General features: G+C 46.3%; 3 protein-coding genes across 3 annotated transcripts; 1 reads left to right on the forward strand and 2 right to left on the reverse strand.

Moving 5' to 3' along the window:
* Positions 1–3306: 3306 nt before the first annotated feature.
* Positions 3307–57149, forward strand: LOC308277991 (sodium/glucose cotransporter 1; the record flags this gene model as incomplete). The annotated part of the gene is made up of 15 exons (XM_080717562.1): positions 3307–3441; positions 9199–9270; positions 27087–27191; positions 28779–28838; positions 30197–30301; positions 39596–39701; positions 40568–40648; positions 41839–42059; positions 42266–42401; positions 44024–44131; positions 46415–46565; positions 47769–47937; positions 50047–50262; positions 52615–52720; positions 56926–57149. 15 exons carry the CDS (start codon positions 3307–3309, stop codon positions 57147–57149), a joined length of 1995 nt encoding a protein of 664 aa, XP_080573688.1.
* A 7106-nt stretch (positions 57150–64255) lies between these two features.
* LOC308278152 (solute carrier family 5 member 4-like) lies at positions 64256–87634 on the reverse strand (the record flags this gene model as incomplete). The annotated part of the gene is made up of 8 exons (XM_080717779.1): positions 64256–64470; positions 67579–67678; positions 69808–70023; positions 73416–73584; positions 75504–75654; positions 77248–77355; positions 78303–78438; positions 87629–87634. The coding sequence occupies 8 exons, from the start codon at positions 87632–87634 to the stop codon at positions 64256–64258; spliced, it is 1101 nt and encodes a 366-aa protein (XP_080573905.1).
* Positions 87635–90856: 3222 nt separating this feature from the next.
* YWHAH (tyrosine 3-monooxygenase/tryptophan 5-monooxygenase activation protein eta) lies at positions 90857–109599 on the reverse strand (the record flags this gene model as incomplete). The annotated part of the gene is made up of 2 exons (XM_080717466.1): positions 90857–91510; positions 109513–109599. The coding sequence occupies 2 exons, from the start codon at positions 109597–109599 to the stop codon at positions 90857–90859; spliced, it is 741 nt and encodes a 246-aa protein (XP_080573592.1).
* Positions 109600–143727: the final 34128 nt, after the last annotated feature.

A 143727-nucleotide genomic window follows, 5' to 3' on the forward strand; every position in this document is an offset into this window, starting at 1 on the left:
GTTAGTGAGATTGGTGGCAATACCTTCATATAGGGACATAACATTATTTGACCTGGACTCTCCCTCAGCCCTCGTTTTCCCTTCCCCCTTCCTCTCCCAACCCTCTCCGCCATTCTTCGTGTATCTGAAGTCCCTTTGTGTCTGGCGTCCATACCCCTGAGCCTGGCGGATCTCACTAATCATCATGTGCTCCAGTTCTATCCATTTGAAGACCCCCCTTTTTGTGGTACTGGGGATTGACTCCAGGGGTGTTCTACCTCTGAGCTATACCCTCAGCCATTTTTATTTTTTATTTTTGAAACAGAGTCTCAATAAGTTGCTGAGGCTGGCCTCAAACCAGCAATCTTCTTGTCTCAGCCTCCCAAGTACTGGGATTACAGGTGTGTGTCACTACACCCAGCTGAGGACCCTTTATTTTATTTATTTATTTTTTTTTATTATTATTATTTTTTTTTTTTTGGTGGTACTGGGGTTCCTGGAAACCCTTCTACCTCTGGGCCACACTCCCAGACCTATTTTTTATTTTTGGAAACAGGGTATCTTAAGCCAGCACAGCTGGCTCCAAACCTGCGTGATCCTCCTGTCTCCGCCTCCCAAGCGCGGGGATTACAAGCGTGTGCCACCACACCCAGCTAAGGACCCTTTATTTTTAAGTTCAGATAAGGTGATCGTTATTACTATTTTTTTTCAGTACTGGAAATTGAACTCAGGGGCATTCTACATCTGAGCTACACCCCCAGCCCTATTTTTATTCTTTATTTTGAAACAGGATCTCACTAAGCTGAGGAGGACATCACTGAGCAGCTGAGGCTGGCCACAAACTGCCATCCTCCTGTCTCAGCCTCTCAAGTACTGGGATTACAAGTGTGTGCCACCACGCCCAGCAAGGTGATCATTATTTAGAAGATAAAAGGTTTTTTTGTGTGTGTGATACTGGGGATTGAGCCCAGGGGCATTCTACCTCTAAACTATAACCTTGGCCCTATGCAGCTGGGACCGGCAAGGAGGGCTCCTCTCCTGGAACCTCAGGACATCCTGTTGACATCTGGGTTTTGGCCCAGTGGAGCTGATTTTGGACTTCTGCCTTCCAGAACTGTGAGGGAAAGAATTTTGGTTGCAAGCCACTGAACTCGTGGTAATGGGTGACAGCGTCACAGGGAAAGACCACACTGGCCCAAAGCCTGCTTCCCTGACCTTCTGTCCCTGAAGGCGCGACAAGGGGAGGGAGCAGGAGCAAAACCGCACAGTCCCCTCTGGTCTCACCGCCAGGGAGACCCTTCACACCTGCTGCATGAGAGGCCACTGTCCTCTGTGCCGTAGTCCAGATGTCCGCCGGGAGGACCACAGATGGCAGGGGAGCTGCGCATGCTCTCTCCTGGTGGGCGGCTCCCTCTCGGGCCCACTTCCTACACCCTCCTCTGCCGCGGCGGTGGCGTCAGTGTGATGGGAGCTCGTTGCTTCAGGGTCACCCCAGCACTGGCCGCCATGTCCAGAAGCACAGCTTGGGCAGCGAGAGGTGGATACTACACATCTGGGGCCCGCTGAGGGGTCACTCCTGGGCTGTCAGGAGAGGACAGGGGCCCTGCCTGGCACAGAGACCAGCGATAGGCCGTTTGGGATGCATCAATGCAGCTGGCCGCATGGCACACGCCTTTAATTTTAGTATTTGGGAGACTGAGGCAGGAGGATTACAGGTTTTCAGCTATCCTCAGCAACTTGGTGAGGCCTTCAGAAACTTAAAAACCCTGTTTCAAAATAAAAAATAAAATAGGGCTTGGGGGCCGTGCGTGGTGGCACACGCTTGTAATCCCCGCTCTTGGGAGGCAGAGACAGGAGGATCGCGCAGGTTCGAAGCCAGCTAGGCTGGCTTAAGAGACCCTGTTTCCAAATAAAAGTATAAAATAGGTCTGGGAGCATAGCCTGGAGGTAGAAGGGCTTCCAGGAACCCCAGTACCACACACACACAAAAATAGGTCTTGGTGGGTGTGAGGTTGTGTGCGTGCACACACACGAGGCATAGTATTTGCACATTGCACATAATCTCCATCCTCCCCCTATGTATTAAATAATTTCTATATTGCCAGGTGTGGTGGCGCACGCTTGTAATCCCAGCATTTATGAGGCTGAGACCGGAGTATCGCGGCTCGCGGACAACCTCAGCTCCTTAGTGAGGCCCTACGCAACTTAGTGAGACCCTGTTTCAAAGTAAAGAATAAAAAATAGAGCAGGAGGTATAGCTTGGGGGTTGAATGCCCCTGGGTTCCATCCCCAGACCCGCAAAAAAATTGTTTTTCTATATTACTTATAAAACCTAGTACAATGTAAATGTGGGGCGTGGTGGTGCATGCCTGCAATCCCAGTACTTGGGAGGCTGAGACAGGAGGGTCACAGGTTCGAGGCAACTTAGTGAGACCCTGTTTCAAATTAAAAAGTAAAAAGGACTGGGGATGTAGCTGAGAGGTAGAATGACCCTGGGTTCCATCCCCAGTACCTCGCACCCCCAATACACAATGAAAATGCTATGTAAGCAGTTACTATATTGTATCGTTTAGGGATAAAGACAAAAAAAGGTCTGTACATGTTCAGTACAGACACAATTCTTTTCCTAAATATTTCCCAAATGTGGTTGGTGGCACGCTCTGGCAGGACCCTGGAGGATGGAAAGGCTGGCTGTTCTTGGTGAGACACGGGGCAGGGGACCCCAGCGGGCCCCTTCTCCAGAGTCAGTGCATTACTATGAGGCTTTGGTGCCAGAGAGGGGGCACGAGGAGTGGTCGGTGGGTGGCGGGCGGCCTGTGCTCCAGGGATGATAATTGCACACGCATCCCATCGCCCTCTTCCCAGAAATGTTCTCTACGGAGAGCAAGGGTCTGGCTGATTTATCAGGAAAGCCTGCCCTCATTTTACTCAGGAGAAGCCAGGTCCAGAGAGATCCTCCAGGCTCCTGGCCCCAGGCGCCCTGACGCTGCTCTGTCTCGGTGGGACAGCCAGGCGTGGCAGCCGGGTGGGTTCCTGCTGCGGGAGCACAGCGGGCCTCTGTGCCAGGCGGGCACCACCCCTGGCCGGCTCCTCCCTGCTGGCGGGATAGCCTTACCTGCCCGCCCACTGCCACCTTTCCGCGGCTCCTCTCCTGCACCTCTGTGCTCCTGCTCTCCTGCGCGCCCAGTCTCAGCAGGTGCTCCCGCGCAGCAGAGCCACTGCCCTGCTGCCCCACCGAGGCGGGCTCCCTCCCTCGGGGCTGATCATTAACCCAGAGGCTGCATAAGGACTGAGCGGCCCGCGTGGGAGCGACACGTCGCCACCGCCATGGACAGTAGCACCTGGAGCCCTGCGACCACCGCCACCGCGGAACCTGTCCCGTCCTACCAGCGCATCCAGAATGCCGCCGACATCTCCGTCATCGTCATCTACTTTTTGGTGGTGATGGCCGTCGGGTTGTGGGTACGTAGCCCTGGGATGCAGGCGGAAGGGGCGAGGGCACCCTGTGGATGGAGGAGCTCCCGGAGAAGAGAGGGTCTCCCTCAGCTGGCTGCCGGGTGGGCTTCTGAGTGCGGGGAGGCTGTGGGTGCCTTGGGATGACCTGAGAGGAGTTCAAGGACCCCGTGTGCCCATGGGGGACAGCAAGGGTGAACACTGGTTAGAAGGGTCCTGGGGGAGCTTGCCAGGAAACCCCAAAGCGCCCTGGTGCCAGCGGGTGAACAGGGATGTTGGGGCGAGTGTTAAGGGCAGGAAAGGGCATTGTGGAGCCTCAGAAAGCCCAGGCAGGTGGTGACTGTCCCACCTTTTAAGTTGCCCGGGCTCAGATGGGAAAGAAACAGGGTAGCGGCAGCCTCTGCCTGCCTCAGGTGTTGGGACTCTCTGTGGGGTGATGAGCAACTCTGGTTCTTGGGGAATCCCAGAAGCTAGAGCTTTTCCCCACAGGTGAGGAGGGAGGTGGAGCAGGAGGAGCAGGACCAGAGGGTGGCCTGGTGCTGGGGAGAGGGAAGTGCTTGGAACTCTAGGGACACACTAAACCAGAGAAACTTGTTCTCTGCAGCCTGAAACTGGGAAAGTTCATTTATGACAGACTCTGGCACACCTAACAGCTTTGAAAGTGGGAGCCGGGCTGGGATGGTGGCTCAGGCCCACGATCCTAGTACTTGGGAGGCGGACACAGGAGAAGCGCCAGTTGGAAACAGTTTCAGCAGTTTAGCAAAGACTCTGCAACCTAGCAAGACCCTTGTTTAAAATAAAAAATAAAAAGGGCTGGGGTGTAGCTTGGAGGTAGAATGCCCCTCGGTTCAATCCCCAGGACAAAAAAAAAAAAAAAGACTGTGAACTATCCCAACCATTCTCAAGGGTTGCCCTAGCGGGGTGGCTGGCAGAGGGAGTCTGCCCAGCCAACAGGTGGTTGTGTTGAGCTCTTGACTTAGAGGAGGGTGGGCATTAACCCTTCCATCAACAATGAGCCTTTTCAGGGGGTAAAAGGGAGGGTGAATTATTTTGTTAAAAAAGAAATGGAGAAGCCCCATGTGGCATACCCTTCCAGTGCCACGGGGCATCCGTGTGGGTGGCTCTCCCTAAAGACGCAGTGGAAAGTGTCCAAGTGGGGGCCAGGATATTCAGTTTTAGTACTGGCTTTTCCATGGTTTCAATCAAGTGAGGACGTAGAGTACTTCCTGCAGCCTCAATGTATCCAAGTGTAGAATGGGTACAATCGTACAGGTTTTGTGGTGCTGGAGGGTTGCTGGGGGTTGCTGTTAAGTAGCTGAGGCTGGCCTCAAACCTGTGATCTTCCTGTCTCAGCCTCCCACATCCTGGAATTACAGGTACGCTGACCCAACCGTATCCATTCTTGCAACCTCTCAAGGACGTTGAGAGGATGATTCTGATAGCTCACTAGGGACCCTGAAAAATTTTTATACTATCATCAATTGCTCTTTAGAGGTTGAATCCAGGCCCTAAAGGATTTTTGTCCTTTTAAGTAAAATGGGCAAAAATGGTTCACTGTGTAGTAAATCTCCAAAAAAAAAAAAAAGCCACAGGGCAGAGAAGAAGCTGAGGCTCCAGGTGGCTGTGATTTGCCTGGAGTTTTGTAACACATGGAATTGTGCCTGGAACTCAGGTGTCTCCGCTCCTGGTTTTCCATGGCGCCAGGCACTCTGCCGCCTAGCTGGCTGTCCTCCCTCCCACCCCACCCAAGCTTCTGTGCGCTAGAACCAAGCTGTGAATCTGTCACTTGTTAGCTAGAACCAAGCTGTGAATCTGTCACTTGTTAGCCAACTCTCTCCCTGGACAATCATTGATAACCTCAGTTCGCTTAACCAATCTTCATGTTCGCCCTGCCAGACTTGCAGGTGTTTACACTTTTTTTTAATGGTGTTTGCACTTTTAAAATCTCTGCGAATCAGTATCACTTCTCCTGTTAAATGCGGCCTAATGAGCCTGCTAGCGTTTATCTACACTCACTCCCCTCATTAGCTCCGGACCCTGATCGGGCTGGATTTCTGCCAACCAACATTCCTCTTTTTGCGATTGAAGTGTTAAAGGGGCTTGATTTTAGGAATGGACGTTCTGACTCCTGCATAATCTCTGGGATGCACAAATAGGGTTCTTTTTCTTTTTCTTTTTCTTTTTTTTTTTTTTTTTTGGGCGGATTGAGGAGTGAAACCCAGAGGCATTCGACCTCCGAGCCATACCTCTGCCCTATTTTTTATTCTTTATTTTGAAACCGGGTCTCACTGAGTTGCAGAGGGCCTCACTAAGTAGCTGAGGCTGTCCGTGAACCGCGATCCTCCGGTCTCAGCCTCCCCGATGCTGGGATTACAAGTGTGTGCCACCACGCCCGGCTTTTATTTTCAACTTAGACAAAACACCTACAGCCAGTGTCCCTTGTCACCCTCCAGCTCGTCCAGCATCATTTGGTTTTGTCTGATACCCTTCCAACTTTGCCTCATTCAATCATATTTGGGCTTCTTTGGTATTTATTTCTATTTCTTCTTTTAGCATGTCTCATTTTGCTTCTGGGGGCACTTTAGTTTTATTTTATTTATTCATTTTATGTATTTATTTTGGTACTAGGGATTGAACCCAGAGGAATTCTACCTCCAAGCTACACCCCTAGCCAAATTTTATTTCTTAATTGGAAGCAGGGTCTCACTAGGTTGCTGAGAGCCTTGCTAAGTTGCCAAGGCTGGCTTTGAACCCGCAGTCCTCCTGTCTCAGCCTCCCAAGTACTGGGATTACAAGCGTGTGCCCCCACACGGGCTATTTTTATTTTATTTTATTTTGTGGTATGGGGGATTGAATTTGGGGCATTCTACCCTGAGTTATACCCCTAGCCTTTATATTTGTTTTGAAAAAGGGTCTTATCAAGTTGCTGAAAGTCTGACAAAGTTTCTAAGAATTGTCTCAAACCTGTAATTTCTTTCTTTCTCTTTCTCTTTCTTTCTTTCTTCCTTCCTTTCTTTCTTTCTTTCTTTCTTTCTTGTTGTACTGGGGATTGTGCCTAGGGCCCCAATTTTATACTTATTTATTGGTGATACGATACTGGGGATTAAAGCCAGGGACATTCTACCTCTGAGCTATACCCCCAGCCTGATTTTATTTTATTTTTTGGAAATAGGGGCTTGCTAAATTGTGGAGGGCCTCACTAAGTTGCTGAGGCTGACTGTGAACCTGTGATCCTCCTGTCTCAGCCTTCCAAATACTGGGATTATAGGCGTTGCACCATCATGCCCAGCTCTGGGGTATTTTATATCCTTTAAAGCTGAATCTCTGATCTTGTTTCTGCTGGAAGATTTTATGAAGCTACCTAAAACTCTGGTGGTTATAAACTATGGTTTGTGGGCAGTATGTGACCCACAGCCGTTTTTGTATGGTCCACAAGCTAAGAATGCTTTGTACACTTTTAAGGCTCATAAAAACAAAACAGGACAAAACAAAATAAAAAGAATAAGGTGGCAGACTATACCGTGAAAAAAAAAACCTGAAAGTATTTACTATTATGTCCTTTTGCTTTATATAAATAAGAAGTGATGATTCTTATTTGAACCCAAAGCACTGTGATCCTGGGAATGCAGCCTCCATATCTTACAGAGGAGGGTCAGAGAGTGAGGGTCAGAGAGTAAGGGTCAGAGAGTGAGGGTCAGAGAGTCAGGGTCAGAGAGTGAGGGTCAGAGAGTAAGGGTCAGAGAGTGAGGGTCAGAGAGTTAGGGTCAGAGAGTAAGTGTTAGAGAGTGAGGGTCAGAGAGTGAGGGTCAGAGAGTAAGGGTCAGAGAGTGGGGCCAGAGTCATTCAGATGAATTAGAACCTGGGCTGGGTTAGAGCCCAAGTCTTGTGATACCAAGTCCAATGTTCTTTTTTTGTGTGTGGTACTAGGGATGAAACCCAGGGGCCTTCTACCTCTGGGCTATACCCCCAGCCCTATATATGTTTTATTTGGAAGTCATCTTACTAAGTTGCTGAGAGCCTCACTAAGTTGCTAAGGCTGGCTTAGAACCGTGATCCTCCTGTGTCAGCCTCCAAAGTACTGGGTTACAGGCTTGCGCCACCATGGCCAGCTTCCTAGGTTCTTTTAATTGCCTGCCCTTGTCCCTTCTTTAAGACACCGTCCTTTCTGGAAATACCCTCTCCATTAGCCTTTCTGCCACATTATTGCGGTGACAGTGTCCACGTGCTGAATTCCTTCTTTACACACACACACACACACACACACATTGTGGTACTGGGGGTTTGGGGATTGAACCCAGGGGCATTGTACCTCCAATCTATACTTTCTATTTTTTAAATTTTAAATTTTTATCTATTTTTTAAATTTTGAAACAGGGTCTCAGCCAGGATTGGTGGCATATGCTTGTAATCCCAGTACTTGGGAGGCTGAAAGAGTAGGATTATAGGTTCTCAGCCAGCCTCAGCTACTTAGTGAGGCCCTCTGCAACTCAGTGAGACCCTGCTTCAAAATAAAGAATAAAAAATAGGGCTGGGGGTTTAGTTCAGAGGTAGAAGGCTGCTTGGTTCAATCTCCAGTACTGCAAAAACAAAACAAAACAAAAAAAAACAAACAACAACAACAAACCCAAAAGCCAAAACACAAAACAAAACAAAATAGGGTCTCACTACTAAGTTGTAGAGGGCCTTAGTAAGTTGCTGAGACTAACTGTAAATTTTCTTTGTTTTTTTTTTTTTTTTATGGTACTGGGGTTGGAACCTAGGGGCCTTCTACTTCTGGGCTACACTCCCAGGCCTATTTTGTTTTCTATTGTATTTGGAAACAGGGTGTCTTAAGCCAGCTGAGGCTGGCTTCGAACCTGCATGATCCTCCCGTCTAGCCTCCCAAATGCGGGGATTATAAGCGTGCGCCACCACGCCCGGCTTAGCTGTAAATTTTCAATTCTCTTGTCTCAGTCTCTCAAGTACTGGGATTGCAGGCACGCACCCCCATGCCAGGCTTCTTGGATTTTTTTTTGCTTTTGGTACTAGGAAGATTATAGATTAGAGGTCAGTATTAGCAAATTATCAAGACCCCCAGCAACTTAGCTAGCTTTTTTAATGTAATATTTACTACAAATGCCTTGCATTCTTATAGCATTTTTTCTTTCTTTTCTTTCTTTCTTTTTGGCAACAGCTTCATTGAGATAACATTCAGAATACTATATGGTACTTTTATACAGTACGATATTTCAGCTGGGCACATTGGCACACACCTGTAATCCCAATACTTGGGAGGTTGAGACAAGAGGATTGCAGGTTTGAGGACAACCTCCACAACTTAATGAGATCCTGTTTAAAAAAAGAGGCTGAGTATAGCTTGTAGGTAGAATGTCCCTGGGTTCAATCCCCCCCCCCAAAAAAAAGCGCAGCGTGGTGTTTTATTAGGCAGCTCAATGTACTCGTAAGAAAGGTACAAAACGTTTCCTTCCCGCCTCCTTAAGATGCATGCGATCAGATCCAGGGAGCAGCTTGCTGGAGCAGCCGGTTAAGTGCAGTGGGCACTAGTGCAAAATGTTTAAGCCTCGGAGCCTCAGTTTCCTTCTCTGCCAGTTGTGGCTCCCCACCTCCTTCCTCTGAGTGTTTCGTGGCTGCAGGGGATGAGAATATGAAAGTGTGCGAAGAAGCAGAGTGGGTGAAGGCAGCGCCAGTGTGTGGGGAGGTGTGCCCCTGGGACGTGAAGGCGGCTCTTCTAGTTTTCTATTACATCTTCGACCCTTTCTTTCTCAGGCTATGTTTTCCACCAATCGTGGCACTGTGGGAGGCTTTTTCCTGGCAGGCCGAAGTATGGTGTGGTGGCCGGTAAGTATTCCCTGAAATACTATTTGATTAACTATATTCCTATATTAACTATAACTAATAAAGGTTCCTTGTTCTTATATATTCAGAGTTCACAGTGATAGAAACACGCAGACACACAGCCCTTGCTGTGCTTCCTCCAGACCCCGCTCCTCCTCTCCCGCCCTCCCCGTGCGTTTTGGTGGCGCTGGTGTTGATAACTTCTAGATGTGCGTGGCATTATTCCAACAAGTTCTCTCATTGGTGTGCCCTTTCTCCCTTCCCATTTCCACCCCTAAACCCCTCCCACTCTTCTATTACTATCTCTCCTTATTTATCTGACATCTCTTTTAATTCCCAATGTCTCTCTAGTTTCCAGATTTAAGAGAAAACATATGACCCTTCACTTCCTGAGACTGGCTAATCTCAGCATAATGTTCTTTAGTCCTATACATTTTCCTGCAAATGATGTAATTTTGTTCTTTGTGGGTATGTGTGTGTGGTACTAGGGATCGAATGCATATCTCCAAGATACATCCCAGCCCTATTTTATTTATTATTTTTAATTTTTTATTGATTTATTTATTTTGGTGGTACTGGGGATGGAAACCTTCTACCTCTGGGATACACTCCAAGACCTATTTTATATTTTTTATTTGGAAACAGGGCCTCTTAAACCAGCGAGGCTTTGAAACTGCACGATCCTCCTGTCTCTGCCTCCCAAGCCGGGGATTACAAGCGTGCGCCACTACACCCGGCTATTATTTTTATTTTGAAATGGTGTCTCACTAAATTACTGAAGGCCTTGCTAAATTGTTGAGGTGAAGCTCTGATCCTCCTGTCTCAGCCTCCCAAGTACTGGGATTATAGGCTGGTACCACCACCCCTGGCAAATTTGTTCTTTTCTTTCTTCTCTCTTTCTTTCTTTCTTTCTTTCTTTCTTTCTTTCTTTCTTTCTTTCTTTCTTTCTTTCTTTCTTTCTTTGCAGCATTCTTCTTTTGAGCTACACCCCAGCCCTATTTTTTATTCTTTTTTTTGAAACAGGGTCTCACTAAGTAGCTGAGGCTGACTGCAAACCCGTGATCCTCTTGTCTTAGCCTCCCAAGTACTGGGATCACAAGCATGCCACACCATGCCTGGCAATTTAGTTCTTTATGGCTGAGTAAAATTGCACTGCATGTTTATACCACAGGTTAACGATCCATTAATCTGTTGACCGACGCCTAGGCTGGTCCCATAATTTGGCTATTGTGAGTTGCGCTGCTATACACATGGATATGCGTGCCTCACTATAACGGTCTGACTTCGGTTCCTTTGGGAGGACGCTGAAGAGTGTGCAGCCGGGCCGCACGGTGGTCCCATTCCCAGTCTTTTGAGAACCCTCCACGCTGATCTCCCTGCTGACTGGCAGTCCCACCCACAGTGCGTGCATGGCAGCTCCTCTCCCCGGCCCCCTCGCCAGCATTTGTTGCTCTTTGTATTCTTGCCTGCCATTCCTACTGGAGTGACATGGAGTCCCAGTGCTCCACCACTGTGCTTTGGGTGCTGGTGAGTTTTCCTCCTCCACTAGACCCTGGGCATAGGGAATCTCCACTTGTGGACAGTGGCTACCATTTGGGACAGGCAGACCTAGAACATTGCCATCATCACAGAAGGCCTATTTTATTTTGTGGTACTAAGGATTGAACTGAGGGCCACTCTCCCGCTGAATTATATTCCCAAGTCTTTATTTTTCATTTTGAGACAGGGTCTCAGTAAGTTGTCGGGCTGGCCTCAAGCTTATGATCCTCCTGCTTAGGGCACCTGAGTAATTGAGAAGACAGGAGCATGCCGCTGCACCCGGCTCAGCTTAGAAAGTTCTGCCGGACACTGACACTATAGATATCTGATGCAAAGCTTGAATGAAATCTTAGTGGAGTTGAGATTTGTCAAATCAGACAGCCAAACAGGGCCTTGGAGTTTAGTACTTTGACAACAGTGCATTTCTCACTCCATCTAATGCTTTTGTACCCCTGGAACAAGCCTGCCAATGTTTATCCAAGCTCAGTTAGCACCCAGCCCCCCTTTCTTCTCCCACTCCTCATGACAGAAAACTCTATCTTAAGATAAATTGTTGTATTTTTAAAATTTGCATTTGTGTATGTGTGTGTATGTTTGTGGGGGGACTATGGAGTGAAATCAGAGGTATTCTACCTCCAAGATACACCCCCAGTCCCTTTATTGTATTTATTTATTTATTTATTTATTTATTTATTTATGGCACTGTGGATGGAACCCAGGGGCTTTCTACCTCCGGGCTATACTCCCAGACCTATTTTATATTTTATTTGGAAACAGGGTCTCACTGAGTTTCTGAGAGCCTCACTAAGTAGCTGAGGTTGGCTTCAAACGTGTGCGATCCTCCTGTCTCAGCCTCCCAAGTACGGGGATTACAAGCGTGTGCCACCACGCCGGCTTCTTTTTTGTTTTTGAAACAGGGTCTTGCTAGGTTGCTAAGCCTGGCCTCGAACCTGCAATTCTCCTGTCTCAGCCTCCCAACCACTGGGATATTACATGTGTGCACCTCCACCCCTAGCTTTTTCCAATTCTTTCTTTTCTGTGTGTGTGTGTGGTACTGGGGGTGGAACCCAGGGGCTTTTCTACCTCCACGCTATACTCTCAGACCTATTATATATATATATTTTTTTAAATTAGGAAACAGGGTCTCACTAAGTTGCCGAGAGCCTCATTAAGTAGCTGAGGCTGGCTTCGAACCTGCGCGATCCTCCTGTCTCCGCCTCCCAAGCGCGGGGATCACAAGCGTGTGCCACCACGCCCAGCTCCTTCCATTTCTTAATGTCCCCATTTACTAATCGGTGTTGAATGCTTCACACGTGACCTCATGTGATTCATATGGATATTACGCATGGGCTGGTGTAGGATGTATTTACATAATCTCATGAAGACTCAGATGGAAACTTTAGCTGGAGGAAGAGGAGCTGAATGTCTGCCTCATCGAGAAAGCAGAAACTTCTGCACAAAAGGAAAATGATGCCATGCTTGGTTGATGAGAATAATTCCGTCCTGAGACATGTATGCAGAAAACAACACCCAGAGGAAGCTGCAGAAACCACTGACCCGACCGGCTTCGGTGGGGCTGACTGCTCTCGTCCAGCCACCCTTGACCCAGGCTGGGGCTCAGGCAGCACTAAGGAAGACAGGCATCTTGCTGGTTAAGGCCCGGGGCGGGTTGGCGAGGAGGAGCCTTCCCTGGTTTCTTTGCCCGTCTGCCTTTAGTCAGGGTACTCTGTGTCGTCAGACGATCAGACAGCCAGAGAACTTTCAGGGAGTCCTGGACGCTAGGAGGGGTGGACTTGCGTTGACCCCGGCTTGAGACCTGAGGCAGGGAAGGCTTGGATGTCACCCATAAGAAAAGGGGAGGAGCCGGGCGTGGTGGGCACGCTGGTGATCCCCGCGCTTGGGAGGCGGAGACAGGAGGATCGCGCAGGTTCGAAGCCAGCCGCGCTGGCTTAAGAGACCCTGTTTCCAAATAAAAGGTATAAAATAGGTGTCTGGGCGTGTATCCCGGAGATAGAAGGGTTTCCAGGAATCCCAGTACCACCACAAGAAAGAAAGAAAGAAAGAAAGAAAGAAAGAAAGAAAGAAAGAAAGAAAGAAAGAAAGAAAGAAAGAAAGAGAAAGAGAGAGAGAGAGAGAGAGAGAGAGAGAGAGAGAGAGAGAGGAAGGAAGGAAGGAAGGAAGGAAGGAAGGAAGGAAGGAAGGAAGAAGAAATTTGAGCTCAGAGTCTGAAAGAGACTGGATAGAGGAGAGGCTGGTTCTGAGCGTCCCTGGAACTTCCGGCGGCTTTGAAAAAAGTGGTTACGACACAGTGGGTAAAAAACGTAGAAGTTCTGGAAAAAGAGCACAGTTTAAAGTGTGAGTGGGTCCCGGTGAGAGTAATAGTTTGTGCCTTGGCCTGAGGTAGAAGTGGGGTCTTTGACAGGGGACCAGTAAGGCCTCCAGGGCGGAAATCACAAGAGGAGTCAGCTCACGCGAAGGAGCCAGGCAAGGCAGGCCCCGAGCCTGAGTCACCTCTGAGCTCTCCCAGCCAGTCCAGCCGTGGGGCTGCACTTGTGCAGTCCTGCTGGTTGGTAGCTCGGGATCCCTTTTCCTGAACACTGGGGCTTGGCACCTTTAACCAACAGCGGTGCCGGGTGGCTATGATTATGTGAGGGATGTGGAGAGGCCGAGGAGGAAGGCCAGGAAGGGGATTTGAAAGGGAATTCCCCGACTCCTCGGCGAGAGGCAGCCGGAATTACTCAGGGAAGTGGGGCCCCCAGATACGCATCTCAGGGGAGGACGCTCCTTCAGGAGGAGAATTTGGCAACACCTGTACACTAATGTGGGTTAGGCCAACCATTTGGCAACCTGCTTTGACTCAGGAGTAAGCAGTGCCAAGGGCAGGGAGTGGGGACTGCATGAGGGACCCAAGGATTTAGATGCTGGGCGATTTGTTAACCTTTCCGAATCTCAGAAAGTCTCTTCTGTGATGTGCGACGATGGGAGATCCCAAAGGACTACATTTTAAGATTCTATTCTAAAGAGGAGGGGAGTAGAGCAGGAAATGGGCTTGGGAGTGCCAGCCAGTCCATCAGGAGCAAGATGGAGATGTAATGGCTGCAGAGGTCATGGCGGTGTGTCTCTCAACAGTCAGAATTTCCTTTCTTTATTGTTAGAGCGTTTTCAGGAAGCGGTCTCTCATAGAGCTTTAGGGAAGCGCTAACGTCTCTCAGACCAGGTTGCAGATACTTTCATCCTTGCAGCTATGTGATCACCATCGTAATTACTCACCTCCACAGCTGTAGCACAGAGACACCCACGGGAGAGGCACGAGTGAGTGGGTATAGCTCTATTCTAATAAAACGTTACAAACATAGGCAGCGGGCCAGACTTATCATTGTTATTGTTGTTTTGGCACTGGTCATTGTACCCATTCTACCTCTGAGCCACACCCCAGGCCTTTTTATTTTAAAACAAGGTCTCACTAAGTTGCCGAGGGTCTTGCAAAGTTTCAAAGTGTTGGAGGCTAGCTTCGAATCTTGTGATCCTTCTATCTCAGCCTCCCAAGTCCTAGGATTACAGAAATGCTTTTGAGGACACATGTTTAGTCTCCGAACAGTACTTGGCAGTAAAGACTTAGCTTTTGCACTTTTCCCCAACAGGAAGACCTTTTGAAAGACTGTAACACCCCTTGACTGTTTGAACTGCAGTGATGTAGCTTGGTAAGGAACAAAGGTGATGGTTAACTCTAGGGTTGCCCGCTTCACCAAAGATAAGGACAGAACTGGGGGCCCTCAGTTCTTCTGGTTATTCAGGTTGCCTTCTCCTTCTCCTTCTTCTCCTTCTCCTTCTCCTTCTCCTTCTCCTTCTCCTTCTCCTTCCCCTTCCCCTTCCCCTTCCCCTTCCCCTTCCCCTTCCCCTTCCCCTTCCCCTTCCCCTCCTTCTCCTTCTCCTTCTCCTTCTCCTTCCCCTTCCCCTTCCCCTTCCCCTTCCCCTTCCCCTTCCCCTTCCCCTTCCCCTTCCCCTTCCCCTTCCCCTCCTTCTCCTTCTCCTTCTCCTCCTTCTCCTTCTCCTTCCCCTTCCCCTTCCCCTTCCCCTTCCCCTTCCCCTTCCCCTTCCCCTTCCCCTTCCCCTTCTCCTCCTTCTCCTTCTCCTTCTCCTTCTCCTTCTCCTTCCCCTTCCCCTTCCCCTTCCCCTTCCCCTTCCCCTTCCCCTTCCCCTTCCCCTTCCCCTTCTCCTCCTTCTCCTTCTCCTTCTCCTTCTCCTTCTCCTTCCCCTTCCCCTTCCCCTTCCCCTTCCCCTTCCCCTTCCCCTTCCCCTTCCCCTTCCCCTTCTCCTTCTCCTCCTTCTCCTTCTCCTTCTCCTTCTCCTTCTCCTTCTCCTTCCCCTTCCCCTTCCCCTTCCCCTTCCCCTTCCCCTTCCCCTTCCCCTTCCCCTTCCCCTTCTCCTTCTCCTCCTTCTCCTTCTCCTTCTCCTTCTCCTTCTCCTTCTCCTTCTCCTTCTCCTTCTCCTTTAGATGAAAATGTCTGAGGTGTGGTTCCTCTGAAAACCAAGAAATTCTGAAATTATTTTCTTTTGGTACTCGGGTTGAACCCGGGGCATTCTCTTTCTGAGCTACACATCCAGGGTTTTTTATTTTTTATTTTGAAACAGGGTCTTTCTAGGTTGTGCAGTGTCTTGCTAAATTGTGGAGGCTGGCCTCAGCCCTGCCATCCTTCTGTCTTAGCTCCCCCAATGCTGGGATTGCTAGAGTGCACCACCATGCCCACAAACCCAGAAATTCTTTTATTCATTGCAACTCTGCTATAAATTATCCCTGAAAAAAGAGGGCGCTTCTCAAACTTCTTATAACCTCTGGGGAAAAATACAACTGATTTTATCATTATGTCTCAAAACCAAATGATCAGAGAGAAGTTCAGCCACTTATAATACTGTTAGACGGTCCACAGAATGTCTTGAAAATAGGGCAGAGTTGTGTATGGTGGCACATGCCTGGAATTCCAGCGCTTGGGGGGCTGAGACAGGAAGACCGCAGGTTGGAGGCCAGCTTTAGCAACCTGGCAAGGCCCTAAGCAACTTAGTGAGACCCTACTTCAAAAAGAAAAGAAAAAAAATAGTGCTGTGGGTATAGCTGGATGCTAGAATGCACCTGAGTTCAAGTCCCAGTACCTCGAAATCAACCAACCAACCAAAACCTGGTGGGCCTAAGACATGGATGGGAGCTCAGGAATGAGAGAGGAAGAGAGGGAACCAGGCACATGGACCCAAGGGCACCAAGGGATAAAGCCCCAGGAAGAAGGAGAAGGAGCTGGCCTTGCCAATGTCCGGGAGGAGTGCATCATGCTTCCTTTGCCTCCCGCCCACTCAGCCTCCCCTTCCTACTGAGTTTGCTCTTCACCTGTGTGAAGCTGCCCTCTGTCCTTTATTTTTTTATTCCAGCGCCCTATGATGATAGATTTTCATTATTTAAAAAAAATCCAGCTGGGCATGGTGGCACACATCTGTAATCCCAGTGCTTGAGAGGCTGAGACAGGAGGATCAGGTCTGAAACCATCGTCTGAGGTGAAGTGGGATAGACTGCGCTCATTAGAAACGTGTCAGCTCCTTCCTGACTTGGCATGCGGCTTGTGGCAAAGAAAGCTGCAGCCACTTCTCTCCCTTGGCATACTTCCTACTAGGAAGGTGACCGAGGGTTAGAACTAAGGGCTTAGACTCTGGAGGCTGCGTTGGTTGGAATTCCAGCTCTATCTTCCTGTGTTGCTCTCAGCACCCCGGTTTTCTGAATTTGAAAATAGCACTGCAGTGTATTTTGAGGACTAAGTTAGTTAGTGCATGCAAATATCTCTTCAAGGCCAGCCTCAGCAATCTAGTGAGACCCTCAGCAACTCAGAGAAACCCTGTTTCAAAATCAAAAGTAAAATAGGGCTTAGGATATAGCTATAAAAGATATACAAGAGTTAGTACTTCCCTTTACAGAGGTAGAACACCTCTGGGTTTAATCCCCAGTCAAGAAATAAAGAAGAAAGAAAGAAAAGAAAAAAGAAAGAAAGGAGCTAACAGTGTGAAGATTGGAGAATGAGCAATCTAAGCCAAAGAGAGAGAATGGCCAAAAGCCCTGAGGTAGGAAGGATCTTGGGGGCAAATGAAGAGCTGAAAGTGTGGGAGAGAGAAACACATTTAGAGCAGGCCCATGGAGCAAAGGCACTGTTGATGATTCTGAAGTTGGGCCCATCTTTGGTTTGGTGAGTGGGTTTGGTCTTCAGCATCCTTGACCTCTGAATGCCATCAGAAGACCTTACCTGTCTTTTGTGCCAACAACTGGTGGGAAAACACCAGCTTTGGCAGTGGTTCCCTGATTCCTGTGCCTGTGGGCAGGGAACGGTGTGTGTGGAGGTAATGAGTGAAAGAGGACCATTGTCTGTGGGGACATGATCTGACAGAAAGTAAACAGGGACCGTGATGACTCCGGAGCAAAGCTGCGTCTAAATATTTACCAGCGTGTCAGAAATAAAATATTCAGGATAGAGGAGCCCCACCTGATTTTCTGTTCTGATCCAGGAAGTGTGATGCCTGAGAGATGGCAAGGGTCAAAGGTTAAGCCTTTCCAAACTTCCCTTGTTGAAAAGAGAGTTTACTAAAGGGAAAGCAGTAGGAATTGAGATTAGAGACCAGCTCCTGAAGGGGTGAGGGGGATGGACGTAACACATGACGCGGATGAGCTCAGGCTGTTCCGGAGTCTGCAGTGAGACGGGCAGGCAGGGGGGTCTCACCCCACTGTGCCCCTTCATGGGAACTTGGGAGAGAATACTGGGAAGGAGGGAGCTGGTGCGGTGCTGTGACCTCTCCCTGTGGCCCTGGACCTCAGTCACCTTTGGCTGTGGGACCTTGGGCAAGTCACTCCACTCTGCTGAAATAAGGATGAGAATAACACCAACTTCACAGGACTCTTGTGGGCATAAAACAAGATGAAGTGAAGGAGTCCGTGCCTCAGGATTGGAGGCGCTGTAAAGTTACCTCTCCCTTTTCCTCTCCTTACTCACCCAGGTTGGGGCTCTCAGATCAGCAGCAATGGGCCCTCTTTAGAATGCAAATTTTGGAGCTCTAACCCAGATCTGCTGAGTCAGAACCTCTAGAGGATGGGGCCCACAATCTGTGTCAATGACCCTCTGGGTGATTCTGATTAGGATGGCCAGATTTAGGAAATAAAGGTACAGGATGGCCAGGTATGGTGGTGCACACCTGTAATCCCAGTACTTGGGAGGCTGAGACAGGAGGATCACGGGTTCAGAGCAGCCTCAGCACTTTAGTGAGATCCTTAGTAACTCAATGAAACCCTGCTTCAAAATAAAAACTAAGGGCCGGGGTGTAGCTTAGAGGTAAAATGCTCCTGGGTTCAAACCCAGTTCCACACATACACACATACAAAGAAAATTGTGTTCTGATTATAATACAAACCCATCGTGAAAAATTGAAAATGTATAAAAAAGTGAAAAAACTCATTTACTAATTCCTCTCCCAAAGATAACCACTGTTAAATTTGGATATATTTCAACATTTTGGGGATCATATGTTGTATGAGTTTGTATGTCACTTTTTTTGTGTGTGTGTGATGCTGGGGGTGGAACCCAGGGGCTTTCTACCTCTGGACTATACTCCCAGACCCATTTTATAATTTATTTGGAAACAGGGTCTCACTAAGTTGCTGAGAGCCTCACTAAGTAGCTGAGGCTGGCTTTGAACCTGTGTGATCCTCCTGTCTCAGCCTCCCAAACGCAGGGATTACAAGCATGCGCTACCACGCCCAGCTGTATGTCACTTCTTTATTTTATATTTTATTATGAGCATCTCCCATGTTATGACAAATTTTTCAAAGCTATAGTTTATTTTTCGTACTGGGGATTGAACTTAGGGGCATTCTACCTCTGAGCTATATCCCCCACCCTTTTTTTTATATTTTGAAACAGGATATCACTAAGTTGTGGAGGGCCTCACTAAGTAGCTGAGACTAGACCTGAACCTGAGATCCTCCTGTCTCAGCCTCCCAAGTACTGGAATTACAAGTGGGCACTACCATGCCTGGCTTTCAAAGCTATTATTTCAATAATAAATTTAAAGGCACATAACCTTCCGTTGTGAGTATCACCTTGTTTTTCTGTTTTGGGGCACTTAGGTTGTTTGCATTTTTTCTGTTACAAATTTACATGGAAATGAACATTCTTGTGAAATCCTTAGATGCCAATCTTTGTGTCTCTGATAATTTGCCTAAGAGAGAGTCTGGAAAATAGGATTGCAAAAGGAGATGAATTTCCAATTCTGATTTTCAAATTCCAGAAATACAGGAGAGAGCCTATTTACCTGCCAGTACGACGTCTTAGCATTGAAAATATTTTTTGCCTTAGCCTGTAAGATCAAACCCCTCTTTGTGGTCTTGTTCTTATTAATGCTGAGCTTGCAAATTGCCAGACTGACAAATGGAGTTTTCCGTTTAATATTTTCAAATCCTCATTGACCGTGGATCGCTGAGACCTTGGAAAGCGAAACTGTGGGTAAGAGGGGGGCACTGTAGTGACCTAGGATGCGACAGACACCAGGAGAACAGGAGAGACAGTGTGTGAGGCAAGGGTTGGCTCTGGACGGTGTCAGTGGTGAGACGGGACTGGGTTTCATTTTGTCCACTGGGCCAGTGTTTTGGTAGCAGAGCTAAACAGAGAGGGAGTTCCGGGAAGGTAAACACAAGCAAAAGCCGGAGGGAGGTAGGAAAGCACAGAGCAGGCAGAGGGACCAGTGGGTGTGATCTCCCCAGAAGGCAGGACACACGGCAGAGCATGGCACGGCTGCCAGGGTCGGACAGAGTAGAGCGGGTCTGATTGTGAACACCTTTCCATGCCTGTTGTTTCTCTTGTGAGTTTCAAGCCACATCAGAGGGACAGATGTGTTCTCCAGGTGATGATCTGTTGTTTCTGGTGGTTGGGATCGCCTCCTGGGAACCCTTAACAATTCCATCTCTTGAGGATCTACATTGTTTGTGGAAGGATTTCCCACAAAGCCTTTGAGTGGTTTCGGTGGATTTCCACTTGAAATGTCTCAGTCCCTTGCTTGGCCTTGACTTGTGGCTAGCCTGGAAGTCTTCACTTGGGTCTGTCAGGTCACTCCCGTATTATACGTAGACTTGTGGTTGAAGGCAAGGTGAGAGCCTTGGTACGAGACCTTCAACACTCTGGGGAAGGGCAGGGAGTTTGGGAGAGCCTCTTTCACCCAAGCTTTTTGTCCGCCAGAAGTTAGCATTCGTATCGTGTAGCTAGGGAACATGCGCTTCTGCTTCCCAGGAGAGAGCAAGACAATGTTTGAGAGGAACGATGACGTCCAGTACGATTCAGAGCAGGCTTCTCCAACCTAATTGTGCACGGGAGTCACGTGAGAGCTCGGTACTCTGACTCAGTAGGTCTCCAGGTGGGGACTGAGAGTTGAGTGTCTCCAAAGCTCCCAAGCGAAGCTGACATTCCCATTTTGGGAATATCATGGTTCTGGAAGCCCATTGCTAGGGCTGAGTTAAGTACAAAGTACCAGGATCATTCAGCAGAGGAACAGCTACCTTTGGTCCAAGAGGTAGATGCATTCTTCACTCCCGACTTCTTTGTGTGTGTGTGTTTTTACACTTTTATTGGTGCAATGTAATTATACATCATAATGAGAGTCAGAGTGACACAAACACACATACACATACACATTTTGGGCGAGGGGAATGGCCAGAGATGCCCCAGGAATTTGGGTAGCACCCCTTTTCAGTTGTCCACGCTTCTTGGGCTGTTGTCATTGGGCTGACTGTCCTGGCTGGGGTGGGGGATTTGCTTCACGCAGGAGATACGGATGGGGTTTTGATGAAGGTTGAGCTTTTCTGGTTGTTACTCTGGATCCAGCCAGTGTCAGCGAGTCCATCAGGCACCCTGTCCACAAAGATAAGCCAGGTTCATACGCTGTGGAAATTCAGCTCGGCGACCTTAGGAAGTGCAGGACCTGTCTTTGAGTCTTCAATCTGAAGTCCCCAGGTACATAAAACTGTGTTTAAGTAAATGTATTTTACTGTCTTAGTAATGGCCTCTCTCATGACCTGTTCTTGGTATGGGGTGTTGGCCTGATCCTTTATGCTGACAGGGAAGGGTTGCCTGCTTAATCCTCCGCTGCAAATCCCTGCCATAAGTTGGAACATTATCATTATCATGAACAGTTTTTCTTTCTTTTTAGTTCTGGGGATTGAACCAAGGGGCGTTCTAACTCCAAGTTACACCTCCAGACTTTTTTTTTTAACTTTTTTTTGTGGGGGGGGGGAGTACCAGGGCTAGAACCTAGGGGCATTCTACTTCTGAGCTCCATTCCCAGCCCGAGTTTTTCCTCACTTCCGACTTCTAACATTAATAGTTGGCAGGAAGAAATGATTCGGCTGGATGTTTTCTTCTGCGGTTTAGTTAGTTTTCCCTTTAGAGAAGGTTCACAGGAATTCATCCAATTTGTGCCAAACCGGGAGGGACTGAAGTAGAAAAAAAGTGACTGTATAAAGGCAAACTATATTGGTCTTATCAGGAATCTAAATCGCGATGAGAGGAAAACTGGTCTTGTCAAGTGTTCCAAATACTTTAGAGTCTTGCTATATTGCCGAGGCTGGCCTTGAACCTGCGGTCCTTCCATCTCGGCTTCCCAAGCACTGGGATTACAGGCATACACCACCATGTGTGGCCTCTTCCTCTTCTTATAAGGACACCCATCCTATCATACTCTAAGGTCTTATCCTTATGACTTCACTCAACCTGATTATCTCCTAAATGGCCCCATCTCCATATATAGTCATATTGGAGATTAGGGCTTCAATATATAAATATTGTGGGAAAGACCACAGTCCAGCCCATAATAGTCCATTATAGCTCCTGTGAATTGTCCTTCCTTACTTCCTTACTTCCTTTCCTTCTTTCCTTCTTTCTTTCTTTCTTTCTTTCTTTTTCTTCCTTTCTTTCTTTTTCTTTCTTTATTGCACCAGGGATTGAACACAGGAACATTATATCTCTGAGCTACATCCCCAGCCCTACTTTTTACTCTTTATTTTGAAACAGGGTTGCACTGAGTTGCAGAGGGCCTCACTAAATTGCTGAGACTGCTGTGAACCTCGATCCCATGTCTCAGCCTCCCAAGTACTGGGAACATAGATGTGTGCCACCATGCCTGGCTATGGATTGTTGTTTTTTTTTGTACTTGGGATGAAACCCAGGGGCATTTTGCCTCTGAGATACACCCCCAGTCCAATTTTTTATTCTTTACTTTGAAATAGGGTCTCACGAGGTTATGGAAGGTCAGTTAAAGCTGGCTACCAACTTGTGATCCTCCTGTCTCAGCCTCCTAAGTACTAATTGCAAGCATGCGTCACCATACCCGACTCTCGGAGTTTTTTCTTCTGATAATTTTTTTTATTTATTTATTTTTATTTTTATGTTGAACATAATGAAAATGGCATACATTCAGACTATGTCAGTTGGAGTTTTTTTTTAATTTATTTTTATTGGTGCATTGTAATCATATATCACATTGGAATACAAGACTTGAGAGGATATACAGCAGACATCATCCAATTAGCCCTCATCCAGCCCCCATCCCATTCCCTCCCCCTCCCTCCATCCCATGCTTTTTGATTAACTTTGATACATTTGTTTATGTACCTCCTGCCTTTTTTTTTTTATTGGTGCACTGTATTCATACATCATAGTAGGATACATACTTTTGTAGACATACATGCACACTTTTCCCAGTCAGCCCCCACCCAATCCCCACCCCATTCTCTCCCTATCCCTCCCTCCCATGCTTGGCTTAGTAGTTGACATCTAGTATTATGGCAATTTATCTAAAATTAAAAATGATAATCTCACATAACAGTTTCATTTGTCTGATACCAAGCTTTTGATGACTTAAAGATAACATTTCAATATTTCTTTTTGCTTTCTTTCTTACCAGAGAATATTTTTTTCTATTTTTTAGGTGAAACTATCATATATTTATATATTTATTTTTTCAAAAAAAATCTATCCTAATATGGAATATGGACTCTAGGTACCCAAAACGATCTTGACAAAGAACAAAGCTAGAAGATATATATTTTCTGATTTCAAACCATATAAAGCTACAATAATTGAAACAGTGTAGTACTATTCTAAAGGCAGATATATAAACCATTGGAGTTAAATAAAAGCCTAGAGCTAAATTCTTCCCTATATTGTCAAGTTATTTTTGACAAGGTTTCCACGAACATTTGGTGGTGGAAATATTAATCTTTTAACTAAATATTGTTAAAAAATAATAATTACATGGAAAAGAATAAAATTGGACCCTTACCTAATCCCATATACAAATATTAACTCAAAATAGATAAAAGACCTAAATATAAATCTTAAGACTATAAACTTTTAGGAGAAAATCTGGGTCATTAAACCTCACAACATTGAAATTGGCAGTGATTTCTTGGTTATGACTTCAATGGCACAGGCAACAGAGGAGTATACAAACTCCCTAAAAAATAAAAAAAAATATTGTATATCCAAAGACAATGTAAACAGAGTTAACAGTTACTAATAGAATGGGATAAAATATTTCCAAATGCTATATCTAAAGGTATATTAATATTCCAACTAGAAATCCTAAAAATTAACAACAATAAAGGCAAACAATACCCTTTAGAGATAGGTACAAGGCTAACATAAATAATGAATCTCCACAGATAACCAATCTTAGTTGTCTGTTGGATGGAAAATCTTGTTTCTCTGGTTCTGGTGTGTGTTACCTATTTCTTCTTTGTAGTTAATCTCTTTGAGTATTTTCTCTAGTGCTGGTTTTGAAGACATAAATTCCTTCAGTTTCTGTTTGTCATGGAAGCTTCTTATTTCTCCATCTAATTTGATAGAAAGTTTTGCTGGGTAGGAAATTTTTGGCTGGAGGTTGTTTTCTTTCAGAGTTTGGAATATGGTACTCCAAGCCCTTCTGGCTCTCATGACTTGGTTTGGGAAGTCTGGAGTGATTCTAATTGGTTTGCCTCTGAATGTCACTTGGCCCTTTACTTTTGTTGCCTTTAAGATTCTCTGCTTGGCTTCCACATTGGTCATTTTGACAATTATGTGGCGTGGGGATCCTCTTCTCCGATCCTGTCTAAAGGGAGTTCTATAAGTTTCCTGGACCTGTGTATCGACCTCTTGCTCTATGTCTGGAAAATTTTCTGCTATTACTTCCTTGAAGAGATTGTTGATCCCTTTGGTTTCACTTTCTTTTCCCTCCTCTATTCCAATTATTCTTAGGTTAGCTCTCTTAAAGTGGGCCCATATTTCTTCAATATCAGATTCCTGCTGTCGGATATTTTTTTCTAGATTAGAAACTATGCGTTTATTTTTGGATTGCTCATTTTCTAAGAGCGAGATTCTGTTCTCCATGTGGTCTAATCGGTTGTTTGTGCTTTGAATTGAGGCCTTTACTTCATTAATTGCATCCTTTATCTCTTTTTGGCTCTCTCTGAGTTCTTTTCGAAGCACCTCTATTATTTCTACAGTTATTTTCCTGATTTGATCTTCTAGAAATCTCTGATTTTCTGTTTTATCGGGTTCTGATGTTGTGGGGTTGTGGGCATTTATTGTTCCAGTATTATTCCTCTTTCCCATGATTTCGGAAGTTTGTGCCTTCTCTGGGTTCTTCCCTTGGGTCACTATGACTTCACTTAAGGTGTTCTGGATCTCGAGTCAGTAGTATCTCAGACCCCACTACTCCTTTACTGGGTTTTATCACAGAGTCTCCAACCCAGAGAGTCGATAGAGGCTGCTTTAGACTGTGGGGGGTGCCAGGTTGCACGTTCTCCTATGGTGTGATATCTCTGCCACCGCCCCTCCCCCACTGGGTCAAGTCCCAGAGAGTACAGTACTGGGATTTCTCCTCTGTGGCCTGCAATTTGACTCACTGTTCTTGAGTTCGCAGATGTAGCTGTACTGGCCTCACTGAATTCGGTGCTGCTGCCGCCGGTGGCAATATGGCGCCGCTGCTACGCCCTCGGCTGTGGGGCTGGTGTTTTACTTCTTGGTTTTGATTTCCACTCTGAATCCCTGCAGCGTGTGCTGAGCTCGGCCACTGGGAGCTTTAGATGCTCTTTGCGCAAAGAAATCCCGCCTGGCTGTTCCGCAGTGGCTCACCTCAGCTTGCTGTAGCCGTCCCGTGAATTCGCCGGTGCCGCCGGCAGTATGGCGCTGCTGCTGTGTCTGCCGCGTCCTCGGGTGTGAAGCCGGTGTATCTCCTCTGTGGCTCTGTTCTCAGTCCGCTTTCTCTCTGGAGCCTGGTGATTTTTTGTTTCACTGGTGATGGTGTTTTCTGGCTATGAAAGGCGCTGATTTTGTGGTAATGGAGATTTGTTGTTAGCGGGGCTCTTAAGCCCCGCTTTCTCGGTCGCCATCTTCCCGGAAGTCACCTCCTGCCTTTTAAAGAGGCTCCATCCTCTCCTATTCCATACCCTCTGATTGGTCACCTTAGTTGCTTCACTATAGGGCCCTTTCTATAGCTCAACCTCTTCCTGTTGCCCCTTTCCTCCTAGTTATTGCTGATTAGGGGAAGCATCTGGTTTTTATTTTCTGCGATATTTCTCCATGCATGCCGCGTTGCAAGTACCGATCCCACTCTTGACGGCCCCAGTAGTGGCCTGGCTACCTGGTGGACTGATCCAGACCTCGCTGGCTCAAGCAGCGGCCTTTCCTCATGGGCTCTCAGCACATTTGAGGCAAGCCAGGCTACGCTATGAGTTTCAGTAAATTAGGTACATGACATAATTGCAGTTTTTTTGGAGGGGTACTGGACATTGAACCCAGAGGCATTCTACCTCTGAGCTACACCCCCAGACTACTTTGAAACCGGTCTTGTTAAGTTGCTGAGGTTGTTCTTGAACCTCGGATCCTTCTGTTTCAATCTCCCAAGTACTGTGCACCAGCCTGGCTACATACGTGCATTTTTGACCTATGATGACTTCACCATACAATGGGTTTAGTGGGACATTTTCCCATCGTAAGTTGGGGAGCACTGTATTTGCTTGGTACTTGCTGAATGTGGCTGTACTTTCTCCTCTTGGGTGGGAGGACTCTAGAATCCTCTGGGGTACTTTGGACCTCAGATGCAGTTGCGCTGATGCACAGCCCTCGGGCTGGTCGGTGCGAGAACCCTCTTTTTTTTTTTATTTGCTATTTCCTTCTTCGACTCCCATTGTGGTCTCATTCTCTTTTCTCCTTCAAGGTTTCCACCACTAGGAATTTATTTATTTATTATTTTTTTGGTGGTACTGGGGGGTGGAACCCAGAGGCTTTCTACCTCCAGGCTCTACTCTGAGACCTATTTTATATTTTATTTGGAAACAGGGTCTCCTCACTTAGTAGCTGACGCTGGCTTCGAACCTGTGTGATCCTCCTGTCTCAGCCTCCTAAGTGCAGGGATTACAAGGGTGAGCCACCACGCCCGGCACCACTGTGAATTTAATAGATATCCTTCCAATATATGTCTGTAGACCCATATGTATCCTTGAAAAATGCAGTGTCAGCTGGGCGTGGTGGCACACACCTGTAATCTTTATACTTGGAGGGCTGAGACAGAAGGATTGCAGGTTCAAGGCCAGCCTCAGTAACTTAGGGAGATCCTTGGTAACTTGGTGAGACTATGCTTCAAAATTTAAAAAAGAAGGAGAGGGTGCTGGGGACATAGTTTGCAGGTAGAATGAGCCGGGGCTCAGTCCACAGTACCAAAAAAAAAAAAAGAAAGAAAGAAAGAAAGAAAAATGCAGTGCTTTTTGTGTATGTTTCTGTTCAATTTCTAGGACATCTTAGAAAAATAAAAATGCTTTATGGATTTAGAAAGTAGAGAATAATTATTATCATTAATATTGCCTTTTGTAACTTCATAGTAATGGATTCACATAATTTGCTAGCCAGGAATCACTTATGACTCTCTTTATTTGACCAGGTGACTGAAGCCCAAGGATTCTCTTTCAAGAATTATCTATATTTGCTGAAAGCCTGTACTGGCCACGCCCTAAGCCACCAGGCTTGCTGGGGATATGCACATGAATGGCAAAGGCCCTGCTTCTGGGCAGACAGCCTTGTGGGAGGCTGTTGGAGGAGTCCTGGCATGATTTGAGGTTTCCTGAATCTCTTCACTATTAGACATTGGGACTGAGAAGAATGATATGTCTCTTCTTGTTTGGGCGTCCTGGTCAAGCATGGAGTCCTCACCTGACCTTGTCTTTGTATTTTCAGATTGGAGCCTCTCTCTTTGCCAGTAATATTGGAAGTGGCCACTTTGTGGGTCTGGCCGGGAATGGAGCAGCTTCAGGAATTGCCACTGGGGGCTTTGAGTGGAATGTGAGTAACGTCAGTGACACTGTGTCCTGGAAATGGGAGGAGCCTGAACTAGTCTGTTTTCATGGCTGTAGTGAATCACTGGAGGATGGCTGACTTTATAAGGAAAAGAGGTTTATTTAGCTCATAGTTTTGGAGGCTGAAAGTCCCAACAGCATGGTGCAGGCTCTTATGAGGGCCGCTCTTGGCTGCATTACCTCCCGGTGGATGGCAATAGTAGGAACTGTGTGAGAGGGAGCGATCACAGCGCCCAGTAGGAAGCCAGAGAGGATGGGTGAGGCCAGGCTCAGGCTTTCACAACAGTCTATCTTGGAGCTACTGGGGGTCTCCAACACAACTACCTAATCCCTTCCTTGAGCAGGACCCCCTGACCCAAGGACCTGCCACTATGCCCCACATCTCTTTTTTTCAATTTGGGGATACAACCCAGCGGTATTCTATCTCCAAGATATACCCCCAGCCCTAGTTTTTATTCTTTATTTTGAAACAGGGTCTCACTGAGTTGCAAAGGGCGTCACTAAGTAGCTGAGGCTGGCCGAAAACTGCAATCCTCCGATCCTCCTGTCGCAGCCTCCCAAATGCTGGGATTACAAGTGTGCACCTCCACACCTGGCTTATGCCTCATCTCTTAAACATTCCACCTCCTCCCACTACACTAAGGACTAAGTCTCTGACACACAAACCTTTGGGGGTCGCATCAAACCCTATCCAAACCATAGCAGAGCCTTATCAGTCAGCCAGTTCAATTTATATTCAGTGGAGCTTAATATATAGGGAAATGCTGGGTATGGTGGCACATGCCTGTAATCCTAGTACTTGGGAGGCTGAGATAAGAGAATCACAGGTTCAAGGCCAGTCTCAGCAATTTAGTGAGACCCTCAGCACCTTAGAAAGACCCTGTTTCAAAATAAAAAGGGCTGCTGGGCGTGGTGGCACACGCTTGTAATCCCCACGCTTGGGAGGCAGAGACAGGAGGATCGCGCAGGTTCGAAGCCAGCCACGCGAGTTGGCTTAGGAGACCCTGTTTCCAAATAAAAATGTAAAAATAGGTCTGGGAGTGTAGCCCGGAGATAGAAGGGCTTCCAGGAACCCCAGTACCACCAAAAAATAAATAAATAAAAATAAATAAAAAGGGCCGGATATAGTTCAGATGTACAGTGTCCAAGGGTTCATCCCCAGTACCACAGCAATAAATAAAGTACCTTGATAATTGAGAAAATGTTTTATAACTGTTAGAAAAACTTAGCTGAGGTTATTTTTATTACTCTCTAAATGCTATTTTATTTGTAAATCTTGGAAGAGATAAAGAAGAAGTCAGTGCTCTGGTGGGACCCCAGGGCTGTGAGGCCATTAGGAGCCTTTGAGTCCTACTTCACTGTTGCCCACTTTCTGGCCAGCAAAGGCTTCCTCTTCTCTAATGACCACCTAGTAAGTTGTGCTTGGAGCAATAAACAAACAAACAAACAAACAAAAGAAAAACCAATGAGAGAGAGAGACAGACAGACAGACAGACACTGCTGTTTCTCTGCAGCAGGAGCCGCGTGCGCTCAGCTTCTCCTGATTTGAAGCCACCTCCTGTTTTGGTTTCAGGCCCTGATTCTGGTGGTCGTGCTGGGCTGGGTGTTTGTCCCCATTTACATTAAGGCGGGGGTAAGTATCTGATCTTTCATTCCATTTTCTGCCAACAAATGTACGTGTGAACTTGACGCTTCTGGAGGGCAGAGGAGACCGTATGGGGTGGATGGCAGCAAAAGCCTGTGGGTCAGCTTTCACTCCCAGGTTGTAAAAGATTAATGCCATAGGCATTAAAAAGACCCACTGGCTCCTCTCAATCCAGGCTCACGACTCTTTCCTATGAGAATGTGCCCTAAGGAGCCCCACACTACTGAGGGCCCCTGAAACATCCTGTCCCCTCAGTCCGGGGGTGTCCTTGGGCTGTGCTGCCAAGCTCTTGATATGCAACTACATCCAGCCTCTGCCCGCAGCAGTTCCAGAAAAGAGAACTCTATTTTCCTTTAATTTATTTACATGAACAGTTATTGTTTGCTGAGTTGGCAACTGGTACTCGACTATCAAGCTTGGTCTCCTAAGTATGTATGTCTCTCTTACATTTTTACCGAGGGCAGCTTTATAACAAGCATCTCCTATGTGTAAATTGACACACCAGGAGCCAAAAACAACATGGGAGAAACACACGGGAAGGCGCTACATCTTCCGGAGGCTCTCAGATTGCTGGTGACCCGTGTGGTCCCAGAGGACAGTAGGCTCGGGTGGGGAGGACAGTCTAGCAATTGTGGTTGGCGTTTGCAGAAAGGAAATAGGAGAATACAGGGCAGGCCTGTAGTGCAGGGCATGGCGGAGGTTACATTGGCCCAGCCAGCTCTTTTGGTACATGGGCAAGACGCCACCATTGTTATGCTGTCTTGTGCATTAAGTAGGTGCTTTGTATAGTGCTAATCTACAGCTGTATCCACCCCCTTGTCCTTTGGGACAAAGAAAGATCTGGCTCCCTAGTTATGTCCAGTCACATGGTCAATCAAAAACAGATCTTTGCTGGGCATGGTGTCAGACGCCTGTAATCCCAGTTCTTGGGAGGCTGAGACAAGAGATGGCAGGTTCAAGGACAGCCCCAGCAACTTATTGAGACTCTCAGCAACTTAGTGAGACTGTTTCCAAATAAAAAGTAAAATAAGACTGGGGGTGTAGCTCAAAGGTAGGACACTCCTGGATTCAATCCCGTACCATAACAAAACCAGTCTTCATTGGGTGCTTTCTCTGTGCTGGGATAACACCTAGCTACTCCTACATATTTGGATATCTGATTTTGAAATGAGCAAATGGCTGAATCAGGGGTCATCTGGCCACTTTGCAGTCTTCCCAGGCCAGCAAGGGTCATGAGTCCTTGACCACACATCTATGTCTCTGACTCCAAGCTGGGCCCCATTTTCTGCTTGCTCGAGGCCCTGCAGTCACTCAAGCTAGTGTGACCTCCCTCACACCCCGTGCAGGTGGTGACGATGCCAGAGTACCTGCGGAAGAGGTTCGGGGGCAAGCGGATCCAGATCTACATTTCTGTTCTGTCCCTGCTGCTCTACATTTTCACCAAGATCTCGGTAAGTGCTGCGCTGGAGCTCGGCAGCGGCGGGCTCCCTCCGGCGCGAGCTGCCCCTCTGTCTGTTTCCATGAACTGAGTCCGCTGAGCTCCCTTGCTCCTTAGGGTAAAGTCCTACTTCGTGCATCAAGGGTCCTGTAGAGTCCAGCGGAGTTCCTGTCCTCCACTGTGGTGCAGGTACCGCAGGCTCAGGGCGGCTCTGGGAGAGCCGTTCTTGGTAGATTAAATGGGAGTCAGGATACTGTATGACCTGGCAATTCCACTAGTGGGTCTGGATCCACAGGAAATAAGATAGCACGTCCAAGAAACACCTGCACACACATGTTTATTGCAACATGATTCACAATAGTCAAGATGTGTGTGATCACCCTATGTGCCATCAACAAATGGATAAAGAAAATGCCATATATACATATATAGAGATATATGTACACACATACACACACACACACACACACACACACAAACACACATACACAAACATACATAAAGGAGGCTTAAAAAGGATTGTTTTGTTTTGGGGATTGAAATCAAGGGCATTCTATTTCTGTGCGACACCCCAAGCCCTTTTTAAAAATTATTTTGAAATGATTTTACTAAATTGCTGAGGCTGGCCTCAGACCTGAGGTCCTTCAATCTTGGCCTTCAGAATACTGATATTACAGGCATAAGGCACCATGCTCGGCTAAAGAAAGAATGAAATCTTGTCATTTGTGACAACATGGTGGACCTGGAGGACATTGTGTTAAGTGAAATAAGCCAGGCACAGAAAGTCAAATATGGTCTGATCTTGCTTAGATTTTGGATTTAAAAAAAAAAACCTGAATTTATATAAATAGAGAATAGAGTGGTGGTTACCAGGGGCTGGGGTGAGGGTGGGGTGGGGAAAGCTTAGTCAAAAGATATAAAAGTTAAGGTAAATAGAAAGAAGTGCAAGAGGTCTGTTGTACAACATAGTGATATAGTTGCTAACAACCTATTGTATATACTTAAAAATTGCGAAAAGTAGATTTTAAGTGTTCTCACTACAAAAAGTATCACACACACAATAGAGTACTAGTCAGCCTTAAAAAAGTAAATCTATTTTTACATGTTAATTTCTCAATTGAGCCATTTCACAACACACACACACATTTAAAACATCACATTTTATTTATTTATTTATTTATTCATTTATTTATTTATTTATTTATTTTGGTTGTACTGGGGGTGGAACCCAGGGGCTTTTCTGGGCTATACTCCCAGACCTATTTTATATTTATTTGGAAACAGGGTCTCACTAAGTTGCTGAGAGCCTCACTAAGTAGCTGAGGCTGGCTTCGAACCTGTGCGATCCTCCTGTCTCAGCCTCCCAAGCGCGGGAATTACAAGGGTGTGCCACCAAGCCTGGCCAAAACATCATGTTTTACATGATAAATTTGTACAAATTTTATTTGCCAATTAAAGGAGTTGAGACCAAGCATGGTGTTGCATGCTTGTAATCCAAGTACTTGGGAGGCTGAAACACTGCGATTGCAGGTTTGAGGACAGCCCGGGAACTAGTGAGACTCTCATCAACCTAGTAAGATCCTTTTTCAAAATAAAAATTAAAAAATTAGGGCTGGGGTATGGCTTGGAATTAGAATGCCCCTGGGTTCAATCCTCCAGTACCACCCAAACAGGGGAGGGTCATTTCAGCATGGTGAAATGATGGCTTGTTCTGTAATCTCAGTCCTTGGAAGGCTGAGACAGGAGGATTGTAGGTTCAAGGTCAGCCTTAGAAATTCAGTGAGATCCTGTTTCAAAATAAAAAATAAAATAGGACTAAATAGGCTTGAGGGTGTGGCTCAAAGGTAGAACACCACTGGGTTCAATCCCCAGCACCACCTCATCACCCCATAAAAAGCATCTCATTGGTTATGGTCAGCTTTCCTCCTTTTTCTTGTCTACCCCATCCAGAACCAAAGGTGAGATTAGACCAATCTCGGCGTTTTGCAAAGGAACTACCCTGGCTAAGATGCGGGTTGAGTTAGATCTGAATTGGCCCTTCTACTTTAGTTAGATAGGGTGCTGAAAAACAGTTGCTAATGTTTTTATTGTTCTGATCACTTAAAGCTGAGACACTGAAATTATTAAATAACATTTGCAATTTTTATTACCAAAAATTCCTAACTTATAGAAATTTCTAACATATAGTGAGCATTCGTGTATCTACTACTAATCACTTGTCTTTAACAGTTGTCAACATTTTGCCATTTGTGGTTCATTTAAATCAGTTTCTGGAGGTCATGGCACTGCACTGTAAACTCTTCAGAATGCACTCTTGGCCTTTAAAAACTATAACCATCGTGCTAATATAACATCTAAGAAAATTTACAGCGATTTCTTAGTTCACACGGTACCTAAATTAAGAAAATACCTGGTCCATATCTGAAATTTTCTGGTTATCTAAAGAATGTTATCTTACAGTTTGTTTGAATCAGGACCCAAATGAGGTCTACATGTGGCAATTGGTTGTTCTTTCTTTTTTTTAATAGACATTTATTGGTGCATTTAAATTATACATCATACTGACATATCAAGTGATAGGACCACACACGCACACAGAGCTGGGTGTGATTCCCTCCAGGTCCCACCCACTCCCCTCCATTCCCACAGTTAGGTAATTAGTTTTGTTCACTCATTTGTTTCTTCCTTCCCTCGTTCTTTATTCTTTCTTTCTTTCTCTGTCTTTTTTTTTTCTTTTGCAGCTGGGGATTGAACCCAGAGGAATTCTTTTTTTTTTTTTTTTGCGGGTCTGGGGATGGGACCCAGGGGCATTCTACCTTCGAGCTACGCCCCCAGCCCTATTTTTTATTCTTTATTTTGAAACAGGGTCTCACTAAGTTGCAGAAAGCCTCACTAAGTAGTAGCTGAGGCTGTCCGCGAACCGCGATCCTCCAGTCTCAGCCTCCTGAATGCTGAGATTACAAGCGTGCGCCACCAGGCCTGGCTGAACCCAGAAGAATTCTACCTCTGAACTACACCCCTAGTCTTTATTTATTTTTTATTCTTTAATTTGAAACAGGTACTCACTATCTATTTAGAGTTCTTTTTAATTAACAATTTTTTTTTGGCACTGAGGATTGAACTCAGTTACACCCCCACCCCTTTTTAGTTTTTATTTTGAAGTGATCTTGCTAGATTGGTGAGGGTCTTGCTAAGTTACTGAGGCTGGTTTAGAACCTGCGATCCTCCTGCCTCAACCTGCAGTATACTGGGATTACAGGCACGCACCATCATACTTGGCTATTTTGAGTTAACTTTTGTATATGGTGTGAGGTAGAGGTCCAACTTTATTCTTTTCATGTGGATATCCAGTTCTCCCTGTTCTATTTGTTGAAGGAACTGTTTCTCCCTGAATGGTCTTGATAAGGCTGTCTTAGAAGCTGGAAGTGAAAATCAGGAATTTTTCTCTCTCCTTGTGGTACTTTCTGACAGGCATGGCTATTGCCCCTGACCTGACCCAGCTTTCTGATTACCACATTGTGCTTTCTCTGCTAATACGATGATTCTGCCTCCTTCTCGTTTTTCCTTCTCTCCTTTGGGGTTAGCTTCTAGTTATAAGATGGAAACTTCTCAGCCTTATTTCACTAGCAACCAGTGTGCAGAGTCTAGCCTGGGAAGTGGCAGGAGGGCTGAGAAATCAGGCATCATTTTCATAACAGAGGAAAGGGCATCAATCTAAGAAGAGGAAAAAGAAGCTGGGTGCAGTGGTGCACACCTGTAATTGCAGTACTTGGGAGGAGCTGAGATAGGGGGACTCCAGGTTTGAGTCCAGCCTCCACAACTTGTGCCACCCTGTTTCAGTAAAAAGAGTTGAGCTTGGAGGATTAAATCTTCAGTACCCACTCCCTCCAAAAAAAAAAAGAAAAGAAAAGGAAAAATAGAAAAAAGAAAAGAAAGACATGTAGGTAGGAGAGTGGGCAGGCCTCAGTGAGAGCAGGAAGCTGGCTAGGAAATTGTTCTTTAGCCATGTGGGTTGGTGCGATGGCGCTGTCCAAGGAGCATGCAGAGGAGGGCAGTGCGTTTCTCCTTCTTGGAGGCGGGCATCCTCCAAGTCCACAGTCCAAGCTGGTGAAAGTCTGTTGACTGCAGTTGCCATAGCAAGGCACTCTTTGCCCTCAAAGCTGGTGCAGGGGTAGTGCCAGGCCTCTCTTCCCTCCTTCCCTATCACCTCACCTATTTTCAGGTTACTGATTAATCCTCCCAGACTTGAGAACCCCCAGGTAGCTGAGGGCAGCCTTCTTCAGCCCGGCTCCTGCTGGGGCACAGTTCCCAGCTTTTTCTAAAATCTGCTTTTGATTTGCATTGGTGTAAGCCACTGCCTTTCTGCACCGTTTCTGGAGGTCCTTTCTGGAGGCCCTGCCCAACATCATACTTGTTCCGTGTGTTGCTCAAATTGTTCCTTGACAGCGCATGAGAGAGGTGATGTACTTTGTGCCAACGTCTTCATTTAGTTTCCAGTAGGGGCTTTACTTAGCCAGCCCCAGTTTTCATAAGGTGCTTACTGCAAGGGTAAGGATTTCTAGTTTACTTTTCACCTCACGAAAGAGAAAACCAAGTCTCAGAGAAGTTAGGCAATTCGCCGCAAGTCGCACAATCATGATGGGAGCCCAGGTCTCTCTGGTCCCGAAGTCTGTGATCCCACGGTCCTGAGTAAGATGAAGGCGCAGAATGAGGGGACGGGGTAGAGCATCTGGTCTTATGTCTTGTGTGCTCATTTTACAGATGGCAAGGTGAGGTCTACAGAGGGAAAGGGACTTTGTGGGGTTCAATAGGAGCAGAATCAGATGAAGAAGCAGGTTTTGCACTGGGAATTGAATCCAGAGGCATTCTACCTCCAAGCTATATCTCCAGCTCTATTTTACTTTTTATTTTGAGACAGGGACTCACTAAGATGCTGAGGGTCTCCCTAAGTTGCTGAAGCTGTCCTCAAGCCCGGGAGCCTCCTGTCTCAGCCTCCCAAGCACTGGGATGACTGGTGTGCACTACCACACCCAGCTTGAGTCTCAGTTTTGATTGTTTCTTTATGAAATCCTGAGTTTATGGACTCCCTTGAGCACCTGCCTTATCAAGCTCTGAGAAGCATTTTGTTCTGTGATATTTCCTGGCCTGATGTATCTTATTCAAATACACACAATCACTTGAGATAAAGCCTCAGATTTTATGAATTACACGTGATAGCTAAATGTGCTTGTTTGCATTTCTCGGGGCTATTATCACAGATCATGACCGCAATAAACCTTTACAGCAACTCCACTGTCCACTTGGTATCCTTGGCTAAGAACAGAAAGCTTTGGCTTTTGCTGAAGGTTTGAGTGCTTATTAGTTAGGCCATTCTCTGTCACAGATGGAAAGAGAAATTTGAGTAATGGGGCTTCTCCGTCTGGAACCTCATTGCCAGGCAGGGTTTATTGGGTGCTTAGATACATCCTGGTTAGGACCAAAATGAGCAGCAGTTATACACAGGAAATACATAGGCAGCAGGGCGTAAAGGCACACGCCTGTAAACCCAGTACTTGGGAGGCTGAGGCAGGAGCATCTCAGGTTTGAGGCCAGCCTTAGTGAGGCCCTATGCAATTTAGTGAGACTCTGTTTCAAAATTTAAAAAAAAAAAAAAAGGCTATGGGTGTAGCTCAGAGGTAGAAGAATGTCCCTGGGTTCAATTCCCAGTACCACACACTCTAAAAAAAAAGGTTAGTTATAGGTTAGTTATTTTGTGTCAAAGACAATGGTGTATCCCCTACTCAGTCTCCTCTTTTTATAAATAAAAAATTTAATAAAATATTTCAATCACACTGAATAGCACAAAGAATAATGATATGGTAAACATTTTATTATCAACACACTCCGATTTTATAGATCTAAGCAACAAATAAAATAAGAAGACGCTTATTTTAAGCTGCTTTCTCTGCAGCTCCCGTTGATTCTAGTCCCTCCTTCCTAAAAGGTGGGGGTTGCCTTGAATTGGGGTGTAGTCCTCTATTGCACATACCACATGGCACTGAGGAGTGAACCCGGGGCATTCTGCCCCTGAGCTACACTCCCAGCCCCACTTCGTTATCTTGAAATAAGGCCGCACTTAATTGCTGAGGCTGACCATGGACCTGCAATTCTCCTGGCTCGGCCTCTCAAATAGTGGGATTACAGGCAGGTGCCACCACACTTGGCTCGTGCCTTAAACAATATATTGGGCTTTAAAATTTCTGCTCCACCTTTGAAATGCAAGGCACTTAAAAAAACTCTTGGGGTGGGGAGAACACCTATGACCCCATTACTCTAGTACAAACACCTCCATGTTTTGGCCTTGCCCATATTGTATGGACTCTTTTATAAGCAGATCAGGCACACTGGCTGGGCTTGATGGAGTTTAACCCAGAGGCAGGACACTTGCTGGCATGGGCAAGGAGCAGCACACACATAAGAACGCCCACACCAGTTTGCATTTTGTTATTTTTTCCCATGCTCTAAGCATCAAGCTATAAACATTTTCTAATTTCTGTCTTCATAATTTTTACTTTTAGTGGCTGGAGAAATTAACAGTTGACATTGGATGTTCAGCATGCCATTAAAAAAATCTCTGCTAAGCTGGGTATGGTGGTGCACACTTGTAATCCCAGCATTTGGAAGGCTGAGACAGGAAGATCATGGTTTGTGGACAGCCTTAGCTACTTAGTGAGGCCTTTTGTAACTCAGTGAGACCCTGTTTCAAAATAAAGAAGAAAAAATAGGGCTGGGGGTGTAGCTCGGAGGCAGAAGGCTCCTGGGTTCCATTCCCCAGTACCGCAAAAAAAAGAAAAGAAAAGAAAAAAGAAAAAACCCAGAAAAACAAACAAACAAACCAAAAACCAAATAAGTAAAAAAATCCCTGGGTAGAAGACAGATGTGGTGGTACACACCACCTATAATCCTAGTACTTGGGAGGCTGAGACAGGAGGATCATAGGTTTGAGTGTATAATTTTTTTAAAAATTTTGACATATAGCTTGATGTGCTGTTTATTTTAAACTACATACATAAACTATTTAAACATTTTTATTTTCTTTAAAAGTAAATAAACATTTTGGGGATTCATTTTGACTTTATAGAAAGAATTCCAGAAAAAAAGTCCTTCCTTTTCAATGTTGTTTTGAGGATTAAAATAATCCATGCATCAGAAGACCCTGGGTTACCTGAAAATGCTACTAGCAAAGCAGGAAGAAGTCGGGGCCTCTAGAGAGAAGCGATGAATGCCTGACGAGCTCGTGCAGTGGCGGGCGCTTCCAGGAGCTCTGCGGGCACCTGAGGCACTCCCATGGCCTTTGGAGTCCCAAGGGCAGGAGTTATCGCTGAAGCTGGGAATGACTAATGGGAGGAAGAATTTGCCCCACGTTTCTTCAGTTCACCAGGGAGGTGTCATTATAATACATTATCTGGACTAGATGGAAACAGAATATCAGGAGAACATGAGTTTTATTAGTCCAGTACTTTCCAGAAGTCTTTATAGGTGTTATTTTGTCATTATCTTGAGGTTGTGGGTTACTTATTTAATACTAATGACAGCAAGGCAAGTATTAACCAGAGCATCAGTCCATCATGACATGTTGTCATAAAGCACTAAATTTACCAGTGCTGGAAAATAAACCAACTGAGGGCTCTCTTTTTTTTGGGGGGGGGGGAGTACTGGAGATTGCATGCAGGGCTACACCTCCAGCTCTATTTTATTTTTTATTTTGAAACAGAGTCTAACTAGGTTGCTTTATAGCAGGTTTGGTGCCAATTGGCCCTACCTATCTCACCTAATTTTCAAGGTAATCGTTTTGTCTTTGCTCCTGAACTAATCATGTTTTTGATGTAGTTCCTCCGAGGCCTCCCTTTCTCCTCCTCCCTGTCCCATTTAGCAGCCTCATAAAGAACCTTCTACCTGGCTGGATGGTGCAGTGGCTGGTATAAACCAGCAGAGAGTGCCAGAGTAACCCCAAAATAAATTTTCACGTCATCTCCAAAATACTACACTACCAGGAAGGATTAGTATTAAGGGATAATCATGGTGAATCCCCCCCCCCAATTATTTATGTACAGAAGAATTTTTTTTTTGTGATACTAGGGTTTGAATCCAGGGCATTTTACACCCAAGCTACACTCCCAGCCCTTTTTAATTTTTGTTTTGAAACAGGTTGTGAGAGTCCCGCTGTGTTTTTGAGACTGGTCTTGAACCTGTGATCCTCCTGTCTCCTCAGTACTGGTATTCCAAGTGTGCTCCACCTTGCCTCACTCAGAAATCTGTCGTTTTCAAGATGGAATGAATGAGCTTCTTACTGCACAAAATCTAATACATTTCAGGACATGCAAAAGGTGCCCCAACAGAGTGCCGGGGACTAGGCCGCCGGGGCTGGACTAGGCCGCCAGGGTTGGACTAGGCCGCCGTGGCTGGACTAGGCCGCCGTGGTTGGACTAGGCTGCCGGGGTTGGACTAGGCCGCCGGGGTTGGACGAGGCCTCCAGGGTTGGACTAGGCCGCCGTGGTTTGGACTAGGCCTCCAGGGTTGGACTAGGCCGCCAGGGTTGGACTAGGCCTCAAGGGTTGGACTAGGCCGCCGGGGTTGGACGAGGCCTCCAGGTTTGGACTAGGCCAACAGGTTTGGACTAAGGTCTTTTGTATCTTCTGTTTTCATCTCTCCCACCCCCCCAACAGCTTCTCAGAGCCTCCAGTGGCTTCACCGCCCCCCTCCCAACCTTCACTGGAGTTTGAGCGTGTCCCTGGAAAGTCCATGCGTTGGAGACTTGATCTCCAAATTCACATTGATGCTATTTGGAGGTGGCACACTTGGGAGATAGTTAGAATTAGATGCCATCATGAGGGAAGAGTCCCACAAGGAGAGGACTTTTTTTGTGTGTGTGGTACTGGGGGTGGAACCCAGGGGCTTTTCTACCTCCGGGGTCTACTCCCAGACCTATTTATATACTTTTATTTGGAAACAGGGTCTCACGAAGTTGCTGAGAGCCTCACTAAATAGCTGAGGCTGGCTTTGAACCTGTGCGATCCTCCTGTCTCAGCTTTCCAAGCGCTGGGATTACAAGCGTGCGCCGCCACGCCCAGCTGAGTATTTGTTTTAAAAGAAGAGGAGAAGCTGAGTGTGGTGGTGGATGCCTGGAACCCCATTACTTGGGATGCTGATACAGGAGGATTGCGTACAAAGGCTCAGATCAAACGTGGTTGGACTCTCAGAACTGGAGAGCACAGACCCTGTGTCCAGCTGGCCTCTCTCACACCTCACTCTGACTCTCTTCTTCTAGGCAGACATCTTCTCTGGGGCCATATTCATCAACATGGCTTTGGGCCTGGACATATACTTGGCCATCTTTATCTTATTAGCAATCACTGCCCTTTATACGATCACAGGTGAGTCATTTGGCTGAAGCAGCATCTCAAGCCCAGGGCAAAGGAAGCAGGAGTGGCTCCTTCTGAGGAGGAGACATACCTGGAACACCATTTGAGGACAGGAATTTGCTTGGTCCCCACTATGGGTTTTAGGAAAGCTCTAGCAGAGGCATGCATAGAGCACACTTGAGGTCTCAGTACTTGGGAGGCTGAGACAGGATGATCAGAGGTTTGAGGCCAGCCTCAGCAATGTAGCGAGACCCTGTTTCAAAATAAAAATGGCTGGAGTTGTGGCTCAGAGGTAGAGACCCCCAGGGTTCAATCCCCAGTACTCCATCCCCTCCAAAAAAAAAAAAAAGAATTGCAGTCTCTTTTGCAGAAGTGTTACTTTGGCCAAGTTTGGGAAGGGTAGGGTCAGCAAAGGAACTTGCTTCTCAGCTGAAGCACCATATCTCTGAGGACTAAAGTTACTTATATGGTCTGAGAAAAGAGGGAACGCAGAAGCAGCCCTCTGAAGTGGGTCGCTTTGACAGTGTCCTCTCCATCTCTCCAGTCAGCTCGGCTCTTCCCTGCCTTTATTTGGAAGATGCTTTCTCTTGCCATGGAGGGGCCATCTCCTGGCTTAAAAGGGTCCCATAAGGCTCTTCCCACTCAAGGACAGAGAAGTACTCTCCTTTCCCTAAGGCCTTGAAAGCATTCAGTGAAAAGAGAAGGCTGGGGACATGCTGGGCTGCAGAATTCCCTAACGGGTAAGGGCCGGAAGGGCAGGCGTGGGACTGGAGGTGGCGTAAGAGAAGGTGTGTAAGAGGAGAGGCTGCGGTGGGAAGGAAGCAGTGAAGGGATCGTCTGCACATGAGGCCAGACACGCTGTTTTCTTGCCTGTGTAGGCGGCCTGGCAGCGGTGATCTACACGGACACCTTGCAGACGGGCATCATGCTGGTGGGGTCCATGATCCTGACCGGATTTGGTAAGTGGGGCAAAGGCAGGCGGAGAGGGTGAGGGCAGATGGATGGGGCTGCAGGGAGAGGTGGCTTTTCCACCTGCCTTCAGCCCAGGCCGTGAGCTTGGCTTCATTCTGAGCTGGTGGTCCAGCCCAGACTGGCCATCAGGATGGCAGCAGGGCAAGTTTTATCCTCCCTGGAGGACTCAGGTTGGGGCTGGCCCCAGAGAACACCTGTATTCCCTTGCTATTCTTCCCCTGTAGTCTGAGTCAGTTGTTCCCAGTGTGGCCCTGTGATAACACAGCATTCTGTCTGCAGAGAAACTGGGGGGAAAACTAAATTATCTATCAAGCTAAATACTTTTGAATACTGTATTTTTATTTTAGATTATGTCTTGTCTACATTTTCATGTTAAATGTCCACTCTTTATGCTGGAGACATAGCTCAGTGGTAGAGCGCTTTCCTAGCATGCATATGGCCCTAAGTTTGATCCCCAGCACAACACACATACACACACACACACACACACACACACACACACACAGAGCCTACCCTTTTATGAATTGTTGACAGTAGGTGAAAAGTTTTCTTTCAATGCTCTTATTTGAAAAAGTTAAAAAAATTGGCCACTCAATGTTGTCTCATACACCAGGGTATCCTGTTAGACCTAGGCACACTTTTATGCAGATATAAAATGCATTTTATCTTTAGGTGCACGAGCTCCTCTGTATGTCCTGTAAAGACCTTCACGCCATCCCATTATACTGCTGGCACCAGGGGTGGTAGGTCTCTGTCCAGGCTCCCAAAGGTGGCTATGCTCTAGGTCTGTGTTCTTAGTTCCAAGGACCATGGTTGACAATGAGGGTGCAGGAAAAACAACTAGAATCTGCATGCGGTTCAAAACCAAGGTCTTCCTTTAAATACTTTAAATACCTTCCCTTTTGTAAAGAAGTTTCTGGTTGGAACACTTTCACAAGTTTTGCTTTGGATCGTCACAGCAGCCCCCAAGGGCAGTGGGCAGGGTTAATAATCCCACTGTATACAAACAACAATAAATGATGGTGAGAATGTGGGGGAATAAGAACTCTATACACTGTTGGTGAGATTGTAAATTAGTACAGCACTTCAGAGACAGCATGGAGGATCCTCAGAAGATTAGGAAGGAAGCACCATATGTCCCAGTTCAGAGTTTGTTTTTGTTTCAATGTTTTTTCAGCTTTCAACGAAGTGGGAGGGTATGAGGGCTTCATGGAAAAGTACATGAAAGCCATTCCAACTGTGATTTCTTATGGAAACGTCACCGTCAAGGAGGAATGCTACACCCCGAGGCCTGACTCCTTCCACCTCTTCCGCGATCCCATCACTGGTGACCTCCCATGGCCGGGCCTCATTTTTGGGAATACTATCATCGCCATGTGGTACTGGTGCACAGATCAGGTATGCAAGCTGGTGTGCAGAGTGGACAGGACACTGCTGGCCTGTGGCTTGTGGGCTGGGAAAGATGGGATAGCTCCTGGTCTGCGTGTGGCTGAGCCCTGGTGCCATGGCAACCCCAGGCCGCTGACTAGGATGGGGAGGCTGGGGAACGGGAGGGTGCTGTGGGATCTCCAGCTGTACCCCACCCTCACTGGGCCTTCCCACAGGTCATTGTGCAGCGCTGCCTCTCAGCCAAGAACATGTCTCACGTGAAGGCTGGCTGCACTCTCTGCGGGTACATGAAGCTGCTGCCCATGTTCCTCATGATCATGCCAGGGATGATCAGCCGCATCCTGTACACGGGTAATGCCTTCTGTTGGACAGGCAGACTGCGCTTGTCTTTCTGGTTCTGAGCTGCCTCTGGAGACTGTTAGTTTCCCCTCCTCTGTTTCTGCCCCTTTGTCTTTCTGAGCCATGATCACCAAGCACCCTTGTTCCCTTTGGTAGACAGTGGACAACGTGAGGGCCAGGGCTCTGGGTGTCGTCTTCCTTGGTTTCTTACACGGCAGTGCTTTCTCAGCCCCCAGATCTTCTGCATTTGTGACCTGTCCCCAGGTTGCTTCTTCCAGCTATCGCACATGCTCAGTTGTAGCTCCTCTTGCCCCCTGGCCATATGGCAAGGCCTTCTCTGGTGGTGGAGTTCTCAGATGGCGGCCTTGGTGTATATGATGTTCTTTATCACTTAAATGTCAAAGGAGCCCAGCTAGTCTCTGACTGCTTTCCGCTCTGGCCCTGTCTCCTGGCAAGTTTCCTTAAAGGTGTTCTGAGCATTGCCCTTTGCTCTCTAAGGTGATAGATTCTTCTGTGGCCTTTCCAGCATTGCTGTTTGCGTGATACTGTTGTAATTATTTTTTGGTGATGAGTCAAAACATTTTGGTAATAAGCCATTCTGAATCAATACTGTTTCCTGAAATGTTAAAGGGGGGGGGGAGGAGAGAGAGGAGAGAGAGAGAGAGGAGAGAGAGAGAGAGAGAGAGAGAGAGAGAGAGAGAGAGAGAGAGAGAGAGAGAGAGAGAGAGGGAGGGAGAACTGGGGTTTTTTTTTTGCAGTACTGCAGATGGAACTCAGGACATTCTACCTTTGAGCTACACTCCCAGCTCTATTTTTTTTTATTCTTTATTTTGAAACAAAGTCTCACTCAGTTTCAAAGGACCTCACTAAGTAGCTGAGATTGGTTGAGAACCAAGATCATCCTGCCCCAGCCTCCCAAATGCTGGGATTATAAGCATGTGCCACCATGCCCGGCTTAGAGATGATTTAAACTATCTAGGAAGATATGCACAGGCTATATGCAAATTCTGTGCCATTTTATAGGAGAGAAGCATTTGCAGATTTTGATACTCACTAGGTGTGTGTGTACGGGGCATCCCGGGACCAATCCCCACGAACACTGCCTAGCTAACTGAATAGTTTCTTTTCTACTTATATTGCTTGTATTTTTTTTTACAAAATAGTGTTATAACAAATCAGTGCTATATAGGGCAGCACCAGGTGAGATATACTCTAGTAAATACTTAAAATTTGTCCATGTGAATTCAGTAGAAAGAGAGAACATAAAAAACCACAGAGACTTTACATAATTGAGGTGGGACCTGAAGGGAAAGATACTAAGACCTGTGTGCATGTTTGTTTTTATGACTTTGAACCTCACTATGATGTATAATTACAATGCACAAAGAAAAATATATTGAAAAAATACAGGCATGATGGCGCATGCCTGTAATCCCAGGACTTGAGAGGCTGAGACAGGGAGGTTGCAGGTTCAAGGCCAGACTCAATAATTTAGTGATAACTTCAGCAACTCAGCAAGACCCTTTTTCAAAATAAAAAAGAAAACGGAATGGGAGTATAGCTCAGAGGTAAAATGCCCCTGAGTTCAATTGCCCAATGTCTGCCTGCTGACAGGGCTCCTTATCTCTCCGCAGAAAGAATCGCCTGTGTCGTTCCCTCAGAATGTAATAAATATTGCGGCACCTCAGTTGGCTGTTCGAACATCGCCTTCCCGACCTTGGTGGTGGAGCTCATGCCCAATGGTGAGCGTCTCTCCTGGTAGGATGGGGGGTTCTTGGGAAGTCAATTGAGATTAGAAATTTGCACCCATATTCCTGGGTGTCTTCTGGGCCTAATAATTTCTGTGGCTCGGGTCTTGTTCAGTAGGGAAAACCTCATCCCAGTGTTTTCAGGTGTTACCCAAGTTTGCGAGACATACAGCTTGCCTGGGCTCTACGAGCCTGGGAGATGCCCATTGGTCAGGCTTGGAAAAGAGACGATCTGAAAACTTATAGGGGAACATCACTTTTCCTTTTTTTTTTTTTTTTTTTTAATTTATTTTTTATTGGTGCAATGTATTCATACATCATAGTGGTATAAATAAAATACTTTTGTAGGAACATCACTTTTCCATGCTCGTCTAGATCTTCCAAAGCTTTTCAAATGGAGAATATTAATTAGTACAGCCACTACAGAAGACAGTGTGGAGGTGCCTGAAAAAAACAAACACAAAAATAGAACTACCATATGACTTAGCAGTCCTACCAGTAAGTATACATCCCAAGGAAACGAAATCAGCGTGTTGAAGAAGCCTCTGAGCTCCCATGCTTATTACAGTCTGATTCATAGTAGTTGAGATGTGAAATCCAGCTATGTGCCCATCAACTGTTGAATTGATAAAGAAAATGTGCTACATGCACAGTGGTGTAGCGGGTGTGAGGGTGCATGTCTCTAAACCCAATACTTGGGAGATGGGAGACTGAGACAGGAGGATCACATGTTCAAGGCCAGCCTCAGCAACTTAGCCCCTATTTCAAATCAACAGCAAAACAGCCAGGCATGGTAGTGCATGCTTGTGATCCCAGCATTTGGGAGGCTGACACAGGAGGATCACAGTTCGTGGACAGCCTCAGCTACTTAGTGAGGCCCTTTGCAACTCAGTGAGACCCTGTTTCAAAATAAAGAATAAAAAATAGGACTGGGGTGTAGTTCTGAGGTAGAATGCCCCTGGGTTTCATCTTTAGTACTGCAAAAAACAAAACAAAACAAACAACAACAAGTTGAGTTTAATGGTACATGCCTATAATCCCAGTTCTTGGGAGGCTGAGACAGGATGTTATCAGTTTGAGCCTCAGCAAGTAGTGAAGTGCTCATCAACCTAGAAAACCCTGTCTCAAAAAATATATCTAGGGGTATAGCTCACAGGTAGAATGCCTCTGGGTTCAATCTCCATTACCAAAAAAAAAAAAAAAATAGATCTAGGGGTGTAGCTCAGCAGTAGAATGCCTCTAAAATCAATCTCCATTGCCACAAACAACAAGCCAGGTAAGGTAGTGCCCGCTTATAATCCCAGTATTTGTGAGAAGCTATGACAGAAGTATCCCAGGTTCAAGGACAGCATAAGCAAGTACTGAGACTTTCATCAACTTAGACCTTGTTTCAAAATAAAAATAAAAGTAGGTTTAGGGATGTAGCTCAGAGGTAGAATTCCTCTGGATCCAATGCCCACTAACACAAACAACACCACCAATGAGCCAAGTGTGGTGGTATAATCTCAGTCCTTGGAAGATTGAGACGGGAGGATGGCAGGTTCTTGGCTACCCTCAGGAATTTACCAAGGTCCTCTGAAACTTAGTGAGACCCTGTTTCAAAATTTAAAAAAATAATAAATGGGGCTGGGAATATATCTCCAAGTTAAAATACCCCTGGGTTTAGTCCCTAGTACCATTAAAAAAAGCTAAATTCATAGAAGAAGACAGTTGAATGGTGGTTACCAAGGGCCAGGATGAGGGGTCTTATGATTGGAGAGATTTTGCTTAAAAAACACAAAATTTGTTGGGCGTGGTGGCACACGCTTGTAATTCCTGCGCTTGGGAGGCGGAGACAGGAGGATCACGCTGGTTTGGAGCCAGCCTCGCTGAGTTAAGAGACCCTGTTTCCAAATAAAAAAAATATAAAATAGGTCTGGGAGTTTAGTCCGTGGGAGTGTATCCCGGAGGTAGAAGGGCTTCCAGGAACCCCAGTACCACCAAAAAAAAACACAAAACAAAACAAACAAACAAAAAAACCCCCACAAAACTTTAGTTAGATAGGAAGAGTAAGTTCTAGTGTGAAATATGATAAATCTATGATAAACACGGGTGGTAAAGGATGTGTAAATTAGCTTGATTTAGCTATTCCATCATAAAAATCAGTTAAGCCCAGCATGGTGCATGCGCTGTAGAAGAGGGCCTGATTCCAGATGCAAATAAAGTTGGAGTCCTACTTTCTGGGTATAAGAGAACTGAGGTGCTGAATGTGCCGCTCAGAACCTCCTTCTCCCTCAGGACTGCGCGGCCTGATGCTGTCGGTCATGATGGCCTCCCTCATGAGCTCCCTGACCTCCATCTTCAACAGCGCCAGCACCCTCTTCACCATGGACATCTACACCAAGATCCGGAAGCGCGCATCCGAGAGGGAGCTCCTGATGGCAGGAAGGTAATTACAGCTACCCTTGCCAGGTGCCCCAAAGCTTCAGTTGTCAGAGAGGTTCCACCTGTATACCCCTCAAGCTCGGTTAGCTTGGGCATAGTGCTGCAACCCTATAATCCCAGCACTTGGTAGGCTGAGACAAGAGGATCTCAGGTTCGAGGCCAGCCCCAGCAACTTAGTGAAGTCCTCAGTAACTCAATAAAACCTTGTTTCAAAATAAAAAGTAAAAAATAGGGCTGGAGGTGTAACTCAAGGGAAGGACTCTCCTAGGTGCTATCCCAATACCACACACACACACACACACACACACACACACACACACACACACAGAAATGTACACATAGCTTGGAGTTGTAGACTTCACAGCCTCCCCACTCCTGGGATGCAGGCATGCTCCGCCATGCCGCCTCTACGTGTTCATGTTTGGTTGTCAGATGGGTCACCGGTCACACCAGGATAGCGAAAGCATCAAAGCACCATCCTGTGACTCGGGTGTGCCCGTCATCATGGCTGTCTACTGAGCAGGTGCTCTGGACAGAAGACCATGGAAGCACTGATGTGTGCCGTTATGCCTCTTCCTGGAGCTAAAGTGGGTCAGCCTCTTCAGGCAGGGGCAACAAGTCCCTGGGATACCAGTCAAAGGAAGGGCTCCCAGCAAGACAGTGCAGGGCCCCAAAGCGAATAGTCTGGTACCTATCCTCTACTGTGTCTCAAAGTGGGATTTTTGTGCCAGGCATGGTGGCGCATGCCTGTAATCCCAGTATTTGGGAGGCTGAGATGGGAGCGTTGTAGGTATTAGGACAGCTTCATCAATTGAGCAAGATTTTCAGCAACCAAGTGAGACTCTGTTTCAAAAGCAAAAAATAAAAAAAGGGGGATGGGGGTGAAATTCAGAGGTAGAATGCTAATGAGTTCATTTCCCAGTACCACAAAAGCGGAATTTTATACCGTATTAACTGGATTTAAGTGACTCTTAAAATTCAAGCACGGTTCACTCACATATAGGATTAGATGAATCTCCTTGAGATAGAATAGGGAAGAAAAAAGACTCAAGTGCAAGTTTGCCTACCATTACTCTGGCCACGAGTGTACCTGAGCACAGAAAGGCATGTGTATATACGCTTGCCAGTGCTGTGTGGATGCCGAGTGGTATGTGTCTGTTCCATAGGGCCATTTGCTGACGCTCTCTTGTGCGGAATTTGCTTTCAGGTTGTTCATCCTCTTGCTGATTGCCATCAGCATCGCCTGGGTCCCCATTGTGCAGTCTGCACAAAGTGGGCAGCTCTTTGATTACATCCAGTCCATCACCAGCTACTTGGGGCCGCCCATCGCGGCGCTCTTCCTGCTTGCCATTTTCTGCAAGAGAGTCACTGAGCCGGTGAGTAGCACCCAGCCTGCCCGGCAGGGCCAGTCTGCTTCAGCAGGCTCCTCGCGGGCTTGCAGTTCTCCCGGGGTGGACTCTGTTTCCCAGAGAGCTTAGACAGAGTCCACGGGAACGCCTCTAGGGGACATGGGGGTTCTCTGAGAGTTGAAAGGACCTCCTCAGGAGTCAGTGCTGGGTCTGCTTCCTCTCTAACTTCCCTGTCTTTCTTGCTGCAAGGTCCCAACTCATTTTGTACATTTTCTATCCAATCTGGGTAATTCTGACCTGACTGCATGGTCCCTCCTGGGTGGTGTGCAGCCCCTGGGTGAGCAGCTCCAGGCCATGTCCTAGCACAGGGTACCTCCAGTGACTCTGCTGTGAACTGGGCTTGCCAGATGGCACTCTTCAGAGCCCAGTGAAGCTGGGCGTACTTGGGAGGCTGAGACAGGAGGATGGCAGGTTGGAATCCAACTTCAGCAACTTAGTGAGACCCATAGAAACTTAGCGAGACCCTGTTTCAAAATTTAAAAAAAAAAATGGCTGAGATTGTAGCTCAGGGTTAGAATGCCTCCATGTTCAATCCTTGGTCTCTTCCCCCAACCCCTGCCAACCCCCCAAATATTCAGGGCTCAACGAAGGACAAAGACCTGGTGCCTTAGCACTCTGTCTGTAAAACAGTGTAAAAATATAGCAACAAGGCTTGAAACATATCACAAAATTTAAGTAGGAAGGGATTAAAGAAATTAGATATCAATATACACTAAAACTGCCAGGGAAAGTTTCTGGGGGGAGTAGGACTGAAGGGATTTAAAGGTATAGAGGATCCAGGCCAGCCTCAGCAAGTTAAGGAGCCCCCGCAGCAACTTAGTAAGATTTTATTTCAAAATAAAAAATAGAGCCGGGCGTGGTGGCACACGCTTGTAATCCCCGCGCTTGGGAGGCGGAGACAGGAGGATCAGGCAGGTTTGAAGCCAGCCTCGCTGGCTTAAGAGACCCTGTTTTCAATTTAAAAAGTATAAAATAGGTCTGGGAGTGTAGCCCGGAGGTAGAAGGGCTTTCAGGAACCCCAATACCACCAAAAAAAAAAAAATCCCATTTAATACAAAACACATTGTATGATGTTTTCATTCTCAAAGTAAATATAGTGACTAAAAATTTTGACTTTGGGGGCAAAAGAAGGAAAATTATATATTTATAGGAAAGTTTCCTTCTTCATCCCTAAATACTTACATTCTTTTTCCTTGACTTCAAGGAAGACAAGAAAATATACAAATTATTACTTTATTTATTTATTTATTTATTATTATTTTTGGTGGTACTGGAGTTCCTGGAAACCCTTCTACTTCTGGGTAACACTCCCAGACCTATTTTTTTTATATTTTTTTATTTGGAAACAGGGTCTCTTAAGCCAGTGCGGCTGGCTTCGAACCTGCGCAATCCTCCTGTCTCTGCCTCTCAAGCGCGGGGATTACAAGTGTGCGCCACCACGCCCGGCTCAAATTATTACTTTATATCTGAGTGTATCTACATCTGGTGGCTGGTGGTAACCATAGGTGCAGAAATTTAAAAAAAAATTTTTTTTGTGTGGTACGGCATATTGAACCCAGGGGGCAATCTACCTTTGAATAGATACCCTTAGTCCTATTTTATTTTGAAATAGGGTCTAAGTTGCTGAGGCTGGCCTTGAACCTGTGATCCTCCTGTCTTGGCCTCTCATGTACTGGGATTTCAGGTATATGCCACCACGCCTGGTTCACATTATTTTTTAAGTTAAAAGAAGTCTTTTGAATTAAGGTTCAAGATTAACATTCTATGACCAGTTATTAGACACTTTACCCCATTGTATTATGAACCCTTGTTCTATGACCTAGGTGTAATCTGTGATTGAAATAAGATAGATAGCCCCACTGGAAGCCCAAGTGAACAGTCCCTGTTATGTTATGTTCTGAACTCCGGTGTTCTGGCTTCAGATGGCCCAGAGATACCACTTCTCTGGGCCATCTGAAGCACTACCATCATCGTCATCGTCATCTTCATCATTATTTTGTCTGTCTACCCCCTAGCAATGTCAGGATTGCCAGCTGCCTCACGGGTTCATTAACTCAGGTTTTCTTTCTTTCACAGGGCGCTTTCTGGGGACTGATCCTAGGATTCCTGGTTGGGATTTCTCGGATGATCGCTGAGTTTGCCTATGGAACTGGGAGCTGCATGGAGCCCAGCAACTGTCCCACGATCATCTGCGGGGTGCACTACTTGTATTTTGCCATAATTCTCTTTGCCATTTCTCTCATCACCATCCTGACCATCTCCTTCTTCACCAAGCCCATTCCAGATGTGCATGTGAGTATCCCCGTGGCAGACCCCTTGGGACCCGGGGTCCCGTTCACGTGGCAGCGCTCTCGGTTGACCTCATCTCAGTGACTCATCTTGCACTTACGTGGATAAAATAGTTCCTCTTGCCGTTGGCTTTGTGTGGAAGGATACAGGACAGGGAACATTTCGGCCAGCAGGGTGTGCCAGCAGGGACGTTTCAGTGGCGTCCTCACAGTCTGTGCTTCAGTTCCAAGGATGTTCTGTGGATCTTGCTGTCAGAGTCAAAGTGCACGTGCAAGGGAACGAGGTCACACGAGCAGCCACAGAGCTGTGGTGGCTTCTCAGCCCACGTCCAAAATAGGAACTGGAGGTGGCATGGTGGCACACACACCTGTAATCCCAGTACTTGGGAGGCTGAGACAGGAGGACTGCAGGTTTGAAGACAGCTTTGGCAAGTAGTGAAACCCTCATCAACCTAAAGAGACTCTGTTTTAACATATAAAAATAAGACTGGGAATGTAGCTCAGTGGTAGAATGTTCTTGAGTTCAGTCTTCAGTTTTTTTTTTTTTTTAAGGAACTGGTTGCCGGGCGTGGTGGCTCACGCTTGTAATACCAGCATTCAGAAGGCTGAAACTGAAGGATCGTGGTTTGTGGACAGCCTCAGCTACTTAGTGAGGCCCTCTGCAACTTAGTGAGACCCTGTTTCAAAATAAAGAATAAAAAATAGGGCAGAGGGTATAGCTCGGAGGTCAAAGTACCCTGGGTTCCATTCCCAGACCCACAAGAAAGAAGGAGGGAAGGAAGGAAGAAAGGAAGAAGAAAGAAAGAAAGAAAGAAAGAGAGAGAGAGAGAGAGAGAGAGAGAGAGAGAGAGAGAGAAAGAAAGAAAGAAAGAAAGAAAGAAAGAAAGGGAAAAAGAGAAAGAAAGAGAAAGAAAGGAAGGAAGGAAGGAAGGAAGGAAGGAAGGAAGGAAGGAAGGAAGGAAGGGAGAGAAATGGAACTGGTCTTTCTTTTAATGGTTTCATGGCTAAAGTTTCCAGAGGAACATTAGAAACATACCTAGTTACAAAAATTACTACATTCGGGGAAACTTGAAGTCTGTTTTATCTTTTGATTTTTTCCCCCAGTGAAACCACCAAACAATTGCCATAGGTTATAAGACATTTCTAATAACATGTCTTAGTCTGTTTTCTGCTGCTTTTATAGAAGTATTTTAATGCAATACTGCAGACTGGGTAGATTATGAACAAAAGTTTGGTTGGCTCATAGTTGGGATGCTGGGAAGTCTTGAGGGGCTGCCTTTGGAGAGGGTCTTCTTGCTGCCTCTTAACATAGTGGAGGGCATTATATAGAATTAAGAACTTTGGGAGACTTCATAGTGCCTTGTTTTTTCATATTTCTTGTGAGTTGTTTGCTGATATCTGTTGGGGTGAATATCTCTTCCATTTTTCTGAGGGCCTTCTTAATAAGTGGTCTTTTCTTGATGATGTCTCGGGGGTCTCATTTCATTGAATTGTATTGAATTTAATTCCAATTGGGCATCATGGTGCAATCTCCCTGGGCCTTCTTTAGCTGGCAGTGGGGCATGACACAACATGTACTGTATCAGACTCCAAGGGGTGAGCCGGGCGCGGTGGCGCACACTTGTCATCCCAGCATTGGGGAGGCTGAGACCGGAGGATCGCGGTTCTCCGCCAGCCTCAGCTACTTAGCGAGGCCCTCTGCAACTCAGTGAGACTCTGTTTCAAAGTAAAGAATGAAAAATAGAATGTCCCTGGGTTCCATCCCCAGTACCACACCCACAAAAAAAGAATAAAAAAGAACCTAAGGGAATCATTTCTTGGTAGGTCTTGCAAGAGCAGGGTTCCTCTGGTAATTCACTGTAGAGTGCAGTGTGTGGGTGCTCCCTCGGTGGTCACCTCTACGGTTGGAGTGTCCCTTTTAGGTAACAGGGATTCCCATGGGCGCTGCTGGCTTTGGCCTTGTTATCTGAAAGTGATTCTGATACTGGCTGACCTAGCCGTGGGAAAGGTCCTGAAACAGCCGGGCGCTTATGTCCCTCCCTCCCTCCCTCCCACCCTTCTTCCTTTCTTCCTTTTTTGTTTGTTTGTGTGGTACTGGGAATTGAACTCAGGGCCTTCTACCTCTGACCTATCTTCCTAGCCCTTGAATTTTTTAATTGTGAACATCTAGTTACTGTGTTCTGGCCTCCAACCTGCAGTATTCTCGTCTCAGTTTCCCAAGGAATGAGATCATCAGCATGTGCCCCCACGCCCAGCTTTCTTCTCCTTCGTTGACGCTTATCTTTTTCTTCTCCCAGCTTCTTGGCTGAAGACACGATCTGGATCCTTAGGCTAACTTGTTCTGCTTTCTCCACAGCTCTATCGTCTGTGCTGGAGCCTGCGCAACAGCAAAGAGGAGCGTATTGACCTGGATGCAGAAGATGAGGACTTCCAGGAACCCCCCAGGGAGACCATTGAAATAGGTGACTCCTGGCCCTCAGTTGACGGCCGCGTCTTCACTAAATGCCCTCACCAAAGCTCATGCTGCTTTCTCTCCCCGTGGAGAAGCAGGATGGGGATGAGATGGATACATGGGTTTTGGGAAGTTTGCTATGAGGCCTGGTTGAGGTGGGGAGAGTCATCCTGACTACCTCACCCTTCATATTTTACAGTGCTCAGCAAAGAATGAATGAGAAATTTGCCACCCTATCTTGATTTGAGATGTAGTCAGGGATAAGAGAAGGGCTTTTTTCCCCCCTAGAATTTGAACTCAGGGGCAGTCTACCTCTATGCTATATTCCCAATCCTTTTGATGTTTTTTTTTTTTTTAATTTTGAAATAAGGTCTGCTAAGTTCCTGAGGGTCTCACTAAGTTGCTGAGGCTGGCCGTGAACCTGTAATCCTCCTGTCTCAGCCTCCCAAGTACTGGAATTACAGGTGTGCACCACTACACCTGGCAGAAGGGCTCTTCTGACAACCTGTGAACTGAAATCAAATAAGACCAAAGCTTCGTTCAGTTCTTGTGATATCAGGGGGATGGGATGGAGGCTCTTGGGATTTTATGTCTTACCATATCAGATTTAGGAAATCTAATTTCTCTGGAAACCTGATTTGATGCTTAGTGCCTACAGTTTGCCCTTTAAATTAATGATTTCTTAGCCAGGTGTGGTGGTTCATGCCTGTATTACCAGTACTTGGGAGGCTGAGAGAGGAGAATTTCATGTTCAAGGACAGTCTCAGCAATTTAGCAAGACACTCAGGAAATTGGTGAGATACTGTTTCAAAATAAAAAAAAATTAGGACTGGGGTTGTAGCTCAAAGGTAGAATGCTCTTGGGTTCAATCTCCAGTAAATTAACTCTCTCTTCTCTCTCTCTCTCTCTCTCTCTCTCTCTCTCTCTCTCTCTCTCTCTCTCTCTGTGTGTGTGTGTGTTTTCCTAACTTTACTATCATAGTTTTTCCTCCCTACATAAGAAAATGAATGTATGCGGTTTACAATATGGGGGCTCAAGGTCATGTGCTTTACCTGGATGATCCTGGAGGGCTCATCTTTCCACCCAAAGAACAGCACCATATAAAATGGAATAAATTCTAAATGTGACCATCAGGAATGTGACAGAACCCCAGTTTTGAGTGTTTCCCTTCTACCTCTGAGAATCACCTCCAGACCTTTTTATTTTTTATTTTGAAACAGGGCTTTGCTAAATTGCTGAGGTTGGACTCAAACTTGTGATCCTACTGTCTTAACTTGTCAAGTACTGAAATTATAGGCATGTGCCACTACACCTGGCAGAATCCTAGCCTTAGAAAGAGCTCAGAAGGTCATTTGATCTTATCCTCTTTACAGATAAATGAATTGAGGCTCAGGGAGGGAGAGTCTTGTTAATGGTTCTGGCTCTGGCACAATGTACCTGTAGTCTCGAAGGACATGGAGGAGCATGGTGCCAACGGCAGCTGGCCATGGTGCTGAAAACAAGCAGCTTCCTCCTGCTTCCCTGGAGCAGTCAGGCACAAACACCCCCCCACCCACCCACCCTTCCACTTTAAAAAATGTCTCCATGTAGAGTGAAAATACAAGATTTTCAAAGGACATGGATGGGGAGTGTTTTGAGTGTTGAGAGGTGTTAATGTGGAAGAAGAGATTGTTTCTGTACAAGAGGACAGACTTTGATGGATCAAAAGAGCCCATACCATTTTAACTCAGAGTAAGGAAATAGAATAGTGCGGATGTGGGTTGTGGGATTTAGAATCAGGTAGAACTGAGACTAACTTGTTAATTCTTTTCTTACTATCTTGGGAAAGTGAATCCATTTTTATAAAGATCAGGCTCCTCCTGTAAGTCTGATGTTACTCCACATCTCATAACATTGTTGGAAATAGGATGAGATAATTCTCTACTATGATAATTGACTATAATTATTATAATTGTTAGTATTAGTTTGTGGTCCTGGGGATTGAATCCCAGGGGTGTGATACCCTGACCAATTTTTTAAATTTATTTTTTATTTTTTATTTATTTTTTATTTTTATTTTTTGGTGGTACTGGGGTTCCCGGAAACCCTTCTACCTCAGGACTACACTCCCAGACCAATTTTATATTTTTTTATTTGGAAACAGGGTCTCTTAAGCCAGCGCAGCTGGCTTCAAACCTATGCGATCCTCCTGTCTCTGTGTCCCAAGCGCGGGGATTACAAGTGTGCGCCACCACGCCCGGCTATTTTTTATTTTTAAACAGAGTCTTGCTAAGTTGTCGAGGGCCTTGCTAGGTTGCAAAGGCTCTTTTTGAACCTGCAATCTTCCTGTCTCTGCCTCTCAAGTACTGAGATTATAGGTATGCACCACCATACCCAGCTTGTGATTGGTTTTAAGGAAGAGTTTTCTAATTGAGTTGATCTGGAGAGAAATGAGTGGCAAGTATTATCAGGATGCTATAGATGAGATTCCCACACTGGCAGGACAATAGGCTTGCTTACCCCCAAGGCTCATGTCAGCACTTGAATTCTGTTTTTTCTTGATGAACTCATAGTGAAATCATACTGAACACCATACTGTATTATGGTGCAATAAACTGAGCTCTCTTGCAGGACCATGGGTGCCACAGTTACAAGCCTTGGACTGTCCACAGGCCAATCGGCTTTGTGTTGGCACAGATAATTATGTATTTCTCACTTGAGTTGGTCATTGCGTCCAACCCTGGCTCCCTCTTTGCTATTCTACTGTTTTGGTCAAGTGAGTCATTTGAGAGATGTCTCAGAAGGAGGCATTTTTTTTCTGTGTATCTGAGCAACAGCAGCATGAGGAAAGAGTACAGGTTCAAAGCCAGCCTCAACACAGAAAAGAGGGTATGAAAGGCGGGCATCATTCAACGACATCTTCTCTGTGATCAGTGATCTCATCAAATTTAGTATCTCACCAAAGTTGTATTATATGGTGAAGAAGGTATTATTTATTCAATTTTGTGCTTGTCTGGAGATGAGAGAGGTGAATTATCAAGCCTCCAAAACTGGATTCGGTCCTGTTTTGATACACATATGCACTGGGTCACCAAGGTTCTTTTCAGTTCTAAAATTCTGTGACAGACAAAAAGTATGTGACTTGTAAAAATGGGCAAGTGCATCACGGTGGTCTCTGAACGTGGTTATGAAGACATGGTGGACTTGATTTGGTATCTAGTGAGTGCAGAGCTGGGATTCAAAACCAGGTCTATCTACTTCCAGTGCCACCCCTGGGCTCAGAGGAGGGATTCAGTTCCCTTAGCTGGCATCCACTGTGAGCAGCCAGGTGTGTGGTTTGGTTCTGCAGTGTGGATATGCAACCAGTTATCTTAAGGCCAAGCAGTGTAGATCCCTGGATACCAGGAGGTATCCAGACCAGCTCTTCCCTCCATGTGGGGCTTAGTGAAGCCTTAGAATGAACAGAGGTAACTGGATGACCCCATGCTTTCCAGGAATACAGCAGACAGATAGGAGTTTATGTATCTCAGAGGTGGGGTCTCCATGCCCACCACATGTCACCATTCTCCAGCCCACTGTTAACATTTATCTTGAAAACTATCATGCCATCTAACTGTTCTAAATCAAAATATATTCATAGCTGGGCATGGTGGCTGACAGGAGGATCTCAGGTTCAAAGTCAGCCTCTGCAATTTAGCAAGACTCAGCAACCTAGTGAAATAAGAAATAAAATTGGGCTGGGGGTGTAGCTCAAAAGTAAAATGCCCCTGGGTTCAATCTTCAGTATCCCAAACAAAAACAAACAACAACAACACAACCATTTGCATTGATCCTGATAGAGATAAAACTCAGGATAGTTGATCATGAGGATGTAAAATCCCATTTAGTAACTTTGTCTTGTACATTTTTTTGTTGTTTTTTTGGTACTAAGCACCAAACCCAGGGGAATTCTACCTCTGAGCTACACATCTATCCTGTTATTTTTTATTTTTTTAAATAGATCTTAAGTTGCTAGGGGAATCACTAAGTTGCTGAGATTGGATTAGCACCTGTGTTTATCCTCCTATTTCAGTACTGGAATGACAGGTGTACACTGCACCTGGCTGTCTTGTACTTATTAAGTTTATTTGAACATTGCCTACCATTTCATGTCTAAATATAAGAAAATTGGGAAATTTCTGTAGAATGGTAGATAGTCTGTGATGTGTCCACTAATCCCTTCATGCCTCTCCCCAGACTCTGAGGCTCCTGCGCAGAAGAAGGGGTGCTTCAGGCGGGCCTATGACCTGTTTTGCGGGTTGGACCAGGAAAAGGGACCCACATTGACCAAGGAAGAGGAAGAGGCTCTGAAGATGAAACTGACAGACACCTCTGAGAAGCCTTTGTGGAGGACAGTTACCAACATCAACGGCATCATCCTGCTGACTGTGGCGGTCTTTTTCCATGCATACTTTGCCTGAGTCCCACCTTTGACTTGCCAAGGCCAGAATCTCTACTCCATTCCCATCAGGGCCGTTCTGTGGTGTTGAAGGGAAAATGGGCAGTTGTAAGTTTTGCCCAGTTGGATAAGTACGTGTATGTGTAATTATAAGCTAACTGGAGGAGAATCATTATTTTTGCCCATAATTTATGTATTTGAAGCCAGTGTAACACAATCATCTCTACTTACTTGAATCACCAAAGGAAAACTCACTCAGTCATATCTAAAAAATTCAGTTCCACATTGTTGGGTGCAAATTGTCTCAGGTAGACTCAGTGTGTCCACACTGTTCATAAGACTTGAACGTTAGTTTTAGAGTTTTGTTCTCTTTGGTTCCTGCTATGTTCCTGATCTGATCTCCATTATTTTTAAAGAAAGCTTTCCCCCTCCCATTATCGCATCTCTCTTAAATATTTCTCAGTACAGGAAAAATCAATTTAACAAACTGATGAATTGATGGAAACTGAGGCTTCCAGCTCGACAGGGCCCCTCTCCTCAGGAAGGCAGTACTTACCCCAGAGAGAGGGATTCAGGCCCCAGTCACAGGCCAGTGTGGGAAGCAAATCATGTCTTTTTTTTTTTTCCAAATTTTTAGAAAGAGAGTCGCTATGTTGCCCAGGCTGGATCTGAACTTGTGATCCTCCTGTCTTAGCCTCCCAAGGACTGGGATCATAGGTGTGTGCCACTGTTCCCAGCCCTTTCCAAGGGTCTTGACTGGCGATCATTCTTTGACACAGGTTAAGGTAGATGGTCTCTGTGCCTGGTAGCAACGTTCAAGTGCTCTGCCCACTGAGCTACATCCCAGCCCAATCCCATTGAAATTCAATTGAACACACTATTGACTGATTTTAGGTTACTTAGAAAAATGCTGCAAACATGGTGGCACACACCTGTAATCCCAGTACTTGGGAAGCAGAAATTTAAGGATCACAGGTTTGAGGACAGCTTCAGCAACTTAGTGAGATCCTGTTTCAAAATAATAAAAAAATAAATAGGAGCTTAGCTCAGTAGAACACCCCTGGATTCATTACCCAGTCCAAAAAATAATTGTATCTAGAAAAGAGCTGAGAGAGGGTTCTGGGTATAACACTGGCTCAACAGGTAAAGAGATGGCTTGTCCTTGTGGAGGGAAGGGAACCAGGGAGCCCTGTTTGAAGTGTCTTAATGGAGGCAGAGAAGAGGGAAAAGTGACTGATGTCACTCAGAGGACCCAGTCTTGGGTGGAGTTTGTATTATGTTTTGAGCCTTAAGAAGATGAAGGGAGATGGTAGAAAGCTGGTAGATGGCGTGGGCAGTGGCTTTGATTCAATTTCTGGATTTACCAATAATTTACTGTGTATATTTTGGCAAATTATTTTGTCTCTGTTGTTATTTTTCTCTTTGAAAGATGGAGAACTTGGTGCTTATAGCATCTATCTACCTCCTGGGATGTGGATCTCACCACACCCCAGGAAAGAAGGGCATGGGAGATACATGCATGAAAAGATGCTGTACAGATGCTGTATTAAGGTGCATTGTTGTTCCATTGATGAAAATTATTACTTTGGAAAAAATAAACATATTGAATACTGTAACATCTAGAGATTATAGATAAATACTGAACATAACTGTGGCTAGTACAATTTTTGTATGAGGAGAAGGAGGCTGGAAGAGTTGAGAATAAAATCTGACAACTTGAACAATTAAAAAAATGTAGCACTGGGCATGGTGGTGCACAACTATAATCCAGGCTGTCCTTGAACGTGGGAGCCTGTTCCATCCCCCTCACACACAAGATTTTAGACGCAGACAGAAGGAGGGCCATGTGAAGACAGAGGGAGAGATGGACATTTACAAGACGAGAACCCTTAGGAAGAACCAACCTTGTGGATGCTTTGATCTTAGACTTCTGGCCTCTATAACTATGAAAAAATAAATCCCTGCTGTTTAAGCCCATTGTTATTGTTCTTTGTTATGATAGCGCTTAGCAAACAGACACAGTCTGTAAGGGAATACTTAGACTTGTTCTGGATTTTCTTACATTCTGCATTTGTCTTCTGCCCCATCAATCATAGGGCCAGTTATGCTAAGCATGTTCCTTATTTCCTATTCGTGTGTGTGTGTGTGTGTGTGTGTGTGTGTGTGTGTGTGTGTGTTGGGGATCAAACCCAGAGCCTTGTGCATGCTAGGTAAGCACTCTACCACTGAACTAAATTCTCAGTTCTATTTTATTTTCTATATTATTCTTATTGTTATCACTCTTAATAGGATTTAACTCAGGGGCATTCTACCTCTGAGGCACACCCCCAGCCCTATTTTATTTTTTATTTTGAAACAGTCTCTCATTAAGTTGCAGAAGGCCTCATTAAGTTGCTGAGGCTGGCCTTGAACTTGTGCTCCTTCTGTCTCAGCTTTCCAAGTACTGAGATTATAGGTGTACAACCCCATGCCTGGCTTATCTTCTGTATTTTTGATACTCTCGTATTTGGGAGGACCTTAAAGAATGCATCTCCCAGGATTAGTCCTTTCTCTTTGTTTTATTTTGCTTTTGGTACTTGGGAACTCAGGGGTGTTATACCTCTGAGCTATACCCTTAGGTCCCTATTTTTATCTATTATTTTGAATCGAAAATTGCTGAGGGCTAAATTGTTGAGGCTGTCCTTGAACCCATTATTCTCCTAACTCAGCTTCCCAAATCCTGTAATTACAAGCATGTGCCACTATGCCTGGCTAGTCCTTTCTTAAGAATAGCAAAGGGGAGACTCCGGGCCCTGGGCCGAACTGCGCGTAGCATGCCAGACCCCTGGAGAAACTGGATCCAGTATCCTGGGTTCCGGGCGGGGGTTGCGCGGGGCACGCCAGCCGGGGCTCAGACCTGGGCCCTGGGCCGAACTGCGTGTAGCAAGCGGGGGTCTCGCGGGGCACGCCAGCTGGGGCCCAGGTCGCGGGACTCTGGGCCCCGGGGCCGAACTGCGCGTAGCACCCCAGACCCCTGGAGAAACCGGGCTCAGTACCCTGGGTTCCGGGCGGGCGTCGCACGGGGCACGCCAGCCGGGGCCCGGGTCGTGGGACCCTGGGCCCCAGGCGGAGTAGTGCGGAGCACTCTGGACCCATGGAGAAACCGACCGGATTATAGTGCTACTGAGTGAGTGCCTGATCCCACTACCTCCTCAAACCACATATACTGTCTTCTCTTATTAAAAAAAAAGAAAAAGAAAAAGAAAAAGAAAGAGAAAAAGAAAAATATCGGGGAGGAGTTAAGAAAGCCGTTGCGGATGCCAGGACACTGGAGATGCAGACAAAACTTATCTAAATGCACTGGAACTTATGGAAAAATTCCCCGTGAAGGAGGACTGCTATTTCTCTATATTGTTAAGAATCTTGGACATCACCTGTAAGGAGAGAGTTTAGCGGAGACCAAGGAGAAAGGAGGTGTTGAAAGAGGTCTCCGTGATGGCAGTGGAGACTTGTATTCAGGAGAAGCAGAAACCGGATCCTACCAACCTTATTTTTTTGGAGAAATTACACCAAATGTCGAATGCTACCATCACGCATGCTTAGGAACACTGGACAACATTCAGAGTGGAAAAAGAGCCTGGGAAGGATTTGAAATGGTGGAGGCAGTGGCAGTGGCAGTGGCCAGTACTCAGGGGAGGCAGAGATCTGATACATTACACCTGGAACCTTTGAAATAATAATGCCAGAGACAGTGATCAGAGCCTGCTGAGGGGTTAGGCGGGTGCCGGGGCCAGTGGCCAACATCAGAGCTTGCCGTGAGGCAAGGCCACTACTGAGGCCTCCGTGGCTGGGATTGGAGCCTGCCGAGGGGTTAGAGCGATGCTGGGGCCAGCGAGGCCGGCATAGAAGCCTGCCGTGAGACAAGGCCGGTGCTGGGGCCTCCGAGGCCGGGATCAGATCCTGCCGAGGGGTTAGGCCGGTGCTGGGACCAGCGAGGCCGGCATCGGAGCCTACCGTGAGGCAAGGCTGGTACTGGGGCCTCCGAGGCCAGGATAAGAGCCTGCCGAGGGGTTAGGCTGGTGCTGGGGCCAGCGAGGCTGGCATCGGAGCCTGCCATGAGGCAAGGCCGGTACTGGGGCCTCCGAGGCTGGGATCGGAGCCTGCCGAGGGTTTAGGCCGGTGCTGGGGCCAGCGAGGCCGGCATTGGAGCCTGCTGTGAGGCAAGGCCGGTACTGGGGCCTCCGAGGCTGGGATCGGAGCCTGCCAAGGGGTTAGGCCGGTGCTGGGGCCAGCGAGGCAGGCATTGGAGCCTGCCATGAGGCAAGGCTGGTACTGGGGCCTCCGTGGCCGGGATTGGAGCCTGCCAAGGTGTTAGGCCAGAGCTGGGGCCAGTGAGGCTGGCATCGGAGCCTGCCGTGAGGCAAGGCCGGTGCTGGGGCCTCCAAGGCTAGGATAAGAGCCTGCCGAGGGGTTAGGCTGGTGCTGGGGCCAGTGAGGCTGGCATCGGAGCCTGCCTTGAGGCAAGGCCATTACTGGGGCCTCCGAGGCCAGGATAAGAGCCTGCCAAGGGGTTAGGCCAGTACTGGGGCCAGCGAGGCCGGCATCAGAGCCTGCCGTGAGGCATGGCCGGTGCTGGGGTCTCTGAGGCCAGGATCAGAGCCTCTCGAGTCTTGTATTCCAATGTGATGTATGATTACAATGCACCAATTAAAAAATTAAAAAATAATAAAATAAAAAGAAGAAGAAGGAGGAGGAGGAGGAGGAGGAGGAGGAGGAGGAGAATAGAACATCCTCAGCAACTTAGACCCTCCACAACCTAGTGAGACCCTGTTTCAAAGGGCTGGGGGTAGAATGCCCCTGGGTTCAAACCCTAGTAAAACATACACACGCACACACACACACATGGATCCCTCCACTGTCCTGGTGCATACAGGCCCCTGTAGGACATGGTCCTCTCTCTGTCTGTCTGTCTCGGTCTGTCTGTCTATCTGTCTGGGTCTGTCTTTCTGTCTGCCTCTGTTGCATGCAGGCCCATGCAGGTCATGGTCCTCCTCTCTATCTCTCTCCTCTCTCTCTCTCTCTCTCTCTCTCTCTCTCTCTCTCTCTTGCATGCAGGCCCCTCCTGTAGGTCAGGTCCTCACTCTGTCTCTCTGTCTCTCTCTCTGTTGCATGCAGGCCCCTGCAGGTCATGGTCCTGTCCGTCTCTTCATCTTTGTCCTCTGTCATCCTCTCTTGGATGCCTGCACTCCAGCCACACCATTCCATTTCCAGTTCCTCACTTGGGCGGCATGATCTCTCCATCTGAGATTTTCTACACACTTTCTTCTGCCTAGGGAGAACTGTTCCTTATCCATGAAAAAGGTTTTTTTTTTTTCAGTATTGAGGATAGAACCCAGAGGCATTCTACCTCTGAGCTACACCCCTAGCCCTATTTCTTTTAGTCTTTTTTATACATGAAACAGGGTCTCACTGAGTTGCAAAGGGCCTTAACTATGATCCTCCTGTCTCCACTCCTGAATGCTGGGATTACAAGCGTGTGCCACCATGCCTGACCTTTATGTTTATCTCCAGTTCCATTTACTCTTCCTCCTACATAACACTGAATCATATATCAAAGGCATCTGTTGTGTGATTCAGGTACACGCACATACATGTTCATACTTGTGCATACACAAGCATGATCAGGTATACATACATGTATCCAAACATAGACTGGATGTGGTGGGACACATCTTTAATTCCAATACTTGGGAGGCTGAGACAGGAGGATCGCATTTTGAGAACAGCCTCAGCAATGTAGCAAGACTCAGTAATCTAGTGAGAGTCTGTTTCAAAAACAAAAAATAAAAAAGAGGGCTGGAGGTATAGCTTGGAGGGAGAATGCTACTGGGTTCACTCCCCAGTAACTAACACACACACACACACACACACACACAGTTTTCCTTCTTGAGTTTTGGATTAGGGGCCAATTACCTCTCTGTCTCCCTTTCTCCCTGCCTGTCTCTCCCTCAGGAAAAGGAATGTCTCTCCTATGTCTGTCCCATCAATGTATTTTGGAAATAGACAACTTGTTTAATTTCACAGGCTCACAGCTGAAGGGAAATTTCCTCAGGCTGAATCATGTTCTGAGTCTCACCCATATCTGATTTAGTTGCAACTCTGTGCTTCCTGAGAGATTATTTTACTTTTGAGCTGATGCTGGAACAAACGAAAACCTTTGTAAGCCTTTGTGGAATGAATACATTTTGCTGTGAGAAAGACATTAATTTGGGGGCGCCGGCGTGGGATACTATGATCAAATGTGTCCCAAAAGTTCACTGTTGAAAACTAGTTTTCAGTGATCAGTGTGGACAGGCAGAGCCTTTAAAAGGAGATTAGGTCAAGGGCTCTTCCCTCAGGAATGGATAAAAGTGGTCATCACAGGAGCCAGGAGTGGGTTCCTAATGAAAGGAGACTGGCCCCTCTTCTTCTCTCCTGGGCTCTCTTCCACTTTGGCCTTGGAATGAGCTGGTCCCTTGATCTTGGAATGATGCTGGTCCCTTGATCTTGGATTTTCTAGCCCGTGGAACTGTAAAAATTAAATCCCTACTTTTTCCCAGGCTCGAGTATTCTAAGCATCACAGAACAGACTGAGACAACGCTGGTTGCAGGAGCTGAGGGTGTGGAGGAATGGAGGGTATTTGTTAGTCAAAGGACACAAATGTTCAGTGATAAGATGAATATATTCTGGGGATCTAGCCTGCAGGCATATTGTGCACTTGAAACTTGCCAAAAGCATAGATCTTAAGTGTTCTCTCCACGTACAAGAAAGGGGACTATGTGAATTAATTTGACTGTGATCATTAAATCATCATGTTGGACACATTAAATATAAATACATTTTCTTTGCTAATTATATTTCAATAGCCATAAAAAGATCTGGGGCCTATTTGCACGGTTGACACACTTAAAGGATAAAAGTGTACTAGTTTTACAAATGATCACTCTTTTTATTTACACAAGGAAAAACAAAAGCAAAATATCAAGTCTAAAGTCACCAAACTGTATAAAATCAACAATTGTGAATCCCCCTCGCAATACAACAACTGTAATAAAAAATCAATAAAGTTATATTTCACTTAGTAAATATTCTAGTGGCTCAGGCAGAGTTCAGGCAAAATAGGCATAGATAAAGACGGCGACAGCCATGAGGAGGAGGGCGTTGATGTTCACGACGGTCTTCCACAGGGGTTTCTCTGACGTGTCTGTGAGCTTCTCCTTCAAGGCTGCTTCCTCCTCTTTGGTCAGCTTGGGTACTAGCTTCTGAAAGCCGCAGAATAAGTCATAGGCCTTCTTGAGACACCCCTGAGATTTCTCAGGATGCTCTAAAACAAAAAGGAAAAGAAGAAAGAAAGACAAATTACCACAAAACATGGGAAAAGAAATCCTTACCAGTGTATAGTACAGATGAGTGGAAGAGATGATGACAACCAGCTGGGCTTCATGTGCACACCTGTAATACCAGTGTTTGGGAGGCTGAGACAGAAAGAGTGTGGATTTGAGGCTATCCCGGGCAACTTGGAGAGACCCTGTTTCAAAACAAGAAAAAAAAAAAAAAAAGGACTGCAGGTATAGCTCAAGGGTAAAATGACCCTGGGCTCAATCCCCAGAACCAAAAAAAGAAGGAAAAAAAAGATTACAACTATTTGTATTAGAGCATTGATTCCCAAAGCCTGGGATACTGCTGGGGAAGTGGGGTGCACAGTAACCTCTGGTGCAATTTAGAGCACTGAATAAAAATAAGGGAGCCGGGCGTGGTGGCGCACGCTTGTAATCCCCGCGCTTGGGAGGCAGAGACAGGAGGATCACGCAGGTTCGAAGCCAGCCACGTGCGCTGGCTTAGGAGACCCTGTTTCCAAATAAAAATGTAAAAATAGGTCTGGGAGTGTAGCCCAGAGGTAGAAGGGCTTCCAGGAACCCCAGTACCACCAAAAAAATAAATAAATAAAAATAAAAAATAAAAATAAGGGGGCAGTGGAACTGCCCAAAAGGAAGCTGTGTAATTTTTATTTTCCAAAACGGGGGCCAATAAGTTTGGGAATCTATGTCTTAGAAGATTCCCTAAGAAAATATAGATAAATGTGATTATATAAACATAGAATAGTTTTGTGGGTATAAAGTAAAAAAAAAAAAAACTAAGTAAAAAGTAAGAAAAGTGGGAGAAACTTGCCTACTATGTCCTAAAGGGTTTGATATCCATAATATAGAATGGATTTCCAAAAATAGGGAAGAAATAAACAACAGCAAAGAGAGGTGATAAAAAAAACAAGTTATTCTTAAGCTCATTAAAAAAAAATTAACACTATACTGAGAAATCAGTTCTCATCTATCCGTGGCAAAAATCCACAAGTTTATGAAGTCTGTAAGAAACAGGCACCGCTACATCGCGACATTGTTAGCAGCTAAACATAATCCAAATCATAAAGAAGAGAATTTGGAGCATATAAGAAAACTTCATAGGTATCAACCCTTTGACCAGCAACCAAATTTCTAAAAATATGTCCTAAGTATGTTGGCAAAAATACAAAAATTCTCAAGTACAAAGATATTTGTTATAGTATCAAAAAATTTGAAGCATACCTCTATACTCAAATGTCCATGAAAAATCATAATGTAAGTGAGACGATAGCCAGGGACAGTGACACACGCCTGTAATCCCAGTACTTGGGAGGCTGTGACAGGAAGATCACAGATTTGAGCTCAGACTCAGCAACTTAGTGAGGTCCTGTTAAAAAAAAAAAGCTGGGGGTATAGCTTGGAGGTAGAATGCCCCTGGACTCGCGGGGCGTGGTGGCGCACGCTTGTAATCCCTGCGCTTGGGAGGCGGAGACAGGAGGGTCGTGCAGGTTCGAAGCCAGGTGTGTGTGTGTATATATATATATATATATATATATATATATATATATAATATATATATTTATATATAATGTATATTTATATATAATATATATTTATATATTTATATTTATATATACATATATACATATACATATATATATATCTGGGAGTGTAGCACGGAGGTAGAAGGGCTTCCAGGAACCCAGTACCACCAAAAAAATGCCCCTGGACTTAATCCCCAGTAGCAGCACCAAGAAAGAAAGCATTACAAGAATTATATTTAGAAATAAGTGATAATGGAAGTTATATAAATTAAAATCTATAAAGTGCAAAAAAGGCATTATTAGAGGCAAATGTATATGGCCTCATGTTAGAAAAGAGGCTATAAATAAAGCAATAATTAATTAATTAACTAACTTGGGATTGAACTCCCAAAGCTGATGAATGAAGAAACAAAAATCTTACATAAACTGGATGTGGCGGCACATTTTGTAATCCCAGTACTTGGGAGGCGGAGACAGGAGATCACAGGTTTACAGCCAGCCTCAGCTACTTACTGAGGCCCTCTACAACTTAGTGAAACCCTGTTTTCAAATAAAGAATAAAAAATAGGTCTGGGAATGTAGCTAAGAGGTAGAATGCCCCTGGGTTCAAACGCCAGCACCACACACACACAAACACACACACACACATCCACACACACACACACACATCCACACATCCACACATACACACACACACACACACACACACACACACACAAAAAAAAAAAAAAAAACAAACCCCTACATATGTAGTTGTATCACCAGTGCATAACTGTCATCCATCAGTAGGTAAGAAGTACCTTCTAATAGGCCTCTAATGGTATTATTAATGGATATATATGATTCCAATCTTATAGAAATATTTCCACAATATGGAAAAATGGGCTTCCTGATTCATTCTCTAGGAACACTATGACCTTAATACGAAAACCAAAGACTAAGTACAAAACAGAAAAATCATACATCAGTCATGTCAGGAGCATAGGTATAAGAAAATAAAAAGGAATAGCAGGCCTCAACCCTCTTTTTTTGTGTGGTACTGCGGATTGAGCCCAGGGGCATTCTACCTCCAAGCTATACCCCCAGCTCTATTTTTATTCTTCATTTGGAAACAGGGTCTCACTAAGTTGCAGAGGGCCTCACTAAGTGGCTGAGGCTGTCTGTGAACCGTGGTCCTCTGGTCTCAGCCTCCCAAATACTGGAATTACATGCGTGAGCCACCACTCCAGGCCCTCAACCCTTTCTTGAACTTGAAGAAACCAAAACAAGCCAGGTGTGGTGGTGTATGCCTGTAGTTCTAGTACTTAGGAGGCTGAAACAGGAGGATTATAGGTTTGACGCCACCAGAGCAATTTAGTTGAGACCCTTAGCAACTTTAGTTGAGACACTTGTTTCAAAATAAAAAAAATAAAAAGGGCTGAGGTTTTAGCTCGAAGGTAAAATGCTCCTGGATTCAATTCCTAGTACCCCCAAGCTCCTTCATCCTCCTCCCCACAGGAGCAAATCTCACTAAAGCAAGCTCTGAAAACCAAAATGTAAGTCAGACATTACCTTCTTCAACACTGCCATCATCTTCCTGCCTTCTGTCTTGGGCATCTAAGTCTATTCGCTCCTCTTTACTGTTCCAAAGAGCCCAGCACAAGCGATACAGCTGAGGAGAAGCGCAGCAGGTTAAGAAGGTCAACTGCGGAGCACCGCCAAACTGCACCTTTATTGGTGGTTTGAAAAGTCAGACGGGGCCGGGCGTGGTGGCGCAGCTGGTAATCCCCGCGCTTGGGAGGCGGAGACAGGAGGATCGTGGTTCGAGGACAACCTCAGCTACTTAGTGAGGCCCTCTACAACTCAGTGAGACCCGGTTTCAAAGTAAAGAACAAAAAATAGGGCAGGGGGTGTAGCTCAGAGGTCAAACGCCCCTGGGTTCCATCCTCAGACCCGCAAAAAAAAAAAAAGAAAAGTCAGACGAGGCGGAGACAGGAGGATTGCGCAGGTTCGAAGCCAGCTGTGCTGGCTTAAGAGATCCTGTTTCCAAATAAAAATAAAAAAATAGGTCTGGGGAATGTAGCCCAGAAGAAGAGTTTCCAGGTAGAAGAGTTTGTAGGTAGAAGAGTTTCCAGGAACCCTAGTATCATAAAAAAAAAAAAAAAAAAAAGTCAGACTAGGTGACAGAGCATGGGCCTGAAAGAAATGGTCTCCTACCACTCACCAAAACATACTAACTGTTTAAAATTATTTCTATTTTTAGTTTTTCTGGAAGTATTAAATCTCCACATAGTATTCCTAAAACTCCTACTTCAGGATTTATACTTTCAGGAAAGTCAGAGATTGCTGGGTGTGGTGGTGCACGCTTGTAATGCCAGTATTCGGGAGACTGAGACAGGAGTATTGCAGGTTTGTGGCCAGCCTCAGCTACTTAGTGAGACCCTGTTTCAAAATAAAGAATAAAGAATAGGGCTGGGGGTGCAGCTCAGAGGTAGAATGCCCCTTGGTTCCATCCCTGGTTAAAAAAAAATGTCAAGAGAATAAATTCACTTACATGTTGTCCTTATCACCTAAGGGTTATTAGTAATGTCATTATTACCCTAGTTTGTTCAGGAACTAATTTTTTGAAGTACTGGGGATTGAACCCAGGGGCATTCTACCTCCAAGCAACATTCTCCAGCCCTATTTTTTATTCTTTATTTTGAAACAGGGTCTCACTGAGTTGCAAAGGGGCTCACTAAATAGCTGAGGCTGGCTGTGTACCTGTGATCCTCCTGTCTCAGCCTCCCAAGTACTAGGATTACAAGCATGCACCACCACACACAGCCCCATTTTCTTTATTTTTTATTTTATTTTATTTTATTTTTTGCAGTACTGAGGATGGAACCCAGGGACATTCTACCTCTGAGCTACACCCCAGTTCTATTTTTTTTTAATTTTCAAACAGAGTCTCACTAAGTTGTGAACGGCCTCACTATGGCTGAGGCTGGCCATCAACCTGCAATTCTCCTGTCTCAGCCTCCCAAGTACTGGGATTATAAATATAGGACAGCTGGGTGTGGTGGCATACGCTTGTAATCCCCCCCCCCTTGGGAGGCGGAGACAGGATCACGCTGGTTCGAGCCAGCCTCGCTGGCTTAAGAGACTCTGTTTCCATATAAAAATGTTAAAAAAAAAAATAGGTCTGGGAGTGTAGCCCATGGGAGTGTATACCGGAGGTAGAAGGGCTTCCAGGAACCCCAGTACCACCAAAAAAATAAAAAATAAAAAATAAGTATAGGACACTGTGCCTGGTTTTAGGGACTATTTTGTGTGTGTGTGTGTGTGTGGTATTGGGGTTCCTGGAAACCCTTCTACCTCCAGGCTACATTCCCAGACCTATTTTTATACTTTTTAATTTTTTTATTTGGAAACAGGGTCTCTTAAGCCAGTGTGGCTTGCTTCGAACCTGCGTGATCCTCCTGTCTCCGCCTCCCAAGCCCAGGGATTACAAGCATGCCCACCACGCCCAGCTTAGGGACTACTTTTTGCATTAAAAATTCAATTGACACATAATAAAATCACTGTGCATATTTTTGAAGGACAGACTGATAACTTGGTACATGTGTTCAATGTGTAATAATCAGATCAGTAATTAGTTTTTTTCATCTTGTTAAACGTTTATCTTTTTTGGTGTGTGGTACTGGGGATTGAACCCAAGGGAATTCATTCTACCCCTGAAATGATCCCATTGGCCTCGGTCTTATATAAAAGTTGTAGTTTCAGAAGACAAAGAGCGTATAGCCTTTTTACAGTACTCACATGAACGTCAGGAATGGGTTTTGTTAAGAGGGAAACTCCCAGGGTGACCAGAAGAGACACAAAAAAGAGGATGAGGGCATAGTACAGATAGTGCACTCCACAGATAATCTTGGGACAGTTGCTGGCAGCCACGCAGGTCTCTGTGCCATAGACAAACTCTGCAATCATGCGAACGAGGCCCATCACAAGTCCAACCATTAGACCCCAGAATGCTCCCTGTAAGAGGAACAAGAACGAAATAGTGTGTTCTGAAAAGATGAGGTGCTCATTCAAGTACAAGAGAGTTATTGCAGATACCAGCTGCAGCCACGCCCTCTCGGCATCTGCATTCCTGCAGTTCATAGGCGAGAGAAGGTGTGGTCGCTGGCAAAAAAGTATTCTCCACTCTTAGATATTCTTTCATAACTACTATCCTTTTGGTAATGATTCTTTTAACTTTCCACATGAAATTGCTCCGGTGGAAAAAAGATTAGGACGGCGAAAGAAATTAAATCCATGTAAAATATTCCTTCCAGTAAACTTTCAGCCTTGCTCAAATGGTAATTAGATGAGCCTTGTTCAAATGGTAATTAGAGGCAGTAGCAACATTCCAGTCCACCTTTGACCTTGGCTTTTACGCGTAGTAATAGTGATGCCTGGAGTTACAGCGACACCACCTGGTTAAAAATAGCTATGTCAAAACAAAGGACAAATAAAACAGATGTGTAAAGATGAAAGAAAGAAAGAAAATATGGTGAGAATAAGAAAGTATTTTGTATGAAGAAGAGCTTATCCTGAGATTGGCCCGAATGGGAAAGAGAGAATTAGGGTAATCAGAAAAGAAAAGAAAGTTGCAGAAGGTTAGTGATAGGAATATGGATTATTAAAAGAAGGAAAATGCTCAGCTGCTAGAGAAATATATCTGACAACTAAATCTAAAGACTTCATGTTATTTCTTGGTGTTTACCTGCTAAACTGTGTCATGAGTTTGTTTAAGTTTTCAGACAGCGGATAGCATTGCAGACAAAATCCAGCAGACATTCATCGAAGTTCCTTAAATCATCATAAAGGAACACGGATTTTCCTTACGATAACTATATGAAAGCTGGAATCTCGGACTTCGTCCCCCATTATATATAAAGGAGGACATTGGACTAAGCCCTAGTAATGAGAGCTCCGAAAAGGTTAAAGAAAACTCTTAAAAACTGGATTCTTCGAGTGATCTTAAAAACTAAATTCTTCAAGGGATTTTGGGTGTGGCTTTTAGCCAAATAGAAGCCTCTGCAGCTAAAGGGGGCTGGGCTCCAGAGCACAAGGCCCACCTGAGATAATGGGACAGATCTCAATCACAAAGACCTGGGACATCCCAGGCCTTACTTTTGTCTTGTTCAGGGTTGGTAATCTGCATGTGTATCTTGCTTTTGTACCTTGGGTGTTTTGCACTTCTTTTTACTAGAAATTCACTGGGAGAGGGGAATATATAAAAAATCTTGTGTCCAAAATAAAGTGTTCGATTGCACAAGAAGCATCGATCCATGTCAGGTTCTTTTTAAAGCGCCGATCATAGGATTATTTTCCTAGGAAAGAACCGCTACAGATGAGAATCTGTGGAAAATCACTCTATCCTTCCCCACCTTTACTGAGACCCTCGACCACAAGCAAACTCGCGCCCCATTGGACTAGCTGGCCTGTGACAAGTTATCATCCTGCCTGCCTTCTTAACTAAGGATGACCACGGGTCTAGCCTTGAGCAAAGGTTTGGGGACATCACTCTCCCTGGTCCTGGAAAACCAGGGTGCTGTTGTTGGTTTTTTGGGTTGGGGAACCCAGGGGCAGTCTACCTCTGAGCTCTACCCCCAGCCCTATTATTTTTTATTATGAGACAGGGTGTCATGAGGTTGGCAAGAGTCTCACTACTTGCTAAGGCTATCCTTGAACCTGCAATCCTCCTAATCTTAGCCTCCCAAATATTGGAATTACAAGCACGCAGCACCATGCCTAGCTTTTTTTTTTTTTTTTTAAGTTGAAATACGTTTTTTCTAGGCCTGCTGAACACTTCTCTAATTTGCTGAGATTTATCCTTGTCTCCGCCTCCCAAGTACAGGGATTACAGTGTGCACCACGCACCCAGGAACCGCTGCACTACTGGTTCTCCAAGTCCGGGATGTTACTGTCCACACTAAGTGAAACTGAGGTTTTCCTCTTGAGTCTTAAGAGACAGATTAAAACCTTATGATTTATTTTGTAGAATAAGTAAAACTATGATTTATATCGCACAATTTGAAGAGCTGATATTAAGTAGTTTTGAGAGTTCTGTTATACTCTTGTCAACTGGAGGTACTTATTTTTTCCAAGAAATTGATGGTGGTTGGAAGCATGTGCCTCTTGCTCCCCTGCTCATGATGCCGTGTTTTAGGAGCGCGGTATTGCATGGTTAAGAGTGTGGGATTTGGTCGGAGGAATACTGAATCTGAATCGTAAGACTTCATTCACCAAAGTGAAGTTAACATGAGGAAAACACAGAGACGTTGACTGCTCCTCACCTGCTTCTCATCTGAAAATTGTAATAATAAGGCAAACGCCCAGGAAAAATAAAGGACTGAATGTATGTGAGCAATTATTTGCAAGATGATAGCAATCAACATATTTTTATAGCACTGGGGATTATACCCAGAAGCATTCTGCCTCAAGAGTTCTACCTCCAGCCCTATTTTATTTTTATTCTGAAACAGGGTCTCACTAAATTCTGAGGGTCTCATTAAGGTGCTGAGGCTGAACTTGCACTACAGTCCTCCTGTGTCAACCTCCCAAGTACTAGGACTACAAGACCGCGCCACCACGTCCAGCTATTATTTTTTATTTCGAATCAGAATCTCGCTAAGTTGCTGAGGCTGGCCTCAACCCTCTGCCACCACGCCTGGCCAATTAACATACTTTGTGGTAGGTTTCCTTCTAAGCACTCAACATATTGTATTTCATCTAATCCTCATAGCAATTCTTTAAGATCGGCAATATCATTGTCTTCATTTTTATAGAGACTGCGTGATTTGATTCTATTAGGTAGCAAAGCCATAATTGGACCCTGGCAGTCTGTTGTCAAAACTTGTATTCCTTATCAAGGAATATATATGTACATAATATTTTATAAGAAATGTAAAGACTGGCTGGGCATGGTGGTGCATGCCTGTGACCCCAGTACTTGGGAGGCCAAGCTTGCATATTCAAGGCCAGCCTCAGCAACTTAGCAGAGGCCCTCTACAATCTAGTGAGGCCCTATTTCAAAATAAAAAATAAAATAGGGCTGGGGGTATAGTGTAGCTCAGAAGTAGAATGCCTTGGGTTCAGTTCCCAGAATCATCATCATCATCATCATTCAACTGAGAGTATAGCTCAGAAGTAGAATGCTCCTGGGTTCAATCCCCAGCATCATAAAGAAAAATTAATGTATAGCTGTACTCTGGATGTGGAATATAAATGTAAAGTATCTTCACACTCCAGAAATTGTGGCTGGTCATAATTGAAATGGAAATGGGTCTTGAGCTGTATAAACAGGATAGAAAAAATACCCAGTGAAAAAAAAACAACTTTTTTCACCGTAGTGGGGCAAAAGTTTTGCATCGTCCACTTGCCTGTTCATTGACTCGTTTACAGAGGATTGCCAGCAGGAAGACAGCGGCAATTGGTGGGCCCAAGTAGCTAGAAATGGACTCTGTGTAATGGATCAGCTGTCCACCTTGAGATACCTCTACCAACGGGACCCACAGGATGCTGATGACAATCAGGACAACGACAAACAGCCTGGTGAGGAAACAAAAGGGTTTCAGAATATTACAGTGACATGTGTGTTCAAGTTTATAGCAGCTCAACTTACAATAGCCAAATCATGAAACCAACCTACATGTCCATCAACAGACGGATGGATGATGAAACTGTGGTATATACACACAATTGATTCAACTCGGCAATAAAGAAAAATATGTCGTTTGTAGGAAAATGGATGGACATGGAGAATATAATGCTAAGTGAGATGGGCCATTCACTGAAGGTGAAGGGTCGTATGCTTTCTCTCATATGTGGGCACTAGGGAGTAGCTGGGATACAAGAGGAAATTTGGATGAGGGAGGGGGAGCCCCAGTTGAGTGAGGAAGGGTCCTAGGGAGGGTGGTGTTGGGGAAGAGAATACCCACTTCCACTGATTTTATGTGCATGGTATTTTATGTAACATGATCAAGGTTAATCTCAATATCACATATGGGGGAGAGAGAGTGGGAGGAAGAAGTCCACCAAGTGCTGTGAGCATGGATGTCCCTATCGCTCTTGTCAATGTAGTGGCGCTGTGGGCTCTTCTTCCTCTATTCAGCTACACTTTGTTGAATACGGAAATTAAAACTAACAGGCAGGCCGGGCGTGGTGGCGCACGCTTGTAATCCCCGCGCTTGGGAGGCGGAGACAGGATCGCGCAGGTTCGAAGCCAGCCTCGCTGGTTTAAGAGACCCTTTTTCCAAATAAAAATATAAAAATAGGCTGGGAGTGTAGCCCAGAGGTAGAAGGGTTTCGTACCACCAAAAACAAAACAAAAACTAATAGGCAGCTTGGTGCAGCTACAACAAGCCTTTATTACAAAATCAGTAGATAAGAGAAGAAAAAGCAGTGTGCAGGCATGCTGGAGAGCCCAAAAATAGACCTCTGACCCCATATCCATCGTCGGCCTTTAAATAGATATTGTATTGGCCTGTTCTTATCAGCGTTACCAAGGCAATGGACTAGTAACTTATTTCTTTGCCAGGTGGTGCCTCTTTGCCACTGGACGATGCACCTACTAAGTGTAATAGTTGCTGCCCCTTCCTGCCTGGGTGCCTGCACAGTACCCAGGCATGGACTTCATTTTACATCTTGGAAATTAATACTGGAGCAATTCTACAATACTGGCACAACTCTGAGCTACATCATAATATTTTGGTACAGGGCACCAAAAATACATAAAGAAAAGTGAAATGAGTGAACTGAAACAAACAAACAAACGAACAACAACAACAAGCTAGGCATGGTGGTGCATAGTTGTAATCACAGTACTTGGGAGGCTGAGACAGGAGGATAATAGGTTTGAGGATAGCCTCAGCAAATAGTGAGACTCATTACCTAGTGAGACCCTGTTTCAAAATAAAAATAAAATAGAGCTGGGGGCTTAGCATGGAGGTAGAATGTCCCTGTGTTCAATTCCTAGTGACAAAAAAAAAAAGGCTAGGTGTGGTGGCGCATAGTTATAATCTCAGTACTTGGGAGCCTGAGATAGGAGGATTGTAGATCTGAGGCCAGCCTCAGTAACTTAGTGAGACTCTCAGCTACTGAGCAAGACACTATCACAAAATGGAAAATAAAAAGGGCTAGGGGTGTAGCTCAGAGGTAGAATGCCTCCGGGTCCAATTCCCATATAAGAACCAAACCAAACCAAACCAAAACCTACCCAAGTGGGTGGGGAATGTTTAACTTGTTATGATGTGATTGGAGCAGTTGTGTGAGGGGCAGGACTGAACAAAAAACACCCGGTGGCATTGAGAGCACACCCGCGTTTGTGTAGGGAGAGAGGGGAGCTAGATGAGGTGGCTTCTTATCACCCCCTCTCCACTGCAGACCTTTCTGCTCCTTGCATGGAAGCCCAGGGTCCAGGCATCTCCCTTGCCCAGGGTAATCCTAGCTGGAGGTTGGGGTGCCCTCACCGTCCTGCCATCAGGAGCTCCCTCTCGGATGCGCGCTTCCGGATCTTGGTGTAGAGGTCCATGGTGAAGAGGGTGCTGGCGCTGTTGAAGATGGAGGTCAGGGAGCTCATGAGGGAGGCCAGCATGACCGACAGCATCAGGCCGCGCAGTCCTAGGGTGAAGAGGGTGCAAGTGCTGGCCAGCACCTGGCTGTCCAGATCCTTGAAGTCTGGAGCCAGGGGTGATGGCCCATGCCTGTTGTCCCAGGACTTGGGAAGCTGAGACAGGAGGGTCAAGGTTTCAGGACAGTCTCGGCAACTTAGTGAGGCCGTCAACAACTTAGAGATCTGTTTTTTGTTTGTTTGTTTGTTTGTTTGTTTGTTTTAATTAGGGTGTCATTAAGTTGCTACAGGTCTTCACTGGCCTCAATCCTCCTGTCTCAGCCTCTCAAGTATCAGGTTACAGACCATAATGCACCATTATGCTTGGATGATAGACTCAGTTTAAAAAAAAAAAAAACATAACAAGTCAGCCTTGCTGGTTTAAGAGACCCTGTTTCCAAATAAAATATAAAATAAGTCTGGGAGTGTAGCCCGGAGGGTTTCTGTGCCCCTTCTCCTCTCTGACACACATGGCCATTTTGAGCATGAAGGAGCTTCCTTCCTTCCTCTACTCTTTTGTATTAGGGATGAAGCCAATCCCCATTTTATTCTAAAACTACATCCCTATCCATATTTTATTTTTTTTAATTTTGAAACAGGGTATCACTAAGTTGTGGTGGGCCTTGCTAAGTTGCTGAGGTTGCCCCTGAACCTGTGATCCTCCTGTCAGCTTTCCAAGTACTGGGATTTACAGGTGTGTACCACAATGCCTGCTTCACTGATGTTTTCTAAGTACTCAAGCAGTAAATGGCACATAGCACACACTCAATAAATAGTTATAAGTAGTTTGAGATCCATTATTTGAGTATCACTGGCCTAAAGAAAGCATGATATTTAATCTCTGTTATGGTTTAAATATAGAGTGTCCCCTGAAAATCTCCTGTATGAATGTTCAGAGTTGATGTGGTTACGTCGTGAAGGCTGTCATCTCCTAAGTGTGTAATGGATTTACTGGGTGAGGATCCAGGTGGGTGTGGTGTGGATGGAGGAAATGGGTCCCTGAGGCTGTGGCCTTGGGGAGGTGCTGTGCCCATAAATCCCCTTCCTGCCTCTCTCTTCCTGGCCTCTGTTATATGAGAGCAGGGCGCTTGCTCTCTCCCTCTTTCTGCTTCCCACCATGCCCTGAGCTCCAAAGACCTGGACTGATATAGAATGAACCTCTGAAATCTCCAGAACTGTGAGCAAACAAATCTTCCTCCCTCTAAGTGGTATGCTCAGTTGTTCTGGACCACAGCAGTGAGAATGATCATTGAGACAACCTCTAAAGAAAGCGTGATACTTAGTCTCTATTCCTCCAAGCATGTGCGTCTGTGGCTATAGAACTCTTACTGACAGAGAGCTTATTTGAATCCTCTTGACTGACTTGGAAGATGGTCCTACACCTGAGGGAGTCAGGATTCTTCTAACAGAAGCTGCACTGGCATCATCTCTGGGAGCTCCAGGCCTAGCATTTGGCTGGCAGGATGCAGAAGGTGCTTGAGGAAACTCTCTGAATAAAACTGAATTAATAGAAGAAGAAAGTACTAAGCATCACTCCTCAGCCCTTCCTCCTGGCCTTCTGTGGACCAAGCCTCAGAGGCTGTGCTCCAGGGACACTGACTTACCAGCGGGCATCAGTTCCAGCACCAGCAGTGGGTAGGCGTAGTTAGTGCAGCCAACCTCGACGCCACAGTGTTTCATACACTCAGAAGGTACTGAACAGGCCACGATGTCTGTGGAGATATGCGGGGTGAGTTCAGGGAGAAGGCCAGCCAGATACAACCCACAGACACTGGAGGAAGAGCCAGGAATGGGGTCACATGCCTGTCATCCCAGTACTTGGGAGGCGGAGACAGGAGCATTCAGTGTGAGACCGGCCTCGGCAACTTAGATTCTATTTCAAAATAAAAAATTAAAATGGGCTGGGGTGTAACCTGGAGGCAAAATGTCCCTGGGTTCAATCCCCGGTACTCCTCCCCCCCAAAAAAAAGACACCACACTCAACACTGCAACTCACATCTGCTGAATCATACCTTGTCACTCAGTGCCTGACATGGTGTTCTCTAGACTTTCTTAAAGCCACTCGTGACAAGGGACCTCACAGCTTCCCATGCTAACAATGAGACGGGCAGGTGGGTTAAGAGGTGAGGACACTGAGCCATGTATGCCAATGTCTTCCGCCGTACATGCGGTTCCTTCCACCTGCGACTCTACTTTTCCTTCTCTTGTAGCATGGCATTTTCTTTTCTCAAGGTTTTATCCTTCTTTCCTTCCTTCCTTCCTTCCTTCTTCTCTCCCTCTCCCCCTCCCCCTCCTCCTCCTCCTCCTCCCCTCCTCCTCCTCCTCCTCCTCCTCCTCCTCCTCCTCCTTCTTCTTCTTCTTCTTCTTCTTCTTCTCTCTCTCTCTCTCTCTCTCTCTCTCTCTCTCTCTCTCTCTCTCTCTCTCTCTCCCCCTTTCATACTGTAAACTAAAACCGAGGGGCTTCTACCTGCAAGCTATCTTTCTGTGTGTGTGGTATTAAACCCAGGAGCATTCTACCTCTGAGCTACATTCCCAGACCATTTTATTTTGAAACCAGATCTCATTAAGTTGTGGGGGGCTTTTCTAAGTTGCTGAGACTGGCCAAAACTTTTTATTTTGAAACTGGATCTCATTAAGTTGTGGAGGGCTCGTGGCTCACCTGTGTATAGGATGCGGCTGATCATCCCCGGCATCACCATGAGGAACAAGGGCAGCAGCTTCAGGTACCCACACATAATGCAGGCAGCCTTCACGTGAGACATGTCCTTGCCACACAGGCAGCGCTGGACGATGACCTGTGGGAAAGCATCATGCACTAGGAAAACAGCCAGATGATGGTTTCCCAGAAGGGGAGTGTCCCTTTGCAGGATTTATTTAATGGATTGAATCCAGAGGCATTCTGCCTCTGAGCGACACCCCCAGCCCTATTCTATTCTATTTTATTTTTAATTGGAAACAGGGTCTTAGATATGGAGGGCTTCACTAAATTCCTGAGGCTGGCCTAAAACCTGTGACCTTCCTGTCAGTCTCCCAAGTACTGGGATTATAGGCGTACACCGCAATGTCTGGTTATTTTTTATGTTTTTGTTTCTTAAAATTTCTTATTGGCGCGCTGTAACTACATACATTAGTGGGATTCACTGTGACATGTTCACATGTGCCCATAACGTGGCCATTTTCATCCCCAGGATTCTCTTGCCATTCTCTCCTCCCTTCCTCTTGACCCCTTTTTGTACGGCACTGGTCTCTTTTCTATTTTCATGAGATTTCCCTTCTCCTCTCTTCCTTTTCCCCCATTTTTTTCTCTCTAGCTTCCACGTATGAGGGGAAACATACGACCCTTGACTTTCTGAGCCTGGCTTTCTTTGCTTAAGATAATGCTTTCAGCCGGGTGTGGTGGCGCACGCTTGTAATCCCAGCATTCGGGAGGCTGAGACCGGAGGATCGGGGTTCGCGGACAGCCTCAGCTACTTAGTGAGGTCCTCTGCAACTCAGTGAGACCCGGGTTCAGTGAGAATAAAAAATAAGGCAGGGGGTGTAGCTTGGAGGTCGAATGACCCTGGGTTCCATCCCCAGTCCCACAAAAACCAAACCAAAACAAAACAAACAAAAGATAACGATTTCAAGCTCAGTCCATTTCCTTGCAGAGTTGACTATTACAGTAAGAAATGATGTCGAGCTGGGTGTGGTAGCACATGCCTATAATCCAGTGTGCCGGTACTGAAAAACTGCTCTGGTATTAATTTCCAAAATATAAGAAAAGCAGTCAGAGCCTGGGTGCTGCGCAGGCACTCAGGCAGGGATGGGCAGCAGCTCTTACAATGCAGCGTTCCTCTTTCTCTGCCCTTTGTCCTAAGTTTACTTACAGTAAAGCCTTTAGCACTAAAAATATGTAGAGACAATTAAAAACCGTAAGACCACAGTGACTGCCTGGGGCATTTCAGAACCATAAATATAAGGTGAAGCCAGGTAGATCTTTGACCCCTGCACTTAGTAAGCGCATCATCCAGAGGCAGAGGCACCACCTGGCAAAGAAATAAGTTACCAGCCCTTTGCCTTGGTAACGCTGATAAGAAGATACCAGTTCAAAATCTCTATAAAAACTGAGGTCCCGAAAGGGAGTCAGAGTTCCATTTGGGGGCTCTCTAGTGTGTGTGCCAGCATGCTGCTATTTTCTTCTCTTTTCTTTCTATTTCCTGCTGATTTTGTAGTGAAGACTTGTTAAAGGTGCACCAAGCTGCCTATCACTTTTAATTTCCTATTCAATAAATTTTAGTTGGGCCCACAGTGCTGTATCAGACGCTGAGACAGGAGGATCCCAGTTCTGAGGTCAGCCTCAGCAATGTAGCAATGTAGTAAGACTCTCTTTCCAAATAAGAAATTAAAAAATAGAGTTGGGGTTGTAGCCCAGAGGTAGAAGACCCCTGACTTCCATACTCAGTACTACAAAAAAAAAAAAAAAAAAAGGAAAAGAAAAAGAAAAGAAAGAAAAGAGAAAGAAATTTAAAAAAGGGCTAGGGGCCTGCTTGGAGGCAGAACTCCCTAGGTTCAATCCCTAGTACCACACACAAGAAAAAAAGCTGTCCTGGCCTGTTCCAGGGGTAGCAGGCTATTGTGAAATATGAATTTGGTTTTCATTGCATTTTATGGCACTTGACTCCTAAAGCTCTTTGGGATCTATATAATAACAAGTGTCCAAGGTGGGCGTGGTGGTGCATACCTGTAGTCCCAGTACTTGGTTTCCCAGGAATTTGGGAGAAACCTGGGTGCTGTGCATTTAGGCAGGGAGGGGGAGGCAGAATTCTCAGCACCAAAAGTGATTAGCAAGTACACAAAAGAGCTGTAGCCCAGGGCCTTCATATTTTAAAGACAAGTTTACATAATAAATAACTTCTAGCAGATAAGCTAAAACTTCCCAAGGATGTGGGAGGATGGTACAGGCCTTCGTCAAAGGGGGAAGATACCATGTGACCTCTCATTTTGTTGACCAAGTAACACATCTTGGTCTTAACAAAGACTTGCACTGGAGACAGGGGTGAGCCCACACCTGCAGCAGGGCAGGAAGAAGGCTTCTGGTCAAGCAGGATGGGAGATAGTAAATCCTCATAATCATATCAAAAGGCTTGCACCAGAGCTAATGGGCAGACCCACACCTTTGTTAGGTCAGAAAGACTATTGGTCAAGCAAGATGAGAGATAATGAATCTTTATAAAAACTGTTTTCAAGGCACTCCATATGTCCCTCTCTCTCTGACATAGTGCTTTAAAATTCTGTCCCTTCTTTCTGCCTTTATAATAATAAAAGTTGCATACGCTTGCAGAAGTATAGTTCTGGATTTTTAAAATACTAGCTAAGAACAAGAACCCACATCCTTGTCATCTCAGTCCGTTACAAGACCTTGGTATATAGAAGCTGATATACACTGGCTAAGTTACTGAGGCTGGCCTCTAACTTGTTCTTTTCTTGTCTTAGCTTCCCAAGTACCAGGATTTCAGGTGTGTTCTATCATGCCCGGCAAGGCATTTTCAAATATTCAAGTTCACACTAAATTTACTTCCTATGAGGTGGCTTCCTTCTATCTTAGGAAGCTACTAGATGATCTGATTGTCCTGAAAAAAAAAAAAAGATTAAAACTAATGACAGGGACTTCCGGGAAGATGGCGACGGAGTAAAACGGGGCTTACGAGCCCCGCTAACAACCAATCTCTATTACCACAAAATCAGCCCCTTTCATAGCCAGAAAACACCATCAACAGAGAAACAAAAAATGTAATTTTAAGGGACAGAGGAAAAGAGGGCTGGAAAAACAAGACACCAGAAACCAGACCGCAGTGCTGCAGTCGGAGCCGTGGCGTGAAGCGGCGGGAGCCATTTTGCCTTGCAGCACCAGGCTCCAGAGAGGAAGGGAACTCATAACGGAGCTCAGAAACCAGAGAGGAGATACACCGGCCTCACGCCCGAGAACGCGGCAGCAGCGCCTTACTGATGGCGGCAGTGGCGAGTTCACCTGACGGCACCAGACCAACACACTCAACAGCCCACCAAGCTCCAGAGAGGAGCGGCGGACAGTGAGCCGAGGTAAGCCGCTGTGGAACAGCCGGGAGGAATTGGACAGATTTCTCAGCACAGAGAGCATCTAAAGCTCCCAGGGGCTAGGCTCAGCGCACCCTGCAGGGACTCAGAGTGAAGTTCAAAAACAGAAAAGAAATATGCCAGCCTCACAGCCGAGGGCGCGGCAGCGGCGCCATATTGCTACCGGTGGCAGCAGCAGCAAATTCACCGAGTCCACGACAGCTCCATCTGCGCACTCAACAGTGAGTCAAATTGGGACCCCTAGAGGAGAAATCCCAGTACTGACTCCCAGGGACTTGACCCAGTGGGGGAGTGGTGGTGGCAGAGATATCACACCATAGGAGAATGCCCAACCTGGCACCCCCCCATGGTCTAAAGCAGCCTCTATCGACTCCCTGGGTCTGAGACTCTGTGATACAACCCAGTAAAGGAGTAGTGGGAACTGAGATAACATAGACTCGAGATCCAGAGCACCTTAAGTGAAGTCGTAGCGACCCAAGGAAAGAACCCAGAGAAGGCACAAACTTCCGAAATCATGGGAAAGAGGAATAACAATGCAGCAATGAATGCCCACAACCCCACAACATCAGAACCTGATAAAACAGAAAATCAGAGATTTCTAGAAGATCAAATCAGGAAAATAACTATACAAATAATAGAGGTGTTTCGAAAAGAATTCAGAGAGAGCCAAAAAAGAGATAAAGGATGCAATTAATGAAGTAAAGGCCTCAATTCAAAGTACAAACAACCGATTAGACCACATGGAGAATAGAATCTCGCTCTTAGATGATGATCAATCCAAAAATGAACGCATAGTTTCTAATCTAGAAAAAAATATCCGACAGCAGGAATCTGACATTGAAGAAATATGGGCCCATTTTAAGAGAGCTAACCTAAGAATAATTGGAATAGAGGAGGGAAAAGAAAAGAAAGTGAAACCAAAGGGATCAATAATCTCTTCAAGGAAGTAATAGCAGAAAATTTTCTAAACATAGAGCAAGAGGTTGATACACAGGTCCGGGAAACTTATAGAACTCCCTTTAGACAGGATCGGAGAAGAGGATCCCCACGCCACATAATTGTCAAAATGACCAATGTGGAAGCCAAGCAGAGAATCTTAAAGGCAACAAAAACAAAGGGCCAAGTGACATTCAGAGGCAAACCAATTAGAATCACTCCAGACTTCCCAAACCAAGTCATGAGAGCCAGAAGGGCTTGGAGTAACATATTCCAAACTCTGAAAGAAAACAACTTCCAGCCAAAAATTTCCTACCCAGCAAAACTTTCTATCAAATTAGATGGAAAAATAAGAAGCTTCCATGACAAACAGAAACTGAAGGAATTTATGTCTTCAAAACCAGCGCTAGAGAAAATACTCAAAGAGATTAACTACAAAGAAGAAATAGGTAACACACACCAGAACCAGAGAAACAAGAGTTTCCATCCAACAGACAACGAAGATTGGTTATCTTTGGAGATTCATTTTTTATGTTAGTCTTTTACCTATCTCTAAATTGTATTGTTTGCCTTTATTGTTGTTAATTTTTAGGATTTCTATTTGGAATATTAATATACCTTCAGATATAGCATTTGGAAATATTTTATCCAATTCTATTAGTAACTTTTAACTCTGTTTACATTGTCTTTGGATATACAGTATTTTTTTATTTTTTAGGGAGTTTGTATAATCTTCTGTTGCCTGTGCCATTGAAATCATATCCAAGAAATCACTGCCAATTTCAATGTTGTGAGGTTTTATGACCCAGATTTTCTCCTAAAAGTTTATAGTCTTAAGATTTATATTTAGGTCTTTTATCTATTTTGAGTTAATACTTGTATATGGGATTAGGTAAGGGTCCATTTTTATTCTTTTCCATGTAATTATTATTTTTCAACAATATTTAGTTAAAAGATTATTATTTCTACCACCAAATGTTCGTGGAAACCTTGTCAAAAATAACTTGACAATAGAGGGAAGAATTTAGCTCTACGCTTGTATTTAACTCCAATGGTTTATATATCTGCCTTTAGAACAGTACTACACTGCTTCAATTATTGTAGCTTTAAATGGTTTGAAATCAGAAAATATATATCTTCTAGCTTTGTTCTTTTTCAAGATCGTTTTGGGTATCTAGAATCCATATTCCATATTAGGATAGATTTTTTTCTGAAAAATAAATATATAAATATATGATAGTTTCATCTAAAAAAATAGAAAAAAATATTCTCTGGTAAGAAAGAAAGCAAAAAGAAATATTGAAATGTTATCTTTAAGTCTTCAAAAGCTTGGTATCAGACAAATGAAACTGTTATGTGAGATTATCATTTTTAATTTTGGATAAATTGCTATAATACTAGATGTCAACCACTAAGCCAAGCATGGGAAGGAGGGATGGGGAGAGAATGGGGTGGGGTTCGGGTGGGGGCTGACTGGGCGATGTGTGCATGTATGTCTACAAAAGTTTGTATCCCACTATGATGTATGAAAACAGTGCATCAATTAAAAAAAAAAGAATAAAAATAAAAAGACTAGGGCAGGGCTCGGAGGTCGAATGTCCCTGGGTTCCATCCCCAGAACTGAAAAAAAAAAAATCATTTGCACACATGGCTGTCTCCACCTTTGTTGGGGTTGGTACAAGTGACCCCAATCTACAAACACAAGAGATTGCCCTTGTCCCTGCTGAATGGTCATGCCCCATTATCTCCTCCAAAAGCAAAGCAAAAACCAGCTCTTCCCAGGTAAAGACATTTGGGGAGGCAGAGACTGTCCCTGAGGAAGCTCATGTATTGGCAATACGACAGTATTCAGAGGTGAAATGACTGAATCAGGGCTGGCTCATGCTCGCTCTCCTTCCTCCCTCTCTCTCGCTCTCTCTCTCTCTCTCTGCCCGTTCCCTAGCTGCTCTGAACAGATGTCCTCAGCCACACCCTGATGCCATGTTTTTGCCTTGGAGCCAGCCAGCCATGGACTAAACCTCTGAAACTGTGAGCCAAATAAACCTTTCTTTCTCTGAATTTTTGTTTTGTCTTTGTGCTGGGGGTTGAGTATGGCACGGAGGGTTGAATCCAGGCACATTCTACCCCTCAGCTACATCACCAGCCCTATTTTTTTCTTATTTTAATTTTTGCCTTTTTTGCGGTACTTGGGATGGGACCCAGGGGCATTCTTCCTCCAAGCTACACCCCTCGTCCTATTTTTTAGTCCTTTTATCCTTTAAAACAGAGTCTCGCTGAGTTGTGAAGGACCTCGCTAAGTAGCTGAGGCTGTCTGTGAACCACGATCCTCCGGTCTCAGCTCCACGCCCAGCTTTTTTTAAATTTTTTTTTTTTTTTTTTTTTTTTTTTTTGGTGGTACTGGGGTTCCTGGAAGCCCTTCTACTTCTGGGCTACACTCCCAGACCTATTTTTACATTTTTTTTATTTGGAAACAGGGTCTCCTAAGCCAGCGCGCGCGGCTGGCTTCGAACCTGCGCGATCCTCCTGTCTCAGCCTCCCAAGCGCGGGGATTACAAGCGTGCGCCACCACGCCTGGCTGCTTTTTTTAAATTTTGAAACAGGGTCTCACTAGGTTGATGAGAGTCTCACTACTTGCTGAGGCTGGCCTCAAATCTGCAATTCTCTTGTCTCCGCCTCCAAGTAATGGTATTACAGATGTGTCACCATGCCTACCTGCTGGGATGAAATTTTAGCAGTGCAAACAGGATCCTGTCTCCAGGTGCTAGAATTCCTTCCAAGGGGCTTTCCAGTACTGGGGAAATGGAGGCCAAAGCCCCAGGCTCCAACGCCTTGTGAGGCCTGGTCCTGTGGCCCTGGCTCAGCTGCTTGGCCTCCGCCCTCCTTTCATTTTTGATGTCTGCCTGCTTACTTTGCATATGCTCTTTCCTGTGCAAAACAATCTTCTTCCCTACTCTGCCCACCCCTTAACTGCCCTCCACAGGGAGGGATCCTGGAAGCTCCCTGTGCAAACTGCTCCTAGCATCTATCTGTCATGAACACTTGCCTTAGCTCTCAGCCCCCGGATTTCCCCCCAAACACACGCACGCACACCCACACGCACACATGCATCCCATTTAGGACAGGCCCTGGGCTGGTTTTGCTCCCAGTGGTATCCTCAATATCCCCACACACAAGAAGGAAAGTCACTCCTTGTTGGGTGGACCATGGGTAAGGGAACAGCGAGGCACCTGCCTGGCTCTGGCAGGGACACACACCCTGGTCTGCTTGGAGGAACCCAGTGTTCATTTGTCCTCCATGCACAAGTGTCCTCATTCATCTCAAGTGACATGATACAGAATCAGCCCAGTTACTGGAGAGAGAAGGGTTCCCCGGAGGTTCTGCTCTTTCCCAGCTCCACATTGGTTCCCACTCTCCCCCCAAAGGCTATAAAGCTGCTTCTTGCTCCCTCAACATTTCTCTTATTATTCTCCCTGCTGGCTCTGGTGGCTCACACCTGCAATCCCAGTACTTGGAAGGTTGAGACAGATTGGAGGCCAGCCTGGGCAATTTAATAGCAACTGAGCAAGGCTCTCAGCATCTAGTGAGACTGTTTCAAAACAAAAAAATAAAAAAGGCTGGGCTGTAACTCAGGGTAGAATGCTCCTGGGTTCAATCTTCAGTACCAGGAAAAATATATTCTCCATGCATTAGCCCAAGTGCCAGACATACATAATAATTCTGTGTTCCCATTTCAATGCAGAAGTGTCCTCCTAGAGTGTTACCATGGTGACTGAATGATGTCACTACCCTAGAAACAGTTGCCTGGGAGATGAATGATGTCACTTCCATAACCATCTGGGTGGAATGGGGTAACCAGGAAAGCAAAGGGGTTGGGAAGCAGATGCAGAAGGGACAAATGTAAAAGGCGGAAGGAAGGGAGGAGCAGGGAGGAATGTAGGAAGAAAGGCCAGGAAGAGGATGGGGAGCATCCCAGAGCAGGAGAAAATAACAGAATGTGAAATGGACAAGTTCCCAGAGATCACCACAAGCAACGACTTTGCTTTCACAAAGGCAGCCGGAAGGTGAGGATTTGCTCCAGGTCACGTCACCAACTTACAGATGATGTCGGCCAAGCCTTTGGTTTTTCATAGGGTTCATCAGTAGATTTGAGTGGGGAAATGAAGGATTTCTTTGTCTTTTTTTTTTTTTTTTTTTTTTTTTTTGGTGGTACTGGGGTTCCTGGAAGCCCTTCAACCTCCGGGCTATCCTCCTACGGGCTACACTCCCAGACCTATTTTATACTTTTTTATGTGGAAACAGGGTGTCTTAAGCCAGCACGGCTGGCTTCGAATCTGCGCAATCCTCCTGTCTTCGCCTCCCAAGCGCGGGGATTACAAGCGTGCGCCACCATGCCCTGCTTAGTCATTTTTACAACTCCTGGTCTCAGCTGGGCATGGTGGCACACACCTGTAATCCCAGTACTTAGGAGGCTGAGACAGGAGACAGGTTTTCAGGACAACCTCAACAACTAGCAAGGCCCTGTTTCAAATTTTAAAAATAGAGCTGGGAGTGTAGCTCATAGGTAGAACGACCCTGAGTTCAGTCTCAGGTACCAAACAAATGTTTTGGGTGGAGACCGTTCTGTGTCTGGCCAGCTGTATGAACGCTAAAGTCCCACAACCTCGCACCTGTCTCACTGGCAAATGGGGACAAGATCTTGCCAGAAAGTTACAAAAATGCAAATACTTTAGCAATTGTGAAAGACATTTCAAACATAAGCACAATTTTATGACTACAAAGCCGGGTATTTCAAAGCTACCAGCTACATAAAGCCAATAGCTTTGAAATACCTAACCTACAAAATTGAAGTGAAACCTATTTCCGCTTAAAATTAGGTCAACCTGGAACAGGCTTTCAAGGGAGTCATTAGCACCTGAGGGTCATGTCACTGCTTTTGAATGAGAAAGTAGGTTATACCTCCATGCTCTCGGGTTCTGTGACTCACCACAATACAAAGCGAAGACAGACTGGCTGGTGGCCCTTCCATCAGTCTAGGGCCACGCTTCAGCCAAGATTAAGGTGTTTTATGACCTCTGTGTAACTGAACCTACCCACTTGAGCAAACACGCTTTGGCACTGGAGAAGACAAAAATTGGGAGGGGCTGGGACCCACATCACTCAAGACACAGGAAAGTGATGACGCTGAGCCTCCAGAGATGAAGCCAGCCAGAAGCCAGCCAGGTGTGGGGGCGCCTGCTTATAATCCCAGCATTTGGGAGGCTGAGACGGGAGGAGCACAGTTGGAAGACAGCCTCAGCTACTTAGTGAGGCTCTTTGCAACGCAGTGAGACCGTTTCAAAATAATAAAAAATAGGCTGAGGGTGTAGCTCAGAGGTAGAATACCTCTGGGTTCCATCCCCAGTACCAAAAAACAAAACAAAAAAAGATGTCCAGGGATGAAGCAAATGGGAGTCTGCAAAGGATTCGGCTTTTTTAAATTTTTCATTTTTAATAATACTTAAAACTTTTTTTTTTTTTCAGGTCTGGGGATGGAACCCAGGGACATTCAACCTCCGAGCTACATCCCTGCCCTATTTTTTATTCTTTATTTTGAAACTGGGTCTCACTGTGTTGCGAAAGGCCTAAGTAGCTGAGGCTGTCCGCGAACCGCGATCCTCCGGTCTCAGCCTCCCGAATGATGGGATTACAAGCGTGCACCACCACGTCCGGTTTACTTACAACTTTTTTGAGCTGGGCATGGTGGCACACACTTGTAATCCCAGTGCTTGGGAGGCTGAGACAGGAGAATCACACAATTTCAAAGCCAACCTCAGCTACTTATTATGACTCGGAGACCCTGTTTCCAAATAAAATATAAAATGGGTCTAGGAGTGTAGCCCCGAGGTAGAAAGCCCCTGGGTTCCATCCCCAGTACCACAAAAAAAAAAAAAAAAAAAAAAAAAACTTTGTGTGTATGAGGTACTGGGGATGGAACCCAGGGATATTCTACCTCCAAGCCCAGCTCTTTTTCTTATTATTTTGAAACAGGGTCTCACTAACTTGCAGAGAGCTTAAGTAGCTGAGGCTGGCCGTGAATCTGTGATTCTCCTGTCTCAGCCTCTCAAGTACTGGTATTACAAGCATGCACCACCATACCTGTCTTAAAACTTTAATACTCTCACACCAGGCATGGTGGTGCATGCCTGTAATACCAGCACAGGAGGCTGAGACAGGAGAGGACAAGTTCGAAGCCAGCCTCCACAACTTAGTGAGACCATTTCCAAATAAAAAATAAAAAGGGCTGGGGGCATAGCTCCAAGGTAGAATGCACCTGGGTTCAAGCCCCAGCACTACACACACACACACAACTAAAAATCATTTCAAGTAGTCCAGACATGTTGATACACAACTGTAATGTCAACGACTAGTGAAGCTAAGGTAGGACCGCAAGTTCAAAACCAGCCTCAGCAAGTTAGCGAGACTGCGTGTCTGTGTGTTATTGGGGGTGGAACTCGGGCCTTCTACCTCCAGGCCACATCCCCAGACCTATTTTATTTTCTTATTTGGAACCAGGGTTTTGATAAGTTGCTGAGCCTTGCTAGCTTCACACCTGTGATCATCCTGTCTCAGTCTCCCAAGTACTAGGATGACCTCCTAGTACTAGGATGCACCTCCACAACCAGCTATATTTTATTTATTTGCTAACAGTCTCACTAGGTTGATGAGTCTCACTACTTGCTGAGGCTGTCCTCGAACCTGTGATCCTCCTGTCTCAGCCTCCGAAGTACTGGGATTACAAGCGTGTGCCACCCTCCCATCTTTCAAAGACACTATGTTGTGGAAGACAGCATTTGCTCTGCTAGCTGGATTTGCAAGTGTAAGTTTTCAGAAGAGTGAACTAGAGAGGCTGTAAGGAGCCGGGAGTGGTGGCGCACACTTATAATCCCAGCGCTCAGGAGGCTGAGACAGGGGGATCACATAAGTTCGAAGCCAGCCTCAGCTACTTAGTGAGGCTCTCAGCAACTGAGACCCTGTTTCCAAATAAAGTATAAAATAGGTCTGGGAGTATAGCCCCAAGGTAGAAAGCCTCTGTTATACCCCCAGTACCACCAAAAATAAATAAATAAATAAGCTGTAAGCTGGATTCACAGGAAGACCCTGTTCCAAAATAATGAAAAATAGGGCTGGGGGATGTAGTTCAGAGGTGAATGCCCCTGGGCTCAATCCCCAGTACCACAAAAACAAAAATAGTCTTACGCATGTACTATTTGTAGTACATAATGGAACCAGAGGGCAGGAAAGCCTGGACACTGTACCGATGCCTCAGTGTCTGAGACATTCAAGCCAGGATTCAAAATGGTCTAGTTACACAGCTCCTTGGGAGGGAGTTTAAAAAAAAAATTGAGCCATACACAGAGATAATATCCCCAAAGCAGCATTTATTTACCCTTTGAGTTCCAAAACATTTATTTTAGAAGTCTGGTATTTCATTATCACCCATCTTATTTGACAGGGGCTGACACACATGGTGCTGTCAGGATACACAAGGACAATAGCCAAAGAGTTAAAAAAAAAATTAATCCATGATTCTTAAACAATCGCAACAAAAAAGTTACACGTATCAAAAACTTTAGATGCATTGCATTGAAAAGAAGGTTTGTGCATGTCATAATTTAAAGAGGCAAAACAAGGCGCTACTGAAACCTCACAGTAAACAGTTTTTATAAAGCTGATGGAAAGGAGCAAGTTGTCTCTCTGTATCAGCTTCCCTTAACAGTTTTCCATTAGCAGAAGGAAGAGGCGGGAGGGTTGAATTCATTTTTGCATGCACAAGATGTACTGCTTAACAAAACACTATCAGCTTGTTTTAAATATTGACCATGGCCTTGTTGGCTAATTCTCCTTTCTAAACACCCCAAACACTTTTGCCTGGATTTGCCATAGACAGGCATAGCAAAATGCCTCATTCAGAACACATTTCTCTGCACAATTTGAAAAGAGAGCTCCTGTGGGCTCAAAGCAACCATCAGTCCAGCAATGCCCAAAAGGTTTATCTGAAACTGCTTCCCAAGGGACAGGAGAGCAGATCTGAGTAGCTGTGCTGCCAATACAGATAGGTTTAGCACTAGGTATTTAGTGATTGTGGCGAGGAAGAATTGGTGAGAGGGTGGTGGGTGAAGGAAGGGCTAGGGACCCAAAGAATCTTCAGTTGCCTTCTCCTGCTTCTTCATCCTGCTGGTCGCTCGTCCAGAGGGTGAGGTTGTCTCGCAGCAACTGCATGATGAGCGTGGAGTCCTTATAGGAATCCTCGTTTAATGTGTCCAGCTCAGCTATGGCATCATCAAAGGCTTGTTTGGCTAAGAGGCAGGCCTGCTCCGGTGCATTCTGGATCTCATAGTAGAACACGGAGAAGTTGAGGGCCAGGCCCAGCCGGATGGGATGCGTTGGCTGCATCTGCTCTTTGCTAATTTCAAAGGCTTCCTTGTAGGCTGCCTCAGACGCTTCCACCACACTGTTTTTCTTCTCCCCAGAAGCCACCTCTGCCAAGTAGCGGTAGTAATCGCCTTTCATTTTCAGGTAAAACACCTTGCTCTCATACTGGAAATCATTGCAGTTCTTGATGAGGAACTTGTCGAGCAGAGCCAGGACGTCATTGCACACTGTCTCCAGCTCCTTCTCAATCTTCTCCCGGTAGGCTTTCACCTTCTCCAGCTTCTTTTCGTTTCCATCAGCCATGGTTTTCTGCTCAATGCTGCTAATGACCCTCCAAGAAGATCGCCTGGCACCAACCACATTCTTATAGGCCACAGAGAGGAGATTGCGATCTTCGTTGGAGAGAGGTTCATTCAGCTCAGTCACCTGCAAAACCCCAGAGAGAGAAACATTGAAAGCCAACTCTAAAAATCTCAGAAATCCTTCCTTCAAGTCGGGCGTGGTTGCACACGCTTATAATCCCAGTACTTGGGAGTCTGAGACAGGAGGTTTGCGGGTTTGAGGACAGCTTCAGCAAAGAGTAGACTCTCATCAACCCAACGAAACCCTGTTTCAAAATAAAAATAAAAATAAAAAAAAGGCTGGGGGTGTATCTCGGAGACAGAAATGCCCCTGGGTTCAATCCCCAGTATCACCACCAAAAAACAAAAAAAAAAAACAAAAAAAAAAAACTCTCTTCAACATCCACAATCCTTTTCAAGAATAGGATTACAGAACTGAGCATGTGGAGCCAGGTGTGGTGGCGCATGCTTGTAATCCCCACGCTTGGAGGCTGAGACAGGAGGATCGCACAGGTTTGAAACCAGCCTCAACTACTGAGTGAGGCTCTCAGCAACTTAGTGAAACCCTGTTTCCAAATAAAATATAAAATAGGTCTGGGAGTACAGCCTGGAGGTAGAAAGCCTCTGGGTTCCACCCCCAGTACCACCAAAAAAAAAAAAAAAAAAAAAAAAAAAAAAGAACTGGGCATGTGCTGCAAGCTTGTAATCTCAGCATTTGGGAGGCTGAGACAGGAGGATCTTGGTTCCCAGACAGCCTCAGCCACTTAGTGAGGCCCTTTGCAACTCAGTGAGACTGTTTCAAAATAAAGAATAAAAAATAGGGCTGGGGGTGTAGCTTGGTGGTAGAATACTCCTTGGTGCCATCCCCAGTACCATGTTAAAAAAAAAAAAAAAAAAAGAATGGGATTATAGTCAGGCATGGTGGTACAAGCTTGTAATCCTAGTACTTGGGAGGCTGAGATGGGGGATCACAGGTTTGAGGAGAGCTTCAACAAGTAGTGAAACTTGTATGAACCTACTAAGACTGTTTCCAAATAAAAATAAAATAGAGCTGAAAGTGTAGCTCAGGGGTACAATGCCCCTGTGCTCAATCCTCAGTGCCACACACACCAAAAAAAAAAAAAAAAATATTGGGATTATGAACAAGCCACTGTGGAGAATACAAAATCACTCATGGGCAGCCGGGCGTGGTGGCGCACGCTTGTAATCCCCGCGCTTGGGAGGCAAAGACAGGAGGATCGCGCAGGTTCAAAGCCAGCTGCGCGCGCTGGCTTAGGAGACCCTGTTTCCAAATAAAAAGGTTAAAATAGGTCTGGGAGTGTAGCCCGGAGGTAGAAGGGCTTCCAGGAACCCCAGTACCACCACCAAAAAAAAAAAAAAAAAAAAAAAAATCACTCATGGGCAAAATATAGAGCCAAGCATGGTGGTGCATGCTTACAATCCCAGTACTCAGGAGGCTGAAAGAGGAGGATCTGGGTTCGCAGCCAGTCAGTCTCAGGTACTTAATGAGGCTCTCTGCAACTCATTGAGACCCTGTTTTAAAAAAAAAAGGGCTGAGGGTGTAGCTTGGAGGTACAATGCCCCTGGGTCCAATCCTCAGTACTGCAAAAAATATAGATAGATAGATAGCCGGGTGTGGTGGCACACACTTGTAATCCCAGCACTTGGGAGGCTGAGACAGGAGGATCGCACAGGTTCTAAGCCAGCCTCAGCTACTTAGTGAGGCTCTCAGCAACTTAGTGAGACCCCGTTTCCAAATAAAATATAAAATAGGTCTGGGAGTATAGCCTGGAGGTAGAAAAGCCCCTGGGTTCCACCCCCAGTACCACAAAAAAATGATAGATAGACAGACAAAAAGACAGAGAGACAAACAGACCGACCGACAGGCATGAGTCCTAGCTGAAAGACCCAAGAAATAAATACTTGGAACTCAAAACAGGAAGAAAAGCCTTGAAGAAGTCCTAATTCTCCCATGTAAGATACTGCTTTCATCTTAATAGTAGAGCAGGGATACTGATCACGGCACGGCTGGAAGGCCTTGCACAATGGTGAGGAAGGAAACCCAGAAGCTTTGCGCTGCGTGGGCACCTCCCCACACTCCAACCCTCCCAAACCACAAGGAGCAAAGCACTGGGGCCCCACCATGCCGAAAGCTGGTAGCCACCTCTACTCTGACCTACCTGACAGGAACCCCGACTGATCATAGAGTTGGGAAGCATTAACCATTTTAAATGAAAGCATTGAAGCCCACCAGTTGTTAATTTTCCTTAGTTCTCTATGCCAACTCAAGTGAACCAGCTATGGTTTTGTAGAAAGAGCAAGCCGGGCGTGGTGGCGCACACTTGTGATCCCAGCATTCGGGAGGCTGCGCCCGGAGGATCGCAGTTCGCGGACAGCCTCAGCTACTTAGGCCCTCTGCAACTCAGCGAGACCCGGTTTCAAAAATAAGGAATAAAAAATAGGGAAGGGGTGTAGCTTGGAAGTAGGGAAAAAAAAAAAGAGCAAGCCTCAGACTGCTACAGGCCCAACTGAAGATATGCCGAAGTCTAACCTCTCACACCTGCAAATATGGCCTTATTTGGAAGTAAGGTCTTGTCATTATTCAAGATGAAGTCATACTGGAATATGGTCCTTTTAAGGAGGGCAAGACTTGGAGACACACAAAAACACACAGAATTGTAACAATGGAGGCAGAGACTGGCATATGGTGCCTCTATAAGCCAAGACCACCAAGGGTGGCCAGGAGCCACCAGAAGGTGGGTGAAAGGCAAGGAAGGCTTCTTCCCTAGGGCCAGTAGAGGGAGCCCATCTCTGCGAACACCTCGATACAGACTCCTGGCTTCCAGAACTGTGAGAATCCACAGCAACGTGTGTGTGTGTGTGTGTGTGTGTGTGTGTGTGTGTGTGTGTGTGTGTGTGTGAGAGAGAGAGAGAGAGAGAGAGAGAGAGAGAGTGTGTGTGTGTGTGTGTGTGTGTGTGTGTGAGTGAGTTACTGGGGACTGAACCACGGGAAATTCTACCTCAGAGCTATACCTCCAGCCGTATTTTTTTATTTTGAACCAGGGTCTAATTTGCAGAGGGTCTCAGCAGCTACCTGAGGCCGTGCACAAGCCTGTCATCCTCCTCCCTCAGCCTAGTAAGTACTGAGATTACAAGTGCGTCACCACGCTCGGCTGTTTTTTTTTTTTTTCAAACAGGTTCTCACTAGGTTGGGTCTCACTATTTGCTGAGGCTGGCCTTGAACCTGCGATCCCCGTCTCAGCCTCCAGAATACTGGGATTGCAAGCATTCACCATCAGGCCCAGCTCCCACATACAGTCTTAAAACACCCAGTTTGTGATACTTTGTTCAACAGTCCTAAGAAACTACCAAAGACTTACAATCAGAAAAGCCTGTACGAGCAAAGTCAAGAACTCGCTAAACTGACAGGTTACTTCACAGGGGCAAAGAGCCTATATATCAGGAGATTCCTTCTTTTTGTTTCTTTCTCTTGTGGTACTGAGGATTAAACCCAAGAGCTTTCAACCTCCAAGCTACCCCCTAGCCCTATTTTATGATCAAAGAGGGTCTAAGTTGCTGACAGCCTCACTAACTTCATGAGGCTAGCCTCAAACTTAGAATCCTCTTGTCCCAGTCTCCAAATACCGGGGTTACAGGCATTCATCACCATGCCCAGCAGGAAGATTCTTTAATATGATCTACCGATAGCCAGGTATGGTGACTCACGCTTTAATCCCAGGATTTGAGAGGCTGAGACAAGAGAATCGCAGTTCGAGGACAGTCTACTACTTAGACCCTTTGCAAACAGTGAGACCCTGTTTCAAAATAAAGAATAAAAAAATAAGGCTGGGGGTGTTATCTTGGAGGTAGAAGCCCCTAGGTTCCATGCCAAGTACCGTTTAAAAAGAAAAAAAAGAAAAAAAAAAGTTAACAAGGCAGGCACAAAAAAGGCATTGCTTAAATCGAACTTTAAAAACAGAACTTCCAAGCCAGGCATGGTTGTGCACACTTGTAATCCCAGTACTTGGGAGGCTGAGACAAGAGGATCACAGGTTCACAGCCAGCAACTTAGTGAGGCCCTCTGCAACCTAGTGAGACCCTGTTTCAAAATAAAGAATAAAAAATAGGGCAGAGGGTATGGCTCGGAGGTCAAATTCCCCTGGGTTCAACCCCCAGTACCACCAAAAAAAAAAAAAAAAAAAAAAGAAAAGAAAAAACCAACATTGAAGGAAAAACCCAGGTTTAATGGAGAAGTTACCAACAACAAATTCCAAAAGGCACACAAGACTGAGAAGTAGACGATCAGAACGTGTATGTATCGTGATACTGAGAACGAAAGCCCAGGGGCATGTTACCTCTGAGCTACCCCCCAGCCCTATTTATTTATCAGCAGCCTGGCCCCATACGGATACCCAGTCCAGGCCACAGTTTCCTCCCTTCAAATCCAGTTGAAGACCTGTGTCCCCACCTCCCTAGTTTTCTCCTCTAAGTACCTCTGAACATCCACTCACGTTTGTTAATTGGAGATACAAAGAATTACTTAGTCGTTTATTTCTATTTTGGCACTAGGGACTGAACCCTGATGCACCTATTTCTAAGCTACACCTCCAGCCCTATTTTCTTTTATTCTGAAACAGACTCTCACTAGGCTGATGACTCTCACTACTTGCTAAGGCTGTTCTCGAACCTGCAATCCTGTCCCCGCCTCCCAGGTGCTGGGACTTCTTGGCAGGTACTACCACACCCAGCTACCATCAGGACGTTAAGGAAGCAACCCTCCTAAATCAAACCAGTGCACTCTGACAACCCATAATGCCTCAACCCTGCAAAGTTACTTCAAACTGTAGGGCAATATTCACTAAAACAAAACACAGGGCAAGAAAGAAACTGAAAAGATCCTTACATCCTGCAGTAATTAAATCCAAGCTGGGCGTGGTGGCGCACGCTTGTCATCCCCGCGCTTGGGAGGTGGAGACAGGAGGATCGCGCAGGTTTGAGCCAGCCTCGCTGGCTTAAGAGACCCTGTTTCCAAAAATAAAAAAAATAGGTCTGGGAGTGTGGCCCGGAGGTAGAAGGGCTTCCAGGAACCCCAGTACCACCAAAAAATTAAATAAAATGTCAGTGACAGCCAGGTGTGGTGGTGCATGCGTGTAATCCCCGTGCTTGGGAGGCGGAGACAGGAGGATTCCACAGGTTCGAAGCCAGCCTCAGCTGGCTTGAGACACCCTATTTCCAAATAAAATATAAAATAGGCCTGGGAGTGTAGCCCAGAGGTAGAAGGCCCCTGGGTTCCATCCCCAGTACCACCAAAAAAAAAAAAAAGTCAGTGACATTTAATGTCAAGTGACATTAAAATGTAAATGATATCTATAAAAACTAAAGTTGCTTTTGTTAGACTGTAGCAAAGATAAATCAAAGTAACTTCCCAGAGTGTATTGTCAAAATTTGAGTGCTTATCTGAAATACATTTTCATGTCATACAAGGTTTTTGTAGAAGGAACAGTGTAATTACTAAAACCGAAGACATCTGGAGTTTCGTCTCAGCTAGCTGCATGTTCCCCAACAAGTCGCAACCTTCCTGGCATCAAAATAAAGTAAGGCTGGGCACAGTGGCCCACACCTGCAATCCCAGCAACTCGGAGGATCCCAAGGAGAATCCTTGGGAGGCAGCAGGATCCCAAGGGCAGCCCGGGCAACTGTCTAAAAACACAAAAAAGGGTTGAAGATAATATGGCTCAGTGGTAGAGCACCCCTGGGTTCAATTTCAGCATCAAAAAACAAAATAAAAGCCAGGTGTGGTGGTGCACGCTTGTAATCCCAGCATTTGGGAGGCTGAGACAGGAGGATTAGGGTTTGCGCACAGCCTCAACTACTTAGGCCCTTTGCAACTCAGTGAACCCCTGCTTCAAAATAAAAAATAAAAAATAGGGCTGAGGGTGTAGCTCAGAGGTAGAATGTCCCTGGGTTCCATCCCAGGTACTGCAAAAAATAAATGAACAAATAATAAATAAGGCTGGGGGTCGGTGCACACACTTGTATTCACAGAGCTTGGGAGACTGAGACAGAGAGATCGCAAATTCACAGCCGGCCTCAGCTACTTAGTGAGGCCCTTGCAACTGCTTCAAAATAAAAAAGATTAAAAATAGGGCTGAGGGTGTAGCTTGGAGGTAGAATGCCCCCTGGGTTCAATCCCTAGTACCAAAAATAACAAACAAATAAATAAATAAAATGAAATTAAACAAGATGGACCCAAATGGTCTCCAAAGCCTCTTCGGCTCCAACCTTTTTCCTGAGTATCATTAAAGGTATAACCAGGTTGAATCTTATGATGTAAATGAAGATTAGGTCTACTTGTGGGTTTCAGGAATTCACACAAACATATTCTTTCTCCTGTGGGAATAACTGCCAAAAAAGTATATTGTGCAATATTTCTAATGACAATTTTACAAGAAAAATAATTTACTGGGAGTCTTAGTGTTTATGTAACAATGATCTGGTTGCCGGCCAGTCTGGATGATTCACCCTCTGCATCAGCTGAGGGTGACTAACACAACTGAGCAAGCACTGTCCTCAGAACTCCAGCCAGATCCTAACTAGGAAATAGCTGGGTACATTAAATAGAGTACTTTAATACTGGTGGGCAATTATTCAATTAACAAAAGAAATCCTATGGAATGAAGATAGTTTTATCCCTTGATCAGATGGGGGGGAAAACCTAAATTTTGCCTAGCATGGTGGCACACACTTGTAATTCCAGTACTTGGAAGGCTGAGACAGGAGGATCATGGTTCGAGGCCAGCCTCAGCTACTTAGTGAGGCCCTCTGTAACTGAGACCCTATTTCAAAATAAAGAATAAAAAGCCAGGCATGGTGGCGCACTCTTGTAATCCCAGTGCTTGGGAGGCTGAGACAGGAGCTTTCACAGGTTCAAAGCCAGCCTAAGCTACTCAGTGAGGCTTTCAGCAACTCAGTAAGACCCTGTTTCCAAATAAGTCTGTGGAGTATAGCCCAGAGGTAGAAAAGCCCCTGGGTTCCACCCCCAGTACAGAAGGAAGGAAGGTAGGTAAGTAGGTAGGGCTGGGGGATATAGCCAGGAGGTAGAATGCCCCTGGGTTCCATCCCCATGCTGGAAAAAACAAACAAACAAAAACCTTGAGTTTCCCCCTGATTAGAAAACTACAAGCCCTCAAAACCAGATGGTCCATGAGTACTAAAACAAAGATTTGCAGGAATTCAGCAGCCATGACTGGCAGTACTTATTGTAAATAACCTCCACTAACATTAGTTATTTGGGTCAGCGTGGTGGCGCACGCCTGGCATCCCAGCACTTGAGAGGCTGAAACAGGAGGATGGAGGCCAGCGACGACCTGCAGCAACTTAGCGAGACCCTTTTTTTTTTTTTTTTTTTGCAGTACCAGAGATGGAACCCAAGGGCATCGTACCTCCGAGCTACACCCTCAGCCCTATTTTTAATTCTTTATTTTGAATCAGGGTCTCACTGAGTTGCAAAGGGCCTAAGTAGCTGAGGCTGTCCACGAACCGTCATCCTCCTGTGTCAGTCTCCCAAATGCTGGGATTACAAACGTGCGCCACCACAGCTGGCTATAAAATATATTTTTAAAAACCTTAAAAAATAATTAGTTTGTACTAGTTGCCAACTAACCCAGGATCCTGGAAAACTAACAAAAAGTTCAGTCTTAGAGGCGGAAGATATAGTTCAGTGGTAGAGCACATACCTAGCATGCAGGAAGCACTGGGTCTAATCCCCAGCACCACACACACACACACACACACACACACACACACACACAGAGCCAGGCAGGAGTAATACCAGTACTTGGGAGGCTGACACAGGAGGATCACAGGTCCAAAGCCAGCCTCTACAATTTGTGGGTTCCTCTATAACTTAACGAGACCCCGTTTCAAAATAAAGAATAACACGGGGCAAGTGGTGTGGCTCAGAGGTAGAAGCCCCCAGGCTCAATATGCAGCATCACAAGTAGGAAAGAAAAGTTCAGTTTTCTAGGAACACTGAGAAGCAGACCCTGGGAGGCGATAAAGCACAAATGGGAAGGAATACGCTACATACTAAGGAGCTGGGCGGTCTGTAGAACCCAGGGGGCGAGGTCCGCACCCAACAAGCACAGGCTTCCAGAATTTCTAGTTAGGAAGACAAAGACAGGATTTTTTTTTTTTTTTTTTTTTTTGGTGGTACTGGGGATGGAGTCCAGGGGCCTTCTACCTCTGGGCTATACCCCCACACCTATTTTATAGTTTTTACTTGAAAACTGGGTCTTACTAAGTTGCTGAGACTGACTTTGAACCAGCAATCCTCTTGTCTCAGCCTTCCAAGTACCAATGCAATTTACAATTGTGAGCCACCATGCCCGGCTAAGACATCAGATAGGAGAGACCTAGACCACAATTCTCAAGCTTCTTTCCTGTATCAACGGCATAATACTCATTTCTTCTCCTTCTCCTTCTTTTTGGGCAGCACTGGAAATGGAACTCAGGGGCATTCTACCTCCGAGTGACATCCCAGCCCTATTTTTTATTATTTGTAAACAGGGTCTACTAAGTTGAGGCTGTCTGCGAGCCACAATCTTCCTGTCTCAGCCTCCCAAATACTGGGATTACAAGCGTGCGCCAGCATACCCGGCTACAATACTCATTTCGGACACACGTCAGCTGCCCTCAGCAGAGCCGCTCTGGCACCATTTCTTCACATGGCTACCAGCCACCTCTAAGAGGCTCCTTCTGCTCAGTCTCTACCTTGTTCTCCTGACCCCACAACTCATTTAATCCTACTTACATCTTTCTGAGAATTTTAAATTAACCCTTCCCTTTTATGGAAAGCCCTCTTCTCCATTTCTTCTGAGACTCGAATCCTCCCACCACTTTACCGTTGTCTTTACTATACAGTGTTTGGCTATACCAACTATCAACCCCAGGGAACTTGCTTCACCCATTTTCTTTTTTTTTTGGTGGTACCAGGGGTAGAACCCAGGGCTTTTCTATCTTCAGGCTACACTCCCAGACCTATTTTATTATTTTATACTTTATTTGGAAACAGGGTCTCACTAAGTTGCTGAGAGCCTCACTAAGTAGCTGAGGCTGGCTTTGAACCTGTGCAATCCTCCCGTCTCAGCCTCCCAAGCGCGGGGATTACAAGCGTGCGCCACCTCTTCTCTGCTATTGTGACTACACAGCATTACTAAAGCTACAAATAACCCAACCTGGGTATAGCTCAGAGGTAGAATGCCCTTGGATTCCATCCCCAGTACCACAAAAAATGAAAAAAATAAAAAATAATAAGCTGGGCATGGTAGTGCACACTTTTAATCCCAGCGCTTAGGAGGCTGAGACAGGAGGATCGCACAGGTTCAAAGCCAGCCTCAGCTACTCAGTGAGGCTCTCTAGTGAGGCTCTCAGCAAGTTAGTGAGACCCTTTTTCCAAATAAAAAAATAAAATAGGTTTGGGAGTGTAGCTCAGAGGTAGAAAAGCCCCTGGGTTCCACCCCCAGTGCCACCAAAATAAATAAATTAAAATAAATAAAAAATATGCCAGGCGTGGTGGCGCACGCTTGTAATCCCTGCACTTGGGAGGCAGAGACAGGAGAATCATCACGCAGGTTCGAAGCCAGCCATGCTGGCTTAAGAGACCCTGTTTCCAAATAAAAATATAAAATAGGTCTAAGGGCTTCCAGGAACCCCAGTACCACAAAAAATAAATAAGTAAATAAACAAATACAAAATAAACAACCCAACCTGCTAACTCATCTTCTAATGAAGCCACTCACTTACTCAAAAATCCCTAGGGGCCTCCTCCCACTACACATAAGGCAATAAATGTTTCTGAGTAAAAAATAGATCCACTGCCAAAAATAGAACAGTGACTATTTAGGAAAACTTAAAAGTTCTCAATCTGGGAAGCATCCAACACCAAGAGTTAATACTGAGCAAAAAAAAAAGAGATCATGCAGGCCTGCCAGGCCACACTCCCAGCTGAGGTTAATGTTACTTGTTCTGAACGGCTCCCCATCCTAGGCTAGACACATAAGCTACTGTTCCATCCCTCGGAGTTCCACACCAATGTTATTGACTGGTTTGCTTTCCACAGAAGTTTCTAACAGAAGAAAACAATTTGCACAACTAGGTTAATATAACCGTATCTTAAGATCTTTAAGCTTCTTTGGCAGAACACTGTGTGTGTGTGTGTGTGTGTGTGTGGCAGTACTGGGAATTGAACCCAGGAGCATTCTACCTCTGAGCTACCCCCCAGCCCTATTTTTTATTCTTTATTTGAAAACAGTATCACTGAGCTGCAAAAGGCTTAAGTAGCTGAGGCTATCTACCAACTGTGATCCTCCTGCCTCAGCCTCCCAAATGCTGAGATTATGAGGATGCACCATCATGCCCGGCCTTATTTGTGTGTGTGTGTGGGGGGGGGGGTCCTGGATGGAACCCAGGGGGGTTCTACCTCCACGCTACATTCCCAGACTTCATTTATATTTTATTTGGAAACGGTCTCACCAAGTTGCTGAGAGCCTTAGTAAGTAGCTGAGGTTGGCTTTGAACCTAAGTGATCCTCCTGTCTCAGCCTTCTAAGTACTGGGATTACAAGCATATGGTATATCTTAAAAAAAAAAAAAAAAAAAAAAAAGGTAAGCTAGAGGGAGGTAAGCCTTTTGGGCTGATTCCTTCCCAAGTTAATGCCCAGGAAGCCAGGAAGTGAGAATCCTGCCTGGACCTGAGTTAACAGACTATCCCAGAGACCACTGTGCAAAAGATCACTGGCCAGAGCCACACCGAGCCCCTTACCTTCACCAAGGGGAGGCTGCAGTTCTGTAAGTCTTAAGATAGGCTAAGCTTCAAGCTCAGTAATTCATATCTGCTCCACGCTTACTGTTAGGCAAAATACCCACCGTTATCAAGACATTCTGCCTTGCTTTTGGCATCACTGATTATTTCCACGAGGACTGACATTAAGTCCATTCCTGTCTGAATGGCTTCACTGCATGCTACTGTTTCTAGAGGCACCCAGAACGGTGGTTTCAGAAGCCATGAAGTCACAGCAAGTGCCACCCCCGCCACAGGACATGCCACCGCAGGAGTGGAAGGAGCATCAGAACGCTAGATAGAAGATAGGCGGCCTCCACCTGGGCACCAGGGGGCGCTGTACAGCAACGCAGAACTGAAAAGTGGTGCCCTCTGGGCTTACAAAATACATCAAAAGGCAAAATGAACAAACTGGTTCACGGATATGGAACAATTCCTTTATATTCCCTAAGTAAAGCTGGGCATGGTGGCACATGCTTCTAATCCCAGTACTTGAGAGGCTAAAACAGGAGGATTACATGTTTGAGGACAGCCTCAGGAAGTAATTAAGATTTTCATCAACCTAGCGAGACCTTATTTCAAAATAAAAAATAGGGCTGGGAGCCAGGCATGGTGGCACACGCTTATAATCCCAGTACTTGGGAGGCTGAGACAGAAGGATCCTGGTTCACAGCCAGCCTTACCTACTTAGTGAGACCCTGTTTCAAAATAAAAATAAGAAATAGCTATAAGGGCGTAGCTTGAAGGTAGAATGCCCCTGGGTTCAATCCCCAGTACTCCCTTACACACACACAGAAAGATTAAATGAGAATGTGCACCTGGAATAACAGGTATCATTTGCTGGGTACCTAATAATTTAAATGATAAATTCTATAAACTTATATAACAGAAAAGAGGGCACCCCCTCCCCAAAACTGTGTGTGAAGTGTGTACTGAACTCAGAGGCATTCATTTGACTCCCAAGCTACACACCCCCCCCCAGCCAATTTTTTTTTTTTTTTGCATGTTTGGGGATGAAACCCAGGGGCATTCGACCTCCAAGCTACACCCCCTGCTCTACTTTTTATTCTTTATTCTGAAACCAGGTCTCACCAAGTAGCTGCGGCTGTCAGCGAACTGTGATCCTCTGGTCTCAGCCTCCCAAAGGCTGGGATTACAAGCGTGCGCCACCACACCTGGCTCCCCAACCCTATTTTTATTTTGAAACAGTTTTGCTAAGTTGATGAGTGTCTCATTATTTGCTATGGCTGTCCTCAAACCTACAATCCTCTTGTCTCAGTCTTCCAGGATTACAGGTATGTGCCACCATACCCGGCTCCAAACTGTTGTTTTTTTTGTGGCACTGCAATGGGATTGAACCCAGAGGCATCATTCTACCTCTAACCTATACTCCCAGCCCTATTTTTATTTCGTTGGAAACAAGGTCTAAGCTGCAGAGGGCCTTGCTAAGTTGTCAAGGCTGGCTTCGAACCTGCAATCCTCAGCCTTCCAAGTACTGAAATTACAAGTGCATGCCACCACACCCGGCACTCCAAACTGTATTTCCATAAAGAATAATACTCCAGAATCTGCCACTAACATAAATCATAAACACGAGTAAACATTTTTGGTTTATTTCAGGACTTTTTTTTTGGTGGTACTGGGGGTGGAACCCAGGCTTTCTACCTCTGGGCCCAGACCTATTTTATATACTCCCAGACCTATTTTATATTTTATTTGGAGACAGGGTCTCACTAAGTTGCTGAGAGCCTCACTAAGTAGCTGAGGCTGGCTCCGAACCTGTGCGATCCTCCTGTCTCAGCCTCCTAAACGCAGGGATTACAAGTGTGCGCCATCAGGGCATTCTTGATGGTAGGAGCTCTTCTGGGGATAACCCAGGAATTTGAACCAAATTATATGGAGATCGCAAGTTCCAGTTCAGGGCAGTAAAGCTATGTCTACTGACCACTTGAAGTGCCTTTTAATTTCAGACTATTTCACCCTTCAGCGCAGGGTGGCTCATCAGGAATTGCATTTCAGGTGTCCAGTTAGTAGGAAACAGGGCCCCACCCTCGCTTTCTTATCTCCAACAGTAGTACCAATGTGACTTTAACATCCACACATCCTGGTGAACCGCAGGTCCTCGTCTCGCCCTGGGCCCCAGCAGTGCCCTCCTTTCACACACCACCTGCTCGTCCCCTGTCCCAACCTCTCAGCTGTTGGGAGTAAGCGCCTTTGCACTCGCTGAGCAAGGCCTCTTCCTCCAGGCCCTGAGGCCCTAAATGCAGTGTTTCCTGCACTCAAGATTCCTACGGACATTCAAGTCCTGCAAACACATTTCTCTGTCCTCTTCCGCACTGTAAGCAACTGTGCTGCCCATGCTATCCCCTCATCATTTGTACAACTTCACTATTACTACTGACATGTCTTAAGACAAAACAGATGACAAAGGACAGTAAGAGACATGACTGAACTGTGGCCACCTATGAATATTCCACGGAAATCGATCTGGTTACTTCCCCTTTTTGTTTAAACCACTTAACCTTATGTATTAACTTTATTTTTGTGGTACTGGGGATTGAATCCAGGGGCATCCTATCTTCAAGCTACATTCTCAGTCTTTTTATTTTCTGAAACAGGCTCTCAGTATGTTGCCGAGAATCTCCCTAAAATTGCTGAGGCTGATCTCAAACCTGTCAAGACTCCTATCTCAGACTCCAAGTACTGGGACTACAGGCATGCGCCACCATACCTGACAATGCATTAACATTTTAATCCCACTTTTTAAGTTTACTTCATAGTTCTGATGAGATGATATTATAATCATCTTACAGAGGTTATGAGTGTTATGTCATTCAATGCCTGATCTAGGAAGGACTCGGGTTATAAAATCTCTCACAAGCTGGACATGGTGGCACACACTTGTAATCCCAGCATTTGGGAGGCTGAGACAGGAGGACTGCAGTTCGTGGCCAGTCTCAGCTACTTAGTGAGGCCCTCTGCAATTCAATGAGACCCTGTTTCAAAATAATATAAGCCGGGCGTGGTGGCACACACTTGTAATCCCCGCACTTGGGAGGCTGAGACAGGATCGCACAGGTTCAAAGCCAGCTTCAGCTACTTAGTGAGGCTCTCAGCAACTTAGTGAGACCCTGTTTCCAAATAAAATATAAAATGGGTCTGGGAGTACAGCCCAGAAGTAGAAAGCCTCTGGGCACCACCCCCAGTACCACACACACACACACAAAAAAAATAATAATGATGATGAATAAAAATAGAGCTGGGGGTGTAGCTCAGAGGTAGAATGCCCCTAAGTTCCATCTCCAGTACCACACACACAAAAAAAATCTCTCAGTGTTTCTGTCTACTGTTACACTCTAGGTAAGCTACTCCTTTATTAAAGTTTTCAGAAACATTTCTTGCCTCTTCAAATTATGGGGTAGGGGAGGGAACTATAGTTCTCAAATGATTTGAGACAACACCACTGCTTTCAATATGCATTTTTCTTGACACTTACCAACACTGTCCTCCAGGTGACACTGGTAGATTAAGGAACATCAATTATAGTCAGGCAATATTGTTAGGTGAACATTAAAATTATAAGTTAAATAGAAACAAGTTAGAAGAGTAAAGGCACAGAAACTGATGACTACTAACATTTCTGGTTTTGCACTTCAGAGGACTGATGTTAGTTTCAAGGTCACAAGTGGTAGTGTCAGACCGCTCAGGCTGCCTGCTCCATTCTCCCAGGAGCAGTCTACTTACCTGTCTTTCCGCGGCCTTTAACAAAGCCCAAAACCGGGCATGGTGGTACATACTTGGGAGGCTAAGACAGGAAGATCACAGGTTCAAGGACAGCCTCAGCAGGTAGTGAGACTCTCATCAACCTATCAAGACCTTGTTTCCAAGTAAGAAAGAAAATCTGGCTGAGATTGTAGCTTCAAGGTAGAATGCTCCTGGGTTCAATCCCCAGTACCCTCCCCGACACATACACACACAAAAGAAAGCCCATATAATCTGAGTTCACTGAAGTTCACTCTTCCTGAAAGACCCAGTCAAGGTTTATATTAACAAAATGGGGTCTAAATGGCTCCAATAACATTAAGAATTTAATCTACAAACATCAATTTGACAAGTTTCATAAGAAACTGACCAAATATATTTCACTAATCTAATGACATCCCCCCCCCCCCGCTTTGGTACTGGGGGTTGAGTCCAGGAGCATTCTACCTCTGACCAATACCCCCAGCCTTTTTTATTTTTTTAATTTTGAAACAGGGTCTGATTAAATGAAGGTCTTGCCAAGTCACTGAGACTGGCCTTGAACCTACAATCCTCCTGTGTCTGCCTCCCATATATTCTAATTAGAGGCATATGCCACAGTGCCTAGCTAAAAAAATAGTATTTTTTTTTTTTCCTGGTGATACCAGGAATTGAACCCAGGAGCATTCTACCTCCGAGTTACATCCCAGCCCTACTTTTTATTCTATATTTTGAAACAGGGTCTGAGTTGGAAAGGCCTAGGTAGCTGAGGCTGGCCACAAAGCTGCAATTCTGTCTCAGCCTCCCAAATACTGGAATTACAAGTGTGTGCCACCTTGACTGGCTAACATATTTCTTATTTTTTACAATTTTTATATATTTTTTAATATATTAGTTACCTTGAGGGAATAGTTTATCACAATTCTAACGACAATAAGCTAGGCGTGGTGGTGCATGTTTGTAATCCCAGCATTAGGGAGGCTGAGACCGAAGGATCACGGTTGGTGGACAGCCTCAGCTATTTGGTGAGGCCCTTCACAACTCAGTGAGACCCTGTTTCAAAATATAAGATTTAAAAAATGGGGCTAGAAGTGTAGCTTGGAGGTAAAATGCCCCTAGGTTCCATCCCCAGTACTGCAATAAATAAATAAATAAATAAATCTAATGACAGTAGAGCTTAAACTGAATTTTCAATGCAAGATGGTTTTTCTAAGTCATCAGTCATTTCAGATATAGAATATTATAAATTCCCAACACTTTGAAGTGTCCATTAACTTGCAACCTTAAACCAAGGTTGGTGACACACATTTGTAATCCCAGTACTTGGGAGGTTGAGACAGGGAAGGATCGATCACAAGTTCAAGGACAGCCTTAGCAAGTAGTGAGACACTCATCAACCTAGACCCTGTTTTTTTTAAAAAAAAAACAGCTGGAATTGTAGCTTGAAGGTAGAATGCCCCTTGGGTTCAATCCTCAGTACCACAAAAAATAAAAAATAAAGCTACCTTAATGCTGCAGAGAAAAATCTATGGACAAAAGTAACTGGCTACAGAACAACATCTTCCAAATCTATTTATGAAGACCTGAAAGGTAGTATTTTTTGCTCAAACTAAATTTCATTCTGTTAACATCTCTTCATTCTTTCTTTATTACTCATCTCAAGTTGCCTCAGGTGGATACAGATGTTTTTTTCTCAAAAAAAAAAAAAAAAGAGTTGAACTTAGGGCTCATTCCAAAGAAATGTGTTCATACAATCAATCTTTTTTTTTTTTTTTTTTTGCAGTACTAGGGATGGAACCCAGGGGCATTGTACCTACCTCTGAGCTACACTCCCAGCCCTATTTTTTATTCTTTATTTTGAAACAGGGACTCACTGAATTGCAAAAAGGCCTAAGTAGCTGAGGCTGACCACAAAAGGTGATCCTCCTGTCTGAAGCCTCCCAAATGCTCAATCTTCTTTTTTTTTTTTTTTTTCTTTGTGATACTGAGTATGGAACCCAGGGGCATTCTACCTCCAAGCTACACTCTCAGCCCTAATTTTTATTCTTTATTTTGAAACAGGGTCTCACTGAGTTTCAAAGAGCCTCACTAAGTAGCTGAGGCTGTTCGCAAACCGTGATCCTCCTGTCAGGCTTCCCAAATGCTGGGATTACAAGCATGCGCCACCATGCCTGGCTTTTTTCAATCCTCTTTTTTTCAAGATTTGCAAAATCATACTTTAAATTCTTTTTCTTAAAGAGAAATTACGTTAAGTTCAGGTCCAAACCTAGCCCTATCTAATCAAAGGCATGCCACAATACTTAAATTGGGGTGGCCAATGAATCAACAAATGGGCCTTAGCTGTCCTGGTTTCCAAACACAGCTAGTTTAGAGGTGTAACAAGGATACCACTGAAAAGATAACTCAAATACCGTTCTTACCTGGATAATCCTAAATATTGGCCTCAGCTATGTATTTCATTTGCCATAAATATCAGAAGCCTTAATATAGGATTTTCAAGTGAGTCTAAAATTTTGGGAAGCCTCAGGGTTTGTGGCTTTTTTTCTTTCAAAAATACCTCTAAAAGGGCCAGCCAAAGGACATAAGAGATACGTATATAATCCAAGGTGGTAACTCTCAAACTTCAGCCAGCTAAAATCGCCTGCAAGCTGGTGAAAGTGCAATGTCTGAGTCTCACAGAATTTCTACATCTTTATTTAGTAGGTCTAAGGTGGAGTTCAAGGGGATCCTCCCAGGTCTCAGGAGGCTGTACACTGGACGACCAGAGCAGAGTGGCGGCAGCCGTTGCAGTTCAGTTCTACCACTGTGACCTTGACACAGAGAGAAGTAAGGTTCATTTAGAATAAACCTAAAACAGCGTGAAGAGACAGGGCAGCGCGGCGGTAACCGGAACTCGGTGTCTCAGACACGCAGGTGGTGTCTAATCCACGTTATTTGCCAGGGTGTGCTAGGGTGTGGCTCCGCACGACTCCTACAGGGGAGGGGGTCGGGCTGCACGATCCACGAGGGTCCAGAGCACGCAAAGGCACTCGGGTTCTTCTGCCCCAGAAGACGCCGGTCTCATCTCCAGGCAGAGGGTGCAGCATCGAATCTGCGGCTGATCATGAGCCCCACACCCGCCCCCAGCCCTCGACCACGCCTCGGCTGCAGAAAAGAGGGGTCTTCCTACACAAAGCCAGGCGCCCGGGCGTGGGGAAGGAGGGGAAACTACAATTCGAGCGGAGAGAGACAAATAGATCGGAATTACACCAGTTTCAGGACGTGGCCGAGAAAACCCGGCCAGGGCGCCACTCGCCAGGCGGTTCTTTATTACAAGATGGGGAAGGGGGGGGAAGGCGCGAGGGAGGAGAGCCCCGGCCAGGTAGAACCGTCTAGAAGCAGCACTGGGGGCGCCCCCGCGACGGCGGCCTCCCGGGAGACCCCACCCCCGGCCGGCCTCAGGAAATGGCGGGTCCGGGAGGAAGGCGCCGCCCCACCCCTGCCCCGCGCGGGGCCCGGCGCGCTCACCGCCTTCATGGCGGAGGCCATGTCGTCGTAGCGCTCCGCCTGCTCGGCCAGCCGCGCCCGCTGCAGCAGCTGCTCCCGGTCCCCCATGTCGCTCTCGGCCTCGCCTGGCTCCCGCGCCGCTCGCTCGCTCGCTCGCCGTCCCCGCGCTCCGCCGCGGCCGCCGCTGCTCTCGCTGGCTCGCCCCGCGCGCAGTGGCTCGCGCCGCCGACGCCGCCCAGGAGCCGAGGCGGGCGCGGCCGGGGGCGGGGCGGCGCCTGCGCAGTGGGAGGCGCCGGCCGGGCGGGGCGGGCCGGCGCGGCGGTCTATTTCAAGGTGACGTCACCTGCTATAAATAGCCGCCGCCCCACCCGGCAGCCGCGCAGGCGCGCTGGGCGTGCTGCAGTTTACGCCGCAGAGGTGGAGGTGGGAGCCGGCGCTGCGCGGGGCGCGGGGAGGTGGCGGCCGCCTGGGCAGCGCCGTCGCGGCCCCGGCCTGGGGGGCGTCCCCGAATCCACGTTAGACGCCTGTCTTGGGAAGGGGTCCCCAGAACCAAATGAACCTAGGCGTGGAGGAGCGCAGAGGCCGCGCGTCCCCGAGGGCGGGCGTGGCAGCCGCGCCTGCCTGGGCTCCCGTCCCTTCCTTCCCGAGGAGGGGAAGGGGGAGGGGGAGGGGGAAGGATGGGGAGGCCTGGTTAGGAGTAATGTTCCCCGCACACCCAGAGGAGCCAGCCCAATGCTAGGACTTCATAGGCATTCTCGTTTATTTAGTTACTTTGATACTGGGAATTGAGCATAGAGGCATTCTTACTCCAACCTACACCCCCCCGCCCGACTTTATTTTTTTATTTTGTTTTTTTTTTTTTGGGGGGGGGTCTGGGGATGGAACCCAGGGGCGTGGACCTCCGAGCTACACCCCTGCCCTGTTTTTTATTATTTATTTTGAGACAGGGCCTCACTAAGTTGCGGAGGGTCTCACTAAGTAGCTGAGGCTAGCCGCAAACCGCCATCCTCCAGTCTCAGCCTCCGGAATGCTGGGATTACTACCTGGCCGACTTTATTTAGAAACAGGTCTCACTAGGTTGCTGAGAGCCTGGCTAAGTTGCGGGGGCAGGCTTTGAACCTGCATCCTCCTGTCTCAGCCTCCTAAGTACTAGAATTAACCATGCCTGTTTGGCATTTTCCTATTTAATCTTTGCAAACCCCCCCCCCTCCCGATATACACACACACATACAGCCCGGGTGAGCACACCTGGGCTCCCCATTTATCTTTCTCCTTCAATCCCAGCCTCCTCTAATACCGGAGATTGAGCCCAGGGTACCCTACCGCTGAGCTACATCACCAGCCCTTTTTATTGATTGTACGTTTGTATTTTGGTGGTCTTGGAGATTGAACCAGGGGCATAGTACCTCCAAGCTACACCCCTAGAACTCTTTATGTTTTGTTTTGAAACAGGTTTTCTAGGTTGCTGAGTCTCCCTACATTTCTGAGGCTGTCCTCGAACCTGTGATTCTCTTGCCTAAGGCTCCCAAGTACTGGGATTACAGGAGCATTCTACCACACCCGGCCTTTATTTCTTTTCTTTCTCTTTTATTTTAATTTGAGACAGGGCCTCTTAATTGCCCAGGCTGGCCTGGAGCTAGGGATCAGCTGGTTTCGTTGACTTCCCATTTTTCAAAGCCTGAATACCAAGTGAATGCAGAATGCAATGATCAAGTTATGAGGCAGAAAGTGTAGGGGCTAGGATGTGACACAAAATTCTGCCTTTCCTTTTATGAGAAAGAGGAGGATGTCACTGATCACCAGACCCCTCCCAGTCCTGGCGTTTGATGCTGAGGGTCCCTGGCTGAGCATCCAGACAAGCTAGGAAAATCCTAATGACAAAGACATAGCCAAGCTCGGCATGGTGGCACACCCCTGAAATCCCAGTACTTGGGAGGCTAAAACAGGAGAATCGAGGTTCCAGGATAGCCTCGTCCACTTAGCAAGACTCTCAGTAACCCAGTGATGGCCTTTTTCAAAATAAAAGGGCTTAGGGTATAGCTTAGAGTTAGAATGCCCCCGGGGTTCAACCCCTAGTACCAAAAAAAAAAAAAAAAAAAAAAAAGCATGACCCAACTGAAACACAGTTTGCCCAAAACACCACTGGAGTCAGAATTTTGGGCTCCCCAAGAATCTTACTGAAAGCCGGGCGTGGCGGCACACGCTTGAAACAGAAGGATTGGGGTTTGCAGCTATTTAGTGAGGCCTTCTGCAACTTAGACCCTGTTTCAAAATAAAGAATAAAAAATAGGGCTGAGGGTGGAGCTCAGAGGTAGAATGCCCCTGGGTTCCACCTCCAGTACCACAAAAAAAAAAAAAAAAATCTTATTGAGCACCTACTGCATACTCAGTACTGAATAAGTAGCTAACAGCCCCTGCCTCTGAGAGATTGAGATCTAAATTCCTAAGGCTGGCCTCGAACCCACAGTCCTCCTGCCTCAGCCTCACAAATATTGGGATTATAGACCTGCCCAGAAGAACCTGGGATATGCATGCAAAGAAGCAGGTAGGCGATGCCTCAGGACATAGCTCAGTGGTAGCTGTTTGCCCAGCACGCAGGAGGCCCTGGGTTCAGTATAGCATGTGCGAAGTCTCAGCATATAGGGTAGAAACAAAAGTGCAGAGAGGGTGAGGAGAGGCGGGATAGTGGGAAATTAGGTTGGCTAAAGAAAACACGAGAGCATTTGAAACACTAGGCTGAAGAGTCAAAGCTTTTTTTGCAATAATGGGGATGGAACCTAGGGGCATTCTACCTCTGAGCTACACCCTCAGCCCTATTTTTATACTTTTTTTAATCTTTTTTTTTTTTTTTTTTGCAGTAGTGGGGATAGAACCCCAGGGTCATTTACCTCCGACCTACACCCCTAGCCCTATATATTTTCTTTATTTTGAAATAGGGTCTCACTGAGTTGCAAAGGACCTCACTAAGTAGCTGAGGCTGGCCGCGAACCACAATCCTCCCGTCTCAGCCTTCAGAATGCTGGGATTACAAGTGTGCGCCACCATGCCAGGCCAAAGCTCTATCGTTAGGTAACTAGGGAATCACTAAAATCCTATTTCAGGCCAGAAATCCTGTTCTGAAGAACTAGAAACATTAAAAAGTAAAAGAGAAACCAGGCATATTGATGCAGGCCTGAATTCCCAGTACTCGAAAGGCTGAGACAGGAGGATTGCAAGTTCAAAGCCAGCCTCGGCAACTTAGCCATACAGCCTAGTGAGAACCTATTTCTAAATGAGAAATAAAAATCGAGCTAAGGTGTAGCTTGGAGGCAGAATGCCCCTGGGTTCCATCCCCGATACAGAGGAGGAGGGTAGGGGGAGGAGGACAAAAGCTGTGCACACCCCTGTAATTCCAGTATTTGAAAGGCTAAAACAGAAAGATGACAGATATGAGTCCAGCCTCAGCAATTCAGCAAGGCCTATTTCAAACTAAAAACGACTGAAAGTGTAGCTCAGAGGTAGAACATCCCTGGGTTCAATCCCTAGATAAAGAAATGAAGAAGGGAGAGAGGGAAGGAAAGAGAGGAGATGGGCCAGAGGATACCTTTTCTGGACCTCAGTTTTGCCATTTGAGAGATGGCACTTGAAGACCTGTTAAAAGGACTGCAGGTTAGAAATCAGACCCTGGAACATCGGAACCAGCAAGGTGCTTATACTCCCCGCTCTCCAACTCTTTAGCCTGCATAAGGGGAAACTGAGGTCCGAGGAGGAGGGGCTGGCCCCATTTAAGCAGCGAGGGAACAAAGCTGGGGCCTCCATTCCAGGCCTCCTACCTCTCAGGTCATCTTCGCCCCACTGTGCTGCAATAAAATGAGGACTTCAGTTCCTCTGAAACAGGATTTGAGTGAGAACCTGGCTGGAAACCCCCAGACCAGGCCTCACCTTTGCCAGGCATGGTGGCATAGGCCTGTAATCACAGTAGGCAGGAGGCTGAGACAAGAGGATCCCAGGTTCCATGACGAGAGTCTCACAACTCAGCATCCTCAACCTAGTGAGAACTTTTTTTTAATATGTGGTACTGGGAATTGAACCCAAAGGCTACCTCTGAGCTATACCCCACCCCAGACTGATTTTCTTTCTTTTCTTTCTTTTTTTTTTTTTTTTTTTGTGGTACTGGGGATGGAACCCAGGGCCATTCTACCTGCAAGCTCACCCCCAGCCCCATTTTTTTGTATTCTTTATTTTGAAACAGGGTCTCACTAAGTTGACCTCACTAAGTAGCTGAGGCTGGCTGCGTACTTGCAATCCTCCTGTCCCATCCTTCCAAGTACTAGGATTGCAAATGTGTCTCCATACCTGGCTAGTGAAACTTTCTTTTTTTTTTTTTTTTTTTTTTTTTTTGGTGTGTGTGTGTGTGTGTGTGTGTGTGTGTTACTGGGATGGAACCCCAGGGGCTTTCTACCTCCGGGCTATACTCCCAGACCTATTTTTTTATATTTTATTTGGAAACAGGGTCTCACTAAGTTACCGAGAGCCTCACTAAGTAGCTGAGGCTGGCTTCGAACCCGTGCAATCCTCCTGTCTCAGCCTCCCAAGCGCGGGGATTACAAGCGTGCGCCACCACGCCCGGCTCTAGAGAGAATTTTAAAAAGATCTGAGGGTATAACTAGAAGGTAGAATACCCCTGAATTACATTCCCATTATTGCCAAAAAATAAAAGTGACATTTTGTTGTTGTCAGGGTGTCACTTTTTTTATACTGGGGATGGAACCCAGAGGCATTCTACCTCCAAGCTACATGCCCAGCCTGATTTTATGTCTAATTGGAAACAGTCTCACTAGGTTGCTGAGACCCTCGCTACATTGCTGAGGCTGGTTTTAAAGCTGTAGTCCTTCTGTCTTAGCCTCCCAGTACTGGGATTACAAGCATATGCCACTGTACCTGGCCAGCAAGTCACTTTTTATTTTGATAGTGGGAATCGAACACAGAGACATTCTACCTCTGAACTACATCCCAGCCCTATTTTATTTCTTACTTTGTTTTTTGTTTTGTTTTGTTTTTTGTTTTTTGCGGTACTGGGGATGGAACCTAGGGTCATTCTACCTCCAAGCTACACCCCCAGCCCTATTTTTTATTCTTTTTTTGAAACGAGGTCTCACTGAGTTGCAAAGGGCCTCACTGAGTGGCTGAGGCTGCCAAGTACTGGGATTACAGTTGTGCACCACCATGCCCAGTTTCTTTCTTTCTTTCTTTCTTTCTTTCTTTCTTTCTTTCTTTCTTTCTTTTTTTCTTTCTTTTGGAAACAGGGTTTTACTGAGTTGTTGAGGGTCTTGCTAAGTTGCTAAAGCTGGCCTCGAACCCGTCATCCTCCTTTTCAGCTCCAAGTACTAGGATTACAGGCGTGCACCACCGTGCCTGGTAAAGAGTCACCTTTGCTGGTGGAATCCAGGTTAACAAACCAGGCTACTCTTTCCCCTAGTGATATCTTGAAGGATAGTAATTAATGGTCCTCTCCACCCTCTGTGCTTTGGGGCTCCACTGGGATGGGGAGGAGGGCCGGCACTGCTGAGCGGAGCTCCTGGGCTCCTTCCAGCTTTTAGAGGGCTTACAGACCTTCCAGGTTTTCTGACCATGTTGGACTGAGATTGATTTTCAAACAGTGAAAATTAGGTAGAGCTGGATCGTTCTGATTCTTTGATTTTGACATCTGCTACAGTTTGTTTCTGTGGAGGTGGGGTTGGTTATTTATTTTATCCTTGTTTGGCTTTTGGAGTTGTTGTTGTTGGTTCTGGGGATTGAACCCAGGAGCATATTACCTCCAAGCTACAGCCCCATCCCTATTTTATTGTTATTTTGAAACAGGGTCTCCCTAGGTTGACGAGAGTCTCACTACTTGCTGAGATTGTCCTCGAACCTGGGAGCTAAGGACTGAACTGGGGTCTTGCGCTTGCCAAGCACTTTACCACTAAACTACATCCCCAGCCTTTTAAATTTTTTATTTTAAGACATAGTCTTACTGATTTGCCTAATCATGTTCTCAAACTTAGGATCCTCCTGCCTCAGCCTCCCTAGTCACTGGGCCCAGCATGTGCTATGATTTGAATATATCCTCTAAAAAGCATCTGTTAGAGCTTTGCGTGGTGGCACATGCCAGTACATGAGGCTGAGGGCCAATAATTAACATCAAATTAAAAACATCAAACTACTTTGTCGCCTCAGGGCTCAGAGTTGGTCTCTGTCCTCACCTGGTTCAGGATCTCAAGGATCCAAGCCAAAACCCACCTGGCTTTCCAAGAATTCGTATGCAGTGCCGGGTGGGGGGAGAGAATGAGGATAAGAGCTTGATTCTGGACTCGGGTTTGAACCCTGCTTTGCCGCGTTACCTGCTCAGTACCCTTGGCAAGCTACTTGTAAAGCGGGCCCAGCATACCTGCTTCTTAGGGCTGTTGGGATAGGCAGGTGAGGTGTGCACTGGCAGAGGAAAAGCTCCGCCCACCACGGCTGCGCACTCACCCCTGCAGCATCTCACCTGATCAGGGGGAGGGCTGCTCCTTGGGGTGGGATTTCCAAGCGTTTCTAGGACCCTCCACTGAAGTCTAGTGAAGAGGTGACCCAGAAAAGCACATCCTGGTTTTGGGTTATTTTTGCTTTTTTGTTTGTTTTTCCTTTTAGATGCTCTGGGACACTCTGAGCTGCCTGAGAAGTCTGGACACTAAAGGACACATTACAAAGAAGAGCTGGTATTGTTCCAGAGAGATGGCACACGCACGTTGGCATGGTTACCATCTTGAGCTGGAGGGGCCTCCTGCACACAAATTAGTGTCACCCAGATAGGATTCTAATTTTTTTTCCCTTAAGGCAGACTGCCTGCCGCCAAGGTGACCCTACTGATTTCCCAGCCAACAATGATAATGCCATCAACAGTAGTGTTTCTTTTTGTTTTTGGTTTTGTGTGTATGTATGTGTGGTACTAGGGACTAGAAGGGGGGCTATGTACATATATATATATGTTGTGGGGGAAACTGGGGATTAAACACAAGGACAGTCTACCTCTGAACTATACCACCAGCTGTATTTTTATTTATTTATTTATTTACTTTTTTATGGTACCTCTGGGGGCATAGCACAGGGACATTCTACCCCTGAGCTAGACCCCCAGCTCTATTTTATTTTTTATTTTGAAACAGAGTCTTGCTAAATTGCAAATGGCCTCACTAAGTTGCTGAGGCTGTCCGAGAACCTGTGATCCTCTTTTCTCAGCCTCCCAAGCACTGAGATTACAAGTATGCGCCACCATGCCCTGCTTTTATTTTTATTTTATTTATTTATTATTTTTTTTTTAGTGGTGGTACTGGGGTTCCTGGAAGCCCTTCTACCTCCGGGCTACACTCACAGACCTATTTTTATATTTTTATTTTGAAACAGGGTCTCTTAAGCCAGAGAAAGTGGCTTACTTCAAACCTGCGCGATCCTCCTGTCTCCGCCTCCCAAGCACGGGGATTACAAGCGTACACCACCATGCCCGGCTTTTATTTTGATTTTGAAACAGGGTCTCTCAAGTTGCTGAGACCTGTGATCCTCCTGCCTCAGCCTCTCAGGTTCTGGGATTACAAGCATGTGCCACCATGCCCATAAATTTTAAAATAGGATCTAGCCAGGCACCATAGCTCACACTTGTAATCCCAACATTTGGGAGGCTGAGAATGGCCTCAGCTACTTATCAAGGCCCTTCACAATTCACTGAGACCCTGTTTCAAAAATAAAAAGACAAGCCAGGCGTGGTGGTACACACTTGTAATCCCAGCATTTGGGAGGCTGAGACGGGAGGATCGTGGTTCATGGACAGCCTCAGCTACTTAGTGAGGCCCTTTGCAACTCAGTGAGACCCTGTTTCAAAATAAAGAATAGCTGGGTGTGGTGGCACAGGCTTGTAATCCCAGCGCGTGGTGGCACAGGTTTGTAATCCCCATGCTTGGGAGGTGGAGACAGGAGGATCACGCAGGTTCGCAGCCAGCCGAGCTGGCTTAAGAGACCTTGTCTCCAAATAAAAATATAAAATAGGTCTGGGAGTGTAGCCCAGAAGTAGAAGGGTTTCCAGGAACCCCAGTACCACCAAAAAAATAAAATAAAATATAAAATATAGGGCAGGGGGTATAGCTCAGAGGTGGAATGCCCCTGTATTCCATCCCCAGACTCACAAGAAAGAAAGAAAGAAAGAAAGAAAGAAAGAAAGAAAGAAAGAAAGAAAGAAAGAAAGAAAGAAAAAAGCTGGGTGTGGTGGCACGCTTGTAATCCCAGCATTTGGGAGGCTGAGATGGGAGGATCGCAGTTCACGGTCAGCCTCAGCTACTTAGTCGGGTCCTTTGCAACTCAATGAGACCCTTTTTCAAAATAAAGAGTAAGCCGGGCGTGTTGGCGCACGCTTGTAATCCCCGCGCTTTTGGAAGGCGGAGACAGGAGGATCGCGCAGGTTCGAAGCCAAAGCCAGCCGCGCGCGCTGGCTTAGGAGACCCTGTTTCTAAATAAAAATAAAAAAATAGGTCTGGGAGTGTAGCCCGGAGGTAGAAGGGCTTCCAGGAACCCCAGTACCACCAAAAAAAAAAAAACAAAACAAAAAATAAATAAATAAATAAAGAGTAAAAAATAGGGCTGGAGGTGTAGCTTAGAGGTAGAATGCAAAAATAAATAAATAATAAAAATAAAAAGACTAAAAAATGGTGTAGGGGGTATATCTTAGGGGTACAATGCCCCTGGGTTCCATCCCCCATACTGTAATAAATAAATAAATAAATAAATAAATAAACAAACCAGGCTCTAAGTTGCTGAGGCCAGCCTCAAACCTGTGATCTTCTGTCTTCCCATCTCAGCCTCCCAAGTAACAAGAGCCCAACTAACAAGGGTTCTTGTTTGTTAATATCTTACTCTCTTCCTAGCTGAGGGTAAAGACTTTGCTCCCAAAATTATGTCACCAAATCCCCTCTTGCAGGGAAATTGTTACCTCTACTATATGAATAAGAAAGGTGAGGTGGAGAGGGTCAGGTAGCTGTGGCACCCAGGCCGCCCACTCACCTGCTTTCTGCTATTTGCTTCGACCCTGGATTCTTTTGCTGATACCAAATCCCTTCCCCTGTGTCTGACACAGATTGTGAGCACACAGATTCCAGGATCATTCAGAGCCGCCAGTCTGCCTTTCAAAGCCTGCCTTGAAAGCAGACTGATACCCATGGCAGTTTTTGGCATTAAGAAGTGTGAAAATGTCCTGCTAGCAGCAATCTGCAAGCTGGTTCTTTGCGCTGGTGGAGCTCAGAACCTGCTCACAGCCCCACCTCTCAGGCTCACCGAGAGGTGCTCAGTGGGGGAGAAGGCCAAGTACCTGTGGAACTGCAGCCAAACTGAGAACCTACGAGGCTGCGTCAGTGCTGCAGATAGCCAGGCAGCTTGCGCGTCTTAGCCAGAGCTTTCCAGACGCCCCTGCCTCCACCTGGACGATGGCCTCCAGCCCCCGCACGGGTCGTGGGTAGGCCCCCGTGGGAGAGGCTAACCTGGTCTAGAGAGCCAGAAGATGGGGTTCCACACTGCTGTCCCCTTGCCTCTGAGCCTTGAGATTCTGGCCTGTGAAGTGGGAGGCTGCACGGTAGTACTTTTCTTTTTTCCAGCTCTGAAGGTCTGTTGTGTTTCACCATTGCGAGATCAGCAGGCAAAGCCGTAACAACCCGACACAGGACGGGGACGCTTCAAAAGGCGCGCCTTGGCGCTGGGGCTCAGCTGTAGAGGCCTGCCAGGCGTGTACTCGGCCCTGGGTCCATCCCCAGAAACACACATCCTAAACCACATGCCCCGGAGGAAACGGCGCCTGCTCCTCCCAGCGGGCCGTGGGGCAGCAGTTGGCCCGCACAGTGCCTCAGATAAAGCGAAGTCAATATTAATGTACCCCCCTCCCTTTTTTTTCATAGGGGTATCCAATCCCCAAGTTACATCTCCAACCCTATTTTAAGGGGATTAAACCCAGAAATATTCTACCTCTGAGCTGCACCCCCAGCCCTATTTTATTTTATTTTATTTATTTGCAATACTGGGGATGGAACCCAGGGGCATTCTACCTCCAAGCTACACTCCCAGACCTATTTTTTATTCTTTGTTTTTTTGGTGTGTGTGTAATACTGGGGGTGGAACCCAGGGGCTTTTCTACCTCCATGCTATACTCCCAGGCCTATTTTATACTTTATTTGGAAACAGGATTTCACTTAAGTTGCTGAGAGCCTCACTAAGTAGCTGAGGCTGGCTTTAAACCTGTACAATCCCCCTGTCTCAGCCTCCCAAGTGCTAGGATTACAAGCATGCACCACCACACCCGGCTTGTATTCTTTGTTTGGAAACAGGGTCTCACTGAGTTGCAAAGGGCCTCACTAAGTAGTAGCTGAGGCTGTCCGCGAACCACAATCCTCCTTTCAGCCTCCCAAATGCTGGGATACAAGTGTGCACCAGCACACAGGCTTATCTTTTTATTTTTTATTGATTGAGTGTGTGTGTGTGTGTGTGTGTGTGTGTGTGTGTGTGTGTGTGTGGTGCTGGGGATTGAGCCCAGGGGCATTCAACCTCCAAGCTACACCTCTAGACTGATTTTTTAAAATCGTGTGTGTGTGTGTGTGTGTGTGTGTGTGTGTGTTACTAAGGATGGAACCCAAGGGCTTTCTACTCCCAGGCTATACTCCCAGACCTATTTTATGTTTTTTATTTGAAAACAGGGTCTCATTAAGTTGCTGAAAGCCTCACTAAGTAGCTGAGGCTGGCTTCAAACCTGCACAACCCTCCAATCTCAGCCTTCCAAATGCTGGAATTACTATCATGCACCACCATGCCCAGCTTTTTTATTCTTTATTTTGAAACAGGGTCTCACTAAGTAGCTGAAGCTGGCTGCAAACCACGATCCTCCTGTCTCAGTCTCCAGAATGCTGGGATGACAAGCGTGTGCCACCATGTTCGTCTATCATTTTCTATTTTGAAACAGAGTCTCACTAAGTCCCTGAGGCTGGCCTCAAACCTGCAATCGAAGCTGCCTCAGCCTCCCAAATACTGGATATTACTCCCATTTTGCAAGTGAAGAAACTGAGGTCCTGGGCAGCTAAGTGCCCTGCCCAGCTGCAGCAGAGAACAAGGCAAAGAACTAGGTTCCAGAGCCTCTGCCGTTTCCACCTTCTTCCCGCCACAGCTTTGCCACGGCTGCCCCAACCTTTGGAAGCTCAGATTGCAGTTTGGTCCTTGATCTGTGATGACAGCTGTCATCCACTGCTACTTAAACCGTCCCCTGCAAAGTACAGGAGGGGTCGCTGAGTTTTCACCACCTCTCCCTGCCAAGCAACTGTGCTAAAAATCATCCCCCTCCCCCCATGTTAGTGGGAGGTAGACAGATTGCTGCAGCCTTCTGGCTTCTTCCAGACTCTGACAGCACCCTGGCCCAACTCAGGAAACAGAGTGATCCAGCAGGACCAAAGCCACAGGAGACAGCAGACTCCATGGGGCTGGGCTCTGCGCACACACAGGCCGCCCCTGGGCTCCTGGGTAGGACCCTTCCCTAAAAGATACCAGCCCCTCCACTTTGCCTTTATGGTCTGACCTTCGCCCAGCTCCAACCCATCGCCATTGCCCACTCAGTCCCCGGAATCCTGGGCCCACCAGGTCCCAGACCCTGCCCTCAGATCTCTACCAACTGGGATGTCCGTTCCCATTCTTCAGCCCTTTCTCTCTTGCTTGCTTGCTCTCGTGCGCTCGCTAGCTCCCTCCCTCTCCCTCTCCCTCTTCCTCTCTCTCCTCTTTCCTCTCTCCCCTCCCTCCCCCTCTCCATCTCTCCCTCTCTCTCCCTCTCCCTTCCTCCCTCTCTCCCCTCCCTCCCTCTCTCTTCTTCCCTCCCTCTCTTTGGGAGTGGTACTGGGAATTGAATCCAGGGGCATTCTACCTCTGGGCTTCACTCTCAGCCCTAATTATTTGTTTATTTGTTTGTTTGTTTATGGTACTGGGCCTTCTACCTCCGGGCTACACTCCCAGACCTATTTTATATTTTATTTGGAAACAGGGTCTCACCGACTTGTTGAAAGCCTCACTAAGTAGCTGAGGCTGGCTTCAAACCTGCATGATCCTCCTGTCTCAGCCTCCCAAGTGCAGGGATTACAAGCGTGCGCCACCATGCCGGGCTTATTCTTTATTTTGAAACAGAGTCTCACTGAGTTGCAAAGGGCCTCACTAAGTAGCTGAGGCTGTCTGGGAACGGCGATCCTCCTGTCTCAGCCTCCCAAATGCTGGGATGACAAGTGTGCGCCACCCCGCCCGGCTGCCGCAGTCCTTTTCTGAAATAGGATCTCACTATTTTTTTTTTTTCTTTGTGGTGCTGGGGATTGAACCCTGGGGCAGTCTATCTCCGAGCTACATCCCCAGCCCTATTTTTTTTTAATTATTCTTTATTTTGAAACAGGGTCTCACTATGTTGTGGAGGGCCTCACTAAGTTTCTGAGGCTGGCTCCAAACCCAGATCCGCCAGTCTCAGCCTCCCAATACTGGGGTTACAAGTGAGCACCACCACACGCAGAGGATCTCACTAATTTGGTGACGGTCTTGCTAAATTAGTGAAGCTGGCCTTGAACCTGTGATCCTCCTGTCTCACCTTCCCAGGAATGGGATTACAAGCCTTTTCCACCCTGCATGGCTTTACTCTGTTTCTTAAATCCTTTGTTGGAGGGCAGTGTTGGGTATTGAACTCAGGAGCATTCTAGCTGCACCCCAGCCTTATTTTATTATTATTATTATTATTATTATTATTATTATTATTTTGGTACTGGGAATGGAACCCAGGGGCTTCCTACATACGGGCTATACTCCCAGACCTATTTTACATTTTATTTGGAAACAGGGTCTCACTAAGTTACCGAGAGCCTCACTAAGTAGCTGAGGCCGGCTTCGAACCTGTGCGATCCTCCTGTCTCAGCCTCCCAAGCGCGGGGATTACAAGCGTGCCCAACCACGCCAGGCTTTATTTTTTATTTGAAAAGAATTGATAGGTTGGGTACCTCTCTTGCCCCATGGGACCCCACAGTGAGGACAGGAGGCAGAACCCCAGAAGCCAGAGCAGACATATCTCGGGACAGTTGTCGAGAGAGAACCAGCTAAGCCCCACCCCCGGACCGGCTACATTAAGTGCCCTCACTTCCTCTTTGCCGAGTGACTGCCGATCATGACTCTGCCCACCGCGACTCTGCTGACCGACCGCGACTCTGCTGCTCGGTCATCGGTCCCTCCCCCACGGTCCGCAGACCTTGCCCGAAGGTGCCGGTTAATTAGAGGCCTTTAATAACTTAGTTGGTATTTGCCTCCTTCACGACTTCCAACTCAGTTTCAATATTACAGAAATCTCACTACGTTTCTGAAAGCCTGACTGAATTGCCGAGACTACAATATTCCTGTTTCAGCCTCCCAAATATGGGGTTTACAGGCATGCACCACCGTGTCTGGCTCTTAAATCTTTCAATACAGCTGAAACCTTGCTGAGCAAGGCAGCGAATGCCTCTACTCCCACAACTCAAGAGGCTGAGGCAGGAGGGTGGCAGGTTCAAAGCCAGCCGGGGCAACTTGGCAAGACCCTGTCAAAATATGGGTGTCAAAAAATAGGGGAAGGGGTAGGGATGTATCTCAGAGGTAGAGCACACCTAAATTTAATCCCCAATACTAAAACAAAAAACAACAGATATCTTTTTTTTTTTTTTTTCTGGTACTGGGGACTGAACCCAGGGGCATTCTACCTCTGAGCTACACCCCCAGCCCTATTTTTTATTCTTACTTTGAAATAGGGTCTCACTGAGTTGCAGATGTATTCACTAAGTAGCTGAGCCTGGCCGTGACCTACAATCCTCCTGTCTCAGCCTCCCACCTACCGGGATTACAAGCAGCCCAGCTATTTTATCTCCGCAAAAGAGCCTTCCCAATTTCAACAGAAAGGAATTTCCTCAAGTTGGGTGTGGTAGTTCAGTGTTGGCTTGTAATCCTAGTACTGAGGAGGCTGAGACAGGAAGATCACAGGTTCATGCCCAGCCTCAGAAACTTAGTGAGACCCTGTTTCAAAACAAAAAAAATAAAAGGGCTGGGAAAAAGCTCGGAGGTAGAATGCCCCTGGGTTCAGTCCCAGTGCCACACACACACACAAACAGTATTCTCTTCACTGCCTGCCGTGACTCTGCTATCGGCATCTACATAAAGTGACACCGGTGGAACGGTGCTGACTGGCCTGTCAGGCAACAAGCACTGCGTTATGTCCTCTAAGGTCTAGCCCAGCCCTCAGGACGGCGCTGCCCGTGCACCCATTAAGCAGATGGAGAAACTGACTTAGGCGCCCTCGCCCAGGTTCTGCAGGAGCAGAAGTAGGATCTGTAGTGCTGCTGACCACAGAGCCCTTGTTCTTTGTCACTTAAACCATCTGCTTCCGCTTCCTTGGGAAAGTTGCTGTTTCCCCTGTAGAACAGAAGCCCCTGTGAGCCAGGCCGTGTTTCATTCAACATCTGAACTCCAGGGACGTCTGGCCACAAACGCTGAGGTGAAGCCAGTGACACTTTCTGCCTTTTCCAGGAATTCACTGCTAGAGCCCTCTTCATGAGTGACCCAGGTTGTTCTTTTTCTCTTTTTTACCCCCCACCCAGAAGGAACACCTTAATCCCCCTGACATCTAACTGGCTAGGCTGGGCATTGTGGTGCATGCCTGTAGTCCCAGATACTTGGGAGGCTGAGGCAGGAGGAGCATGAGTTTGAGGCCAGCCTGGACCACTTACTGAGACCCTATCATGTGTGTGTTGCTGGAGATTATATCCAAGGACATTCTACCTCCAAGCTACATCCCAACCCTATCCTTCCTTCCTCCCTCCCTTCCTTCCTTCCTTCCTTCCTTTTATTTGGAAAAGGATCTTGCTAAGTTGAGAGCCTCTGTAAATTGCTTTAAACCTGCAATCGTCCTGTTTCAGCTTCCCAAGTACTGGGATTACAGGCATGTGCTATCTCACCTGGCTCAAGACCTTGTCTTAAAAAAATAAAAGGGCTGATAGTGTAGCTCAGTGGTAGAGTGCCCTGAGTTTGATCCCTAGGACAGAAGAAGAAGAAGAAGAAGAAGAAGAAGAAGAAGAAGAAGGAGGAGGAGGAGGAGGAGGAGGAGGAGGAGGAGGAGGAGGAGGAGGAGGAGGAGGAGGAGGAGGAGGAGGAGGAGGAGGAGGAGGAGGAGTCAAGCCAACTGATTGACAGCTGAGTTAAACATAAAAGAGAGGACAAATAGAGAGGAAGGCAGGATCCCAAGAACTAGGTGGAAGCTAAGGTAGGCCGACGGCTCCCAGGCTGAATTTGGCCAATCACAACTACTCCGAGTGCAAGATGGACCAGCCGACCAGCTCCAACTCCAGCTCTCCCACCACAGCTAGAGAAACCTGGGCAAGCCGCGGCACTGCCAGAACTTCAGTTTCTTGCACAAAACAGGCATGTGTCCTCAAGAGACGCTGTGCTGCCAAGAGGAGCGAGACTGTGAGTCCTTGATCAGCCAACAGACCGGTGGGCAAAGGCCTGAGGGCAGCAGGGAGCTCACAGGATCACAGAGCCATAACAAAGATCTTGGAAGCCAGGCGTGGTGGCGCACACTTGTAATCTCAGTACTTCAGAGGCTGATACAGGAGGACCACAGGTTCGAGGCCAGCCTCAGAAACTTGGTGAGACCATTTCAAAATAAAAATAAAGCCTGGTGTGGTGGCGCATGTAATCCCAGCATTTGGGAGGCTGAGACCGGAGGATAGGGGTTCGCGGACAGCCTCAGCTACTTAGGCTCTTTGCAAGTCAGTGAGATCCTGTTTTAAAATAAAGAATAAGCCGGGCGTGGTGGCGCACGCTTGTAATCCCCGCGCTTGGGAGGCGGAGACAGGAGGATCATGCAGGTTCGAGGCCAGCCGTGCTGGCTTAAGAGACCCTGTTTCAAAAATATAAAAAATAGGTCTGGGAGTGTAGCCCAGAGGTAGAAGGGCTTCCAGGAACCCCAGTACCACAAAAAAAAAAAAAAGATAAAATAAACAATAAGCCGGGTGTGGTGGCGCACGCTTGTAATCCCCACACTTTGGAGGCGGAGACAGGAGGATCACGCAGGTTCGAAACCAGCCTCACTGGCTTAAGAGATCCTGTTTCTAAGTTTAAAAAAAAAGTACAAAATAGGTCTGGGAGTGTAGTTGCCCAGAGGTAGGAGGGTTTCCAGGAACCCCAGTACCACCAAAAAATAAAAAATAAAAGAATAATAATAAAGAATAAGAATAAGGCTAGGGGTGTAGCTCAGAGGTAGAATACCCCTGGGTTCCATCCCCAGTACTGCAAAAAATAATAAATAAATAAAAAATAAAGGACTGGGGAAATAGTTTGAGGTATAATACTACTGGATCCAATCCCCAGTAACACACACACACACACACACACACACACACACACACAGTAAGGAGACAAGGAGGGTCCCTATAGCACTGTGGGAGGCTCAGAGCCCCAGGCAATGACAGCCAGTCATTCAACTAATACCAACTGGTCACTCACCTGGCACCATGAGAAACTGAGGCTGGACTGTGGCTAAAAGCGTAGGTCAGAGCCTACAGTCCATGCCCTACATTTCATCCACAAGGCTGTGTCAAGTGACTTCTGTGAGTCTCAGTTTTTCTAAAAGCTCACCAAGTGGGGATACGAATTCCTGGGAGGGCAGAGGAATCATATAAGGGCCAGGAGCCTTGACGTTTTGTTTTGTTTTGTTGTACTAGGGATTGAACCCAGGGGTGTTCTATCTCTGAGCTAGCCTCTAGCCCTTTTTACTATTTATTTATTTATTTTTGTGGTACTAGGCATTGAACCCAGGGGCATTCTACCTCCGAGCTACTCCCCCAACTCTATTTTATTTTTATTTTGAAACAGGGTCTTGCTTGGTTGATGAGAGTCCCTCTGTTTGCTGAGGCTGTCCTCGTACCTGCGATCCTCCTGTCTCAGCTTATTTTATTTATTTATTTATTTATTTATTTATTTATTTATTTATGTATTTTGCGGGTCTGGCAATGGAACCCAGGGGCATTCTACCTCCAAGCTACACCCCCTGCCCTATTTTTTTTATTATTATTCTTTATTTTGAAACTGGATCTCATTGAGTTGCAGAGGGCCTCACTAAGTAACTGAGGCTGTCCGCGAACTGCGATCCTCCAGGTCTCAGCCTCCCGAATGCTGGGATTACAAGCGTGCGCCACCATGCCCAGCTTATTTATTTATTTATTTATTTATTTATTTATTTAGGCACTGGGGATTCAATCTAGAGTCATTCTACCTCTGAGTAAACCCCCAGCTCAATTTATTCTTTTTTTTAATTGTTTACTTTTTTTTTTTTTTTTTTTGGTACTGAGGATAGAACACAGGGACATTCTACCTCTGAGCTACACCCCCAGTCCTATTTTTTATTCTTTATTTTGAAACAGGGTCCCACTAAGTTGCAGAGGGCTTCACTAAGTAGCTGAGGCTGTCCGAGAACCTTGATCCTTCTGTTTCAACCTCCCAAATGCTGGGATTATAAGCATGTGCCACCATGCCTGGCTCTCGATTTAATTTTTTTTTTTTTTTTTTTTTTTGGTGGTATTGGGGTTCCTGGAAGCCCTTCTACCTCCGGGCTACACTCCCAGACCTATTTTTACATTTTTATTTGAAAACAGGGTCTCCTAAGCCAGCGGCTGGCTTCGAACCTGCGCAATCCTCTTGTCTCTGCCTCACAATTCAATTTAATTTTCATTTGGAAACAGGGTCTCACTAAGTTTCAGAGGGCCTCACTAAGTAGCTGAGGTTGGCTGTGAACCTGTGATCCTCCTGTCTCTGCCCCCCCCCCACGTACTGAGATTACAAGCATTTGCCACCACACCTAGCTTACTATCTTATTTTTATTATTTATATTTATTTATTGCAGTACTGGAGATGGAACCCAGGACCATTCTACCTCCAAGCTATACCACCAGCCTTATTTTTTATTCTTTATTTTATTTTTATTTATTTATTTATTTTGATGGTGCTGGGGTTCCTAGAATCCCTTCTCCGGGCTACACTCCCAGACCTATTTTATATATTTATTTGGAAACAGGGTCTCTTAAGCCAGAGAGGCTCACCGGGTATGGTGGCACATGCTTGTAATCCCAGTGCTTGGGAGGCTGAGACAGGAGGATCGCACAGGTTTGAAGCTAGCTTTAGCTACTTAGGCTCTTAGCAACTTAGTGAAACCCTGTTTCCAAATAAAAAATAAAACATGGGTCTGGGAGTGTAGCCTGGAGGTAGAAAAGCTCCTGAGTTCCACCCCCAGTACCACACACACAGAAGAAGGAGGAGGAGGAGGAGGAGGAGGAGAAGGAGAAGAAGAAGAAAAAATAGGGCTGGGGGTGTAGCTTGGAGCTATGTAGAATGCCCCTGGGTTCCATCTCCAGTACTGAAAAAAAAAAAAAGAAAAAAAAAAAGAAAAAGAAAATCAAAATAAGAGTGTGGGAAAGCTCAGAGGCCGCTGTTAGAAAAATGGTTCCCAAGCAAGGCACCACAGCACGTGACTATAGTCTCAGTACTTGGGAGGCTGAGACGGGAGGATCGCAGGTTTAAGGCCAGCATCAGCAACTGAGTTTGCAACTCAGCGAAACCCTGTTTCAAAATAAAGAATAAAGCTGGGCGTGGTGGCGCATTCTTGTAATCCCTGCAGTTGGGAGGTGGAGACAGGAGGATGGCGCAGATTTGAAGCCAGCCTCTCTGCCTTAAGAGACCTCAGGTACTTAGTGAGGCTGTCCGAGAAAACTCTCCCACACTCTTTTTTTTTTTTTTTTTTTTTTTTTTTTGAGGTACTGGGAATGGAACCCGGAGGCATTCTACCTCCGAGCTACAGGCCCAGCCCTATTTTTTATTCTTTATTTTTGAAACAGGGTCTCACTGATTTGCAGAGGGCCTCACTAAGTAGCTGAGCCTGGCTGCGAACCTCGATCCTCCCGTCTCAGCCTCCCAAATGCTGGGATTACCACACCCGGCTTCCCACACTCTTAACTGCCTGTGCTGTCTCTAGCACTGGGTCCATTTAATCCTCACAGCAGTCCTGTGAGGCCAGAGCCCAATTTGCAGATAAATGGCTGGACTGGATGGAGCCAGGGTCTGAGCTCAGAATCCTATTCCCTGAACCACTTCCCCTCCTCTTTGCCTACTTAACTTAGGCCCCTTCCCCTGGCTTCCTTTGGACAGATCGCAGCCTCGGGCTGGGTGGGCGCCGGTCCTGGCCTCCAGCGCTGGCATCTCCCTTTTCTCTGCAAGAAGAGGGGGCTCCATGACGCAGGGGCCTGTCGCCCTCACAGCTGCACCCCCGGAGCCCAGTGAAGACCTGCCAAGTGACCCAAGTCATCCGTTTGCCACCTAGGACCCTGAGGGAGCCGGGGAGAGCAGAGAGAGCCTGTGGACTCCTGCCACAGCACACCTCAGCAGCACCTCCTCCAAGTCTCCTGAAACACCGCTGGAGTCAGCTGAATTCCGGTCACTGCTTCACCTTGGGAAGGCAGCCGCAGCCGCAGCACCAGCAGTACCTGACGTCACTGCCACGGAGCTGCCCCATTAGCATTTAATGTGGCTTCCACTGCAGCAGAGCTGCAGCCAGCAAGAGCTAAAGGGGAAAGGGCTTTGCACACTGTAAAGCCCTTGGCAGGATGAGCCTTCTGCAGGCCAATTTTAGTCCCCAGCTTACTCAGAAAAAGCCAGGGCAGCATCTGTCTGCAGAGGGACAAGAAGACTGCTTACGCCAGGCGTGGTGGCGCACGCTTGTAATCCCAGTACTTGGGAGGCTGAGACAGGAGGATCACAGGTTCTCAGCCAGCCTCAGCTACTTAGCGAGCCCTTGCTTCAAAATAAAATAGGGCTGGGGGTATAACTCATAGGTAAAACCTCTGGGTTCAATCCTCAGTACCACAAAAAAAAAAAAAAAAAAAAAAAAGAAGAAGGCTGCTTACTGAACCCAAGCCCTATATAAATGAAAGCTTAAGGCCATTCATGGGGTGCATGCTCATAATCCTAGTTCTTGGGAGGCTGAGTCAGGAGGGTCACAGGTTGGACACAGCCTTGGCAATTTTGTGAGACTGATTCAAAATAAAATTACTGGGAGTGTGGGAGTGGTGGTGCACGCTTGTAATCCCCACGCTTGGGAGACTGAGACAGGAGGATCGCACAGGTTCAAAGCCAGCCTCAGCTACTTAGTGAGATCCTGTTTCCAAATAAAGTATAAAATAAGTCTGGGAGTATAGCCTGGAGGTAGAAGCTCCCTGGGTTCCTTCCCCAGTACCACCAAAAAAATAAAATAAAATAAAATATGGCTGGACATGGTAGCACATGTCTGTAACTCCTGTACTTGGGAGACTAAGACAGAAGGATCACAAATTTGAGGCCACCTCTGCAATTTATTGAGGATCTCAGTAATTTAGGAAGATCCTATTTCAAAATAAATAGCTGGGCTTGGTTTTCCATGCCTACTTGGGAGGCTGAGACAGGATGATTGCAGGTTTGCGGCCAGGCTCAGCAATTTAGTGAGACCCTGTTTCAAAATAATAAAAATTGTTGTGGTACTGGGGATGGAACCCAGGGGCATTCTGCCTCCAAGCTACACCCCCTGCCCTATTTTTTATTCTTTATTTTGAAACGGGGTCTCACTGAGTTGCAGAGGGCCTCACTAAGTAGCTGAGGTTGTCCTCGAACCACCATCCTCCTGTCTCAGCCTCCCAAATGCTGGGATTACAGGCGTGTGCCACCACGCCTCGCTAAGGAGGAGGCTTTTGACTGAGCCCAAACCCTGAATAAATGAGGGATTAGGGGTCCCAGGGGACACTCTCAATATATATATATATATATATATATATATATATATATATATATATATAAAGCCTGGGGATGTGTGTCATGGGTAGAGTATTTCTGAGTTCAATCCCCACTACAGCAAAAAAGAAAAAAAAAGAGAGGGGCACTTTTTCTCCCACCCGAGTCCAGGCTGGCGTTTTGACGACACAGTGCCGTAGAAGAAGCCCTCATGAGCCTGGACTCCAGGCCTCAAGGGCGCTTCTACCCCTGTGCTCCTGGATGCAGTTCCTAGGCCGCACCCGAAGCAGCCAGTCCAGCGAGCTGGAGGACCAGGCCACGCGACAGCCCACAGCGGGGACCAGCTCCCAGACACGTGAGTGAGGCCTTCTCGGACCGTGCAGCTCTGCGGCGCCTCTAGCTGAAGGCAGCCTCTGTGAACCTGGGGGATTCTGCCTCTGAGCTACATGCCCCCTGCCTTATTTATTTATTTATTTATTTATCTATTTATTTTTGTAAATGGTCTTGCTAGGTTATGGAGGTTGTCCTTGAACCTGTGATCCTCTTGTTTCGACCTCCCAAGTACTAGTATTACAGCCATGCACCACCACACCCAGCTCCTCGGCCCTATTTTATTTTTTATTTGGAAACAGGCCTTCTCTAAGTTGCTGAGGCTGGCTTCAAATCCAGGATCCTCCTGTCCCAGCCTCCCAAGTATTGGGATTACAAGTGTGCGCCATCATACTGGGCAGTTTGGGGGCTTCTTACTAGGCCATAGATAAGAGATACAATTACCACCTCCCTCAGGTTATATGCTCCTCGAATCACAGGCTCCAGGGCAGTCTCATCAAGTAGTGAGCCTCTAAGCAACCTAGTGAGACCCTGTTTCCAAATAAAATAGGGCTGGGGGATGTAGGAGGTTTTTTGTGTGTGGTACTGGGGATGGAACCCAGGGGCATTCTACCTCTGAGCTCCACCCCCAGCCCTATTTTTTATTCATTATTTGGAAACAGGCTCTCACTGGGTCTCAGAGGGCCTCACTAAGTAGCTGAGGCTGTCCACGAACCTGAATCCTCCTGTCTCACCCTCCCGAATGCTGGGATTACAAGCATGCACCACCACGCCTGGCTGGGGTGTAGTTTTGAGGTAGAATGCCCCGGGTTCAATCCCCACTTCCACACACACACAAAAAAATCACCTCCTCAGAGGTGACCATCCTGGCTAAAACAGCACCCACACCCCAGCTCCATCCTTTGACCCACCACGTTTCTGTCTATCCCATTGTCCCCTTTCATCCTGTCCGAGGCTTTCAATTATGAAACATGACTGATTCACTTGCGGGCTTATTGTTGTGTCCTCTCCTAGGCTGCAGTATTCCCGAGGACAGGGGGCGGAACGGTTTGTTCCCTACCATCTCCCTGGAGCCTTGAAGGGCTCCTTGCTGTCTTGAATTATTTTGGGTGGAGAAATTTTGCACCTGAGCTGAGCATGGTGGTGCACGCTTGTAATTCCAGTGCTGGGGAGGCTGAGACAGGAGGATCACAGGTTCAAGAGCAGTCACAGTCACTTAGTGAGACCCTCTGCAACTCAGTGAGACTCTGTTTCCAAATAAAATAGGTCTGGGGGTATATCTCAAAGGTAGAATGCCCCTGGGTTCAATCCCCAGTACAAAAAAAAAAAAAAAGAAAGAAAGCTGAGAAACTGGGTGAGAAACTGGGCTGAAAAGCACTCCCAGGAAACCAACTATCCCAAGTCCCGGACACAAAGCTGGAGTCCCAGCCAGGACTGTGGCGCCTGTGATCTCAGTACTTGGGAGGCTAGACAGGAGGGTCACAGGTTCAAGGCCAGCCTCAGCAGCTTCGCAAGACTTTTAGCCACTAGCGAGACCCCGTTTCAAAGTAAAAATGCAATAGGGATGGGGGTGTAGCTCAAAGGTAGAATGCTTCTGGGTTCAATTCCCAGTACAAAATGGGAGGGAAGGAGGGAAGGAAGGAGGAAGGGAAGAGAAAGGAGGGAAGGGAAGAAAAGGGGAGGTAGGGACAGACGGAGGAAGGAAGGATCCCGAGTCTTGTCTTTTTCCAGGGCTAAGAAACAGATACAGCTACAGCCTGACTGAGGGCAAAAATACACACACAGTGGAAAAGATCAGCTCTGGCTGCCTCTGCAAGCTTTAGAAGCAGAAACCATGGGGTTGAGGCTGAGGCTGCGACTGGGGCTAGGCCTGGGGCCGGGGCCAGGCGTCCACAATAGAGCTCTGGCCCCACTCTGTACCTGGCATGCTGTTGAACCCCACTTTCTGCAGCTGGAAAAAGTGGGCCAGGAAGCCCTAGCACGTGAGGCCGCAGTGGAGACATAGAGATCCAGTATGCTGGCGCACCGTGCATGGGGGGGGGGGGGGCTCGGCTGCTTGTCCCTGGTCCTCCCGCACTCTGGAATGTCTCCCATGTTTTGGTTTGTGTAGAGGTGAAGAGAAGGCGTCTGCAGTTAAACATGGCCCTTCCTGAGTACCAGGGCCACATTTAGAATTTGCCTGGCAGGGACTAGGGGTCTGGTGTGGAACTCTTGGTCCACATCTAAGTGCCTAATTCTTACTTTTTTTGGTACTTGGGATTAAACTCAGAGGCATTCTACCTCCACGCTACACCCCCAGCCTATTTCATCTTTATTTTCATTTTGAAACAGGGTCTTGCTAGGCAGATAATAGTCTTGTTAACTTGCTGAGGCTGTCCTTGAACCTGCAAAGAGAATTCAGGCATGGGCTACACTGCCTGGCTTTTTTCTTTTCTTTTTCTTTTCTCTTTTTAATTGTGGTGCTGGGAATTGAATCAAGGACCTCAAGCCTGCTAGGCACAGACTCTACCACTGAGCTACACCCCCAACTCAAAGTGATTGTGTGTGTGTGTGTGTGTGTGTGTGTGTGTGTGTGTGTGTGTGTGTGTTTTACTGGAGATTGAACCCAGGGGCATTATACCTCTGTGCTACACCCCCAGCTCTTTTTTGGTGGGTGTTACTGGGAATTGAATCCAGGGGCTTTCTACCTCAAAGCTGCACTCTAGTCCTTTATCTTTTATTTTGAAACAGGTTCTTGCTAAGTTATCAAGAGTCTTGCTAAGTTGCTGAGGCTCGTCTCAAACCTGTGATCTTCCTGTCTCAGCCTCCCAAATACTGGGATTACAGTCCTCCAACACAATTCCAGTTGGCTCCTCTAACAGAGTAGAAGACACCTCGAAGTAGCCCTCCTGGAGCCCCTGGTATGGATAAGTCCATGGTGTGGAGATAGAGCCTTGGAGGTACTCAGAAGGTGAGAGGCTGAGCCGTGGCACTAATAACCTGTGTGACATGGAGCAAATCACTTGTCCTGTCTAAGCTCTGGTGTCCTCCTATATAAAAGAGGTCATTCACCCAGGCGTGGTGGCGCACGCTTGTAATCCCAGCATTCGGGAGGCTGAGACTGGAGGATCGCGATTCGCGGACAGCCTCAGCTACTTAGTGAGGACCTCTGCAACTCAGTGAGACCCGGTTTGAAAATAAAGAATAAAAAAATAGGGCAGGGGGTATAGCTCGGAGGTCAAATGCCCCTGGGTTCCATCCCCAGACCTGCAAAAAAAAAAAAAAAGAGGTCATTCACTCCTGACTTAACAAACTCCTAGAGTTGTTGAGACGATCAGGTAATGCAGATTGGAGAGTGTTTTAAAAGTATTCCCTAAACCAGGCGTGGTGGTGCACAATTGTAATCCCTGCATTTGGGAGGCAGAGACCGGAGGATCCTGGTGCATGGAAGCCTCAGCTACTTAGGTCCTTTGCAATTTAGTGAGACCCTGTTTCAAAATAAAGAATACAAAATAGGGCAGGGGGTATAGCTTGGAGGTTGAATGCTCCTGGGTTCCATCTCCAGACCCTCAAAAAATAAAATAAAATAAAATAAAATAAAATAAAATAAAATAAAAGTATTGCCCAGATGTGGTGGCGCACACTTGTAATCCCAGCACTTGGGAGGCTGAGACAGGAGGATTGCACAGATTTGAAGCCAGCCTCAGCTACTTAGTGAGGCTCTCAGCAACTTAGGCCTTGTTTCCAAATAAAATAGAAAATAGGTCTGGGAGTGTAGCCCGGATGTAGAAAGTCTCTGGGTTCCATCACCAGCACCACAATAAATAAATACATAAATAAATAAATACATAAATAAAGTATTTCCTAAACCAGGCGTGGTGGTGCACACTTGTAATCCAAGTACTTGGGAGGCTGAGACAGGAGGATTGCGGGTTCTCAGCCAGCCTCAGCTTTACTTAGTGAGGTCCTCCACAACTTAGTGAGAACCTGTTTCAAAATAATTGTGTGTGTGTGTGTGTGTGTGGTGCTGGGGATGGAACCCAGAGGCTTTTTACCTTCGGGCTACACTCCCACACCTATTTTCTATTTTATTTGGAAACAGGGTCTCACTAAGTTGCTGAGAGCCTCACTAAGTAGCTGAGGCTGGCTTCGAACCTGTGCGATCCTCCTGTCTCAGCCTCCCAAGAGCTGGGATTACAAGCGTGTGCTATCACGCTCGGCTTTCAAAATAATTTTTAAAAAATTGGGCTGGGGTGTAGCTTGGAGATAGAATGCCCCTGGGTTCAATCCCCAGCACCACACACAAAAAAGAGTCTTCTCTAGCCAGGCACAGTGGTGCACTCTATAATCTCAGTGCATGTGAGGCTAAGGTAGAAGGAGCTAGATTCAAGGCCAGTGTGTGGGAATTCAGTGAGCCAGTTTCAAAAACTAAAATAGGATTAGGGTGTACATCAGAGGTTGAATGCTTCTGTTTTTTTGTTTTGTTTTGTTTGTGGTACTGGGGATAGAACCCAGGGGCATTCTACCTCCAAGCTATACCCCAGCCCTATTTATTATTCATTTTTACATTTTGAAACCGGGTCTCACTGAATTGCAGAGGGCCTCACTAAGTAGCTGAGGCTGTCTGCGAACTGCGATCCTCCCGTCTCAGCCTCCCAAATGGTGGGATTACAAGCGTGGGCCACCACACCCGGCTACTTCTGGGTTTAATCACCAGTACCAGAAAAAATAAAGGCATTCACTGGTGAATAAAAGAGGAATAGCTATTAAAATTGAAAGAACCCCTGTATTCTTCAGCAAAGATCCTCCTAAGCCTCTAAGTCCCGCACTACAGTATGGTTTCAGATCCTGGCTTGCAGTATGCATGACTGCCGGGCAGAGTCAGCCTCTGGCACTGCCTGAGGCTTGGTTTTTCCTCTACAGGAGATGGTAGCTGTAGGGTGAAAGAAACACTGCGCCGCTTTGCAAGACACAGGAGCGACAAGATGAGGGCTCCATTGGCCTCCCCAGCCCCAGAGCAAGTGGTGAGGAGGGCGCCTGGCTGACTGTGAGCTTAGGTGGGGGCTCCCTGTTCCCTTCCCACCCCCTTCAAGCGGCCCCCTGGGTCTTAGCCCACCCCAGCTGGATGGTGACTCAAGTCATTCTGCAGAGACTGGTCCCTCTGCCTCTGTTGCCATGGCATTGCTGCACAGGAGGGCCAATCAGGAAGGAGACCTGTCTCCAAGCCTCTGTTGCTAAAGCTGGAGCAGGATGTCTTGGCCAATGGTGAGCTGGCAAAGTGGCGTCACCATGGCAACCCCAGCAGCTTCAAACCAAGGTCTGAATCTGTCTCATTTGCAGGGAGTGTGCTGGAGGTTTCTGCATTGCCTTTTTTTTTATTCTTCTTCTTTTTTTTTTTTTTTTTTTTTTTTTTTTTTTTGCAAAGAGCACCTTGCAGCCCCAGGAATGACAGCAGGAATTCGCAACATTTTCAAAGAGCCAGAAGTGACTCCTGCTCAGCAGGGCCGAGCTTTGGATGTGCCGTCCTCCTTTTCCCCAGATGTGATGCTGAGCATGTGTGATCTTAACCCATCCCCACAGATCTACCCAGCCCCATCTGCCCCAGAAAATGACTCTCTGCAGCTGAAAAGTCCCTACCCCCATCCAGGCTTAGTGGCACACACCTGTACTCCCAGTACTTGGGAAGCTGAGACAGGAGGAGTGCAGGTTTGAGGATAGTCCAGAAAGTAGTGAGACTCTTTATTAACCTAGTGAGTCCCTGTTTCAAAATAAAAACAAAAAATAGGGCTGGGTATGTAGTTCAGAAGCAGACTGCTCCTGGGTTCAGAATGCTTTCCCAGAAGGAGCCCCAGAAATATTGCCGGTGGACACAAGGAAGATCCAGGCTGCTTTTATGCCCTGAACTTGCCAGGTGAGGACAGAAAGAGAGCTCAGGGCCAGAGAGGTGAGGCTATCCTGGAAATCACAAAATCACACTGCAATCTAGATGCAGAGTTGAGGCCAGAAGGGAAGCCCTAGCTCCTGAGCTTGCAACGCGCAATCTTCTTTTCTCTCTCTCTCTCTCTCTCTCTCTCTCTCTCTCTCTCTCTCTCTCTCTCTCTCTCTCTCTCTCTCTCTGTTGCTGGGATTGAACCCAGGGTATACCCTAGCTACACTCTAAGCCCTACTTTTTTTTTATTTTAGGTACTAGGGATGGAACCCAGGGGCATTCTACCTTCAAACTACACCACCAGCCAGTCCTGTTTTTTAATTCTTTATTTTTGTTTTGTTTTGTTTTGGTGGTACTGGGGTTCCTGGATGCCCTTCTACCTCCGGGCTCCACTCCCAGACCTATTTTATTTTTGGAAACAGGATCTCTTAAGCCAGCTGGTTCGCCTCCTGTCTCAGCCTCCCAAGCGCGGGGATTACAAGCGTGCGCCACCACACCTGGCAATTCTTTATTTTGAAACAGAATCTCACTGAGTTGCAAAGGGCCTCACTAAGTAGCTGAGGCTGGTCTCAAACTGCAATCTTACCCTCCTGTCTCAGCCTCCCAAATGGTGGGATTACAAGCATACACCACCGTGCCCAGTATGGCTACTTTTATTTTTGAAGCAGGGTCTTCCTAGGTTAATGAGAGTCTCACTACTTGCTGAGGCTTTCCTTGAACCTGCAATGTTCCTGTCTCAGCCTCTCAAGTGCTGGGATTACATGTGTGCGCCACCACAGTTGGTTTTTTTTTTTTTTTTTTTTTTTTTTTTGTAATGGATATTGAACCCCGGGGCTTTCTGCCTCCAAGTTACCCCCACCCCACCCCATTTTATTTTATTTTTTATTTTGAAACAGGGTCTCACTAAGTTGCTGAGGGTCTTACTAACTTGCTGAGGCTGGCCTCAAAACTACGATCCTCCTGTCTCAGTCTCTCAAGGACTGAAATTACAGGTGTGTACCACCATACCCAACAAGAGCCTCAGCAACTTATAAAAACCCTCAACAATTTAGTGAGATCCTATTTCAAAATAATAAAAAAAAAAAACATGCAGTGTTCTTAAACTATGGCTGGGCAGGCAGTCAGAGCTGTGCAGGCCTACACTTCCAACACCCTTTATTTCCAAATGCACACATCATAACAACTGCATGGGAGAGCACGCCCCACCCTTTCCACACCCCCTCTTGGCTCGCCTTTCTGTTGCCTGGCAACAGTTCTGTCCAGAAGCCTGGGTGTCTTCAGCAGTGCTCCCCACTCATCCTCCCTGGAAAACACCGCTCAGCTGGGCACTCTCCTCCACCGCGCCTCGAGCCCCGTCCCCACACAAGGTCCTTCGCGAATTTCCTGAACAGCCACCCCGTCCCTCGCTTCCATCTTCCACAGCTATCATCAGAACAGTCTCAAAAATATGAACCTGATCTTGTCAACTGCTATTTGCTTAATTATCTTGTTTATCTGTTAATTTTTGCTACACCCCCAACCCTACTTTATTTTTTGGTGGTACTAGGGGTGAAACCCAGAGGCTTTCTACCTCCGGGCTATACTCCCAGACCTTTTTTTTTTTTTTTTTTTTGAAACAAGTTCTCACTAAGTTGCTGAGAGCCTCACTAAGTAGCTGAGGCTGGCTTCGAACCCGTGCGATCCTCCTGTCTCAGCCTCCCAAGCACGGGGATTACAAGCGTGCCCGGCAACCCTACTTTATTTTGAAACAGGGTCTCATCAGGTTGGGGAAAGCCTGTGTTGCTGAGGCTATCCTTGAACCTGTGACCTTCCTGTCTCAGCCTTCCAAATACTGGGATTGCAGACTTATGCCACCACACCTAGCTCCAGTCCTTTTTATTTTTTATTTTGAGATAAGGTCTCACTAGGCTGCTTAGACTGGCCGCAAACTTTCAATGCTCTTGCCTCAGCGCCCTGGGTCACGGTGATTGCAGCCTGAGCCACCTGCCCAGCAGCTTGCTTAGAGATCTTTTGTGTGTGTGGCACTGGGGAGGAACTTAGGGGCATCCTATCACTGAGCTACACCCCAGCCCTTTTCATTTTCTTTCTTTCTTTCTTTCTTTCTTTCTTTCTTTCTTTCTTTCTTTCTTTCTTCTTCTTTTTCTTCTTCTTTCTATTTATTATTATTATTATTATTAATTATTGTAGTGGGGATGCTTTCTTTCTCCTCTTCCTCCTCCTCCTCATTATTATTATTATTATTGTTATTATTATTTTGGTGGTACTGGGGTTCCTGGAAGCCCTTCTACCTCCGGGCTACACTCCCAGACCTATTTTTACATTTTTTAAAAAATTTGGAAACAGGGTCTCCTAAGCCAGTGCGCGTGGCTGGCTTCGAACCTGCGTGATCCTCCTGTCTCTGCCTCCCAAGCACAGGGATTATAAGCATGCGCCACCACGCCCGGCTTATTATTATTATTATTATTATTATTATTACGGTAGTGGGGATGGAACCCAGAGACATTCTACCTCTGAGCTACACAAAACTCCAGCCCTATATTTTATTTTATTTTTTGTGGGTTTTTTTGTTTTGTTTTGTTTTTTGGTGGTACTGGGGATGGAACCCAGGGACCTTCTACCTCCAGGCTACACTCCCAGACCTATTTTATATTTTATTTGGAAACAGGGTCTCCTAAGCCAGCTGAGGCTGGCTTCGAACCTGCGTGATCCTCCTGTCTCAGCCTCCCAACCGCGAGGATTACAAGCGTGCACCACCACACCCGGTCCTATATTTTAATATTTATTTTGAAACAGGGTCTTACTGAATTGCAAAGGGCCTCACTAAGTAGCTGAGGCTGTCCGCGAACTGCGATCCTTCTGTCTCAGCCTCCCGAATGCTAGGATTACAAGCGTGCACCACCATGCCTGGCCATTTTCTTTATTTTGAAACAGGGTCTTGTTAAGTTACTGAGGGTCTTGCTGGGTTACTGAGACTGACCTCAAACCTGCAATGGGATTATGGTTGTGCACTAACACTGCTGGCTAGTCCTTTTTTTAATTTTTGATACCGGGGATTGAACCCAGGGACATTCTATTGCTCAGCCGCACTCCCAATCCCTATTTTGAAACAGGGCCTAAGTAGCTGAGACTGACCACGAGCCTGTTATCCTCCTGTCTCAGCCTCTCAAGTACTGGAATTACCACGCCAGGCTTTATTTATTTTTTATACTTTTATTGGTGCATCATAATGCGACTCCAAGTGCTACATAAATACAAACACTTGGCCGGGCGTGGTGGCGCACGCTTGTCATCCCAGCATTCGGGAGGCTGAGACACCAGAGGATCGTGATTCACGGACAGCCTCAGCTACTTAGTGAGGCCCTCTGTAACTCAGTGAGACCCTGTTTCAAAATAAAGAATAAAAAATAGGGCTGGGGGTGTAGCTTGGAGGTAGATTGTCCCTGGGTTCAACACACACACACACACACACACACACACACACACACACACACACACACACAAATACATACACTTGGTGTCTCTCTCTATCCCACCCGCTCCCCTTCCCTCCTCCCCACACAAGTTAGTGAGATTGGTAAGGACGCCTTCAGATTGGACATGACCTGACTTGAGCTGTCCCCTCCCCAAGCTTTGCCCCCCCCCACCCCTCTCCTTCCCCTTCCACTGCTCTGCTGCTCCTCTTCATCCACTGAAGCCCCTCTGGTTTCTATTTTTGTTCTAACTTCCACATCTGGGAGAAAACAAAGGAACCTTGACTTTGAGACTGGCTGATCTCAGCATAATATTCTCTAGTTCCATCCATTTTCCTGCAAATGACATGTTTGTTTTTTCTTTATGGCTGAGTAAAATTCCTCTGTGATTACCCTCGTTTTAAATAGCAGGAAACTGCCGGGCATGGTGGCACACGCTTGTAATCCCCGCGCTTGTATTTGGGAAGGCTGAGACAGGAAGATTGCAGGTTCCAGTCAGGCCATAGCAGTTTAGTAAGACCCTCAACAACCTAGCAAGACCCTGTTTCAAAATAAATAAATAAAATAGGGCTGAAATGCTCCTGGGTTCAATCCCCAATACTAAATAATAATAATAACAACAACAACAATAATAATAATAATACAAAGGAGAAGGAGAAGCAGCAGCAGGAGCAGCCAGGTGCGGTGGCACATACTTGTAAACCCAGTACTTGGGAGGCTGAGAGAGGAGGATCTTGGTTCATGGCCAGCTTCAGCAACTTACTGAGACCCTGTTTCAAAATAAAAAATAATAAGGGGTAGCTCAGAGATGAAAGACTGCCCCTGGATTTAATGCCCAGTACCAAAATAACAACAACAACAACATCATCGTCCAGGTGTTTTTGAATGGAAGGCCAAGTCCCTAACCAGCATTCCAGGCCTAAACACCGTCTCCAATAGCCTCGCCCTGACCTCCGCACCCTGAGCATGGCAGGTGTGGGGCTGTTCATCTACTGTTGACAGCTACCTATCAAAGGCTCAATTCTAAACCAGTTGAAATGTGTAGATCTGAAACTGCTACCCTGTGACCCTGTTAGGCCCCAGGGTTAATAACCAGAACAAGTATGCCCCCTCCACCTGGCAACCTGTCTAACTCGCAGGGGCTCAGGCCTCCCCGCGGCCCGGGAAGTGGAGGGAGAGCTAAGTAGGAACTAGAGCCCTGCGTCTCACCCTGGCTCAGCCGCTGCACAGCCAGGAAATTTCAAAAGAAAACTAAGTGGGTGATTCTGACAAGCAAGGACAGAAAAACCACTGACTCCTATCACCCTGGCTTTATAAAAGGAAGGACAGGCTGACACAGAAAAAAAGCAGGGCAGGCCAGCTCCATTATTTAGCTCTATGAGAACGCCCTCGCCGTCCTGCTGACCTGGCTTCCTGTCCCGTCAGCTCCGCTCCATGGGGGCCGCTGCGCTGACCCGCTAGAGAAAACACTGGCAGCCAGAAAAGGCAGAACAGCGCGCTCCCGTGTCAGGACATGGGCCGCCCTGTTTCAAGAGGGAAGGAAAGCGCAAGGTGTCTGGCTCTGTGAGACAGCTCAGGAAGCAACATAGACCGGCATCCTTGCTGTGCCGTGGCCTCGTGTCAGTTTCTATCTCAGTAGAGGATCAGAGTTGTTCCTACTCTTGTTAACCCTGTGGCTACCTTGTGACCAATCTGGGGGTGTTGCTCGGAGGTAGAATGCCCCTGGGTTCCATCCCCAGTACCATGTCTCTAGCAAATGGAAACTTCTGGAAGTTGGAAGGGCTGTACCAGCCCCATGACAGAAAGGATGCCAGTGAGAAAGCCTAGTTGGAGCTGGGTGTGGTGGTGCACACCTGTATTCCCAGTACTTGGGAGGCTGAGACAGGAGGATTGCAGGCTCGCAGACAGCCCCTGAAATTAGGGCCTCTGCAATTTAGTGAGACCTTGACTTAAAATAAAAGAATAATGCCGGGCGTGGTGGCGCACGCTTGTCATCCCTGCGCTTGGGAGGCGGAGACAGGAGGATCGCGCTGGTTCCAAGCCAGTGGCGCTGGCGTAAGAGACCCTGTTTCCAAATTTAAAAAAAGTATAAAATAGGTCTGGGAGTGTAGCCCGGAGGTAGAAGGGCTTCCAGGAACCCCAGTACCACCAAAAATAAATAAATAAATAAATAAATAAAATAGGGTTGGGGGTGTAGCCCAGAGGTAGAATGCCCCTGGGTTCAATCCCCAGTACCATACACACACAAAAAAAAAAAAAAAAAAAAAGAAAGAAAGAAAGAAAGAAAGAAAGAAAGAAAGAAAGAAAATGACAAAAAAAGAGAGTTGGTTCCACAGAGGCAGCCCATTTCCTCTTGGGACAGTTCTGTGCTTGAGTTTCCTTAGCCACTCATTCATTCATTCATTCAGTACTTATTGAGTAAATACTATATGCAAAACACCGTGTCAGTACTGGGAAGGACAAAACTGAGCACAGAATGAGTCGGTCTGTGATCTCATGGAGGTTCAAGTCTCTTAGGAGAGGCAGGTTAAGTCCAAGTGGAAGGAAACAGCGTCAGTGTACAACTGCAGCAGAAGCCCAGCTGGCCCGCGTGTGAAATGTGGGAACGTCCCTCTTGGCTGATACCGGGAGGCAGAGCAGGGGTGGGGGAGAGCTGGCACTGAGCAGGTGGAGGACGAGGGAAGCAGATCCCACAGAGTGCTTGTGGAGGACGAGCGTAGACCACGAAGAACTGCAAGGAGGTCAGCGTGGCTGCAGAGGCAGCAATGGGGGAGGACGCGCACGACAATGCCGGGAGCCGGGCACGGTGGCACACACCTGTCATCCCAGTACTCCAGAAGCTAAGACAGGAGGGTCGCAGGTTCAAGGCCAACTCCCAATAACTTAGATCCTGCTTCAAAATAAAAAATAAAGCAGGCACAGTGTTGCATGCCTGTAATCCCAGTACTTGGGGAGTGAGACAGGAGGATTGTAGGTTCAAGGCCAGTCTCAGCAACTAAGCAAGACCCTGTTTCGAAACAAAAAGAGAGCTGGAGCATATCTCAGAGATAGAATACCCCTGGGTTCAATCACCAGTACCAAAAAATAAATAAAAAAGAATGCAAGCTGGGTGTGGTGGTACATGTTTGTAATCCCGGTACTTGGGAGGCTGAGAAAGGAGGATCTGGGTTCTTGGCCAGCCTCAGCTACTTAGTGAGGCCCTCTGCAACTTAGTGAGACCCCATTTAAAAATAAAGAATAGCCAGGCGTGGTGGCGCACGCTTGTAACCCCAACATCTGGGAGGTTGAGACCGGAGAATTGCAGTTTGTGGACAGCCTCAGCTACTTAGTGAGGCCCTCTGCAATTTAGTGAGACCCTGTTTCAAAATAAAGAATAAAAAATAGGGCAGGGGGTGTAGCTCAGAGGTAGAATGCCCCTGGGTTCCATCCCAAGACCCACAAAAAAAGAAAAAAAAAGAAGAGAGAGGGCTGGGGGTGTTGCTCGGAGGTAGAATGCCCCTGGGTTCCATCCCCAGTACCGCAAAAAAAAAAAAAATAATTTATACACATGTCCATGCATGTTGAAATTCACACATGTAAAAAAACACATGTGTGATTTGACACTCATCATTATTGACACGTGCTGGCCTGTCGGGAGAGGGTGGTGCCTCCCTGGACTGA

The sequence above is a fragment of the Muscardinus avellanarius genome (assembly GCF_963383645.1).
Source record: "Muscardinus avellanarius genome assembly, chromosome: 21".
In the NCBI taxonomy this organism is placed as follows: domain Eukaryota; kingdom Metazoa; phylum Chordata; class Mammalia; order Rodentia; family Gliridae; genus Muscardinus; species Muscardinus avellanarius.